General features: G+C 42.7%; 2 protein-coding genes and 1 pseudogene across 9 annotated transcripts; 1 reads left to right on the top strand and 2 right to left on the bottom strand.

Moving 5' to 3' along the window:
* The first annotated feature begins 9,237 nt into the window (after positions 1 to 9,237).
* Positions 9,238 to 95,398, top strand: EIF2AK4 (eukaryotic translation initiation factor 2 alpha kinase 4). Of its 2 annotated transcripts, XM_006093130.3 has the most exons (38): positions 9,238 to 9,359; positions 12,615 to 12,717; positions 19,009 to 19,161; positions 20,750 to 20,830; positions 22,158 to 22,306; positions 27,585 to 27,700; positions 31,210 to 31,367; positions 32,311 to 32,846; positions 36,602 to 36,708; positions 37,325 to 37,482; positions 41,209 to 41,624; positions 42,364 to 42,433; positions 44,876 to 44,959; positions 47,121 to 47,243; positions 49,996 to 50,100; positions 54,501 to 54,558; positions 54,762 to 54,841; positions 57,358 to 57,459; positions 58,713 to 58,766; positions 59,559 to 59,795; positions 61,413 to 61,488; positions 62,118 to 62,239; positions 64,366 to 64,415; positions 65,324 to 65,492; positions 66,773 to 66,889; positions 68,553 to 68,618; positions 71,383 to 71,553; positions 71,932 to 72,066; positions 74,209 to 74,316; positions 74,915 to 75,043; positions 76,784 to 76,870; positions 83,722 to 83,834; positions 88,837 to 88,895; positions 89,940 to 90,037; positions 91,509 to 91,577; positions 92,084 to 92,128; positions 93,513 to 93,631; positions 94,623 to 95,398. In XM_006093130.3, exons 3-38 carry the CDS (start codon positions 19,012 to 19,014, stop codon positions 94,678 to 94,680), a joined length of 4,575 nt encoding a protein of 1,524 aa, XP_006093192.2. In that variant the 5' UTR covers positions 9,238 to 9,359; positions 12,615 to 12,717; positions 19,009 to 19,011; the 3' UTR covers positions 94,681 to 95,398. The 2 variants fall into 2 exon arrangements, with proteins under 2 accessions (XP_006093192.2, XP_023613228.1); XM_023757460.1 differs by lacking the exons at positions 9,238 to 9,359; positions 12,615 to 12,717; positions 19,009 to 19,161; positions 20,750 to 20,830; positions 27,585 to 27,700 and having other exon boundaries at positions 22,177 to 22,306.
* SRP14 (signal recognition particle 14) lies at positions 89,516 to 99,595 on the bottom strand. 7 transcript variants are annotated; one of them, XR_002830327.1, is made up of 6 exons: positions 99,462 to 99,595; positions 99,255 to 99,327; positions 98,705 to 98,835; positions 96,365 to 96,456; positions 91,546 to 91,726; positions 89,516 to 90,069 (listed from the first exon to the last, which is right to left on the bottom strand). XR_002830327.1 is itself a non-coding variant. In XM_023757461.1 (6 exons), the coding sequence occupies exons 1-5, from the start codon at positions 99,483 to 99,485 to the stop codon at positions 91,639 to 91,641; spliced, it is 408 nt and encodes a 135-aa protein (XP_023613229.1). In that variant the 5' UTR covers positions 99,486 to 99,595; the 3' UTR covers positions 89,516 to 90,069; positions 91,597 to 91,638. The 7 variants fall into 7 exon arrangements, 6 of the variants coding, with proteins under 6 accessions (XP_023613229.1, XP_023613230.1, XP_023613231.1 ...); XM_023757461.1 differs by having other exon boundaries at positions 91,597 to 91,726; XM_023757462.1 differs by having other exon boundaries at positions 91,597 to 91,726; positions 98,705 to 98,817; positions 99,462 to 99,594.
* A 3,066-nt stretch (positions 99,596 to 102,661) lies between these two features.
* LOC102442470 lies at positions 102,662 to 107,903 on the bottom strand (annotated as a pseudogene).
* Between the last annotated feature and the right edge of the window lie 19,495 nt (positions 107,904 to 127,398).

The following is a 127,398-nucleotide window of genomic DNA, read 5'->3' on the forward strand; positions in this document are numbered from 1 at the left end:
ATGCTTAATTTCTAGTTGGTCTTTTTCCATATCCTCCAGGATCTCACTAAATTTATCGGCGGCTTCTAGAAAATTCTTGAAAAACCTTATAAGTGTGGTTTTGAACTCTATATCCAGTCATTTGCTTTCCTCCATTTCTGTCATTTGTGACCTGTTTCTTTGTCTCCGCATTTTTTATGCTTCCCTATGTTGGTAGAGTGGCTTTGTGTGCTAGGTGTCCGATAGGGCCCAGTGGCTCAGCCTCCCCAATTACCTGAGGTGGACACTCTTGGTGCACCCCTTTGTGGGCTGTGTGCACAGTCTTGTTGTAGTTAAGCCTTGATTGTTGTAGGTATCACTGGGAGGAATTGACCTCCAGGCCAATTGGCTGTGAGAATCAGCTGTGTCTACAGTGGGAGAACTTCTATGCTGAAGACACCCTTCTGGGGCATGACTTGCTTCAGTGGGGCTTTGGTGCTCACTGAGTCTGTCCCCTGAGAGTGTCTCTTATGGATCTGAGGAGTTGTAATCTGGATGGTCCCACTCTGACCACTAGGTACACGGGCTCTTGGATCTCTAAGGAGGTGCTAATTTAGCCTCTGCCTGAGGCTGCCCAGCAGGAGCTATGGAGAGATCTGCAGATTCCTCTTCCTTGTTTGGGGTTTGGAGGTGCTCAGATGAGGCCCAGCTGTGAAGCAATGCAAGCTGCTGTGAGACCTTGGGCCTTCTTTTGGGTGTTCTGGGTCTCTCTGACCCAGATGCAGTTTGTTAGGTAATTTTAGATCTCAAAGGGCCAGCCCATTCATATGCAAAAGCCTCTGCTGGCAGCTTGGGTGGGGCAGGGTCTCAGGAAATCAACAGGTCGGAGCAAACAGCTATGGCTGGTCCTCAGTCCTGCCCTAAGAGGCCCCCGGGTCTCAGTGTCCCGCGGTAATCGCTGCAAGCACCTCTGAGAAAGTTGCCCTTGAGTTCCGCCCGCTGACAGACAGTCCAGTTTCTCCCCGTATGAGTCTGGGTCCCCAGAGACTCACCCGGAACTGGAGTCAGGGCCGTCGGGAGCTTGAGACTCCCTCCCGATTGAAAAAGACACCGGTGTCCTCTGTTGCCAGCCCTTTCCACACGCACCTCCATACCTCTGCACTTTAGTTCCGTACCTCCTGAGTCTCAGCGTGCTTTTCTCTTTCCTTCTAATTGTAGAATTTCCACTCAGCCAGCCTTCCTGTGGTTCTGGGTGATGTCTGTTTTGTCTTTAGTTGTAGTTTTGAAGTGGTTGTGCGAGGCAGCCATTTCAGTTGTTTACCTATGCCACCATCTTGGTTTCCTCAAACTGGGACCTCTTGGTTCATAGGTTGTCGCTCAACCACTAAGCCACTCAAGCCAGGCAATATATTGCAAATATTTTCCCTTAATTGACTGTGTGCATTTTGATATTTATGTAATTAATGCAATTAAAAAAACCTTAATATTGTCCAAATGGACTGTTTTTTTTTTTGTTTGTTTTATGGTCCCTGTAGATTGTTTTATTTCTAGAAAATATTTTTCTTTCCACTGCTACCAAATAAATGAATTCTCTCAGGTTTTCTTTTTATGACTTTATTTTTAAACTTTTATCAAATAAATACAGAAATAGCTTTTTAAAAAAAGTTCTTAGCTCCATCTAAGTATGAATCTAGGCCACCCCCAACTAACCAGTTATACTAATACCAGTTTTTTGTTCTTGTTTTTGTTTTTCAAATTTTTCTACTACTGTAGTTCCCCCTTATCTGAGGGGAATACATTCCAAAACCCCCAGTGAATGCCTGAAACTGCGATACTACAAAACCCTGTATATACTATAATTTTCCCTATAATAACTATGATAAAGTTTATTTTATAAATTAGGCACAGTAAGAGATTAACAGCAATAACTAATAATAAAATAGAATAGTTGTAACAGTATGCTGTAATAAAAGTTATGTGAATGTGGTCTTTCTCTGTGGAAATATCCATTGTACTGTACTCACCCTTCTTGTGATGATGTGAGATGATAAAATGCCTACATGATGAAATGAAGTGTGATATGATGAAGTGAGGTGAATGACAGACATAGTGAGGTAGTTTTAGGCTACATCTTATCAGAAGGAGAATCATCTGCTTGGGGAGATCCTGGCTCATCAAGTTCTGAAGATGTTATTAATTATTGAAGATCTTTTTTTCTTCTCAATTATTGGTTTGAGAGAGAGGAAGGATGAGAAACATTGATTTGTTGTCCCACTTACTTATGCATTCACTGGTTGTTTCTTGTATGTGCCCTGATCAGGGACTGAACCCACAACCTTGGCGTATTCGGACACTGCTCTAACCAACTGAGCTACTTAGCCAGGACAATGAGAATCCTATTGATAGCAGAATTGGATCACTGTTGACCTCAAGTAACTGAAACTGTGAAAAGTGTAACCACAGATAAGGGGGGATTGCCTGCTAATTTGAAATGCTACCTTCACATTATCTCGGACTGGTAGTTTCATAAGGACAGCATCTGTGTGTTTGTTCACACCTACATGCCAAGTGCCTGGTAAAAATTTCAGAATTCTTTATTGAATGAAATAATTTCCAAATGTATTTGAGTCTATTATTGACTCTCTCTTCTATCCCATTAATCTATTTAAGCACTGCTACCATATTGCTTTAATTATTATAGATTTATAATAAGCCTTAGTATTTGGTGTGGTCATCATTTACTTTACAAAATTTTCCTAACTAGTTTCACTTTAGTTTTTCCATATAAACTTTGGAATCAACTTGCCTGGTTCAAAAAATTATTTTTACTGGAATGGTATTTAATTTGGGGAGGATTCAGATTTTGAATATTTTTTTCTTTTAATTTTTTAAAAATTTTAATTATGTTGGCAAACAATATTATATTAGTTTTAGATGATTAGACATTTACATAACTTATGAAGCGATTACTCTGATAAGTCTAATACCCATCTGACACCGTACATAGTTATTACAATATTATTGACCTATATTTGCTGTGATGTACTTTACATCCCCATGACTCTTTTTATAACTGGCAATTTGTAAATCTTAACCCGGTACCCTTTTTCTAGATTCTGAGTATTTTAATGTTTGTAAATAAAATAGAGCTGTAGGTTATTAAACTTTTAAAAGGAATCTAACATTGTTTACTAGCTTCACAAATAGGTAGATGAGTGAACAGAAGGAGAATAAACTTGATGATTTTTACAAGATCAGTTACAGAAAATATTCATTTTCAGAAAAGGAGGAGAAAAATCAGTGAGTAAGGCATTTAACATAAAATCAGAGAAAGACAAATACCATATAATCTCTTTTATATATGAAATCTAAAACAAAGCTCATAGATTAAATGATTGGTGTTTGGAGGATAGGTAAACTGTTAGGTTAAATAATTTGAATTAAAAAAATAAAATAAAATCTAGAAGAATGTTACCGAATTTCTATTTTCTAAGCTTTCACTGTCATTATTTTTGTGTGTTTTTTTGTTTGTTTTTAATATATTTTTATTGACTTTAGGCAGTGGTTCTCAACCTTCCTAATGCCGCGACCCTTTAATACAGTTCCGCATGTTGTGTTGACCCCCAATTTCATTGTTACAAATTGAACATAATTAAAGCATAGTGATTAACCACAAAAACAATATGTAATTATATATGTGTTTTCCGATGGTCTTAGGCGACCCCTGTGAAAGGGTCGTTCGACCCCCAAAGGGGTTGCGACCCACAGGTTGAGAACCGCTGCTTTAGAGAGAGAGGAAGAGAGAGTTAGAAACTGCCTCCTGTATGCCTCCTACTGGGGATTGAGCCTGAAACCCTGCTCAATGTAACCAGTGACCTCTTGGTGCATGGGTCAGTGCTCTACCACTGAGCCACCCCAGCTGGACCTTTTTTTTTTTTTTACTAGGTGGTTTCGCTTGCCTATTTTGGCATTACACTCATCATGTATAAACTGAACTTAACATCTTTCACAAGCACTTTATAAACTTTTATTTGACACAGTTGATTATTTTCTTATAAAATACTGTGTTTCCTGGAATAACGGAGCACCACACAGTCCTGATTTTTCCTCTTTATGTCTTTGGCTACCTCCTCTCATCTCCTTTTTGGTTATCCCCTTTAAAATGGTCATCTAATATTGGAACTCCTCAAAGCCTGCTCATTGAATAGGCTGCAAGGAGAGCAAAGTGGGAATTCCACTTGTAATGACAGATTTGGAATAAACTTTGGAGGTCCTTGAATAGCAAGATAAGGATGTGGGGGTACCCAAGGAAGTTCTTTTTTTTTTTTAAGTAATCACTTTATTATTTATTTTTATTATTTTTTTATAATATACAAAGTAAATCTATTACCAGATTGTAGGTACAAAATAATTAGCCAAATTCATGTATTAAGTCTAGTAGCTTTTTGAAAGAATGATTTTAAGTATACTAATGTTACATGCAATAAACATTAATATTTCAACAAAAACTATTTTAAATACAATAATATTACCAAAACTGTACTAACATAGTATAATGTCACAAAGGTTGTAGGAAATATTAAAAATCTGCAAATAACAGGATTACTTCTATTATATTCTAAAATATTTTTTTTCCTCTGGCTCTATTTTTGTTCATCAGTTTATGTTGTTCTTTATATTACACAAATGAGCGAGATCATGTGACATTTATCTTTCTCCAACTGGCTTACTTCGCTTAGCATAAATAGTCTCCAGGCTGGCTGGACCATTTTTGATTTTGATATCTTCACAAACTGAAAACCAAACTTGCACATGTTACTTTATTTCTAGATTTGTTATATTTTCACACAGACTAGTTTTTCTCGCACAGAAATGACAGAATGTGAGATCTGAAGCAGCTGAGAAACAACAAGCCATGTTGAGCCAAATCTTGCCATAAAATTTAAGGAAGATATGATTAGCAGAATCCTAGGTAACAATTTTAGGCCAAACATCTGAAAGTGGTTTGAATTGTGTAACTTTTAAAATATATATAATTGTGGTTTAAAAAAAACAAAAACAAAAAAACCCCACAGATATAACATAAAATTTACCATCTTAACCATTTTTTTAACACAACATTATTTAAAACATTTTTTAAATTTATTGATTTTTAGATTGAGATTTGTTGTTGTTCTACTTATTTATGTATTCATTGGTTGATTTTTTTCCCTCACCTGAAGATATTTTAGAGAGAGGGAGAGAAACATTGATGTGAGAGAAACATTGATTGGTCGCCTCCCATATGCATCCCGACGGGGATGGAACCCGAAACCCAGGTATGTGCCCTGACTGGGAATAGAACTTTCAACCCTTCAGTGCACCGGATGACGCTCCAACCAACTGAGCCACATGGGTCAGGGCTCATTGATTGATTCTTGTATATTCTTTTACCAGGGATCAATCCCACAACCTTGGCATATCAGGATGATGCTGTAACCAATCAGCTGCCTCCTGCATGCCTCCTACTGAGGATCAAGCCCCCAGTCCATGCATGTGCCCTTGACCGGAATCGAACCCGGCACCATTCAGTCCACAGGCTGACACTCTATCTACTGAGCCAAACCAGCTAGGGCTCTTAACCTTTTTAAGAGTACATTTTAGTAGTGTTAAGTATACTTACATTGTGTGCAATGAAAAATTATGTTGGTATTTTTAATTGATTTCCCTTACTCTGCTGCTTATCTTGTAAACAAGTAAAGTTTAATCATGGGCTGTCATTAACCCTTATGCTTTAGCCTTGAAACCAAAAAAATTGCTGCTGTGTAGAATGGCTGATAAAATTCTCAATTTTTCCTAGTCTTACCCTTTATTTCAGTACTTTTAACAGAAGTAGGCACATTATTAATTAACGAGTTGATTTTGTTGGGCTTGTGTTAGAAAGTGCCTGAAGAAAGCACATTCATACTGAGCAGCAGGGATTATAACTGCATTGGCTCCTCCAGGAGGTGTGCTAGTGTTTCTAATCCTTTGGGGGTAATTTAAGATCCTTGGGGTTTGTTTCTTGAATAGCTGTGGGTATTTTTTATGAATTCCAAATGAGCATTACCTCTCTTGTGTTTGAGGACTGAATTTACATTACTCTCTCACTTTTTATATGCTTGAAGATTTGTTGGGCTTTTTAATAACAGTTCGGGGGAGTACCAGCTTCATGATGCCATTAGGAAGTGAATTTACTCATGTCTTATTGTAACATTATATGGCCTTCTCTCCATTACTACTTTTTATGCAGCTTGCATGTCACTTTCATTTTCAGTCTTCAAATTAATTTTTTTCCTCATGTAGGATTTTGTATATTTTGGAGCTGATTCATCTACATTGTGTTTTCCTCTCCTTTGGTGATCTCAAAAATGTGCGATTACCCCTTATTTTGTGTTTATTTGCTTGCTAATATTTCTGGATTATTTTCTTGTGCAGGTTAAGTCAAAGATTTTACCTGTACTGAATTTTGATGACTAGTTATCTTCTAAACCCATGAAGGAGGCCTTACCTCATCCTACTCCCCAATACATCTTGGTTGTTAAACCATTTTTAATCAAGTTATGTTCAGTCCCAGGAGTCCAGCTAATGCTTGGTATTCTAAACATGTTTCACATAAAAGCTTCTTCACACATTGGGGAGCCTCTCAGTTTGCTTAAGAAAAACCTGACAAATATTGTTACATCTAAAATCACTGTTCCCTCATTATCCCTCCACCTCCACTCCCGGAACCTATATTGGTTAGGATTAAGTTGAGCAACATATGACAGAAAACTACAAAGTTTGCTTTTTTGCATGTAAAAGTCTGGAGTGTAGGGCTTTTTCTAAACTGATGTTTCACCATCCTTAATGTGCCCTTCATGGTCCAAAATGGCTATCGGAACTCCAACCATCACATATGCAAGCCAGCCACCTGGAAAGAAAAAGGAATGAAGAAGTTGCTTATGTTAGTTCTTTCATCTTATTGGCCAGAAATTAGCTCAGTAGCTACACGTAGCTGCAAAGAGGTCTGATAAATGTGTCCAGTAAAAATAAATCTGGGCCCTAGCTGGTTTGGCTCGGTGGATAGAGCGTCAGCCTGCAGACTAAAGGATCCCAGGTTCGATTCCAGTCAAGGGCATGTACCTTGGTTGCAGGCACATCCCCAGTAGGGGGCGTGCAGGAGGCAGCTGATTGATGTTTCTCTCTCATCAATGTTTCTAACTATCTCTCTCCCTTCCTCTCTGTAAAAAATGAATAATATATATATTTTTTAAAAATCTGGAGTTCTATTGCCAATGGATGATCATTGGTGTCCATTCAGTGCTATTACGAATCCCCACTTTGGGGTGCAGTGAAGAAGGAAACTTTATCACAAAACAGCTCAATTGTGATACAGCATGACTGTGAAAACAGCATGGCTGTGAGCAGCCCTGGGGCTAGGCCCGGCTCCAGCTAGACAGCTCTGCTGTGTTCCTTGATGAAGAGGTCTTCTCTGCTCTGTGCTGGTCTGCTCCACTATGCTTGGGCAAGACATCTTCAGTGCTTTAGTTTTCAGTGGAAAAGGAAAGTGCACTCTCAGAGCCATAGGGGAGCTGGTTTATTTATTTATTTTTTATTTTTTTATTTTTATTTTTTGGTGTGGGTGGTGGGGTGGGTGGTGGTGGCGGTGGTGGTGGTGGTGGTGGTGGTGAGCTGGTTTATATAGCCAGAAGTCCCCACCCTGGCCTCTGATTATCTGTCCTCGTGCAAATGAGGACTCCAAATCCTCACAGTTTGATTGGTCTGAAAGGCACTTTCCTGATTGGTCAGATTGGAGATGCTCTGATTGGTTGGTGAAGATGTTGCTGGGGTTATAGTTGTGCCGCCCAGGTGGCATGTGGCAAGCCTCAGTCCTATGGGTTGAAATAGAATTCCTGCAACTCCTTTATAAGGGCTGGCTCAGATGGCACAAACAGTAGAGTCAGGCAGTTCAGTGCAGAGGCTGAAGGGTCAGTGCTGGCTTCTCTGTGAAGTACTGTTTGTGTGAGAGGCCCTTGTGTAGAAATGGCTGGTAGCCTCCTTTTTTAAAAATTTGAGCCCAGTTACCCACCAGGAATCCTTCTGAATAGGGATCTTCTTTCTCAGGGTCCACAGAAATAAGGGGAGATACTCTAAAGCATTCCTGTTAGTAAAAGAATTATCTTCAAAATGTGTAGGCAGGCCCCCAATAGGCCTCTGTTTGCTGAAGCCTTCTTCTTGTTCAAGAGACTCTGGGCATTAAGCATAGGCCTGCCCCCCTGTACCATTTCCCAAGAAGGTTAGTTACATTCAGATGTACTGTTCACTTCCGACATTAAGATGAAAGAGGCTATTAAACCAGACTTGTTGTCTACATATGCAGATTCCCAGTCAGGGCACATGCCTGGGTTGTGGGCTCAATCCCTAGTAGGGGGCATGTAGAAAGTAGCTGATGGATGATTCGCTCTCACATTGATGTTTCTCTCTCACTTCCACTCCCTTCTACCACACTTAAAAAAAAAAAAGTCAATAAGAATCAATAAAAATTCTTTAAAAAAGGATACAGCACCTACCTTGCAGAGTTGGCATAGTGCCTGGACCACATGAATAGATGTTTCTTCTCTCAGCGTCCCTTTTCTCATGATATAAAGATAATATAAACCATCTCAAATCTTTTTTTGGAAAAAGTGTAATTAATACATAAAAGAACAATAGAGTATTTAGTTATTTGGTGAAAAGGAGTTGGATGGAAGCATAAACAATTTTTGAAGTGCTCTCAGATTTCCATGTCAAGGTTTTCACTTATTATTCTCAGTATTCAACTCGCAAGTGAAATATCCTCTGATCCCCACCTGTCTGAATATCTTCTTCTCCCCACTGTGTTCCATTTCTCTGTGGTATTTTCTTTACAGCACTCACCACTATTGGAAAGTATTCACTTGTCTTCTAGTTTGTATAAAGTAATTGTCTGCCTAAAGTTAATCCTGTACTCCCAGACTTAGGACAGCACCCAGGCATAAGCGCACTCAGTAACATTTGAATGAATGGAAGCTACATGGAACATTTTGGTTCACTCTTTCGGTAACTTTGAAAAGGGAAATGCATTCTCTCTGGCACAGGTTTTATTTTTAAACTATGCTTTAGGAAACTTTGACCAAACACTATATCAGATATAATTACATGTAATATTTTAAAAGTAGACCTTTTAAACTAAGATGATCATTATCTTAATCATTAATGATTGGCTCTCTAGATTAAAAAAATATATATTTTTTTCTTTTTCTCTTTTAGGTCAAAGAGCCCCCTGAAATCAATTTAGTTCTGTACCCCCAGGGTCTGGCTGGTGAAGAAGCATATGTAAAAGTGGATTTGAGGGTTAAATGCCCACCGACCTACCCAGATGTGTGAGTACATTATAAATAGCTGTGATGTAATTTCAGTTCTCTGTTTTGACCACATAAAAACAGGTTGAAATAAACAGAATTTTCTCCTTCCTGCCACCGTTCCATCTAAAATTTCATTTTCTATCACTTGCATGTCATTAAAACTATATCAGCAATAGACATTTTTATAAGACCTATCTCGTGTTAAGTTTGCTTCTAGCTGTACAATAGCCACTATAGATATCAGTATTTGCTCCATGACCAATTGTTTGCTTCTTCTGTTGTGTTAACTTTTGTTTGTCTAATTCTTCATAAACTGAGAAGAGGAACAATCTAGAAGAAAAGGATAAAGGCATGGTAGCTTGTGTACTTGGTTTTAAAGTATGATCAGCATTGGGACTTGGAGTAGCCTTCTGGGCTGAATGGAACTTTATTCATAAAGGAAGATTTAGAATCTCCCTGCAAGGCATGTAGCCAGTGAGATAACCACAGAACTCCACATGTTTCCAAATCACCTTGAGAACCACTGATACAGCAAAAGTATTAGCAATCAGGACTCAAGTGTTCTTTTTCTCAAGTATCTTGTATATTTCATGTAATTTCCCCCAGACATTCCATATGGAAAGACAGATTGGCCTGGATGATGTTTTGTGGCTTGGTCTTATCGTGCAGGGAACCAGTGAAGAAAAGTGACAAAAGGAAGCACTGCCTTACACAGACGGTGGTAAATCTATGGAATTTGTTATACTAAGAGATGATGGAGGATATGAAACTACAGATAGGTCAAGATGAACTCTTTGAAGTTAGTGACCCTCTTTTGCTCCCAACACTGTGCCCAGAGTAGATAAGTAGGTATGTAGAAAGTTAAATAATGAATTGATTAAAGAACAACGAAATTTATGAAAGCAGAATAAGACAGTGCCTCTTTAGGTTTTATTTTTCTGACACCAACTACATGTCCAACAATTCAATTCAGTTCTGATACAAACTATTCTTAGTTATAGCAGACCCCAGGGGTTAAGGCTTAGTCCCACAAGGCTTCAAAGGCCAGTTGCAAATACTAGTACTTCTGATCAGCTGGCTGTAAATTTGCAGGTTCCCACAACCCCTTCCTTGGGTTTAGTAATTTGCTAGAACAAGCTCACAGAACTCAGATAGACACTTCACTTACTACTGAGTTTATTATAAAGGATACAACTTAGGAACAGCCACATGGAAGAGATGCATAGGCAAGGAATGTAGGAGGGCATGGAGCTTCTCCATCCTCTTGACATTGACAGGTATCCCTGGGTGACCACACGGTTACTCCTGGTTGAGAACTACTGCCCTAGAGAACTATTCAGGTAATCTTGATGTGTACACTTGGTAAAAATATTATGCGATGATTTTTTAAACAACAACAACATGGAAATGCTTGTAAAAAGTAAAAATTCTAATATCAGCTACATAAATTTATGTGGCTAAGGCATAAAGAGAACATTGGAAAGTTCTATTAAAATATAATTAGTATTGCTGCCCTGGCTGGTTTGGCTCAGTGGATAGAGCGTCAGCCTGCAGACTGAAGGGTCCCGGGTTCGATTCCGGTCAGGGGCACATGCCTGGGTTATGGGCTCGATCCCCAGTGGGGGGCATGCAGGAGGCAGCCGATCAATGATTCTCTCTCATCATAGATGTTTCTCTCTCTCTCTTTCTCTCTCTCTCTCCTCTTTCCTCTTTGAAATCAATAAAAAAAATATAAAAATAGTATAAATAAATAAAATATAATTAGTATTGTAGATGAAGTTTTCATTATTCTTTTACTACTGCTATATAATGATTGCTTTATTTTTTAAAAATAATTATGTAAGACTTGACTTGGGGGAACATTCATATCTTTTGAGATGATATGGGGCAGGAACTTCCCTTTTCTGCAAAATACCTTGATGCTATCTTTTGAGATGATATGGGGCAGGAACTTTCCTTTTTTGCAAAATACCTTGATGCCACTGTGAGAGAATCCCGAGTTAGACATGCATAGACTCAGGGCTATGTGGTACTTTTATTCTTTTTCTCATATATATAAACTACTTTCAGATTCCCATCTATCCAAATAGGTAATGACTGTAGAACCTATTATAACTGAAGCATTGTGAGAACATAGATAATGAATAGTAAAGGGTGTGCTAAGGTAAAACACCATGAATTACTCAGAAATGCTTGGTAGGAAGTACAGTCACCTTTTGTTCAGTAAAATCAAAGAAACCTTATTTAATTTCAATGAATTGTTATTGGATGTTTATTTGTTGGGAGGGCTGGCTGTGTACTTTCCTTGAGTAGACGGTGTTGAGTCTGAGTTGTGCTCTATAGGGATGAAGAGGGGGGTGAAGTAGGCATCTTTGGAAGAGTGTGTATGACTAGATTTATACCTGAGTGAGTGAGCATTTTCCCACCTTGTTTACAATTAGAGTGAGTGACTGGACATGGCATGTTGTGGGAATACTAGATGGATCATTGTGGCTCCATGTAGTCTAGTTATCCTCATCCTGCTTTATGTGGAGCACAAAGACCAGAGCAAAGCACTTGGTGTCTGACAGGTGAGCTGTCAGAGCTGGAGTAATTGATGTTGGGGGCAAGCCAGGGTCGAGCATTATCAAACAGGGAGTGTGTAGTTCAGCTACTAGACTGGAATCACACACAGAGTGATTTTTTAAAAATATTTTTTTTATTGATTTCAGAGAGGGAGGGAGAGGGAGAGAGAGGTGGAAACATCAATGATGAAAGAGAATCATTGATCAGCTGCCTCCTGTATGTCTCCTACTGGGGATCGAGCCTGCAACCTGAGCATGTACCCTTGACTGGAATCAAAACCAGGACCCTTCAGTCCGCAGGCTGATGCTCTATCTACTGAGCCAAACCAGCTAGGGCTACAGTGATATTTTTAAAGGTGGTAAAAGAATAGTTGATGTGGAAAATTTTAATCAGATTGTAAAGCTGAAATCAGAGACAGAGGAGTTGGGGAGATACTGGGATCAAGCCCCAGTAAGTCTGATCATCTCACAGCTCACACTGACAACTGGCCAGCCCACTCGCTCCACATCGCCTGCAGGTGAATCCATGATGAGCACTGTGTCAACGGTGCTGCTGGGGTATAGTTGGAATCCTTTTGAGATGCAGAGAAATGTTGCTGGGAGTATAGAGAGAGGTTGACAAATGAGCCCTGTATGAAATCCCCACATATTAATGCAGACAGGCTGCACTTTCGAGTAACTCCTTTTTGTTTTGTTTTTTCTTTCCCAGAGTCCCTGAAATAGAGTTAAAAAATGCCAAAGGTCTGTCCAATGAGAGTGTTAATTTATTAAAATCTCGCCTGGATGAAGTGGCCAAGAAGCATTGTGGAGAGGTAAGATTTGTTTAACTGGACTTATAAGAGGACAGTAAAAATCTCATCATGTTCACCAGTGTTTGCCTTCCTGCCTCTTCTGGGACTGAAAGATATTTCCATTGCACCTTAAATCCAATTTTGACTAGAATGTTTTGTTTCTTATTGATATCTACAAAGGAGAACATTGCTATTTGTATTTCTTTAATTTATAGTACTTATGAATTACAAATTGTAGAGTGTATATAGATGGTATTATTGATGCTTAAGAATCTTTCCAAAAGATGAACCTGGCCATATGAACCTGGCCATATTTTTTGCATCCTTTGGATCTGGCACCATGACTTGATCTTGATTTGAACCTTTATATTGGAAAATGTTTACAGATAAGTGATTTCTGACTAAACTTTGCCACTTTTCCTTTTTCCATATCAGGATATCTAATTGTTCTCCTTGACAACAATTAGCGACATGCTCTATTCCTTCATTGTCTCTTCTCTACCCGAGCATGGGGGTACACTTAGTTCAGTGCTAATTCTTTCTTAATCCTCTGCACATCAGGGTCTACCTGAGCTCGTCCTTGGGCGATGCCACTCTCTCTGGAGGGCTAGACTAGGTGACTTCTTCCTTTTTTTAAAATATATTTTTATTGATTTCAGAGAGGAAAGGAGAGGGAGAGAGAGATAGAAACATCAATGATGATAGATAATCATTGATTGGCTGTCTCCTGCGTGCCCCACACTGGGGATTGAGTCTGCAACCCAGGCATATGCCCTGACCAGGAATCGAACCTCAACCTCCTGGTTCAGTGGTTGACGCTCAACCACCAAGCCATGCTGGCCAGGCTAGGTGACTTCTTAATGTAGAGTATTACTGTGTGCTTCTTAGGTCAGATCAATTCCCTTTACGTATAATCCTCACTTACTTGTAAAGTCACAAGGCAGCTCCTGTTTAACTATTCCATCCTGTGAAAACTGAGAAGCGTTAAGTTAGGACCAGCCCTAGGTCTCTGTCTCTGTTTCTGTTTCAGACCTCTCAGTATCTAGACAGTCATTCTGCAACATAGTGAGTCATAGTGTGACCTGGGAGGTGCTTTTTGGCCATGAAATTGGTGCCCACTTGAGTTGCTGTTTCCACAAACTTCAGTCATCATTGAGATACAGACAGTGATTGTAGAACAGCCCTGACAAAAAACTAGGCCTTGGGAATTACTCCAAAGTTCTTTCTAGTGTAAGGGGACTCTAATGTCTAATTGAGAAATAATATGGAGTTCTGTTAAATTTAGCTACAGAATCCTCTGGTTTCTTGAATTCATGATTTAGGATTCTTTTGAAAAAATATTTGCTCTATTTTTTATAGCACAGTATTATCCTATATAATAAAAGGCTAATATGCAAATTGACCGAACAGCGAAATGACTGGTCGCTGTGACATGCACTGACCACCCAAATGGTCAGTGCGCTCCCACAGGGGAAGCACTGCTCAGCCAGAAGCCGGGCTCATGGCTGGTGAGCGCAGTGGCAGTGGCGGGAGCCTCTCCAGTCTCCATGGCAGTGCTAAGGATGTCCGACTGATGGCTTAGGCCCGCTCCCCATGGGACATCCCCCGAGGGCTCCCAGACTGTGAGAGGGCACATGCTGGTCTGAGGGACCCCCACTGAGTGCATGAATTTCATGCACTGGGCCTCTAGTCTATATAATAAAAGCTTAAGCGACCATTATGGTGGAACAGCCAGAACAACCGGTCACTATGATGTGCACTGACCACCAGGGGGCAGATGCTCAATGCAGGAGCTTCCCTCTGGTGGTCAGTGTGCTCCCACAGGGGGGGCACCACTCAGCCAGAAGCCATTATTATTATTATTTGTTATAGCAGCAGTGGTGGGAGCCATATAAATGCTATCCTACAATAGTTGTCTTTCTCTGTCTGACTTATTTCACTTAGCATAATGCCCTCAAGGTCCAGCAAGATGTCCTTTCTCATGGCTAATATTATATATTTATATTCCACATCTTTATTCATTCATCTGTTGACCGACACTTAGCTTGTTTTCATGTCATGGCTGTTATAAATAATGCACCAATAACATGGGAGTACCGATATCTCTTCAATATCCTGTTTTCATTTCATTTGGATATATATCGAGAAGTGGGGTTGCTGCATGATATGATAGTTCTAGTCCTAATTTTTTTATGAACCTCCATACTGTTTTCCATAGTGGATGCACCAGTTTATTAGTACATTCCCATCAACAGTGCACAAGTGTTCCCTTTCTCCACATCCTCGACAACACTTACTACCTGTCTTTTTTGATAATAGCCATTCTAATAGGTGAAGTGATATCTCATTGAGGTTTTGATTTGCATTTCCCTGGTGATTAGTGATGTTGAGCATCTTTCCATGTACCTGTTGGCCATTTGTGTGTCATCTTTGGAAAAATATCTGTTGAGTTCCTCTGCCCATTTTTAAATAAGATTGTTTGTGTTTTTGCTTTTGAGTTGTGTGGATTCATTATATTTTGGGGGGTATTAACCCTTATCAGATATGTGATTTGCAAATATTTTCTCCCATCTGTAGGTTGCCTTTTCATTTTATTGATGGTTTCTTTTGCTGTGAAGAACTTTTTAATTTAATATAGTCCCACATGTTTGTTTTTGCTGCCCCCTTTTTTTGCTTTATTTTAAATTACACTTTTTATTTTGAGATAATTGTAGAGTCACATGCAGTTGTAAGAAATAATACTGAGAGACCAGATGAACCCTTTCCTTAGTTTGTCCCTATGGTAACGTTTTGCAAAACTATGCACAGTATCATAGTCAGGATATTGGCATTGGTAGTCAGATAGTTTCATCATCACAAGGATCCCTCATGTTGCCCTTTTATAGCCACCCCCTTATCTCCACCTCCACCTTCTCCTGACACCTGACAACCACTAATCTGTTCTCCAGTTCTATAATTTTCTCACTTAAGGAAATTATATAAGTATAATCATATAGTGTGTAACCTTTGGGATTGGCTTTGTTTTAACTCAACACAATTCTCTGTAAATTCAACCAGATTGTTGCATGAATCAGTAATTCTTAATTTTTACTCCTGAGTAGTATTCTGTGTATTTCATGGTACCACTATTTGTTTACCATCTACCAGGTGGAAGACATCTGGATTGTTTCCAGTTTTGAGCTATTAAAAAGAAACATGTTTTAAACCTTCAGGTACAGGGTTTTGTTTGTGTTTTTTTGTTTTTTTTTAAATATATTTTATTGATTTTTTACAGAGAAGAAGGGAGAGAGATAGAGAGTTAGAAACATCGATGAGAGAGAAACATCGATCAGCTGCCTCCTGCACATCTCCTACTGGGGATGTGCCCGCAACCCAGGTACATGCCCTTGACTGGAATCGAACCTGGGACCTTTCAGTCCGCAGGCCGACGCTCTATCCACTGAGCCAAACCGGTTTCAGCTGTTTGTGTTTTTTGTTAATCCTCACCCAAGGATATTTTTTCCATTGGTTTTTAGAGAGAGTGGAAGGGAGGAAGGAAGGAGGTAGGGGGAGAGAGAGAGCGAGAGAGAGAGAGAGAGAGAGAGAGAGAGAGAGAGAGAAGAGGAGAGAGACACATCGATTGGTTGTCTCCCGCACACACCCCAACTAGGGCTGGGGATCGAACCTGCAACCCAGGTACGTGCCCTTGACCAGAAATCAAATCCAGGACCTTTCGGTGCTCAGGCTGACACTCAACCAACTGAGCCACACTAGCCAAGGCTCATGTACAGCCTTTGATGTAAACAGATGCTTTCATTTATCTGGAACAAATGCCTCGGAATGCAATTGTGGGTATATGGTAGATGTGTGTTCATTTTTTAAGAAACCGCCATACTTTTCCAGGTTGGCAGTACCACTTTACATTCCCCCCAGCAATGTGAGTGGTCCAGTTTCTTCACATCCTTGTCAGCATTTGATGTCACTTTTTTATTTTAGCTGTTCTAATAGATGTTGTGATGATTAATGTTATTTGTGATCTTGGCTAGGCCACAGTACCCAGATGTCTGACCATATATTATTCTGTATGATTCTATGTAGGTAATTTTTGGATGAGATTAACATTTAGATCTGTGGGACTTTGAGTTAAGCAGATTACCCTTCATAACGTGGGTGGGTCTCATCCAATCTTTAATAGAGGCTTTAAGAGAAAAAGACTGGCCTTCCTAGAAGAGGAAATTTCCAGAAGATGGATGGCCTTTGGACTTGGCTGCTACATTAACTCTTTAGCCACTCTGCAGATTTTGGACTCACTAGGCTCTATAACTCTAGAATCACATGAACCAATACCTTAAAATAAATGTATGTCTCTCTCTCTCTGTATCTATCTATCTCTCTCTCCCTCTTTCTCTACACACATACACACACACACACACACACACACACACACACACACACATCCTGTTGGTTCTGTTTCTCTGGAGAACTCTGACATACGGATGTGTATTATGAGAATGAGAGTGGCTGTTGTAAATAAGGTCAGGAGAGGCCTCTGATAAGGTGACATTTGAGCAGAAGCTTGAGGGAAGCCAAACAATGACCCTGTAAATATGGGGGGAGGGACAGTTGCCAGTTTTGAAAGTAGTTCTTGTTTTCATCTAGTACTATATATTTATCAGATTTGTTTGTATAGAAAATGCTTTTAAATTAAACGGATTGGCAAAAGAAAAACACTCCACCACCTGGCTCCTGGCTCCTTTCTGGTACAGTAGTTTCTCTTTGATTTAATAGAAACTACCGTCTTTTCCTAGCTTTTTGTTGTTGTTGTTTATTAAATATATTTTTTTATTGATTTCAGAGACAAAGGGAGAGAGATTGAAACATCAATGATGAGAGAGAATCATTGATTGGCTGCCTCCTGCACACCCCCTACTGGGGATTGATCCTGCAACCCAAGCATGTGCCCTTGACCGGAATCAAACCCAGGACCCTTCAGTCCGCAGGCCGACGCTCTATCCACTGAGCCAAACCGGTTCTGGCCCCAGCTTTTCTTAAAAGAGCTTTTTATTTTTTTACTTATTGATTTTAGAGAAAGAGAGTAAGGGAGGGAGAGAGAGAGAAACATCTATTTGTTGTTCCTCTTATTTATGTATTAATTGGTTGATTCTTAGATGTGCCCTGACTAAAGATTGAACCCACAACCTTGGCGTACCAGGACATGCTCTACCCAACTGAGCTATCCAGCCAGGGCAAAAAAGAGCTTTTCTGTAAAGAACTTGCCTCCTAAACTCTAGGCTAGTGTTTCTCAATTGTAAATCGAAGTATATCTAGTGAATGCCACAGCTTCTGGTATAATAAAAAATACACGAATTTCCCCCTACAACAGCTGTGGTTTCTTTGCATTTCCTCCCTAAGTCAATAAACTTTATATCCTTGTGTACCATGACTTCTATTACTATTTACCACCATGTTAAGTCCCTTTAGAAAATGTTTTAAACATATAATTGAAATAAGAGTTTTGAAGCTGCTTCATTGTATAATTGAAGGAAAAAAATCTCAGTGTGTTGGTTGTCAGGTGCAGAAGGAGCTTGGCACTCTTGACCTCTTTGGGGTTGGGGTAGTATTCAGCGTGGGGTCCCAGCCACCCTGTTCTATTGATTTACCAATCCCAGTATGATTGATGACTCCCAGGTGCAGGGGAAAGTGGCTTCCTGTGGTCACATGACTGTCTGAGAGGGAGGTCGTTTTTCTTCTGGTACTGTCTGAACGCTTCCCTAAGTGTAAATGAAGTGCTGTCTAGGTATTGATCAGCCTCCTACTGGCCCATTACCAGCAGGGAGATAATGAGGGCTTTAAATATCTGCTTCCAGACCCCCAATAGAATTATTTTCAGTTTGTGGTGTGAGTAGATGAAAGCTGATGTTAGCAATGATTATTGTCTGTTCAGCTATCATATGTAGACAGGTTTTCTAGTTAGGAAGGTAGTTTTTTTATTTTTATTCAGTCTTAAACATGTTATCAAATTATTTGTACAGAAAAATATTTTATCGGATTTATTATACAAAAAATGCCAATAAATGAAACAGGACTACAAAAGACAAGTGAAGCTTTTTATTTATCTAGTGATTTGTCTTGATAGCAACATGACGAGTCATGTAAAAGCCTTGTCCTGCTGTGATTGCCTCACGTCCTGAATTCAGAACGTGTCATATCAAAATGAATATCACTATTGTAAGTGGCTATCTGGTTGTCTGCATGTTTTTCTATAGTCTCTCCTTGGCACCCTGTCTTCCCATCATTTGACGAGTTGTGGTTGACATTCATCTCCATGTTTAGGTGATGATATTTGAACTGGCTTACCACGTGCAGTCATTTCTCAACGAACATAACAAGCCCCCTCCCAAGTCTTTTCATGAGGAAATGCTGGAAAGGCGGGCTCAGGAGGAGCAGCAGAGGCTGTTAGAGGCCAAGCGGAAAGAGGAGCAGGAGGTGAGACCTTTGTCATCACAGGTGGCCAGCCCCGACGACTGTGAGCTTCTATAGGTTGTGACTGTCTCCACCTACACACCTACATGTTAACACTGTCTCTTAGTGGGTCCCATTAATTTTGTTATTGCTTATTTTCTATTTAATTATATATCCTCGTTACTATTTAGAATTTAAAGCTCCTTATTGTCATTGTTTTTAGAAGGCACATTTGATTTATTTTTATTTTTTGTTAATGCTCATCTGAGGATATTTTTCCATTGATTTTTAGAAAGAGTGGAAGGGAGAGGGAGAGATAGAGAGAAACATTGATGTAAGAGAGACACATCAATTGGTTGCCTCCCGCATGCGCCCCAACCTACTAAGGGCCAGAGATGGAGCCTGCTACCAATGTATATACCGTTGGCCAGGAATAGAACCTGCAGCCCTTCAGTCTGAGGGCCAACACTCTAACCACTGAAGAAGACTAGAGGCTTGGTGCATGAAATTTGTGCACGGGGCAGGGGTGTGTCCCTCAGCCCGCCCTGCACCCTCTCTGGGGAGGGTCCCCTCAGCCCAGCCTGCACCCTCTCTAATCCGGGATCCCTCTCGTTATCCAGAACCACTGGCTCCTAACCTGCCAGCCTGATGGCCCTAACTGCTCTCCCCTGCCAGCCTGATCCCCCTAACTGCTCTCCCCTCCTGGCCTAATCCCCCTAACTGCTTATCTGCTCTCCCTTCCTCACCACGCCCTTCGGACCCCCGGCGCAGGCGTGCTGAGAGCTCTCCGCCATGGCCCTGCCCCCATCCTGATTGGTTGTTAGGTGATGGCATCCCGGACTATTTGCATATTCTTCTATTTTTAGTATACAGTGAATATTTGGCTAACAATCTTGTTTTGGTATACTGCTAAAACTGCCTGTTAGCTTGGGACATGTTTTCTCATTTTGTATTATTGCTGTTACACTTTTCGTTGAGTGTCTTAATGGTTTTGATATTACAATCTTGAATTTTAGGGGACTCATAAAAACACATTATTTTTCCCTACCTAAATTTAGACCCAGTGGAGCAATAGATACATGAGTTGATTGGATGGGGATCAACATATCGCTTTTAATACTGAGAAAGCTGATTGAAGAATGCAGCTGATAGTGTGTGGCTGTGGTGGTGGTGCCCATGCCACCCTGGTCCCAGGCACTGAGAACAGCTCACCTCCTCCAAATCTGCCCTGGATCCCATGGCAGAGAGCAGCACACATGCACGTTCTCCGCAGACAGGCAGACATCACAGAAGAGGGGCTGAGTCACATGTGGGAGGACAGGAGAGTCCAACAGAGTTGCTGTAGTGAAAGTCTCTCTACATGGAATTTGAAGAATGGGGCCAACTATCCCTCCCCCACAGTCTTCATATCTAGTTAAATGGGAATGCCTATTGCATAAGACTCTGATAAAACTGATGTAACTACAGTTTGAACTAGGTTCCATGTATTCAGGTCTCTTAGGAAGAAAGGGCTTGTGAATTTTATAAATTATAAGAGTTTTTATAATTTCAGAACTTTTATGTTGTAGAGGTTTCAAAGATTGGCCTTTGATGGCAATATGATCTCTTTCAGCAACGTGAAATCCTTCATGAGATTCAGAGAAGGAAAGAAGAGATCAAAGAAGAGAAAAAAAGGAAAGAAATGGCCAAGCAGGTACACTATCCAGTCTGCCATACTAAAATGGTTTACATTTTGCTAAACATAAAATCTTCTTATTGCTATGGATGATATTTCCCCCTCCTGCGTTATTTCAGTAGTAAAGCTCAAACTGAAGCACTAAAAGAATCTCCAAACAGGAAGCAAAATTTAGAATTGTATATTATCTGTAAGTGACTTAGGCTTATGCACCTATAGTAGTTTATTAGATGAGTCGAGGGAGAGATGATATTGAAGTTTTGATAATTAACTCAGACTGGAATTCTTAATACTTGGAAAATAAAACAATTTGTTCTTACTGAGGAGTGACTGGAAACCATAAGGCTCTACTTGAGATTTCGTTCAGTGATGGAAAAGAAGGATTTACAGAGCAGGTTTCAAAGCGGTGTGAAAAAGGATAAAGTCCTTTTTTTTACATTTTTCCTGTGTCCAGCTGAATAAAAATGCGTTACTCATTCCATTTTCTAAAATGATGGCAGTTAACTAAAAGGAAGCTATGAGGTGTAGTGGGAGGAGGCACTGATGTATGAGAAGCAGCACCTGGCTTAAAGCTTTGGCTTTTCTACTGCCAAGTTCTGTGACCTTTAGGTGACACGCTCTGTGACTTATTTTCCTTGTCCCTTAAAATGGGACTTATGATGTCCCCTTTCTGTCTCATGTAATTATTCCCACAGATACTAGTAAATATACTACCCTCTGAGAGTGCAAAGTTGTGTACAAATTGTAAGATGTTTCCACCAGGTCTCCTGCTTTATGTCTGATCTGCCTTCCCTTCTTCCACCTTGCTCTCTCTTTGAATGCTTTTCGTTCCTTTCCTCTTGTTCTTCTTTCTAACTTTTTATGCATATTCCAAGATTCTACATTTCCATTTAAAACTGTAATCTGACCTTCAGTTCCTGAACCAGTACATATTTGGATATTAAATTGTTATCATTTTTATTTATTTTCCTTTTTATTTAACTTATTGGGGTAACACTGGTTAACAAAATTATACAGGTCTCAGGTGCACAATTCCACAACACATCATCTGTACACTGTATTGTGTGTTCAATACCCCTAAGTCAAGTCTTACTCCATCACCATTTATCCCCCCTGTACCCTCCTCCTGAACCACCCCACCCCAGCAATCACCACACTGTTGTCTGTATCCATGAGTGTTTTCTTGGGCATTAAACTTTTAAAAGTTGAGTCCAACTTTATTATACTTGAAAGCATTTCGTTTAAATAAAATATGCACTTTCTCCTGAATTCATAATTATACACCATGATTGTCTTCCATTTATGACCTACGTCTAAAGTAGATTTACTTTTCTTTTTTTTCTAGGAACGTTTGGAAATTGCTAGTTTTTCAAACCAAGATCATATCTCTAGGAAGGACCCAGGAGGACACAGAACAGCTGCTGTTCCACATGGAGGCTCTCCCGACTTTGTAGGAAACGGTAAACATCGGACCAACTCCTCTGGAAGATCTCGGTAAGTCCTTGAGATTTCTGATCTGGAAGAATGAAAGATGTAGAAGGAATAAAACAACTTGTTGTGAAAGTTGGTGAATTTTCAGATAGTTGTTTTAATAACTTTTTCAAAGCCTATATGTCTTAATATACTATTTGTTAGCCATATGAAACAACATTTTCATTTGTTTTAACACTTTCTAAGTATTTTTAATTAAACTAGTTTTATTGCTCACTCGCCTTCATAACTATCACACTTCAAAATCTTGCCTCCAATGCAGTTTGATCTGACTTCCAATGATCTAACTAGTCAATAAATGACTTAAAATTTGTTCTTCCATCAGAATCATCATCCAGTCAAATTTCCCACTGTATTTGTTTTTGGTCTGTAACTGCTTAGGCCCCACCACGTATGTGGAAAATGCTCCAAATGGGCATGGTGTATGTAGAAGATTCTTTACCTGAGAATGGAGCCCCAATTTGTTGCCAGGGCTCCCCTTTCTGTAGCTGCTGAGGACCCTGTCCTTGCAGGTGGGCTCCTGGGTTGTTCCCTGTCACCAGGGGTCATATGAAAGATACTACCTCTTCCTCCACATCCTTTCCACTAAAAAACTGAGACTTCCCTAAATATTTGTTGTGACCCTCTGTGGATCAGAAAGAAATTTTAGTACAGAATCCATTTATGAGTGGGTAGGTGATCAAGTAGTGTAGGTATTATAATTCAGCTTCCTTATGTGTTTAAACTGTCTCTTGAGAATCTAAGCACTGAAAACCAACGTTTTTCTTCTATGGAAAGAAACATCTTATTTTTATTTTTTTAAAATATATTTTATTGATTTTTTACAGAGAGGAAGGGAGAGGGATAGAGAGTTAGAAACACCGATGAGAGAGAAACATCAATCAGCTGCCTCCTGCACACCCCCCAATGGGGATGTGCCCGCAACCAAGGTACATGCCCTTGACCGGAATCGAACCTGGGACCCTTCAGTCTGCAGGCTGACGCTCTATCCACTGAGCCAAACCAGTTAGGGCGAAAGAAACATTTTATTTTTTTATTTATTTTTATTTTTTTAAAATATATTTTTTATTGATTTTTTTTACAGAGAAGAAGGGAGAGGGATAGAGAGTTAGAAACATCGATGAGAGAGATTGATCAGCTGCCTCCTGCACACCCCCCACTGGGGATGCACCCACAACCAAGGTACATGCCCCTGACCGGAATCGAACCTGGGACCCTTCAGTCCGCAGGCCGACGCTCCATCCACTGAGCCAAGCCAGTTCGGCAGAAACATTTTAGATACCAAATTAAAGACATATAAACTTCCAGGTTATAGTTTCTTTATAAGAAGGAAACGTTTCAGTTCTTTCCCTAATTACTGACTTAAAAAAAAAAATCAGCTTAGAAATCATTTGGATATTAATGTTTAGTCACCTACTGTTAAGGTGAGCTGAATTTTCTCTTGAATACTGTTTCTGGTAACAATTTAATTTTAAGTTATAACTCCTTACACTAATTTAGATTATTTTTGCAACTGGGCTTCCAGTAGGCAACATAGTTTGAAGTTGACAGCATTTCACTAAGAAATACTTAACAAATTTCTATTGTGTTAGAATCAGCAGTGAGTCGCGCTCAGCATGGCCAGGGGTGAACCTGAGGGGGGGCAGTGAAGGATTAAAGAAGACAGACAAGAGAATAAAGCTGGTGCCAGGTGGGACACTGCTCTCGGATGGAGAGGCAGTGCCACAGCCTGCAAGCCAAGTCTTTATTTTATAGCCAGATTCTATGAGGCAAAGTAAGGGCGTGGTCAAGATGTTTACAATATTCTCTGGGTTTCGAATCTACTCAATTACATGCACCTGAACTCTATCAAGCTTTGTTTTGGCAGCACTTGCTGCACCTCCCGCAGCCTATATCACTTAGCCACCTGGGACCACAGGTTCGGACTATACCAGCGGTTCTCAACCTTGGCTGCACAATAGAATCACCTGGGAATCTTTTTTAAATTCTGATTTCTGGGCCTCATCCTCGGGAAATTCTGTCTCTCTGTATGGGGGGGGTCCACAACAATTAGTAACAAAGAAACAGAATTTCCGGAGGATGAGGCCCAGAAATCAGGATTTAAAAAAGATTCCCAGGTGATTCTAATGTGCAGCCAAGGTTGAGAACCACTGGACTATACGGTCAAGCTTACAACCATAGCCTTTGCTATAATTGTGCTTTGCCCTCCAAGCTGGGACTTGCATGTGGCCTTGCCACGAGAGGACTGTGCCCTCTCATTAGTCCGAGGCTTGAACCTGTCCAAACGCTGTAGCCGCTCTCCACACAGCAGAAATAAATCAATGCTATGAATAAGTCTTTTTGGATATATAAAAACAGTTTTTTAAGTTTAAACATTTCCATTTTTGTGACTAACTATAAACAATGGGTCTAAGATTAGATTTGCTTTTAAGATCAAAGATCATTTGCAAGTTTACTCAAGTGGGATGGGGAATTCTCCCTTTGACATAGGTAGGAAAACTTTTTTTGTTATGCCTGTAAGAGTGATATTTGTAGGTCTTGGGTAGAAAAACATCCCATGAGCATCCAAGAAGGAACATGAAATAGTTTTCATCTAATGTTTGCCAAAATATTGCACATCCCTGCATGAAACTGTCACTGTGTTGACTACTGACTAGGAAAGAAGGAATCTTCAAGTGTAGTTCATGTGCTTCCTTGGTAAAGAAATAAAAAGTCCTTGATATACCAAAGTACTTCATGATTTACTCTTGATGTTGTTCCTTCCTTGCTGTTCATTGGTCTTTATGGATTAGAAAGTCAAAGGAAATAAGAATAGTGTTCCATGTTATTCTTTTATTTTTCTTCTCCTAAAAACCAAATACATACATATTTTTAGGTGAACACCAGAGACATCCGTGACATTGGTTTTCACCTCTTTATTCCTACTTTTTTTAACTCAGTGGGATTTACTTTTTATCCTTCAGAATTGTTCCAGCTGCCAGCCTGTCTTAGGTAGCATGTACCACATTTGCCATTTTCTTGGCACTTTTACTTTTATTTTAATCATAATGATACATCTTTTCTTATTAGCACTCTTAGTCATCTCATTGTGTTGGTATTTAACTGTCATGATGGGGTGATTAGTATTCTAAAACACTCTAAAAAATAAAACCAAACATTTACACACTGTAAACTAAAGAATGTAAAGATGACCTAGACTAAAATGACTATTAGCACCATCGTTGGAGGAGGCAGAGCTGATGCAGAGGTGCTTCTAAATAATTTAGGTTAGTAAGTCTAATATATCATTTTAAATCTTTGCTTTTATTATTTTCTCCATAAACCGGTGTGCCCCTGGTTGCATGAGTAACTTTAGAAGTACAATGTATTAGTCATTCCCTGGTGTTAGAATATGTGGACACATGAGACTCATGTCAAAATGGGTCTTATCAGCAGTGGGGTGGAGAAAGGGAAGATGTAGGATTGGAGGTGGAGAGACCAGTTAGTAATGGAGTATTACATGTGCCCCGGGGAACGTTGGAGATGATCTCAACAGGGCAGGGGGAATGGAGAGTATGATACTTGGGGATCAGTTAGATGTAGGAGGTCTGGGAGTCCAAGGAGACTCATGCTTTTGACTCGAGACAGAATGGATGACTATGCTACAAACCAAAATAAAAGAACCCAGGGGAAAAGCCAGATTGAGAGTGGGTAGGAGGGAGGTGGCAGTTTTATTGACATTGCAGTAGCATCAAGAGTAAGTAGAGGGGCAGAAGTGGAGACAGCAAGTGCAGAAGTTTGAAAACAAAGAACAAGAGGACGTAGAGATGGGAGAGATGTATAGCTGAGGGGAAGGAGCTAATCTAGAGGGCAGATTGAACATACAGGAGAGAGGGACAACCAATGGACCAAGATCCCAGAGAGACTGTAGGAAATGGAACCGAGGACAGCATAGCTGACCTTCCTCAGAGACTGGGAAAAAGAAAGAATGTATAGATTCCAACTAACTTTTTAGGTGGAACAATAGAAAGTGTGGGCTTTATTCCCCATTGCCTCGTGTTCTATGTGAAAGTAGAAGTCAAGATCGTGCTTAGAGTGAGAGGGCTGCTTTATAGAGATTTGTCCAGATGCCTCATCAAAGCATTTCTTAAAAGTGTCCAATCCTAACCATCAAGAGTGCTCTCCCTGGCCTCTTCCCTACTTCCCTCTCCCCAATTTATTTATTACTTTTGCATTATAATCTACCTTCCCAGCTGTTGCTTCCCACTCAGGAAAAAAAAAGTAGAATGGAGAAAGAGAGGAGGAGGATTTGGCTTTAAGTGTTTTAGAGACTTCATTAAAAGGAAATGGCAGAGTATCTATCACTCAGTGGTTGGGAGCCCATTTGGAGAATGGGAATTTGAAGTGCTCAACCCCCCACCCCCTTTTTTTAGCTTTCCCCAGATGTTCATGTGCATCTGGAATGAAGATATTGTGGGGTCAATGTGGTTGAGCTAAATCTCTGTAGAACTGCTGTGATGATGAAAATGTTTTATACCAGTGGTTCTCAACCTTCTGGCCCTTTCAATACAGTTCCTCATGTTGTGACCCAACCATAAAATTATTTTCGTTGCTACTTCATAACTGTAATGTTGCTACTGTTATGAATCGTAATGTAAATATCTGATATGCAGGATGGTCTTAGGCGACCCCTGTGAAAGGGTCGTTCGACCGCCAAAGGGGTCGCAACCCACAGGTTGAGAACCGCTGTTTTATACTAATGTTGGCCACTTTTGGCTACTAAGTACCTAAATGTGACCACTACAGTCGAAGAACTGAATTTTTTTTAAAAAGTTTTTATTGATTTTAGAGAGAGAGGAAGGGACAAGGAGAAAGAAACATCGGTTGACTGCCTCCTGCAGGCCCCCTACTTGGTATCGAGCCTGCATCTGGGGCATGTGCCCTGACTAGGACTCAAACCAGCGACCTCTCAGTGCATGGGACAATGCTCAACCAACCGAGCCACACCAGCCAGGGCGAAGAACTGAATTTTTAATTTAATTTTAATTAGTTTAAATTTAGATATCCACATGTGGCTAATGGCTACCACACTGGACAGTGGAGATCTAGAGTTGAGGGTTTGTAGAGTTCATGTGGGAAAGACCTCAATGGGAAATGGGGGAGTTGAACAAATTTCCCAATAGCCCCTTAAGCTCAATTCCCAGTAGAAACAGATGAGAGACTACGAATAGTCTAGTAAACAGGAGAAAATGGAGGGGCAAGAAGTTGGAAAAAAATAATCGTGTCCAAATTTATTTTTAAGGCGAGAGCGGCAGTATTCTGTATGTAATAGTGAAGATTCTCCTGGCTCTTGTGAAATCCTGTATTTCTCTATGGGTAATACTGATCAGCTCATGGTGCACAAAGGAAAATGTATTGGTGAGTAAACTAGCTAAATTCATTTAACCTTTCTAACAACAAAAGTTAATCATGAAGAAATGAGGTAGAGTAGACACCACGGCCTCTAGACCGTACAGTCCAAGGAAGACTGGTGAGCTGATAGTCGGTCATTCTAGCTCCCATTCCTAATGACCACAGTGAGAAGTCACTCAGGTTTCCCCTTCTGTAAGATAGAAATTAAAACCTAGGCTCTTGGAAATATTGTTAGCAGAAAGATAATTTAAATTCCATCATCATTATCAGTTGAGCTTTAGAAACCAAAATGGTTGAAATATTATGAATTAGTAGAATTTTGCATCATGTGCATTTGTTACTGATGAAATATATGTAACAAAATGAGTTCTAATGCCTGTGATCTTTTCTTTAAATAGTTTTTTATTTTCAATTACAGTTGACGTACAATATTATATTAGTTTCACTAATGCCTGTGATCTTTAATGACCAAATCCTATTTTCTTAAGTTGATATCCATCTACTTAGTTAGCATTTTCCCAGTACGCATGTTGTGCCTGACTAGGAAAACCATTTTCTTTTTTTCCATTTTATTCTCTATGTATCTTATTTAGCAGTTTTGTCTACTGATGGCTATTTGGAGTGAAGTGGTTCAGCAATTTGTGATTTGAATTGTTTATGTTAAATTCAAGAAGTGGGTGTGGGTGTGCCCTCCCACCCTACCCCACCCCACCCCAGCCGCAGGGAGAACATGCCTAAGTTTAATTTTTAATTCCATGAATATGGTAGCCAAATTACTTAAATTGAGTTTGCTTTTTTTCAGTGTCTTTTTCCCTTCCTCTTTAAGGAGCTACAAATAAGCAGGGGAGCTGCCAGGAAGCAGGCAGCAGGTGGAGGGAGAAGAAACCAAAGTATCTGAATGGTCTGTGAAATGGACACTTGACCTTGGCTGGACTGGACAGAATTCTGTGCATGCACAGAGCCTGCCCTGTTCAGACAAAGTGGCCATTGGACAGGTTCAGGACCTTGATAGAGATGATTAACTTTGGTCTTGAGACTGTCCTTGACTTCAGGCATTTCAGACTCATGAATTGGCAACATAAAACCCACTACTTTTAATAATCTGGGAGATCGGGAAAAGAAATCAATCTAACTACTTATTACCTTAACTTGGTTTCCTATTCTCATTGATAGTTATTACACATATTCACCTTAGTTTATACCCTCATCAGAAGACATTTGCAATCTGAAAGTTTTTTATAAAACAATTGCATAAATTATTTTGTTTTCTCACAATGGGTCTAGTTTTTAAAGTATATTCTAATTTTCTGTGAAATATTTTTATAAAAGATCAACTAATTAATATTTTGTTTTTAGTTTAAAGCCATTAGAACTTCCTTATGGATAAAGCACGATAGAAACTGTATAAATGATGATCATTGTTAGCATATAATAGACTCAGTTTGAGTTCTTTCTGTGACATATTTTCCTTCAGCCTCATTACAGTGTGTTCTTTTGTCCTTTATTATCCCCATCATGCAAAAGTGACAGGGAGAGGCAACAATAAAAGTAGTAAAACAAAAAAGACCCAGCAATTGTGAAATACCTATCTAGCCCCAGTTGGGAAGAGGAATATTTAAGGCATTGTACTCCGTAATGCACACATGTAGTTAAGCTTTATGTAAATAACATCATAGTTTATCCCATAAATATATGATATCTGTGTCTCTAGTGTGTGTGTACTGCTTAGATCCCACATTGCACAGGTTGCTTCCTTTGGTTGACATCAGGGTTTTTTCTGCTTAGCCTAAGAATGTCAGGATTTGTTTATGACTAGCATAACAGATCATTTTAATTAAATCTTTTTAAATTGTCAGCATTTCTATGAAGTGAAAACTGTTTCTCAGATAAAAAGTTTAGGTGAGCTAGTTCAGCCACATTTCTCAAAGTATTTTTGCTAAGGCCTCTATGTCCTACATATGCAGGTTTCTTCACTTTTCAGTTTTTATATGGAAAAAAACCACATTATTTCTTTGAAAAAAGTTTTTCATTTTGAAAACAGTGCAACATCACAGGAAACTATTATTTATATAATAAGAGAAACAGGCAGAATACTATATATCAGTGGTTCTCAATTGGGATCGACATTGTCCCCTGGGGAGCATTTGGTGATGTCTGGAGACATTTTTGATGGTTAAGATTAGGGTGGAGGTGCTATTGGCATCTGGTGGGTAGAGGTCAGGGCTGCTGCTAACCAACATCTTCCAGTGCACAAGATAATCCTTCAACAGGGATTACCTGCTCCAAAATGTCAAGGGTAAAAAAAACCCTGCTATATATGCTATGATTTCATAAATTAGGGAGCGGGGAATGATAGAGGGAACTAGAAGAGAAATAAAACAGAATGGTGCCAGGCTAGCGTGGCTCAGTGGTTGAGCATCAACCTATGAACAGGAGGTCACAGTTCAATTACTGGTCAGGGCACATGCCTGGGTTACAGGCTCAATCCTCAATAGGGAGCATGAAGGAGGCAGCCGATCAATTATCATTGATGTTTCTATCTCTCTCCCTCCCCCTTCCTCTCTGAAGTCAATAAAAATATATTTAAAACAAAAAATGGTGGTATTGTGGGTGATGTTTTTTGTCATTTTAAATTTTTTTGCAATTTTCAATAATAGTCTTTAATGAAAATATAGATTTTTATATACAGCAAAGGGAATAGAGCCACTGATATTACAATGCCTTTGCACAGTGGCAGATGGTTACTAGATGTGTCATGGTTATCACATCACAAAGTATACAAACATCAAGATCACCATGCTGTATACCTGAAATGAATACAATGTCACATGCCAACATACTTTAATTACAAAATTTAATGAAAATATAGGTTTTTATAAGAAAAATTTTGGTGTTACAGAAATTGAGCACTCCAGGTACAAGTGAAAACCATATGCCTATCACTAAATAAATGTATATCTTTTTAGCTTCAAATTTAAACTGTCATTTCTGGTTCCTTCCCTCAAAACTTTTAGCTAGTATGTATTTACTGAATGCATTCAGATTTTGTGTTTAGAAAAATCATTGTTTTCAAATTTCCAGATTACTAAAACTTGTTTACACTGTGCACGCTGATGTCCATTGATGAAGTAATCTGGTGGAGTGTTTCTATTTCCAAATTCCTTCTGTCACATTAGTTGGTATTTAGCTTTGTTCACTATCGCGCTGAGAGGTGTCATCAGAGGTGAACTGGTTATGAAAGTAACATTGTGAATCCTAGCTACTAGGAGAACACTCATCAGATACTAAGATCTCACTGTTGATTTTTGTCCCTTTATAGTAATTAGTATTTTGGGGTTCAGAGCATATTGATAAATATTAAAACTTAGTTACAAAAGAGCATGCATTATATGAAATCATATTTTTTCTTAAGTAGCACATGGCATCCACTGGCAAATGAATGCCATGTATATTTTTTTTATCCCCACAGAAAATGTACCAGTGAGTGTTAATTACATTTTTCTCTTAATGTGCAGCCTGTGATGAACAGCTCGGAAAACTAGTCTACAATGCTTTGGAAACAGCCACTGGCAGCTTCGTCTTGTTGTATGAGTGGGTCCTTCAGTGGCAGAAAAAAATCGGTCCTTTCCTTAGCAATCAAGAAAAAGAGAAGATTGATAAGTGCAAAAAGCAGGTAGGCCATCCGAGAGGGCTCACTGAGCAAAGGACCTAATTTCGAGCTTTAGGAGATGACAAAATAGCTGTGCATTTGATTGGCTGGTAAAGGTGATCAGAATGATCAGTTTAACCAGAGGGATGGAGGGGGACCAGCACCTTCTTTACCAGTTTTCTCAGCTTCTTGCTTCCTCTTTCCGAACTTTCACAGCGTGACCCAAACTTTTGCAGCTGCTTTCTTAACCTCCTTTCTCAGCCTCTATTGTGGCATTAATAGCCATCTCTCAATAGTGCTACAAAGGCATGCTTTTTGCAATCTTTTGAAATATTGCTTAAAAACTGAATTCTAGGGGACTTGAGAAGTTTAGAGTAATTTATAACACTGAGTTTAAGGAGAACATTTAATATTACATATTACAGTGTTACATAATAAAAAGGTAACAAAACTGTAGGTTAAAGTCTTGTGTTTAGAAGGCATGTGTATTTCTGATAGAAGAAATTCTGGAAGTAAATACCAAAATCGTAACAGTTGTCTTTCAGTGGTAATCACATAGATAATTTGTTGTTGTTATTGTTATTTATGGGGGTTTTATTTTGTATTAGTACTTATTAAAATGTTGACAGTTAATCTTTATAATCAGAAAGGGTTTTTTTGAAATTAATTATTTTGAAATTAATGTTTCCTTTTTCTGGTAGCCTATTGCAAAAGAAATTTTAAAAGCTGCTCACTAATTCTATAGTATTTATATACTAGGTTTTGAGATCAAAGAAGTTGAGAATTAACTAAATTTTTTCCACTTTATGAACTAATAGGTTGACCATATGGTTTAGGGGAGGGTCAGTTCAGGGCATATTCCTTCTCTTATCCTTTCAAAGTATGTTTTCTATTAAATATTTCACTTTTGAAGTAAAACACCAGATACTGCTGATCAACCCAATATTACCCTTTTTTTCCTTATCAGATCCAAGGGGCAGAAACAGAATTCAACTCACTGGTAAAACTGAGCCATCCCAATGTAGTGCGCTACTTCGCAATGAGTCTCCGAGAGCAAGACGACTCCATCGTGGTGCACATTTTGGTGGAGCACTTCAACGGGGTCTCCCTTGCTGCACACCTGAGCCACACAGGCCCCATCCCTGTGCCTCTGCTTCGCAAGTACGCAGCTCAGCTCTTATCGGGCCTCGATTATTTGCACAGCAATTCCGTGGTGCACAAGGTTCTGGGTACCTCGAGTGTCTTGGTGGACGCAGAGGGCACCATCAAGATTACAGACTACAGCATTTCTAAGCGCCTCGCAGACATTTGCAAGGAGGATGTGTTTGAGCAAACTCGGGTTCGTTTTAGTGACAGTGCTCTGCCTTATAAAACGGGGAAGAAAGGGGATGTTTGGCACCTCGGCCTTTTGCTGCTCTCTCTCAGCCAAGGACAAGAATGTGGAGAGTACCCTGTGACCATCCCTCGTGACTTACCTGCTGACTTTCAAGATTTTCTAAAGAAGTGAGTATCATTGAGATTCTCTCTAATTGCACTTCACTGCTGTGCTTTTATTGTGCTTAAATGCTAAACATCTAAGTGATGTGTATAAGCTGAAAAGTGAGCAACAGAATTAGAGTTTATTCTTTGTTTTCTCAATTCTTTTCCAGCCACATATGTTCTGTTTTCTTATGTTTATGATTCCCTTAACTCCCACATTTTCCTAAATTCACTTAGGCTTAATAATTGATTTTTAAACTGCTTTTTGGGGACTGCCTGCTCTAGGAAGTCTGGAAGGATGGCTACGGTGGATATGCCCCAGGTAATACAAATGGAAGCGCCTCTCTGTCTCCCTTTGCTTCTGGTTCCTAAGGGATCAAAGGCAGGGCCTCTTATTTAGAAAACATCTTTAGGAGAGTAGTAATTCTGCCCCTAGTTCTTTTTTTTTTTTTAAAGAATTTTAAAGAGAAGAAGGGAGAAGGGGAGAGAGAGAGAAATATCAGTGTCAGAGGGAAATCAGCTGCCTCCTGCACGCCCCCTACTGGGGATTGAGCCCACAATCTGAGCATGTGCCCTAACTGGAATCGAACTGGCAGTCTTTGTGTGCACAGGACAGTGCCCAACCAACTGAGCCACATCTTATTCTTCTTAACCATTCTTCTTCATTAGCAATGTCTCATTCAGCCAAGCCCTAGAGTGCAAATGACTTCCTTGCTCTAGCCAGAAGATTTTCAACATCTATGAACTACAGGTGCACATTTAATTTCAGAGCCAAGTTTTATCCGCTTTAAGAGAATCCTTACTGAGAGGTTTTCCTCTGGCCTAGTCTTTGTGCAGGTCCGTTCACTCAGTGCTTTCTAGGTTAGCCCTGCCTCTGCTCTCAGTCCAAGCCAGACCTACGTTCTCTGTTTCTCTATTAAGTGAGAAATAAGGTCTCTTAAGTTTGGGTTTTTCTAGATACTCCCCTAGTTCCCCTTTCCAGCAAGTTGATCTGGACTGGGTTTCTTCTCTTTCTAACAATCTGTCTTATTTCTCACCTTATTTCTTTTTCCCCAGCCATTCATTTTAATTCATTTCATTCAATCCCTACATTTCATTTCTTTTCTTTTACCCTTAACATTTATTCTTCTATTTCCATCTACCCCAACTGCCATCTGTCTGACCTAATCCATGTTGTTATTTCCTGTCACTAATGGAATACCTATTACAAAGTAAAGTAGCTGCACTTATCTTTATTTTTTAAAATATATTTTTATTGATTTCAGAGAGGAAGGGAGAGGGAGAGAGAGAGAGAGAAGCATCAATGAAGAGAGAGAATCATTGATTGGCTGCCTCCTGCACACCCCCTATTGGGGATCGAGCCCACAACCCAGGCATGTGCCCTGACCAGTAATCGAACTGTAATCTCCTGGTTCATAGGTTGACGCTCAACCCCTGAGCCACACCGGCTGGGCAACTGCACTTATCTTTAAACAAGATAGTTCCTATGTGCCATAAAATAGAAGTAGACATGATATACATAGAGTTGTGAAAATGGGCCAACTTTGATTCTTATGCTGTGTTCTCTCAAAGTATATTTTATGTGGTCAAAAGATAAGAGCAAATTGAAGAATAATATGTGCAGGATGATACCACTTTAAAAAATCAATATCCACAAAACATAACTATATGTTTTGTTTGGATGGTTGTCAAAGATTTTTTTCATTATCAGTAATGTTTTCATAGTATCTGCAAGGAGAAGGTATTCATGTTTTGCTGACAGAATTAAAAATTAATCCTAAATTGAGGGGGAAATATAGTATCTTATCCAAATGCGTTTATTACCATCTTTTTCCCCCCTTTCAATGTATTAAATTAAGAGTACTTTACTTTTTAGTGCTGTGATATAAAAAATAAAATATTACCATTTATGATAGTTGCTGTCACCACAGGGATCGGGCCTAAACTGGCAGTTGGACATCCCCCGAGGGGTCCCAGATTGGAGAGGGTGTAGGCTGGGCTGAGGGACACCCCCTTCCCAGTGCACGAATTTCGTGCACCGGGCCTCTAGTACTGTAATAAATGTTATGTGAATGTGGTCTCTCTCAAAATATCTTATTGTACTGTATGTACTTCTTGTGATGATGTGAGATGGTACAATGCGTACATGATGAGATGGAGTGAGGTGGATAATGTAGGCATCGTGACATAGCATTAGGCTACTCTTGTGCTTGGGGGCTATTATAAAGTAAAATAAGTGTTGCTTGAACATAAGCACAGTCAATCTGATAACCAAGATAAATACTAAGTGACAACAGGCAGGTAATGTATATGCTGGCTGAAGGGATGATTCACAGAGCAGAACAGTGAAAGATTTCATCGTGCTGCTCAGAATGGTATGCAATTTAAAATTGAAGAATTGTTCATTTCTGGAATTTTCCATTTAATATTTTTCAGACCACAGTTGACTGTAGGTAACTGAAACCATGGCTAAGGGAGGACTACTGTACACTTTTTAAAAATCAAATTATTGGGGTGACATTGGTCAACATGAACATGTAGATTTCAGGTGTGGGTTTCTATGTTACAAGATCTGTATATTGCACCGTGTGCCCACCACCCAAAGTCAAATCTTCTCCTGTCACCTTATATTAGGACCCCCTTCCCCCCAATCCCTTCCCTCTGGCAACCACCACATGCTGTTTCTGTTCATGAGTTTCAGTTTTATAGCCCGCATATGAATGAAATCACATGGTTCTTAGCCTTTTCTGACTGACTTATTTCACTTAGCATAATGTTCTCAAGGTCCATCCATGTTGTTGCAAATGGTGCTATTCCATCCTTTCTCATGGCTGAGTAATATTCCATTGTGTATATGTACCACATCTTCTTTATCCAGTCCTCTATCACAGGGCACTTTGGCTGTTTCCATGTCTTGTGCACCATGAATAATGCTGCAGTGAACATAGGGATGCATATATCTTTGTGAATACATGATTTCCAGGTTTTCAGGTATATACCCAGGAGTGGGACTGCTGGGTTGTATGGTAGCTCTATTCTTAATTTTTTTTTTAATATATTTTATTGATTTTTTACAGAGAGGAAGGGAGAGAGAGATAGAGAGTTAGAAACATCGATGAGAGAGAAACATCGATCAGCTGCCTCCTGCACATCTCCCACTGGGGATGTGCCCGCAACCCAGGTACATGCCCTTGACCGGAATCGAACCTGGGACCTTTCAGTCCGCAGGCCGACACTCTATCCACTGAGCCAAACCGGTTTCAGCTGAGGGTTCCTTTTTTCCCACAACCTCTCCATACTTATTATTGCTTGTCTTGTTGATAATGCCTTACGTCATTGTAGTTTTGATTTGCATTTCCCTAATTTCCAGTGAGGTTGAACATCTTTTCATATGTCTATTGGCTGTTCCTGTGTCTTCTTGGGAGAGGTGTATTTTCAGGTCCTCTTCCCACCTTTTGATTGGATTGTTTGTTGTTGAGTTTTATGAGTTCTTTATATATTTTGGAAATTAAACCTTTGTCAGAGTTACTGTTTGCAAATATCATTTCCCATCTGGTTGGCTGCTGTATACTTTTTTTGATTCCCCATTTGTACCCAGCCTGGTGCTTAGCATGTAAACCCTGCAGGAATGTTTATTAATTTAAATTCCTCTGAGTTCATAAGTAACATGAATTCTCTAATGTGTATCTTTAAAAGATAAACCCATAGATAAATGCCTTAGATGAACTAGTTTAGCATTTATTTTGTGTTGCTGAGATTCTTTCTCCCCTCCCACTGAGATGTGTTTGCCTGGATGACAAGGAAAGATGGAGTCCTCAGCAGCTGTTGAAACACAGCTTCATAAATCCTCAGCCAAAAACGTCTTTACTGGAACAAAATCCTGAAGGTGAGTCTTTTACCATTCTTTTTTTATACCCTGCTTGATATAAATTACTTTGAACGTATATATAAACCTAAAACTGGAAGGGACTACTACATGGATGATTTATTTTATCTGTTTTATGCTGAGCTATATACATAAATCCATTCATTTAATGTGTCCTGTGTGCCTGGAATTGCTTTTGCCATCCTGGCTTTTCCAGTCTCTACTGATGGAATGACCATTGGTGTAGCCTCTTTCAGTGTTTATTATCTCTTCTTGTCATGTCGCCCTTATTACCATGTAACTGGATTTCCCTGCTGCTACTTAAGTAGCATATTAAGGGATCTCAATAGAGACTGGGATGGATTAGGAGACCTGGGTTTGGGTTCTGGCTCTGTCGTTCAGTCATTTCTTTACTCTCTAATTTATCTACACCTGTAAACTTGGCCTAATTATATATTTCTACCTACTTTAAAGAGGACAAGGTGAGGGAAGTATTAAACAGTCTTCCAAGTAAGAGGTACTTTTTCAAACTACTGGTTGGGGCCCCTTCTGCCAACGGTTGAATCGTTGTTGTATATTGCGGCTCTTCCTGTATTTCTAATGCCTCATTTGCCTCTTGCCTTTTGTTTTATCTCAGATTTTGGAGGACAAGATTACATTGAGACTGTTATTCCTAGCAACCAGCTACCCGGTGCTGCATTCTTCAGTGAGACACAGAGACAGTTTTCCCGCTATTTCAATGAGTTTGAAGAATTACAGCTTCTCGGCAAAGGAGCTTTTGGAGCTGTCATCAAGGTGCGATGCAGGGTGGTCCCAGTCCCTTTTAGAGCTCCTGCTCTGTTCCATTTCTGCACTTATGGACTTGACTTCTATTCTGAGAGCGAGGAGGGAGGTGAATTCTACCATTTGAAACTATGATTATCTTCACCTTCATGGAGTTAAAGGCTTTATTTAAAGTTACACTGGACACATTAAGAACGCATCATTCTTCTCCCCTGGGTTGATGCAGTGTTATTAATGTGAAAACCACATGATTGTAACTGCCCAAGTGGAGTCAAGACCTTTACATGAAGAACATTGTTGTGTGCTTTGGTTTAGAAAGAAAATTATTCTCTTTTTCTCCCATTTGCTTTCAGGGTTGCTATAGATAAAAGGGCTGCGAGGTTAGAACTAAGATGGAATTCCAACTGGGAAATGGCCCCAGATGGTCTTGATGGCTTTTATTTTCCAGCTCTTACTGAGATGGGAAATTAGTGATACGTTATTAAGGTATGCTATAGTTAGGTCTTCCCTTCTTCGGTCCAGTCTATGTGGGTGACTTTTATTATTATCTGTCCCTTGGGAGAGATTTCAGCTGTTTTTATGTAATGTAAGTATTTTTTTTTGAATTTAGGAGACCCAGATTAATATAGTATTATTAAATCCATATAAGATATATATCATCTTACACATAGAAAGTAGGGCATATGTCTATTTAGGATTCTGCACTGTTATTAGGAAACATTACTAGTATTATGGTGGGAGGCCTTTTACACCAAAAAAAAAAAGAATAATAATTGAATTTGGTTTTTGTGGTTATCAGGGACAGAAAGATCATCTTAAGCCAATTTTCCAAAAGGATGTTATAGTATGGGAAATTTTCAACTTTCTTCTTGAAATTAGAGACATTACATTTAGGTGATTAAATAGATATACTGCGGGCAGATATGCTGACAAGGTCATCATACTTAGCTTTAAGAAGAGTGAAAGATTAAAGTATATATTATCCCTCTAGCACAAGCTGTAGTTTTTGAAGAAGTCCTTTAACTTCTTTACATTTTAGATTTTTGAATGCTAAACACCAGCCCAGCCATAGTGGCTTAGTGGTTGAGCATCGACCTATGAACCAGGAGGTCATGGTTTGATTCCTGGTCGGGGCACATGCCCGGGTTGCGGGCTTGATCCCCAGTGTGGGGTGTGCAGGAGGCAACCATTCAATGATTCTCTCTCTCTCTCTTCCTCTCTGAAATCAATAAAATATATTTTAAAAAACAAACATTCCTAATGGGCTTGGCTTGGTGGATAGTGTTGACCCACAGACTGAAGGGTCTCAGGTTCAATTCTGGTCAAAGGCATGTACCTTGGTTTCGGGCTCCATCCCTAGTAGGGGGCATGCAGGAAGCAGCTGATCGATGTTTCTCTCTCATCAATGTTTCTAACTCTTTATCCCTCTCCCTGCCTCTCTGTAAAAATCAATAAAAATATTTTTTAAAAAAACAAACAACAAAAATACAAAACTTTATCCTATATAATAAAAGGCTAATATGCAAATTGACCGAACGGTGGAATGACCAGTTGCTATGACATGCACTGACCACCAAGGGGCAGATGCTCAATGCAGGAGCTGCCCCCTGGTGGTCAGTGCACTCCCACAGGGGGAGTGCCACTCAGCCAGAAGCAGGGCTCACGGCTGGTGAGTGCAACGGCGGTGGTGGGAGCCTCTCCCACTTCTGTGGCAATGCTAAGGATGTCCGACGGCTTATGGCTTAAGCCATCAGTCAAATATCTCCTGAGGGCTCCCGGACTGAGAGAGGGTGCAGGCCTGGCTGAGCCTCCCCGCCCGCCCCCTGCCAAGTGCACGAATTCCATGCATCAGGCCTCTAGTTTCCTTATAAGTACTTAAAAATTATTAGTAAGCTTATATAACTAAAACATCATAGCAATTTAAACACCTAAGTTTTTCCTGTAGTTTCTCCCTATGAGAACTGAATAGCCCTTACACCCCCCTCTGTCTCCCGGTTAGGGCAGGGCAGTCTGCTCAGTGGTCTGGCATTTCACTGGCAGTTGGACCCATTACTGTTCATGTACCTTTCCATTGAATAAGTGAATTCCTAGGAGTTTCCAGTATAGCAAGCACCACACCCCAGTGACTCACAATATATATGATATGTACTGAGGTAGGAGGTTGAAAGACAATGCTAAGACTTCCCACTGTCCTCAGACCCATATCTCTTTTACTTGAAAGCATCTGTTTACACACACACACACACACACACACACACACGATAATCTGAAACCTATGAACCAAACATGAGAATGATGTGCTGTGTTGTGTTTTGTTTTGTTTTTTGTAATCAACTAGTTTCTCCCTCAGCATAAGGATACCTGGAGACTTGGCTTTGAAACATTTACTTATATTTTGTTGTGTTGCTAATGGTACTGTTCTAGTTTCAGTACCTGCCAGTGGTAAATCTGCAGTCTTCCTAACACAATCAATGGGCATTACTTGTGTTAATACCAACTGCTGTTACCTACTGAGCAGCTTTCTCTGTGCAGCCTTGATACAGGTGCTTTATCCACCTCATTTCATTTAATCTTTTTTTTTTTCAATCATCACCCAAGGATATGTTTCCATTGATTTCAGAGAGAGAAGAAGGGAGAGAAAGAAAGAGAGAAAAACATCGATGTGAGAGAGAAATGTCAATAAGGTGCCTCCTGAGTGCTCCCTGACTGGGGATTGAATCAGAAACCTAGGTATGTGCCCTGACCAGGAATTGAACCTGCAACCTTTTGGTGTATGGGACAGTGCTCTAACTGATTAAGCCACCTGGCCAGGGCTCATTTAATCTTTTCTTTTCTTTTCTTTCTTTCTTTCTTTCTTTCTTTCTTTCTTTCTTTCTTTCTTTCTTTCTTTCTTTCTTTCTTTCTCTTTCTCTCTCTCTCTCTCTCTCTCTCTCTCTCTCTCTCTCTCTTTCTTAATTGATTTCTTAGAAAGAGAGGAAGGGAGAGGGATAAAGAGATAGAAACATCGATGAGAGAGGAGCATCATCAATTGGCTGCCTCCCGCACACCCCCTACTGGAGATGGGCCTGTGCCCTGACTGGGCGTGGAACCGGTGACCTCTTAGTTGCTAGATGGATGCTTGACTGCTGAGCCACACAGGCCGGGCTCATTTAATCTTTATAGTCACCCTTTGAGGTAAAGAAAGTGGTATAGATGCCATTTTATAGATGAGAAAATTAAGTCTCAAGGAAATTAGTTATTCTAAATTCACACAGCTTTATAAGTTGAGAATTAGAATTTTCATTTAGGTCTGTTGAAATTTTTAGAGTTTAGTTTGTGTTTAGTGACTTTAAGAGTAAAAAAAAAAATCAGAGAAACTAAAGTCATCTTCTGAAGCCTTACATTGGCTTTAGAAAATAATTATTTTTAAAACATGGTTAAGAAAGCAACAAGGTTCTACTTAGAAATTTAGATAGCAGATGTGCTATTAGAAAAGTTATCTATACAGTTAATGGTTAAAATGGACATTGTTTTCCCCAAGGGCTCTTAGCAATTTAAATACATCTGGTTTAGAGTGAGATGTTTTCTAAGTTTTGGGCTGTCAAGACTTTTTCCAGCTTAAGAGTCCCAGACTGTGGCTGTTTGTTTTCGCCCAGAACTCCAGGTTCTCCTTGGGAGGGCTTGGGTGACTACAGATGCCAGTCTGCTTACGGTTCTGAGCGGCTGGTGGGCCCTGGTCCCCTTCGGTCCCCGCTGCAGGTGCAGAACAAGCTGGACGGCTGCTGCTACGCGGTGAAGCGCATCCCCATCAACCCGGCCAGCAGGCACTTCCGCAGGATCAAGGGCGAGGTGACGCTGCTGTCGCGCCTGCACCATGAGAACATCGTGCGCTACTACAACGCCTGGATCGAGAAGCACGAGCGGCTGGTGGGCCCGGGCACTTCGCCCGAGGACACAGACCCCGAGGCCCGGGACGGCCGAGCGGTGTCCCGGCCAGGGCGGGGCGGCAGTGGCGCGGACGGCCCGGACAGCGTGGAGGCGGCCGCGCCGCCGCCCATCCTCACCAGCGCCGTGGAGTGGAGCACTTCGGCGGAGCGCTCAGCCGCAGGCCAGGGCTCCAGCAGCGACGAGGACGACGAGGACGAGCGCGACGGTGTCTTCTCACAGTCCTTCTTGTAAGAGCGCCCAGTGCTGGCGGAGCACTGCCAGGGGCCGGGCTGCCCGGGGCACATCCAGTTTTATACCCCCACGCCCATCGCAGGGAGGGGGGATTCCATTAGAAATCCAGCCCAGTTTACCATGCTAAAAAAAACAAAATATGAAACCCACTTTTCCAGAGTAACCAAATGCAATCCAAAGGGTTTTTCCCCCCATTATCTTCAAAAGATCTCCAAAACCCAAGCCTGGGAGAAAGGGAAAATAGAAGTTTCTTCCAATACCTCATCTTAATATATTTAATACACTTCTTTAAAAGGTCATTCTTTTAGATAAGGGCTTCCAACTCTGTGGAACATTGAAGAACTAATTTGGAGTCTTGATACAATGCCAACCGCGGCTCCAGAAAAGGTTACCAAACCAATAATTAAGATCCTAAACTCTACTCATCTCGGAAGCCAGTCATTTCATTTCATGACTTTACTTCATTGTGTCAAGTTGGATACAGTTTATCATAACTCTCAGCTATTAAATTTCTTTCAGGAAAATTACTCAGGCCAATTTTTATTTAAATTGAGTTCTGTGTTTCATCATATATTAGGGGAGTACAAATCAGCATGCTATTGTGGACAGATTTATGCCTACAGGGTCATGGTATGGTATCTCTAGCTGCTGTGCTCGCTAATCATTAAGTTTTGATTTTCAAAATTATAATAGGGATTTTGGTTTCTTTAGTAGTTTTCTATTTTTCTTTTTAAGACCTGCTTCAGATTCTGAAAGTGATATCATCTTTGACAATGAAGATGAGAACAGTAAAAGCCAGAATCAGGTAGATGTATAAATAGAAATTATACCATTTTATTCATCATGGGGTGAGTATGTAAGAAAACTAATGTTTAATGTTACAAATCTCAGGTGGAATAACCTTAATCTGATATGCAAATATAGAAACCTTCAAGTTAAAATACTATTTAAAATATATGCTACTCACATGTTTATTTATAGGACTTAATTTATCCACCTAATAAAACATGCCTGCTTTTAGAAAAGAGAAGTAAATTGATACCCTGTATTTTTTAAAAATAAAACCTTTTCCTTGAGGATTTTGGGAAACTTTATATAATTGGGGATGAGGATTGAATGTAAATTAATTGAATAACTAAACAGCCTAATTGTGGAGTTAAAGTAGGTCTCTTTCCCACATCAATTAATCTTGATTCTTTATTTTCATTATCCATCCCCTAGAACAGTGTTTTAACACTGAGCCATAACCTGTAACAGGTTATGAAACCAGTGTCGAGAATCACAACCAGCTTTATTTTATTCTTAATGCTCTAGAGAGGAGTATAGAATACCAAAATGTGTCACAATAATAAAGGTAATCTCTGTGGAATTTGTCTCTCATGAGTATGTGCACTTGGTGTGATATAAAATATATTTCTTTCTTTATAGGGATCATGGTCATAAAAATTTGAGAAACACTATGCTAGGCCTTGAACCCCACTCAATTATGTTTTTTTCCTCTGCCCAGGCCAGCAAAGCCCCTTGATGCTGGTACATGGAGTCTAGGATGAAGCTTTTTAACTACTAGGGCCATCAGGTGTTGATATAGAGAAGCATTCTGCTCCTGGGGGTTCAATACAATGATTTTATTACCAGAAATGAAAATATAATCATTAGTAATTACAAGAGGCATTTATAGTAGGTAAAGCAAAATCTACGTATAGATTCTGTTAGATAAGCAGGTAAATTGCTTTGAAGGAGGTTTAAATGCATTAACCAGTATTTTTTATAAGTACTTTCCTTTCTATTAAAATCACCCTTAAAATCATTCTCTTGATTTAAATTTATGAATTGTAAATTAATCAGAAATAATAGTGTAAATACTCTAAACTGCTAAAGCAAACATTCTTTGGTTTTAGCATTAGTTAACGCATTTAATTATCATGATGTCACCAGATTTACATACCTGGCTTTGCTCCATTAGGGGCACTATTCCACAGGCGTTCTAATTAATGGGGAGAAGCCTCCAGGAGATTAACAATCTTCTACAGATAATCCCCGGAGTATATAAATGATTCGAGAGGAGGATGTGATTGTTTCCAGATCAGAATTATTTTTTCTTTGATAAAGGAAAAATGTTGAAAAGTGCTTCCACAAAGAAAGTGTAAGTCAGAAATTGTCAAGGCCTCAGTCCCAAATGGCAGATTTTTTTTTTAATTAACTGAGGCCATTTTGAACTGGCATATCCTATATAATCCTATATAATAAAAGGCTAATATGCAAATTGTCCCCTCGACCCAGGAGTTCGACCAGGGGGTGGGGTACCCCCACCCCAATCGGGGGTGGTGCCGTCCAACCAACCACCCTGTGGCCCCACCCCCCGGCTGGTTCCATCCCCAATCGGCCCTCCCACCCCAATCTGGGGCAGGGCCAGCTGGCCCAACCTCCCGCATCCACTCCCCGCCAGCCGTCCTGGCCCAATTGTCCCCGATCAGGTTGGGCCGGCCGGACCCCATCCGTGCATGCATTTGTGCACCGGGCCTCTAGTTTGGTTAATAAATGCAAGCAATTTGGAGCAGAGTAAAGACACTCATGACAAAAGAAAAAGGTAAAATGCTGCCAAATGCTTTTTTCTATACCTGGTGGGGGAGTATTTAATTACATCTATTAGAAGAGAAAATAATTTTTTAAAAACAGGGACATGTGTTAGAAAATTAGCTGAAGGAGACAAACAGACTAGCCATGTGGAAAGTAGTGGAGAGGATCAGTGGCTGTACGTGGTACGGGAGGACCTGCTCTGCAGCAGTGTAGCCCAAAGGGCAGTGTGTTTTGGGTCATATGATCCATTCTGTTTCCAAAGGAAGGCATTCAGTAAAACAGAAGCCTTAAAGTATTAGTCTGTACACATTCTGCTTTCCTTATCCAGAGAAAGATATAATGGTAAGAAAGAACTGGCTTGACATGGAGTCTTTCTGTAGATGGCACACCTTTAATACCTACCTGTTTTTTTATTTTCCCTATCAATTATTCTGTACAGTGACAGACCTGGAAACTATACAGCGGATTCAGATAATAGCAAAATTGTCTTTAGAATTCTGTAAGCAACTAAAGGACAGTGATTGTGTTCTGCCCGATGATCTTCCCTCTAACTAAGGCAACGGGATGGCCAAGTATTTGGTGGGGGCAGGTACAAATGAGTTGATGATGATGATGACCTTGTTTAATTTTAGCCCCCACTTTGAGTTCTCCTGTGCTCCTCTTGGTTTAGGATGAAGACTGCAATGGGAAGAACAGTTGCCATGAGAGTGAGTTATCAGTGACCACAGAAGCTGTGCACTACCTCTATATCCAGGTGAGGCTCTGGCGTGCAGCGTGGTGACCAGCAATTGCTGGTGGGTATGTTTCAGGAGACTAGAGCAAGACAATGGGCAGAGCAGGACCCACTGGCACTACCAGAGGTTAATTGGCCAGTGAGGATTGCAGCATGGAGGCCCTTTCCCTCAGCCTCGCACTCATGCTCTCCTGTACCATAGCAGGAGGCGGCATAGGGTGCTGCTTATGGGCTCCGGACTCAGGCTGTGTAAGTTCACAACTTGGATCTACCAGTCACAGCTGTGTGAGCTCAGGCAAGGTTCTTCAGCAGTCTGTGCCTCAGGTTCCTTATCTGTGAATTAAATAACAGCAATCTCCATGACTCGTGAAGCATAAATGAAATAATGTATGTGAAGTAATTAGAACCATATCCGAGTTTCATAAATGCTAGACTGCATGTAAGAAACTCTCCTTTGGCCCTAACCGGTTTGGCTCAGTGGATAGAGCGTTGGCCTGTGGACTGAAAGGTTCCAGGTTCGATTCCAGTCAAGAGCATGTACCTTGGTTGCGGGCACATCCCCAGTAGGAGGTGTGCAGGAGGCAGCTGATCGATGTTTCTAACTCTCTATCCCTCTCTCTTCCTCTCTGAAAAAATCAATAAAATATATTTTAAAAAAAAGAAAAGAAACTCTCCTTTGTCTAACGAATTGAATCTGGCCAGTTAAGGTCTGATGCACAAACATCCTTGCATGTGCAGAAGAAACGCCAGCTTGGCTTTAGGCAAACCGGCTTGTCCTGGAACCTCTGGGGGACAAGAGCCACAGGCTAACCCGTTGCAATGAGGCATGACTAAAGGGAAGCCTGTGGCTTTGGCCTGCCCCCACGCCTGAGGGGCGGTGTTCTGGACAGTGGTGAGTTCTGCCAGCAGAGAGACAGCCACAAACCGAAAAGGAAAACTTGCCTCTACTCCAAGTGAACAGGACCATGGGCCATTGTTAGCATATTCAGTCATATTTGCAAGTAGGCTGGTCTTCAAACATGAAGATAAGTTGGACAGTTTTCAGACAAGTGTAGTGTTTCAAAAGAGGCTAATTAGGTAGTTGCTTCCCTGGCATTAGAACTAGTTTTTGGTATTCCCTAACTGAAACATCTTTTTATCTTATTTATTTATTTTTAAAGTTTTTTTAAAGTTTTATTTATTGATTTGGGAGAGAGAAAGAAGGGGGAGAGAGAAAAAAACATTGATTTGTTGTTCCACTTATTTATGTATTCATTGGTTGCTTCTTTTATGTACCCTGACCAGGAATCGAACCTAAAACCTTGGTGTATCAGGACGATGCTCTAACCAACTGAGCTACCCAGCCAGTAACATCTTTGAGATCCTACTCACACACACTATAAAGCATTTGTCTCCCAAACAGCTACCTATTGAGTATCTACTACATGCCATTACTCTCTGACAGAAGTATGTAGAAGAGATGCATCTGAGGTGTGGTAGGATTGTTGGTGGGAATCAGAGGCCTGGAGAGTGAGTCAGAATTTGTAGATGGTTATTTGGATAATGAGAGGATATTCCTCTCTTTTAAAATGAGACGTTTCCTTTCTTTAAAAACAGTAAAATCCTCCTTTATGAGAAATCTCACCTCCGGCACTGGTTTGAAACATATAGTCTAGATTCATAAATCAAATGCTACATGTTGATATATCATTGTTTTCTGATACTTCAATACGTTTAAGGAGTGAAATAGAGCCCTTTCTGGATTGTTTTTATATTTATAATGTTTTATTTTAGACTTGAAGGTCACTGTCATTAATGTAATGTACAAATGAGAAAGGCTAATGACATCATTAGGTTAATTAGCCCTTGAAAATTTGGGTTTAGAAATAATCTTGTAAAACAATAAATAAAAGTATACTTCTCAGATTTTTATATTATTTGTGACAGGGATTTTAAACAAGTAAGATCATTTTTAAATGAACAGTAATATGAAAAATTGGTTATGTTAGGATGCTAAGATTATGCATATTTTATCCCCAATTTTTTAATACTCTTGTTTTTCAATTAAAAAAAAATCAAGCCTTTCCCATAACTATTTGAAACCTGTGGTACATGTTTTAAAATGAAGGATTACATTTATTGCAATTGTCCTCAATTGAAGCCCTGTACAGTCAAATCCCTCCTGTTTTGTTCTTGTCCGTAGATGGAGTACTGTGAAAAGAGCACTTTACGTGACACCATCGACCAGGGACTGTATCAAGACACCAACAGACTCTGGAGGCTTTTTCGAGAGATTCTGGATGGACTGGCTTATATCCATGAGAAAGTAAACTACAGCATTTCATATCTGAAAACTTATCTTTATATAAAATTTAAGATCGAATAAGAAAATCAAATAATGTAAGATTGGAGAAAAACAGAAATAGAGAGAAAATTATGGGTATATTGAAAATAACCTATTTTTATAGGTACTAGAACTATGTGTCAAAAGATAAGAAAATAGTACAAAGTATCAAACTTAAAAGAAAATATTTTTTTTATTTATTTTTTTATTTTTTGCTAAAAGTATTACAAAGGGTATTACATAAGTGTCCTTTTTTTTCCCCCCCGCCCTTGACAAACCCCTGCCCTCCTTTACCCCCCAGTGTCTTATGTCCATTAGTTATGCTTATATGGATGCATACAAGTCCTTCGGGTTAATCTCTTACTCCCCTCCCTCCTGTCCCCCAACCCTCCCTGGCCTTCCTACTGCAGTTTGACAATCAGTTTGAGGCAGCTCTGCCTCTGTATCTATTATTGTTCAAAAGTTTGTAATGGTCTTTATTATCCATGAATGAGTGAGATCATGTGGTATTTTTCCTTCATTGACTGGCTTGTTTCACTTAGCATAATGCTCTCCAGTTCCATCCATGCTGTTGCAAATGGTAAGAGTTCCTTCTTTTTTACAGCAGCATAGTATTCCATCGTGTAGATGTACCACAGTTTTCTAATCCATTCATCTACTGATGGGCACTTAGGCTGTTTCCAGATCTTAGCTATGGTGAATTGTGCTGCTATGAACATAGGGGTACATATATCCTTTCTGATTGGTGTTTCTGGTTTCTTGGGATATATTCCTAGAAGTGGGATCACAGGGTCAAATGGGAGTTCCATTTCCAATTTTTTGAGGAACCTCCATACTGTCTTCCATAGTGGCTGCACCAGTCTGCATTCCCACCAGCAGTGCACAAGTGTTCCTTTTTCTCCACATCCTCTCCAGCACTTGTCGTTTGTTGATTTGTTGATGATGGCCATTCTGACAGGTGTGAGATGGTACCTCATTGTTGTTTTGATTTGCATCTCTCGGATGATTAGTGACTTTGAGCATGTTTTCATATGTCTCTTGGCTTTCTGAATGTCCTCTTTAAAAGAAAATATTGAAGGTTAGACCAAGGATTAGCAAACTGTGGCCCACAGGTCAAATCCAACCACATTATGTATGGCCTGGCCTGTAAGAATGGCTTTTACATTTTTAAGTGATTATTTAAAAACAATCAAAAGAATATTTCATGACACATGAAAATTCTATGAAATTCAAATTTCAATGTCCATAAAGTGTTATTGGAACAGGGCCATGCTCATTGCTTACATGATGCCTATGGCTGCTTTTATGCTACAACTGTAGAATTGAACAGTTATGACAGATTCTGTGGCCCATAAAGTCTAACATACTTTCTGGCCCTTCACAGAAAAACTTTGCCAACCTCTGGGTTAGGAAATACATGAACATGCCTAGAATATGAGGATGACTCCTAGAGTGGTTTAGAATACAGTGAGAATGTGATTGATGCAGGCCAAGTTATCTGATTCTGACTTGGTGCCACCCTTCCTAGGAACATGGAGGAACCAGAAAGTCATCTAGCAAGGACAGAGATGGGACTTGTTGAGTAACATGGTTTGCCACGTGTACAAAATCCTATATAATAAAACCCTAATATGCAAATCTACCGAACAGCAGAACAACTGGTTGCTATGACGCGCACTAACCACCAGAGGGCAGGTGCTCAATGCAGGAGCTGCTCCCTGGTGGTCATTGCGCTCCCACAGGCGGAGTGCCACTCAGCCAGAAGCCCTGAGCTGGCTCACTGCTGGCAAGCACAGCGGCGGTGGCAGCATGGTTAAGGACCTCTCGGGGGTTGTCCACCTGCCTGCTTAGGCCCACTTCTTCATAGGGCACAGGCCGGGCTGAGGGGACCCCCCCCCCAAGTGCACAAATGTCGTGCACTGGGCCTCTAGTGTCATTATAAAGCTAGAAATTGCCATTACAATGTAAATACTAATGGGGCTAGCTTCAGGATGAAGCACTTTTACTTTTTAAAAGATGGAATTGTCTAATGCATTAGCCAGTGTAAATATGTTTTCTCCTTTGCCTCAGTTTCTTTAACCTCGAAATATTTATACTGTACCATTTTTCTACTAAAAAGCCAGAACTGTAATTTACACATGTCTAGTTTATAAATGATTTGGCAGAAACAGAATTTGCAAGGCTGGAAATAAAAATGAGTTCTAGTGAGGGTCACTAGATCTCTATTACTGTGATATCATCCTGGTGTCCTACAACCATGCCCCTATGCTCTCTTCTCTCGATCTAATTTGCTCCATATCTGCTAATCATTTGTTGGGTAGCTAACATGGTGCCACACGTAGAAATATAGGCAGACAAACCCCATGCTTGAGAAGGACTTGTTTTTTTTGAGGGAGCTAAAATGTACCTTCGTGTAAGGTAAAAGGGATCACACAATGTGTTTTTATTACATTTAGTTATCTCCTATATTATAGTACCTGTAACAATACGCATTATGAGAATGCCATTAGGAAGGGGAGAAAGCATAGTCATGTAACAAGTATTCATTGAGCACCTTCCGTGTGTGCTAGGGATTCAAAGTTGAAGTGTTAGAATTACCGTGGAAGACCTCATGAAAACGAGTTGGCGCTTATAAATGTTGGTACAATTCAAATGAGTGGAGAAAAGCAAGGGTTTCCTAGGCAGGGGAACTAGGAAACAGGTTAAACTTGGTTTCTTTGCTCTCTTCCATTAGGGAATGATCCACCGGGATTTGAAGCCTGTCAACATTTTTTTGGATTCTGACGACCACGTAAAAATAGGTGATTTTGGTTTGGCTACAGACCATCTACCCTTTGCTGTGAGTATTTTTTAAATTAGTCTGTGCCTGAAAAGGGCCCTGCATGCTTTGATAATAATGAAAGTGTCAGAAGACAGGATAGTAATGAGATCAGTGAACTCTGCTGTGTAAGCCCTAAGAAGCAATACGAGTCTGAAGGGGTGAGCTGCAAGTGACCTTTTATGCTTTGAAATTGTGAGTGCATTTTAGTGAGTGCATTCCACTTGAGGGACATAATTTAGGACATAAGTATGTCGATATTTAGGCATATAATACTTTATGAAATAATTTGTATTTTGGTCTACCACACCAGGCACTGGGCTAGGTGCTTTTCACTTGAGGTGCTTTTAGTTATTTTAAGGAAATAAGGCTCAAAAAGCATAAAACATCACTCCTAGACAACATATAATCCACAGGTGTTTGTTCTTCATAGCATTATAGAGTAGTTGTTTAATATACAAAGCTAAAAGAATGTGAAGTGAGCGAAATTCTATATAATAAAAGGCCAGCGGAAACCAAGATGGCAGCATAGGTTAACCCCGGAGTTTGCTGCCTCGAACAACCACTTCAAAAATACAACTAAAAGACTGAACGGACATCATCCAGAACCACAGGAAGGCTGGCTGAATGGAAGTTCTACAACTAGGAGGAACCAAGAATCAGAGGAGGCGCAGTGCTAAAGTAAAATACTAAGGTGCGGAGTGCGTGCGGCGCGGGCTGGTGTCTGAGGGTGCGGTTGTCTGTTTCAATCCGGAGGGAGCCTCAGACTCAGAGCTCCAGATCCGGGCGAGTCTCTAGGGACCCAGACTCAAACGGGAGAAGCAGGACTGTCTGGCTACGGTCCCTCCAAGGTTGGCAGCTGTTGCTGGGACAGAGGCAGAGCCCCTGGGGACGGACTGAGAGCAGCCATAACTGCTCCCTCCTCCGCCCTGTTGATCCCGTGGGACCCGCCCCGCCCAAGCCCTGCACACAGGCATTTGCTGGATAGCCTCAGGCAAAGGCTAGATTAGCACCTCCCTAGAGGACACAAGTTCTTCCACTGCAGACACAGCTGATTATCACAGCCAGTCGGCCTGGAGGTCAAATCCCTCTAGTATTAACTATAACAATCAAGGCTTAACTACAACAAGACTGCGCACAAAGACCACTAGGGGGTGTACCAAGAAAGCGTAAAAAATGCGGAGACAAAGAAACAGGACAAAACTATCAAGGGAGGATACTGAGTTCAGAACCACACTTTTGAGGTCTCTCAAGAGGCTTCTAGAGTCTGTCGATAAACTTGATGAGATGTACAGGAAATCTAATGAGACCCTCGATGGTGTGATAAAGGACCATCTAGAAAGTAAGCATACACTGACTGAAATAAAGAATATTATACAGACTCCCAACAGCAAACCAGAGGAGTGCAAGAATCAAGTCAAAGATTTGAAATGCGAAGAAGCGAGAAACACCCAACCGGAAAAGCAAAATGAAAAAAGAACCCAAAAATACGAAGATAGTGTAAGGAGCCTCTGGGACAGCTTCAGACGTACCAACATCAGAATTATAGGGGTACCAGAAGATGAGAGGGAGCAAGATATTGAAAACCTATTTGAAGAAATAATGACAGAAAACTTCCCCCACCTGGTGAAAGAAATAGACTTCCAAGTCCAGGAAGCGCAGAGAACCCCAAACAAAAGGAATCCAAAGAGGACCACACCAAGACACATCATAATTAAAATGCCAAGAGCAAAGACAAAGAGAGAATCTTAAAAGCAGCAAGAGAAAGAAACTCAGTTACCTACAAGGGAATACCCATACGACTGTCAGCTGATTTCTCAACAGAAACTTTGCAGGCCAGAAGGGAGTGGCAAGAAATATTCAAAGTGATGAATAGCAAGAACCTACAACCAAGATTACTTTATCCAGCAAAGCTATCATTCAGAATTGAAGGTCAGATAAAGAGCTTCACAGATAAGGAAAAGCTAAAGGAGTTCATCACCACCAAACCAGTATTATATGAAATGCTGAAAGGTATCCTTTAAGAAGAGGAAGAAGAAGAAAAAGGTAAAGATACAAATTATGAACAACAAATATGCATCTATCAACAAATGAATCTAAGAATCAAGTGAATAAATAACCTGATGTACAGAATGAACTGGTGATTATAATAGAATCAGGGACATAGAAAGGGAATGGACTGACTATTCTTGGGGGGAAAAGGGGTGTGGGAGATGCGGGAAGAGACTGGACAAAAATCGTGCACCTATGGATGAACACAGTGGGTGGAGAGTGAGGGCGGAGGGTGGGGTGGGAGCTGGAAGGAGGGGAGTTATGGGGGGGAAAAAAGAGGAACAAATGTAATAATCTGAACAATAAAGATTTAATAAAAAAAAAGAAACTTTCTAATACTGGAAGAAACATATGTAAACTATACTTAAAAGATAACTTAAATGCTTAAATTTAGTCCTAGAGGACTATAAACTTAATGCTGAATTAGTGTATCTATTGATTTCAATACTTATTTCCATTAATAAAGACTAATTTCAATTAATCTGAAAAAAAAAAAAGGCCAGCAATCATAACAGCATAACGACCAGAACAATCGATCGACCAGTCGCAATGAGGTGCATTGACCACCTCTCGATCCCTTCCCCCAGCCCACAGGCTCCGTTCACTGGATGGCAAATGGGGAACCATGGGAAACCAGGGTGGGTGTCAGCAGCGAGGTGGACTGGGGATTGGCAAGCGGACAGAAGGCAGACTTCTTGGTGCCTACCCCCGGCCGCAGGCTCCGATCGCTGGATGTCGAACAGGGAACCACGGGGAATTGGGGTGGGTGTCGGCGGTGGGGCGGGACTGGGGACTGGCGACTGGCAAGTGGGCAGAATAGCCGACCTCTTGATCTCTCCTCCTGGCCCACAGGCTCCAATAGATCTCCAGATGGCGAACGGGGAACCAGGGTGGGTGGCAGTGGTGGGGCGGCGCTGGGGACTGGTGAGTGGGCGGGAGATGGCCCTCATCGCAGGCTAGACTTAGGGACCCTACCCACTCATGATTTTGTGCTCTGGGCCTCTAGTAGAGAGATAAAAGGAGAAAATGTACATATGGTTATGAGGATCAAGAAAAGCTACATAAAGAAAACAGCATTTCAAATGTGCCTTAAAGGATGGATGTGAGTCCAGCAGGCCAAGCTTGAGGGCAGGGTATAGTGACACCAGGATGGGGATTCCAGCAAAAATAAGTGTAAGCAAAGGCCCTGAGGTGAGCAGACATGATTGTTTGAAGGCCAGCAAGTTGTCAGGTGAGAGAGGATGCTGTAAGGTTGAAAGCCCTGTAGGTGGCAGACCTTGAGTGCCAGAGGGAGAGTTTACTTGACATTGGAAGCCCAAGTTATTAAGTTCCAAAATAGTACGCCGTTAGTAAATGCCGTTAATTCTAAGGGCGGTCAGAGAAAATAAAATAGGATTTGGATTAATGGTAAATAATCCATTTGGATAAATGGTAAATAGAGGCTGAATTAAAAGGAGAGGTTAGAAGGAGCAGAGAGGGAGGAAATGGAAGGGGGTCAGTAAGAACGTGGTCCTGACCAGCACGGAGTATATAGAGGAATGCTAAGACCAAGGAAGGGCTAAATGATGGGGATCTTGGTCCCCAAACTAAAGAATTTAACTTGCTTTCTGGAAAGCTTATATAGTGAGGTAGATAAGAGCACAGCTGGACTAGCATCCTGTCTCTGCCAGTTCTTTGTGTTGTGACGTTGGGCAAGTTGGTTAACCTCTCAGTCACATTTACAAAAGGTGTCTAACACTACTCCCTACTTCAGGGAGTTGTCAGCAGGATAAGACAAGACTACAGGAAAGCTGTGGACAGTGCCCGGCACTGAAAGTTTTAACAGCTGCTAGTATTGATGATGGTGCTGGTAATAGCGACCTATGGGGTAATGTCAGCAAAGTAGTGATTTAGGGAAGTATGTGAATCAGCACTGTCACAGATACAGTGGAGGAAGGTGAGGCTACGTAAGAGGTGTTAGCAGTGATAGTGGGAATTTGGTGGCCAGCCTCTAGGAAAAAAGAATAAAAATTGACCCAAATGAATGGGAAAGTTAGAAAGTGAGGTGGTGATGGTGGTGGTTAATATATTCTTCCTCTTCCTAGTAAATAGATTCTGTTTGGCATTTGCTTCTATAAGCTTCAGGAGTTTCTGTCACAAAGAAAGAGTTCTGTAGTGAATTGCCCTTCTTCTTGATCTTATTGGGTTTCTGGCAAGCTCTGCATTAGTGGGCCAAGTAAACAAAAAATTTTACAGCTAAAAAAAAAGCTTTATTACAATTATTCTGGTTTCTGTGTGATATTTTTCATTCAGTCTTTATTTAGAAATGGATAAGCCATTCGTATGGAATAATATAACATTTTAATCTGATATTTGGTTTATACTTTTAGGCTGATGGCAAACAAGATGATGCAGCAGGAGATCACTTAATTAAATCAGACCCTTCAGGTAAATCCAGTATATTTTATTCATGAATTAAAAAACACACCACAGCCTGGCCAGTGTGGCTCAGTGGTTGAGTGTCGACCTATGAACCAGGAGGTCACGACTTGCTTCCCGGTCAGGGCACAAGAAACTTTTTTTTAAATGAAAATTGGCCTTTTTTTAAAGTCCTGTTATTGGAAACCCTCCTCTCGCCTTCTTCCATGCAGGCCATTTGACTGGGATGGTTGGCACTGCTCTGTATGTAAGCCCGGAAGTCCAAGGAAGCACCAAATCTGCGTACAACCAGGTAAAGGGAAAGCTTCTGGGAGAGAAGGAAAGGTCTCAAGAGTGAGACAATAGTAAGAACATCAAGGTCATGGCATTTGGGGTTTAGTTACCAGCTGAAATAGTCAGGAACATTTCATATACATCCACATGTATACTGAGTGACTACACTACACAGGACAGTGACTGACGCTGACACAGTTGCTGCCGAGATAATTTACAGTCCCTCCATCCGTTCAAAGAAGATTTGAACTAACCCAGTTCCAGGCCAGGCCCCAGGAGCACAAGGAATAAGGCAGTCGAGTAATAGGACAGATACCTTATTCCAGCCCTCAATAAAAGCTAAGAAGAAAAGGGGTCCAGTGACCAGAGAACACTAGGGACATCGTCTTTAGATTAAACCAGAGAAAGCTTTTCCAAGAAGATGGCTGTTAGGATAAAGGAAAAGAAGGGAAAAGCCATGCAGAGTTGGAGGTTGGAGCATGCCTGGGAGGAAAGGGGGGGTGAAGTGGCAGTAGCATGCCTAAAGAGAAGACGGGGTGAGAGCTGGTTTGGCACATTTAAGGCATCAAAGAGAAGGTCTGTGTAGCTACTGTGCAGTGAGCAATGGGGAGAGAGGCATGAAGTGAAGCTGGACAGGAGGGCAGGGGTCCGACTGTGCAGGGCCAGCTTAGCCATGACAAGGACCAGGCACAGGGAACAGCTGAAGGATCTCGAGCGACAGGTCACTCCAGCTGCTGCTGGAGGCTTTGCAGAAGTTCAGATGGAGCAGGTGGTAGCTGGAACCAGAGTGGTACCAAGTGAGGCGGGGAGAAGTATGCTGTTATAGGATAATTTGGGGGGAATTGACAGGGTTTCCTCATAGAGTAGATTTAGGTGAGGAAAAGGAAGGAAAATGGGACACTGCTCAGGTGAATGAGATGAGAAGACCTGAGGAAAGACATGGAGGAGAAGATGGCAGGAAAATTCCATTTGAGACATGTTAGCTTTGAAATACCTCACGAGAAATCCAACTGGAGATGTCCAGTAGGTTGCGAGAGACTCCAGGTTCAAGGCTGAGAAAGGTCAGAGTCAGAGGTATAAATGTGAGAGTCATCAGCACCCAGATGGGATTTAAAGCTATGAGATTGGATGAGATCACTTAAAGCAAGAGTGCAGAGCTAAATTTTAAAAATATATTAGGCAGGCAGTTCACATCAAAACACAAGCCTGGGTTTGGGCTCTGACAGGGAGCACTTGGCATTGACAGAAAGTTGAGACAGACCTCCGAAGACCCATCAAGAGTGAGGGTGGGGGGAGATGGACTTGGGTGTGGGAGGGGACTTTCGGTGCCACCTTTCCGAACGCAATGTAGAATAGTGTGATTAAATCCTTAAAAGCACTCTACTCTTTGGCCCAGAAGTTCCACCTTTTGAAATGTACCAAAAAGAAACAACCATGGACATTCCAAAAAGGATTAGTGTAAAGGGAATTCTCCATAGTATTATTTATAACAGTGAAAAATGACCAGCATGTTTAAAAATAGGGAACTGGTCAAATAAATTATGAGACTTCCACGTAATTGAATACTGTATGTCATTAAGGTCATATTTTAGAAGCTTTAGAAAAATGATATAGTATTTTAAAAAATATCACTAAATTAAGGGAATAAAAGTTACAAGAATAGCATGGCTCTAGTTTTATAGTGTGTACATGTGTACATATTAAAAAGCACAAAGTGGGCATCCTTAGACATCGATAGTAACTGTGGTGACATTGTGAGCGCTTGCTATTTTGATCTTGGTGCTTTTCTGAATATTCCACATTTTCTACAGCCAACACGTGTAGGAAATGCCACCATGAACGTTTGTTTTTAAAACTGCAGAGGTCACTGGTGATAATTGGAGAGGCTCTCCTACTAATCCTTGACTCCAGTTCATTCAGGAGTTTTCTTGAAAGTGGTTTCCATGCCTGTGCGGTGACTGTGAGAGGCTCCCTCCGCCGGGCTGTGCTGGCTGCCTGTGGCACATGCCCTCTGGCTCTCCCGGCAGCTCCCTCTCGGGCACTCTGCACTGACTTCACCTTTTTCCTCTTTGCTTGCACTTCTATATTTGTTAGGATTTGTCTATGATCTTTCTGTTGTGCAATTTCTCTGCCTCGTTGGTATGGCTTTGCAAGCAATAGCTGATCTTTGTTGTTAACTGCAGATTTTGGCCTGTGTTTCACTTTTGAGATTAGTTAAGATGCAAGGCAAATTCTTGAGACAAATCTCAGTTGTCTTTGCTTTTTAAGTAATTATTCTCAATGGTTGGCCAGTGGTTATCTATGTCTCTAAACCAGTCACAATTAAATTTCAAGGGAAATACTGAAAAGTCTTGCCAAATATTTAATCTCATCTATACCTTATTCCTATTCTTTAGAAGAAATTAATTTTTTTCTATTTAATTGGCTTGTTTTTCACTTATGCAAACTTTAATTCCAATTAACAGCGCTCATAATTCCCTGGTAAATAACATTTCATATCACCACTCTCTAAATATAATTATTTTTCCTCCTCAGAAAGTGGATCTCTTCAGCCTGGGAATCATCTTCTTTGAGATGTCCTATTACCCCATGGTCACGGCCTCAGAAAGGATCTTTGTTCTCAACCAACTCAGAGATGTATGTATGAGATGTTTCAGTGCATCATTTTCCAGTAACCTGGATCTTAGCATGGACAGCAGAATTCAGTGCAGAGGGTTTTTCTGGTACTTGTAATATAGAAAAAGTGATCCTGCTATAATTTTCTGTATTCCTAATAAGTAGAAATCTATCTCTTGCATACTTCCCGTGATGAGAAACTCCCCAGTTTTGTTTATTTTTAGAAATCTTACTTGGAGAAATTGCTAAGCTATAGTTATTTTTTTTAAATGATCCTGAGAGGTTTACTCTTAATTTTAAAACAAAGGAAAAATCCAAGAACTTTTGCATAATATCAATACAGTTACAGCAGTGAAAATGGGTTATAAGGTTAATGGGAATTAACTTTTAAAAATTAAAGGTCCCAGCTGGTGCCTAAAGAAAACTACCATGACCAAAATATCGGCCACTTGAATTTTTTTCCTCAATGAAATTTCCATTTGTGTTCTTGGGATTAATTCTTGCCTCTGTTATTATCCAAACTGAAAAGTAGCTAATGTTAACAGTGTGTGAGGTCAAGGACGCGAATTAGAAAAGGCATTAAGATGAAAGTGGAGAGTAAGGTGTGGGTGAGGGTGATTTAGATTTACATATTCATGAGCAAAAGATACTGAGATTCTTCCCCTTCCTTCCTGAGCTGAGCCAGTGCTTTGGAAAACACTTGAATTATTTTACTGCCAGTACAGCGTGGGCAGCTATGTTCATAAAGTAAAGGAGTAAATAAAGCGATTACTGTGCCCTTCCCGTGACTTGAGAATTGCCTTTGATGAAGTGCCTTTCTTTAGTCAAAATTTACCTCATTTCAAGAATATCTAAACTGTCAAGTTAATGTTATAATTAGGGTCTTATTTACCAGAAAGGTGAGACCTTTGGGGGAAGTAGAGGTTTCAGTTAATGTTTTTCTCTTACTCTGTGTTGATGGTTTGGTGTTTTTTGCCTTTTTTCATCTGTGTGTTTAATAAAGCTACTTTCTTGTTTTCTGAAACCATTAGATTTTAAATACCTTGTCCTCACCTAAGGTGCTTCCTATCATCTAGGCTGTCATTTGGGTAACGTTTGCATCAGTATGTATGTACTTGGAAGAATGGCACTGGGTTTCAAGAAGGTGCCACCTCCATCTTCCCTTGTTGGCAGATTTTCATTTCTGTATTTGCTTTTCTTACCTCTGGTGAATGAATGCTTTCACTGTGGCAGTCTGCCAAGCACTTGCTGATTTGAATATGATATTCTTTTAGCCCACTTCACCCAAGTTTCCAGAAGACTTCGATGATGGAGAGCATACAAAGCAGGTAATTTTCTGATGCTTTAAACACCATCCTCACTCTTGATTTGTAATTACTATTTTTATTCTTTTTCAATTAGTAATCTTCTGCCACTCATTCTCTTGTGTCCTGGGAACAACTAGAGGGAAAATCAAAAGATAAAGCACTTAAAACGTCACTAATCTTGAAACACACCATAAAAATGCCAAGGATTGGCACAGAAAATTAACAAACTACAGAGTTCTTTTGTGTGGTTCATTGTGCTTTTGAAGTGCTATTTGGAACCTTGCCTTCCCTGTTGAAAAAAAAAAGAGAGAGAGAGAATGCTTTTATAACTCATTGTTTTAGAGAAAGCTTAGGATTTTAAGAAAAGAAAAATAATTTAAAACTATCATTTTGTTCTGTTTTGTGGTTCAAGTAGTTCAGATTGTGAAGGGGAAGACCAGACAATCTGAAGTTACAGTATTTTAGAGCAAAATAATTTCTCCTCCATGCTATAAATATCTGCATGTGTGTGTATGTGGCTTGTCATAGGTTAATACTGGCGCCCAGCTAGTTAGTTGTTGAGGATTTTTGGGTCATTTATGTCAATAAAATATAAAAAGGGCCTCTGTTACATTGTTACACAGCACTGTGGGCCTATTGAAGTGCAGGGAGGAAAATGACAAATTCAGCAACCTTCAGAAATGAAAATGCACCCACTAAGTGCATGAAGTATGGTGTCTTGTCTTTGACTGGAAGCAACCACCGGCTTGTCAGGAGAATTCCTGAGCATCATCTGTTGCTTCTCCTCCCTGGTATGCCTGGGTTTTGTTATAGAAATCTGTCATCTCCTGGCTGTTGAACCACGATCCGGCAAAGCGGCCCACAGCCACAGAACTGCTCAAAAGTGAGCTGCTGCCCCCACCGCAGATGGAGGAGTCGGAGCTGCATGAGGTGCTGCACCACACCCTGGCCAACGTGGACGGGAAGGCCTATCGCACCATGATGGCCCAGATCTTCTCCCAGCGCATCCCCCCTGCCATTGACTACACCTATGACAGCGACATACTGAAGGTGGGCTTAAGCAAGGCTTCGATAGAGAGCTGTACCTGGCTCACAGAAGGATCAAGTCAGTTTCTAATTTTTCATGGATTCCTTTAAGGCCTCCAACATAAATTCTTAATCTGAGGTCTGTGTATGAAAAATGTGTGCATTTGTATTATTCTGGGAAGAACCACACTTTTAATCACTTACTTGAAGGAATTTCTGACCCACCCCCCAGGACAGTGGTCGGCAAACTCATTATTCAACAGAGCCAAATATCAACAGTACAACGACTGAAATTTCTTTTGAGAGCCAAATTTTTTATTTTTATTTATTTTTTTAAATATATTTTATTGATTTTTTACAGAGAGGAAGGGAGAGAGATAGAGAGTTAGAAACATCGATGAGAGAGAAACATCGATCAGCTGCCTCCTGCACATCCCCCACTGGGGATGTGCCCGCAACCCAGGTACATGCCCTTGACCGGAATCGAACCTGGGACCCTTCAGTCCGCAGGCCGACGCTCCATCCACTGAGCCAAACCGGTTTCGGCAGAGAGCCAAATTTTTTAAACTTAAACTGTATAGGTAGGTACATTGTTATTAACTTAATTAGGGTACTCCTAAGGCTTAGGAAGAGCCACACTCAAGGGGCCAAAGAGCCGCATGTGGCTCGTGAGCCGCAGTTTGCCGACCACTGCCCCAGGACATGAGAAGGAATGCTTTTAGAGACTGATGGGGCCCAGCTGTCCACAGCCAAAGACATCAACCAGCTCAGCTACATATCAGGTAGTCAGTAACTCCCAGTGCTGGCTGCACGTCAGAATCTCCTGGGAGACCCTTTGACAATACAGATGCCCATTCTAGTGACTGGATCTCCAGGTGTGAGGTACTTGAAGAATCTGTTTAAAAGCTCCCAGCTGGTTTCTAAAGGATAGCCAGGTTTGAGAGCTGTCAGTGTTTTCTTTAAAAAAAAAACAGGGTAAAAAAAATGTATGTGCCCCCCGCCCCCCACCCCTCTCTGTCTTCTCTGCACTGGGAGCAGCTCCCCTCATCCCCTGAAAATGTATGCCTGCACCAAGTTTGTCTTCACCCCTCCTCGGTCAGGAGCACCTCTCAGCGGAGCGGTCACTACAGTGGTGCTGAAACAACCAGAGACAGTGCAGATGAGAGCCTCAGCAGCTTGGCAGCCCATGTCCCCCGACCTCGCTTATTTCTAATTGCAGCTTCCAAACCAGTGTCATTTCAAGGGACATCGACACAGCAGCCAAGTTCATTGGGGCTGGGGCTGCCACAGTAGGGGTGGCAGGCTCTGGGGCTGGAATTGGGACTGTGTTAGGGGTTTGCTTGCTCCACGATGGCGCCGAGAGTCCATAGGGGGAATGTGTATATTTGACTAGCTCTCTCTCTGAAGGGCAAATACCAACCTGGTTAAGAGTTTGGACTCTGAACTTAGCTGGCCCTCCGCAAGCAGGACGTGCTGTAAGACTTGTGCTTTCTCTAACCTGAATATGTTCAGAAAGGGACTAACTTGTTGAAATCTCTTCAGTGATCCTCAGAACAAGCAATGTAATGAAAGCCACAGATTAATATTTTAGGTGATCCTTTTGATTAAGCTTTGATAACATTTTAATTGGTCCTATTTTAGGGCAACTTTTCGATCCGTATAGCCAAGATGCAGCAGCATGTGTGTGAGACCATCATCCGCATCTTTAAAAGACACGGTATGTACTTTTGAAAAAATCATATGCCTTCTTAAAAGATTTTGTTTTCATCATTAAAAAGTACTATTGCCCTAGCTGGTTTGGCTAAGTGGGTAGAGCAATGGCCTGCAGACTGAAGGGTCCCAGGTTCGATTCCAGTCAAGAGCACATGCCTGGGTTGTCGGCTCTATCCCCAGTGGGGGGTGTGCAGGAGACAGCCGATCAATGATTCTCTCTCATCATTGATGTTTCTATTCTCTCTCCCCCTCCCTTCCTCTCTGAAATCAACAAGAATATATTTAAAAGAAAAAAGTATTGTTAATGGATTTGGGTGCAATTATATTTTACTTTTAAATTACAAGCAACTGACATCATGTGAAATTAAAGCTTATTTTTACAATCCAGCTTGTTAAGGAGAAACAGATTTTAATATTACAACCTTGCTACTAAAGTACAGCTGGTTTATGGAGTCATAAGTATGACTAGATTGGCTAAGCTAACCTTAGGTGAGCTCTCCATTGAGAATTGACCATAGACTGATGATGATTTCCACAGTCCCCATAGCAGGGGACCCCACTGTCAGGTTTGTGTTCATTTTAACTTGTTTCCTCGGAAAAATGATTGGTTATTTTTTTTCTAATTTGGCTTAGGAGCTGTCCAGTTGTGTACCCCACTACTGCTTCCCCGAAATAGGCAAATATACGAGCACAACGAAGCCGCCTTATTCATGGACCACAGCGGGATGCTGGTGATGCTTCCTTTCGACCTGCGGGTGAGGCTGGGCACACTCTGCTGGCAGTTTGGATGCCATGTCTGGTCGCAGGGGTGGCATGTCTGTTAAAGGATTACTCCTGCCAATCTTTTTGTTTTGGGGTGGGTTTTTGTTTGTTTGTTTGTGGGGTTTTTTTTTTTGCTGAACTTAAAATCTAAATGTCACCTTTACGAGACATATGTTTAAGGAAGTCGTTGGGGTGAGGGCATTACTGGAATTCAGTAATACTTTGACCCTGTGTACATCCACTTCGTTAATCATACAAGTGCTTTTGGCCCTAGAAACTGAAGCCTGCATTGCAGGTGCCACGTCTGTGCCTCGCGGTTGAGCTCTGCCGAATGACCATAGCACATTAACCAAGCCCGCTGAGACAAATACATGGAGTTTTTTCTCTACTTCCTGGGCAGATCTTTGCTAACTTTCTAACATGTTAATGTCTAGAACAACTAAATTCTTGTAACAGCAGTGTCTGCTAACGGGGTGTGCTGAAATCTGCTCATGCTTGCTTTCCTTCAGGTCCCCAGGGTTCCCTCTGACAGCAACACTCTTACCAGTTGTTCACTCATAGGGTTGGCTGCTGACAAGCCCATCTGTAGCACTGTCCGTGCATAAAACAGACACGAATTTAATACTCATAATGTACAGAAAGCACTTATAAGTAGAGGAATGAGCAAAAGATAAAACCAGGAAATTCTCACAAGAAATGCACGGGGCTGATGAACTTCTGAGTGTACCACCTCACTAATAATGAGGAAACATATGTAAAACTTTAGACAATAAAAAAAAATACATTTCATTTTTAAAACTGAAAAAAAAAAGAAATTTAAAAAACAACAACTGGCCTTAACCAGTTTGGCTCAGTGGATAGAGCGTCGGCCTGCGGACTGAAGGGTCCCAGGTTCGATTCCGGTCAAGGGCATGTACCTTGGTTGCGGGCACATCCCCAGTGGGGGGTGTGCAGGAGGCAGCTGATCGATGTTTCTAACTCTCTATCCCTCTCCCTTCCTCTCTGTAAAAAAACCAATAAAATATATATTTTAAAAAAAAAAAACAACAACTGAGTTTATGCACTTTATGTTTGCATCATCTGGTATGTGTGTGGTATAAACATGCCCTCACATACATGTGAATGACCACAAACACCAGTTTGTTTGTATCACCATAGAGTGAAGTGTCAAAGAATACACTGAACCTTTGACTGTATATTTCTGGAGAGGGTGTGGAATCAAGGCATTTCCTTTTTCATACCTTTGTTGTGCAGCTTATTGCAATAACATGTTTTGCTTTTCTGGTTTAAGAAAAAATTCTTCCATATCTTGGCTTGTTTTTCTTATACAGTAAGTAAAGTGATTTGGGATTTTTTTTGAGTGAGAAGTGAATCAATAGCATATCAGACATTTGGGCTCTGTTAAAGAAAGGGTAGAAGTACAAACATTTACACGGTGGTACTTAAAACTGGCTGCTGCTTCTCTAGATGTTAGGAGACTAAAGTATAAATTTTTAAACATAGCTCCTTTTCTGTGAGCTGATAGTTAACTACAAAAGATAAAAAGTAATTACCCTTTAGAATTTAACCCATTGGTTAACAGTGCTCTCAGATCTCTTGGGACAATCTGAAAATGGTTTTACAAGTTTTGATGATTATTAGTGGGTAGTTATTAAGCATTTCTCCTAAAAGATCGGTAGGAAAATCAAGGAATTCATCACAAGAGATAATGCCCATGTTGATTGCATTATCATAAATGACACTTAAAAATCTTTACAAATAACTTGCACTGATTTTAACTTGGCATAATAAAATTTGGCAGGATATATTTACCTAAAAGTTAATTTTTCCTCAAACTTAACAACCTAAAAAATACCACAATAAATAAGGTTCACCGACTTTATTATGTGCAGCAGTGGGGTCTGCTGCTGACTGACACAGTCAAGAACATTTCAAGGAACATGAATGACAAACAGTGCACAATTTTGTGAATGTACTAACAGCCACAGAATTGTCCACTGTAAAAGCGTTGAACTCCATGGTATATGAGTTCTATCTCAATAAAGCTGTTACTTAAAAACTAAAAGGAGTGTGCTAGTTGACACATCTTGACATTGACCTTTGAAACTTTATGTCTCAGGTTCCTTTTGCAAGATACGTGGCAAGAAATAATATATTGAATTTAAAACGGTAAGAAACAATGAGGATTTCATTTGGTGGATGTGGGGGAAAACCCAGGAAGAATGTTTTATCTTCTGTGATTCTTGTACAGTAAAAAATCTGGGGTTTAAAGTATTGAGTTTGGAATATGGTCCAAAACCCAGGCACAGTAGCCCTTTCTATAAAGTGATGAGGACAGTCAGTCTCCTCTTCAGGAGGGAGGTGGCACTTGGGTGGGTACTGAAGCTCCTGCAGTCTGTTCTGTGACTTCCGAATATCCCCAAGCAACATAACTAATTATTTTCACGAATAGTTGCTTGGAAAAATAACAGCTGGCTGTTCTTGATGGTCCCTTTTAAAACTTAATTGGAGGGACAAATGGCCAGTGATCCCTGCGTGAAAACTGCCTGCATAGGTAACGGAACAAAAGCTGTGAGTGGGGAAGTGGAGTGAACCAGCAGGAGTGCTGAGCACCAGGAGCTCCGGGCACTTAGCACCGGGGAAGTTTCTGTACATGCAGACACCACAGGGTCTGACACCAGGTTTTCATCAGGTGGAGCAGTATTGTTGTCAACGAGGCACCCTACTGTAAGGCTCCTTTCCTCAAAAGAAATCACAGCTCTTTACATGCTTTTATTCTCAGCTGCAAATGAACAGTTAATCGTCATAGTCCTAAGGTGTGGGTATCACTGTGTAGAAAGCAAGCACTTAAGGTAGAGTTATTTTTGTGTGTAATGTCATCTCTATTTCAGACATGTAATGAAAACTGGGAGTTGGAACCTAGGCCGTAAAGCAAGACTGTTCTGGGAAAACCTTCTTTAGGCTTTCTTTGTCATACCACTGATTAATTTCTTCATAGTTGTTACTTGTTCAAAAATGTCTTATGCATATTTGATTCCAGTAAGCAATGACCTTAAAAATCAGGTTTCTCTCTCCAGATACTGCATAGAACGTGTGTTCAGACCTCGCAAATTAGACCGATTTCATCCCAAAGAACTTCTGGAATGTGCGTTTGATATCGTCACCTCCACCACCAACAGCTCTCTGCCCACTGCTGAAGTCATCTACACTATCTATGAAATCATCCAAGAGTTCCCAGCCCTTCAGGTTCCTTTCCGCTTTCTCACATTCTGAGGTTCCCCCACCAGAGTCCTTCATCAGGTGTGGGGTGGGGCACCGCCTGCAGAGCTGCACCCCAGCTGTGCTGACAGTGAATCACTGTCACTAAAGTGACAGGAGAGTTTGATGATGTTGCTTTTGAGTTTTACCTCAGGCTCTTACCTAGGCCTTGAAAGGAACAGCCTTTGTTTTTATCTGTTTGTTTTGTTTTGAGGGAAGGGTGTTGTTTTTCTGCCTATTCTTCCAAAATGGAAGAAATTAGGCTGATTCCTAAGATGGTTTTTTTTAGTACGTTTATAGCCTCTTCAGAGCCCTTGGTGGGTCCCTCCTATACCTGAGCTCTCAACTCCCCAACTTCACTTTTCCTCATGTTGGCATGCTCCCTAGCCACTGCTCTTAGCCCGAGGTTTGGCTCTCAGGCCCTCCCTCCCCATTCCGTGGGCCTGTGCTGTTCACTCCCATCACAGTTCTTCTCTTGAAAGACTTCTCTCTACCCAGCCATGGTGTTGGCCCTTTCTCCCCAGGAAGCCTGACTGCTCCCCACTGATGGACTGGCCCCCTTTCCTTTTCAACTCTCACTGACTCAAGACATCACCTGCTTCCTTGAGTTGTGTTGGTAGTTGTTCAGTCAGAGTGTGTGCTCATTTTTGTTTTTTTCCAAATGATAAGAGGAAGTTTATTTAGAAAGTTACAGAGGTGGTAGAAGTGAGCCAGTTTAGCAGGAAGACAAAGGCAGCTGCCGAGGGGGGAATTTGAGGGGAAGGGTAAAGCACCCTCACCCTCGTGCTCCCACAGGCAGAATCGCCCAGGGTGTGTGCTCCTTGGGGCAGAACCTGTGTGTCCACTTTTCTGCATGCCCTGCTGCACCGAGCTCCGGACGTAGCTCACGACTCGGAACGCTCATTAATTGACAAATGTAAGGATAGCTGTTTCCCTAGCCTGTGCTTATAAAGTCAGTTACAACTGAACCAGATCCTTTCCCTCTTGAAGTCTGTGCGAATTTGCTCAGGCTTTTTAACATAACTGAAGGCCAAAGTACTTTGATGTGTGTAATAAAGTGTTAAATGGTATTACACTGTTTGACTACAACAAATGAAAAAAATGTATATGAAAAAATAAGCTAGAAAGTAATATACTAAAATTCAGTCTTTCACGCTCAGTCTTTTCGTGTGTTAGGATCGTAAATTGATAGTGAGATCTTACGTTTGGTCATGTAACTACCTTGCTTTTATAACTAAAATAGTCTCTTTTTTTCGGGGGTATCCTAGGAAAGAAATTACAGTATTTACTTGAACCATACCATGTTACTGAAAGCAATACTCTTACACTGTGGGATCCCAGAAGATAAACTCAGTCAAGTCTACATTATTCTGTATGATGCCGTGGTAAGCATTTAATTACTTTCACTTGATATTGAAGGATACAAATAGTTCGTGAGCATTTTCTTAGTGATGTAGCTGTGACATTGAATTTGGAGTTGTATCTCCTTCCCTCATTGCTATAAGGTAAAAGAACCAATTCTCTGATTATATCAACAATTAATGAGCTTTTATTCTGGACTAGTGACTTCCAGGGTGTTGTGTGTTTTTTAAGGGTAACTTCTGATTTTATAAAGATCAAATTGTCTTATTTCACTTGTAAGATAATAAAGTTCTTCACTAACCTACTTCTGGAGGCAAAAAATCAGTCCTCACACTTGCTAATAACGACCTTTACTGAGCACCCACCCATGTGGCAAACATTAGTCTAATCTCCTTACGTGGGTTAACGCACTCCATCCTCACACGTGCTGTAATTATACTTAATTTGCAGAGGCCAAGAGAAGAGAATATTAACATTGAGGATAAAGACTTACCCCTGCCCTTAGTCCTTCCAGCCTCCCTGTGCTTACCAGCAACGTCACTTATAGGTTGGGTTGCTGGAATTGGGGAAGAGTGTTTTAAAACTCTGTTGGAGCCTCACTTGCCACCTCTTTCCTGTGAGACCAGGGCAGTGGCACCTCCAGTTCCTCTTCATAATTAGCCACATCATAGTAGAGCCTGGAGGGAAAACACTGAAAATTTTATTTTCTTTAAATATATTTTTATTGATTTTAGAGAGAGAGGGAGAGGGATAGAGAGGTAAAAACATCAATCGACTGCCTCCTGCACACCCCTACCAGGGATCGAGCCTGCACCCCAGGCATGTGCCCTGACTGGGAATCAAACCAGTGACCTCTTGGTTCATGGGTCAACGCTCAACCACTGAGCCACACCAGCCGGGCTGAAAAATTTAAATTGTGTGATATTATGAGGCTGGGATGGAGGTGAATGCTTGCTTATCTTTTATCATTTTTTTCTTGTAAAATATTGGTTTTTTATAACAAATAAGAAGCATAGATTCTAGGAGATTCAGTAACTAACAGTACCAGACAGTCTCTGGTTAAGGCAGAACAAATAGTGAAAGTCCATAATGGCTTATTGTTTTTTATACACCAAAAGGCTTAACTAATCTTTCTTTCATCTGGCAGGTATACCTCGAGGCCTCTAACATTACTGTCAGTTTCTAGTGGTTCTTTCCTCCCCCAAAATGCTGCTGCTGTGTAGCAGTGACAGATGCAATATGTCAGTCAGACACTGGCCCCAGGGTCTTGCAGAGGCCTCAGGTCAGCCTTGTTCATATCCACAGCCACGGCCTGACTGCCAGCGTGGGATGAAATGCGGAACCTGTCAGTCCGTGGTTTTTATCAGGGGGACGGAGATCAGTTGACTCCCTCCCCCGCAAACAGAAACGCCCTGGTCAGGCCTGTCCACCTCAGAGTTGCCTCACCATTCAGCAACTTTCCCCTTTTTAATTCTTTCATGTAAGGGTTTTTCACAATTTAAAATAATGGGAAGTTTTATATGAATTGGAAAAAAAAACTTTTGTAAATTACAGAATTAACACATCTTTCATGATTAGGAGTAGTTTATCCAAAATGAAGACTGTGCTTAACAGAATTAGCCTGGAAATTGTACCTTGTTCAGGGTCATTTGGTCTCTCTCATTTTACCTTTTTCTTCTACATTAGACAGAAAAGCTGACGAGGAGAGAAGTGGAAGCTAAATTTTGTAATCTGTCTTTGTCTCCTAATAGTGTAAGTACCTTCTCATGGTGTTATTACAGCTCTCTGTGAATTTGTGAGACCAGAAAATGTCACCAAATTCTTGCTGCAGTAAGCCGGCAGCACTGCCTGCTGCCTCACAGACGGTTTTCCCCGAGTGTTAATAGGTACCATGGCAACACGGGACTAAGGGAAGAGAGAAACCAGTGCTGTGATCAAAAAAAGCCTCTCCATGCTGCGGCTTAATGTGCTGTAATCATCCTGTTCTTTCTCCACCATCAGAACCCTCTTCACACCCTTGTAAAGGCTGCCTGGTGGGCCCTCCTGCTGAGCAGACCTAGTACTAGCTATCCTCTTCTGAAATAGATTCTGTGGGACTAGAATGAGGCACAGAGCTCTGCAGATTAATGGGCATCCACCCATCCTGCAACCCCTCCCCACCAGGGTCTTCTAACGCCTGAGAACTAAATTAAGGCTCTTGCTTTACTGGTACATTTCCTCCTAAATTCTTGTGTTTGATCCCATTAGCTGTGAGGAACATCTCCCGGGGTAACCAGGTTTATTGTATTCTCCCTGCCGGCATTAGATTGGGCCCAGATCTTTGGCATAGTCACCCACACTTAACTGAGCTGCTGCGATGCAGAAGACAACAGGGATTTCTTACATTTTTCTGAATATTTACATAGGAAGAGAGATTTTAAAAACCTTTCCAGAACCCTGTAGCCCTTGGACAGACATGATCCTATGATCAGCAAAACTCACACATGGGAGAGGTTACAATGTGACTGTACTCAGGTCAGGCAGAGCTAGGGAGAGAATGAGCGAGTCGAGGAGTCTACAGACTGCTTTCAGTTCTTAATTAGGATTGGCCTTTAAAAAGACATGAGGGGGGAGAAAAAGAGAGACATGAGGGGACATCTGCAGCATGTATTCACCCTCAGCTCTTTAAAACAGGTTCACAGGGCACACATAGACCACAGTTTAAAGAAATCACCCCTATAGTTTGCAGGTAGGGAAAGTAGACCAGATCAATAGCACTGGGAGTTCTAGAAATTCAGCTAGGTTAGATTTTAAATGTTAAATATTGGAAGAGATATTGATGATATGCAAAGTGACCTAATGGCATAGCATTCTAATACAAAAAACCGGTATTTACATAAAACCCTAGACATGTACACAGCACATACTTGTGTTCACAAATAGCGGAGTGTATCAATAGCACAAAGAGTCTGCTCAGCAAACTGCCCGATTCAGTAATTCCCTACCCTAGGTTAAGGCCGAAAGGTTCTTTGAACTAATGTCCCATTTCAAAGCTATTTCACACTTGCACGTGAAAGCTGCACTGGTTGCTAAAGTGTCAGCTTCTTTTCGCTAAATTTCTATTCACTGGTCATTTGTGATGATAAGCATTGATTCAAAGTTATGTGTTCAGTTAGTTTAAAATGGAACAATTAGTATCTAATAAGGCAGTTGGTACTCTCATTATTTAAAAATAGAACTCCAAGCATATTAAAAACAGGAGTAGAAATGCTGCAAAACAGTTTCAAATATCTGGCCCCGTCTTATTTTACAAATGAGGCACTGAGGCCCAAAGAGATACCGTGAGTCGTCCAAAGTGACGTGAGTTAGATGGTGACGATAGGGTGAGGACCCAACCCGGGGGGTGTTGACTCTAGTGCTTCTGGTATTTTATTAATGGGGAAATTTAATGTTACAATTATTGAGAAGAAGTTATTAAGAGAAAAAAATTAAATGAGACCATTTTAAAATTAAAATATTTTATCTTTTATAAAGAGATCTTAACATTTTTATTTTTAAAAAATAATTTATGATTATTGTGTGAAACTATATTAAGCTGACTGTTCATTCAACTCTCAGTTTCCAGGTGCCAATTTAGAGTTGAACCAGGTTCTGCTTGCCTACAGCCTTAAAATAGCTACAATTTTGCTTCTTAATAATTTCCACTTTAGCTCCGGGAAGTTTTCTCTGGTCTTACGATCCCAGTTATTGCCTCCTCACTTGCTCTGTGCCAGCGACTGTGCCGGCTACTGAGAGGTCATCGCTAGTCCCGCCCTCTCCTGGGAAGGACCATGTATACAGGTGGCAAGAGCTAGGAGCTGGGATCAGGGACTGAAAGACCAGGAGGCTGCCTGCAGAAGATGACATCTAGCTGCCCCCCCCCCCCCACCACCACCACCACCACCAGATACAAATAGGAATCAGTCAGGCAGAGGGAGGAGAGGGGATTTCTGACTGCTTTGGTGTGGTATTAGATAGAACAAGACAGACTTTGCCTTCCTGTCCCCAGCCCCGCCCCCCATTTGTATGGCTGTAGTAATCAAAATTCATGAGAATGAGGATGGAAAGGAGAACAATATTGGCTTAAAAATATAATGGAGGGGGTGGGGGGCGGCTGGAGAGAGGTCAATGGGGGGGAAAGGGGGACTTATGTAATACTTTAAACAATAAAAATTTAAATTTAAAAAAAAAAAAAGAAAGAAAATATAGTGGAAGCTCTGCTAAAGCCAAACTCTGCCCTGCTGGGGTCAGCATTAACTATGAGTAAGTGTGTGGCTTAAAAATGAACTTGTGAGGAGGTAGGTGCCTGAAGCACTTCTGTGAGGTGCCTTCGAGTTGTTGGAAAAGGATAATCCTCATTTGGGATTGTGGTAAGGGCTAAAATGACCTTCAGCTACCAAATCCTCTTCTTGGATTGGAGGTATGTGTACAAAACCCAGTGCAATGTAAATCTTCCCTGCTGTGGACTGCAAGCTAACTGTGCCTCTTTGCTTTCTAGCTGTGTCGACTCTACAAATTTATTGAGCAGAAGGGAGATTTGCAAGATCTAACACCAACAATAAATTCATTAATAAAACAGAAAACAGGTGTTGCCCAACTGGTGAAGTATGGCATAAAAGATCTAGAGGAGGTTGTTGGGCTGTTGAAGAAACTTGGCATAAAGTTACAGGTTTGGCAATTGTTTGATTCTGGCGGTACAGATTTGTAGCGTTAATAACAGCACAAGAGGGAAATGGGTTTTATTGTATTAATGCTAATAAGTGTTTTATTGTCCCAGAAGATCTGTGCTTTCGACATTTTGCAACATTTGATACCTAGTAATAATTTTGGCTTCAATCAGAATTTCTGTGCAAGCATCACGATTCCTGTTGTGCAGCAATTCTTACTGTCATTTAGCCTCAGAGAAGACAGCAGTTTCTCTTACTTGGCGGGCTATAGTGAAACAGACTTTGTACCAGATCTTACTGAATATTTGCTTTATGCTAAATAGATTATTCTGATGGAAAACAGTGCCTTTGACACGGTTGTGTGGCATTTCGTTTGGCAGGTCTTGATCAATTTGGGCTTGGTTTACAAGGTGCAGCAGCACAGCGGGATCATCTTCCAGTTTGTGGCGTTCATCAAACGGAGGCAAAGGGCTATCTCTGAAATCCTTGCAGCTGGTGGCAGATACGACCTGCTGGTGAGGGCTGGCCCCGGATTTGTTGATCTGTTCTGGCTTAATTTCATTTATTCCTCAACTTGTTATTTTGAACATTTTCAAACCCACAGAAAAATAGAACCAGTAGTATAGTTGAACACCTGTATATCTTTATTGATTTACCTCTGAGTACAGGTTTTGTGTGTGTGTGTGTGTTTTATTTTTTTATTTTAGAGAGGGAGAGGGAGGAAGGGGGAGAGAGAAACATCAATCGGTTGCCTACCATACACACTCGGAGCAGGGATCAAATCCGAAACCTTCCAGTGCACTGGATGACACTCAAACCAACTGAGCCACACCAAGCTAAACATCTTTCATCGAGGATAGAAATGTCTTGTGAACCACTCTTGTAATGTTTTTAAACTTTTATTTTGAAATAATTATAGATTTACAGGAAGTTGCAAAGATAGTACAGAGAAGTCTAAGTAACGTTTACCCAATTTCTTCCAGTGGTTAAACCTGGCATAATCTAATAAAATGTCAACACCAGGAAATGGACATTGATTTACTGTATGTGTATAATTTGTGCCATTTATTCACATGTAGATTCCCACAACCACCAAGTGCAGAAACCTTCTCTGCCTTTATGTCCCTTTACTTCATCCCCCATGTATCATGTGATTGTCTTAAATACTTTCTCTACATACATTGAGATCCATATCAGAAAGTGTTATGCTTATTACTTTGATTGTCACACTGAGAGACTCAAGAGAAGAAGGAAGTCTGTTGTATTTCTCCAACATTTCTGGTTTCTCATGAGAAATCTGCTGTTATTTGAATTATTTTTTTCACTATAGGAAAGGTGATTCTCAATGGTTTTAAAGAGTTGGGTTTTTTTTGTCTTTAGTTTGAGGTTTATTTATGATATGTCTTGGCTGTAATAGGGCAGGTATTGTCTAAAAGTTTTCTGTCCTGCTGGGTTGCTTCTTGTGTGGTCTTTTAGCCAGAAAAAGCAGGTTTTCATCAGAGCTTTTCTGTTGTTTTGCCTTGGCAGTTTCTCTGGCCCCCCATTCAGGACATATGAGGCAAAGACCAAACCCAGGGAACTAGCCATGTGTCATGTGGTTTCTGGCCAGTCTGCTGCCTTCTCTTCACTTCAGAATCTTCTTATATTTGTTTTATGTAATGTCCAGGATTTTTAGCTGTACTTAGCAGGAAGAATAGGGAGAAGTGTACTTATCCATTTTGGGTACAGAACTTATATGTTGCCCTAGATCCGTGGTCGGCAAACTGCGGCTCGCAAGCCACATGCGGCTCTTTGGCCCCTTGAGTGTGGCTCTTCCTAAGCCTTAGGAGTACCCTAATTAAGTTAATAACAATGTACCTACCTATATAGTTTAAGTTTAAAAAATTTGGCTCTCAAAAGAAAGTTCAATCGTTGTACGTTGATATTTGGCTCTGTTGACTAATGAGTTTGCCAACCACTGCCCTAGATGGTTTGGCTCAGTGGATAGAGCATCAGCCTGCAGCTACAGGGTCCCAGATTCGATTCCAGCCAAGGGCACATGCCTGGGTTGGGGGCTCGATCCCCCCTCAGTAGGGGACATGCAGGAGGCAGCCAATCAATGATTCTCTCTCATCATTGATGTTTCTCTCTCTCTAGTTCTCTCCCTTCCTCTCTGAAATCAATAAAAATATTTTTTTAAAAAGAACCTATATATTACATTTTAAATTATATAGTAATATAAAATAAGTAAAAAGAAACAGGTAGAATTAATTTTAATACTGTATTTCATTTGATACAATATATCCAAAGTATTATTTCACCATGTAATCAAAAATTTTTAAATTATTGAGCCATTTTACTTTTTTTTTATTCTGAATCTTTGCAGCCAGTGTGTATTTTACAGATAGCACATGTCAGTTCAGATTAGCCTTATTTCAAGTGCTCAAGCCACATATGGCTAGTGGCTGCCCTATTGAACAGTACAGTTATAGATGTAACATTTACTTAAATTTGCATGTGGGCTTGCTTCTGTCTCTTACACACACACGCGCGCGTGCCTTTTTGTTGAACCCTTTGATGATAAGTTGCTGGGAGTGCATGCACTCTAATCATTGCTCTGCCCATAATTGCAATTTCTTCTCTCTTTCATAACCAGAACTGTGTGTCTTTCTCTGCAGATTCCCCAGTTTAGAGGACCACAGGCTCTGGGGCCAGTTCCCACTGCCATTGGGGTCAGCATAGCAATAGACAAGATATCTGCTGCTGTCCTCAACATGGAAGAACCTGTAAGTGCCGGCTTTGCCTTCCAGTGTGCCTTGAGTCGTCTTTCATTCCGTAGTCATTTACATGGAGCCCAGATGTGGCAGTGATAGATTTGGGTTTGGTAGATTATCTTTGCCATGATAGACAAGCCAGAAACTTGGTGTTGAGTCCTTGCCTTTCAGTCCTTAGCCTCTCACGGGGGAACCTCGACAATCCAGCCTTCCTTTCCTAGCCTCACTCTTCATCTGTAATGAGCTCTGTGGGTATGAGGTGTTATTGTTGTTAACAGACTCATATCAAAACCCCTTGTTCAGAAATCCTGCTGTACTCTGCAGAGCTAAAAATGGTTCTTTTTCCTTTGTGTTTCAAGCAAGATTAATTTTCCTAGAGGGTAGTTTTGAAATAATATCTATCCTAAAAGACAAACATTAAAGTTTTTTTTACTGTGCGATTTACTTATATTACTATGTAATTTTGAAGTAAAGGCTTCTGCACATATGTTGCTGTACAAGATTTCAAAATGACTGCCTTCATATGAGTGCTGCTTCCCACCTGGTGCTGGTCCGCCTACATGCCTGTAGTCTCCCTCTTCTAAATGTCATCACTCTGTTTCTGATCCAGGTTTCAATAAGCTCTTGTGACCTCCTGGTAGTAAGTGTTGGCCAGATGTCCATGTCCAGGGCCATCAACATCACCCAGAAACTCTGGACGGCGGGAATCACAGCAGAAATCATGTATGACTGGTCACAGGTAATGAGGCACAGTGAATGGAATGCAGATAGTCATGGCTTCCATGGGAGATCATCCTCTACCACTTCGGGTTCTCAGACTCTGTCTCTGAGGTTACAGTTGCTTCCTGTATTAGTTTCTGATTGCAGCAGTAATAAATCACCACAAACTTAGTGGCTAAAAACAACACAAGTTTATTAGCTTACATTTCTGGAATTCAGAAGTCTGAACAGTATTAACTGGACTCAACACAAGGTGTCGATAGGGTTATTACTTCTGAAGGCTTTGGGGGGAGAGTCCTTTTCCAGCTCTTAGAGGATGCCTGCATTCTTTGGCTCATGGCCCGATCCTCCATCTTCAAACATGGCAGAGTAGCATCTCCTTTCCTCTCTGACCTATGCTTCTGTCCTTATATTCTCTAACTCTGACTTCCCTGTCTCCTTCTTATAAGGACCCTTGTGATTACTTTGGACCCACCCAGATAATCTAGGATAATCTCCCTATCTCAAGATCCTTAACGTTAGCACATCTGCAAAGTCCCTTGTACTATATAAGGTAATATATTCACAGGTCCTGGGGATTAAGACGTGGATGGACACCTTTACAATCCATTATCCACCCTACCACACTTCCCAAGGGCATTCTGTGTTTAGTGTGTCTGTAGCTTTATATCCTCAAACCTCCCATAGCTGACTGAATACTTGCCTACCCTTTATAACTAACTTCTTACTGCCATGAGCAGATCACAGAAGGGATTGTACCCCTAGGTAATCATCCAAGTTGTACATGTTTGCCCACACTCAAGGTGCCCCAGAGCCTGAAGAGACGCTTGGGGAAACAGAGCCCCCACCCTCCCTCCTGCTCCTTTCACATCACCTGCCCAGTCATTTATGAAGTTGCTGTTGTCCATTTTTGTGTTATATAAAAATTCATGTCAGAAGTAGGCTGAGCAATAATTTTTTTTTATTGATTTCAGAGAAGAAGGGAGAGGGAGAGAGAAACATCAATGATGAAAGAGAATCATTGATCAGCTGCCTCCTGCACGCCCCACACTGGGGATGGAGCCCGTAACCCAGGCATGTGCCCTGCCAGGAATTGAACCAGGACCTCCTGGTTCATAGGTCAACACTCAACCACTGAGCCATGCCGGCCAGGTACAATAATTTTGTTGTTCAGGTGCGATAATTTTTAGTCATTTTCCAGAGCAGTATTTCTTTCATTTGTTAACTTTTTTCATAAATTGTTAGAGAAGTGCTCTGTCTTACTGTAAAATATAAGCCCAGTAATGTGACTTCAGTCCTGCAATGTGACATCCCCTTGCAGGCTTCTCTCCTCTGATGTTCTTTGCTTTATGATTCAATTATGCTTTTCACTCTCCACTATTTCTTTTGTTGCCTTCGCTTTCCTCAAAGGCCTTTTCTCTCTCTCTCTCTCTCTCTTTCTCTCTCTCTCTCTCTCTCTCTCTCTCTCTCTCTCTCTGTGTGTGTTATAATTTATGGCACCTTCCCTCAATATTTGAAGCTTCTGAAAACCTCTTACTGTGTCCTGACCACACTGATTGCCCATGGACCCTTAGAACAATAGTGAAAGTAATGAAAAGAGGTCTTATTCCTCCCTTGAATTCTGCTTAATATTTATAACCCCTGAAGTCAGCATGTTCACTTTGAGAATACAATTGAACACAGTGTTTTCATTCTTTTTAATTCCTTGAAGCGGCTCCCGGTGCTCTCTGTTATTTCATACGCTGTTTATTTGTTTCAGTCCCAAGAGGAACTACAGGAGTACTGCCGACATCATGAAATCACCTATGTGGCCCTTGTGTCAGATAAAGAAGGAAGCCATGTCAAGGTAAAGACCAGAGAAAATCTTTCACAATTCAGTAGATTTCCAAAACTCTGTTAACTGTGGAACACCCAACTTCCCACCTGCCTGTGGGTGGAAATCCATTATTTTGTTCTCCCTCTGAATTGCTGGACTCATTATTGGAGAGAATCATCATAATAAAAGGCCGGAGGCATCACGACTGAAGCAACCAAACGACTGGTCACCATGAGGTGCATGGAGCACCTCTCGGGACCTCCCCCTACCCCCCCACCCCATCCCCAGGGACGCTGGCAGCATAGGCAGAGCATCCTGGGGTGCTGGCAGCATCCATGGAGCGTGCGAGGCATCGTGGGGCGGCGGACATGGTCCTGATTGCAGGCTAGGCTTAGGGGACCCTACACGCGCACGATTTAATCGTGCACTGGGCCTGTAGTATAAAATAAGAGAGACTCTGAACACTTCCTTAGAGCTTAAAAAAATGGTGGCTGTAGTTTTTTCCTAATTTTCTTCCCTGTTTTCTTTTTCCATCCAAGAAAATAATAATAATTAGAGGTGATACTGCTGACTGGCATATTCTCTGGCTACTTGCTAACCAGTTTTACTGTATTGCATGTAACTAAAAATGCTCAAACTGAAACAACCTCATAACCTTTATTTCTGTTTTTAAAGGAAAAAAACCGAAATCAACATTTTTCTCCTTGTTTTTCTCTTATAATGTCTTTGTCTAGTTTTAATATGACAGTAATATTGGCTTCATAAAATGAACTGGACAGTGTTCTCTCCCTTTGTGTTTTCTGGAAGATTTGTTTAGAATTAGTATTATTTAATCCTCATTTATTTGGTGAAGTTCACCAATACAGCCACATGGGCTTAGATATAGAGCTATTCAGGTTGCCTCTTTCTTCATGAGTTTTGATAGTTTGTATCTTTCCTAGAATGTTTCCATTTCATCTAAGTTTCCAAATATTCCCTATTCTTTCACTATCTGTAGGATCTGTAGTGATATCCTCTTTCATTCCTGACATTGGTAATTTATGTCTCCCATCTTTTTTTTCTTGATCAGCCTGACCAGAGGTTTATCAATTTTGTCTTTTCAGAGAACCAGCTTTTGATGTCTGCATTTTCTCTATTTTTTATCTGTTTTCTATTTTATTGATTGCTATTCTTTTTTTTTTAACCTGCTAATTTTAGATTTAGTTTATTTTTCTAGTTTCTTCTACAGAACTTTACATCAGGGTTTGACAGACTACAACCTACATACAGGCCAAATCCAGCCCACAGCCTATTTTTGCATGGCCTGTGGGCCACAAACCCTTTTTATGTTCTTTGTTTAAAAAGAAAGAGTGTGTGACCTGCAAAGTTTAAATGTTTACTATCTAGCCCTTTACAGAAAAAAAAAATGCTGGCCACCTGGTATAAATTTCACTCTACATACTGCATTAGTTGCATACCATTTATTTAGAACTTTTTATTTTCACTTAGTTCAAAATATTTCTAATTTCCTTGATGATTTCTTCTTTTATCCATAAGTTATTTAGAAGTGTGTGTTTTAATTTCCAAATATTTGGGTATTTTCCAGATATATTCCTTTAACCATTTTTAGTTTAATTCCTTTGTGACCAGAAATCATACTCTGTGTGATTTCAGTCCTTTAAATAATGGTCTGTTATTGTAAATGTTTCATGCACACTTGAAAAGAAGGTGTTTCTACATTGTTAGGAGGAGTGTTTCGTAAACATCAATTTGTGCATATTGGTTGATACCATTGCTTAAATCTTCTATATCTTTCCTAACTTACTTGTCTGTTTGTTCTATCAGTTACTGAGGAGCATTGATCTCCAGCTATAATTGTAGGTTTATCTATTTCTCCTTTTAGTTCTATCATTTTTGCTTCGTGTATTTTGAAACTCTGTTATTTGGTGAATACACATTTAGGATTTTATATCTTCTTGATGAATTGACCTCTTTATAATTATGAAATGTTCTATATCCCTGGTAATATTTCTTATTCTGAAGTCTTTTGGTTAGTATTTGCATGGCTTATCATTCTCCTTCTATTTGTGTCTTTATATTTAGAGTAGGTTCTTTACTAGTAGAGACAGTCACTAGTTGAGTTTTGCTTTTTTATCCAGCCTTTTAGAAATTGGTGTGGTTAGACCACTTATATGTAATGCAATTATTAAAATGATTGGGTTTAAAACTACCATTTTACTATCCGTTCTTTTTCCATTTTTTTTCTGTTTTCATGTCCTCTTTTAAATTATTTTTTATTCCATTTTATCTCTAGTATTGGTTTACTGACTATAATTCTTTGTTTTTGATGGGATTTTTTAGTGACTTCTCTTGGATTTATAGTACACATCTCTAACTTATCACATTGTACTTTCAAAAAATATCATGCACCTTCACATATATTACAACAGAATAATATTACAACAGAATATCTCCATTTCCTCTCTCCCATTTTATGTGCTATTGTTACCTAATGCTTTTTTTTACTTATGTTATAAATCCCATTATTAATATTTTGGTTTTTTGTTTTTTTTTTAATATATTTTATTGATTTTTTACAGAGAGGAAGGGAGAGAGATAGAGAGTTAGAAACATCGATGAGAGAGAAACATCGATCAGCTGCCTCTTGCACATCTCCTACTGGGGATATGCCCGCAACCCAGGTACATGCCCCTGACCGGAATCAAACCTGGGACCTCTCAGTCCGCAGGCCGACGCTCTATCCACTGAGCCAAACCGGTTTCGGCAATATTTTGGTTTTAATTAGTTAGTTATCTTTTAAAGTGGTTTTTAAATAAGGGGGAAATATCCTTTATATTTACTCACATATTTACCATTTCTGGAACTGTTTATTCCTTTGTGTTAAGCCAGATATCATTCTGATTTAATTTTCCTTCTGCCTGAAGAACTTCCTTTAATATTTCTGGTTAGTGTAGGTCTGCTGGCAATGAATTCTCTTAGCTGTTATTGGCCTGAAAAAGTCCTCATTTCACTTTCATTTCTTTTTCTTATTTTAAGTCATCACCCGAGGGCACGTTTTTGAGAGAGAGAGAAAAACATTGATCGGTTGTCTCCTGTTTGCGCTGCCACTGAGTTTGTGCCCTGACTAGGAATGAAACCCGCAACCTTTTGTTATGTGGGGCTCTGCTCCAGCCAGCTGAGTCACCTGGCCAGGGCTCACTTTCATTTCTTAAAGTTATTTTTGCTGGTATAGAATTCAAGATTCATAATTTTTCTTTTTCCATTTTGAAGATGTGTTTTATTGTCTCCTAACCTGGTTTAAAATGTTTGCTTTGATCCTCTGAGTATAATGTATCCTTTTTTTCCTGTCAGCTTTTAAGATTTTTTTTGTCATTGGTTTTCTGCGATTTGAATATGATGTGCCGCCGTGTGGTATTCTTTGTTTCACAAGGCTTCTTTGACCTGTAGATGTATAGTACTTATCAAATTTGGAAATTTTTTAGACATTATTTCTTCAAATTTTTTGTCCCTTTCCCTCCTTTACTTCTGGGACACTGATTATAGTATATTAATTATTTGATATTGCCCCACAGCTCAGACTCTTTTTTGTTTTATTGTGTGTCCCCCTCCCCCGCTTTGTTTTGAATGAGTGCCTGATCTTTTCTGCAATCTCGAATCTGCTTTTAATCCCATACAGTGCATTTCTTATTTCAGATATTATATTTTTTTCATGTGTACAAGTTATATTGTGTGTTTTTTAATGTCTTCCATTTCTCTCATTGTGGTTCTTATTTGCTTTATATTCTTTATAAGATTTTAAATGGTGTTTTAAGGTACTTATATACTAATTCCATCATCTCTGTCATTTCTGGGGCTATTTCTATATATTAATGTTTCACCTGGTTATGAGTCATATTTTTTAGCACTTTGCATTCCTAATAATTTTTATTGGTTGTTGGACATTATGAATTTTACATTTTTGGGTGCTGGGTTTTCTTATGCTCCCGTAAGCTCTGTTGACCTTTGTTCTGGAATGTAGTTAGGATCTTTGGATTCTGTTTGATCCTCTCCAGGCTTGATTTTAAGCTTTGTTAGGGCAGGTTCAGGACAACTTTTAGTCTTGGCCTAATTTAGTCCCTAGCAGTGCCTTCGGAGGATTCTGCCTCATGCCCTATGTATTATGAGATCTCTCTACTCTGGTAAGGACAAGAACTATTCCCAGTCCTGTGATTCCAGAAATTATTATGCCTACTTATTTCTGGTGGTTGTTTCTTCAGCTGTGGATGGTTTCCTGTCACCCATGCCAGGTCAGTACCTCTGCCAAAGATGTGAGTGGAATCTTCTGCAGAGCTTCAGAAATATTTCTCTGTGAACGTGTGGCTCTCTCCTCTTTGGTCGTCTGCCCCACAATTTGTAGCCAACTTGGCCTGCCTAAACCTCAACTCAGCAAGGCTCCTAGTCTCTGTTTAGGTACCCCTCCCCGGCACTGCAGTCTGCAAACTTCTTCAACACAATAACCTGGGCCACTTGTAGGATAATAGCCCTCCACTGCTTATTGTCCAATGTCTGAAAACCATTGTTTATGTTTCATCTGGTTTTCTAGTTTAAGGCAGGAGAGCAATTCTTGTAGTAGTTAATCCTTCATGGACAGATCTGGAAGTCCCCACTGGCAGTCTGGTTGTTACTCACAAAACCATCAGTTACCCTACGTTCCACTGATCAGGCCTCGTCTAGAGCAGTGATTGCTCCTGCAGTATTACCAGGAGATGACTGTCTAGCCTCTGCTGATAATTCCAGTGTCATAACACACTGCTGTTATGGTTAGCACATTTTAGAAACTTGACTCAGAATCTGCTTCCCAATAGGTACAATCACTGGTCCTAGTTCTACCCTCTGGAATAGTTAAGGTAACAAATCTAATTTTTCCTGCTTCTCTCAGCTACCTTCAAATAAATTTTAGGAGTCAGCTGCCATGCCACTTTAACTGTCCTCTGTTCTGGTGTAAACATTCCAGTTACTGAAGCCATTCCTCATCACATGGTTTCCAGATCCTTGACCCTCTTAACCTCCTCTAGACATACTTCACTGTGTCACTGTCTGTCTTTAAATGTGATACTAAAATTTTACAGAGTGCTCTAAGTATGTTCTGATTAAAAGGAAAGGGTCTGTGACCTCCCTCCATCCAGATACCATATTTCTCCTAATAAAGCCTATAAGTGAATTCTTAGCAACCATGTGGTTCCTTTGGCTCATACTGAATTTATCATCAACTAAACCCATTAGGCTTTTCACACTTATTACCAGGTCTGGCTGGCCTTCCACAATGAGGCTTTAATTTCAGGACTTTATATTTATCTCCATTAAATCTGATTTTGTTCATTTCAACATTGTTCCAGCATCTCCAGCTCTTTTCAGTCTTGATTCTGCCTCTATTAATGATGGATCGATAGCATCACCTTCATATATGAAGGGCAAGCCATCACTTCATTCAGCAAATGCATTTTAAGCATTCATTGTGGGAGGGGTTACATTGAGGCCCATGAAGAATACAGGGACATTAAGCCACAAGCCCTACTGTCAAGGATCCTGTAATCTAATAGGAAACATAAGACATTTGTGCATGATTATGACCTAGGAAATGCTCAACGCCATGAAGGTCTTACAGAGAAAGTTCTCTGAGGGTTCATCAGCCTAGTAGATTATTTCAGAGGTAGCAAGGACGTCTACAGGGTGGAGGTGGCATTTATACTGGAACCTCAAGGATGGGCAGGATACAAGTATGTGCGGAAAGGGACTTTTAAGCAGAAGGAATAGCAAAGGTAATGGTAGTTCTTTCCGTAGACTGTCCGAAAGATAGAGGCAGGCCAGCAAAGAACTATTCTGGTATTACACTCAATAGTTTGTTTTGGATAAAGCAGAAGGATTATAAAGAAGGGGACTTCAGCCCTAGCTGGTTTGGCTCAGTGGATAGAGCATCAGCCTGTGGACTGGAGGGTCCCGGGTACGATTCCAGTCAAGGGCACATGCTCGGGTTGTGGGCTCAATCCCCAGTAGGGGGCGTGCAGAAGGCAGCCGATAAATGATCTCTCTCATCATTGATGTTTCTATCTCTATCTCCCTCTCCCTTCCTCTCTGAAATCAATAAAAATATATTTTTAAAAAAGAAGAAGAAGAAGGGGACTTCAGCAGGAGAGAATGGTTCTAGCTAGATCATGGAGAGCCAAAAAAATTTGGACTGTATTTAGCTACTAATAGGGAGTCAGTGTATGTTTTTAACAGAAGGGGACAACAGAATTGTATATGAAAAAAATTAACCTGCAGGGATGTGTAGTATGGAAAGGAGCAAGGGAAAGTTGAAGACAGGGATAGCAATGGGAAGGATATCGGGCTATCCCCAAGCCAAGGCTGAGTGCTGGCCATGCAAGTGGAGATGAAAGGGCAGGCACCATAAAAGTAGGATGACAGGACTTGGGTTTGAAAAGGAGAGGGAGGAGTTGTAGAAACCTTGGTGACTGACCAGAGGATGTTTAAGAAGAAGAATATGTGAAAGAAAGAAATTAGGAGCAGGTTTGTCTTGGCCTTTTTTTTAAAAAAAAAATTCTATCATCTATGATAAGCTATTCTAGTCTAGACTTGGGTTTCTCAACAGCCACGCTTTGATGTCTGGGGCCAGATAATTCCTTGTGGGACTGCTGTCTTGTGCATTGTAGGCTGTTTAGCAGCATGCCTAGCCTCTACTCACTCGATGCCCCAACAGTTGTCACAACCAGAAGTGTCTCTGAACATGACCAAATGTCCTGTGAGGAGCAAAATCGCCCCTAAACTGTCGCCTTGTCTTACCATAGAATTCTGATTTAGCCTTTTGGCTTCTGAAATGATGAATCTGTTTCATTCTTTTTAAGGTTAAGTCTTTTGAGAAGGAAAGGCAAACAGAGAAACGTGTGCTGGAGTCTGATCTTGTGGACCATGTTATGCAGAAACTGAGGACTAAAGTCAATGATGAAAGGACTATCAGGTAACTGTAATAAACAAAGGCCCAGAAAATCAGCTGGGACTATCTATATAGAACATAGGCAAATTTACTTTAAAAATCAATTTGATCCTTTTTGGAAATAAAGATAGGTCTGGATAACTTTCAGTGAATCTTTCTATTGTTTCTGAATAACTCAGCAGTTTAACTATATGACCCCCTGTGTAAGACTAGTTGTTTCTTACTTTCAACATTTTTCTCTGGAACATATCCAAGAATATTTTATCATTTTGAAAGGGCTAAGCTGCCAAACTCTGTCTGCCATTATCTTATTTGGTCTGTTAATCAGTGAATTTTGATAGTGTTTTGTCTAATATGTTCTGTGAAGAGATCTAATATACTCATGATGGGAATCTAAATTGGTGCAACTGTCTGGATAGGAATTTAATAAAGTAAGTTTTAAAAGCCTTAAGACTGGCTAGTGACGTCAGAGGAATGGCAGCATAAGGGTGCTTCTTTTCCTCTCCCCCTGACATTTCAACAAGTTAACCATCTTTTCAACAAATAAGTCCCTGCTCAACACAGATGCACACCTGAGAGACCTGCACACTGAAACACCTAAAGGTGGGCATCCGGGGATAAACAGGGCAGCGAGAAGGCAGGAAAGCGCAGACGGCCCGCATGTGCAGCCCTGCAGCTCAGCTGGGAGCTCACAGCCTGGCCTGGAGAGGGGAGAAAGCCGGTGGTAGCAGGCACTTCCTTGGGCCTGGAGGTACAGAGGGATGGGGGGCGGGAGGGGGGGAGGAGCAGCGAGCAGCCTTTGAGTCACAAGCATGAGCAACGAGAAAGAACAGTGACTGAGTCAGCAGACGCCCAAAGAGAACATGGGGTTCTGCCATGCGGCTCCCCACTGCTGGGCCGGGCGGTGGTGTTTCAAAGAAAGGAAACCACAGAGCCTTGCTACTGCTTCGACTCCCAAAACTCGCCTCCTGCTGCCCTTGAAATCGACTCCAGGAGCATATTATCTGTAAACCGAGAGCTGTTGCAATAGGTTCGCTGTTTCCCTCTGGGACTGAACCCCAGGAAGGGTGCTTGGGGTGGGACCCTGCAGAGGTCAGGGGTCACCATTACTGTGTGGGCATAACAAACCCCACCCCCAAGCAGCATGGAGGTACTGTCCTATGGAAGCCAAGGAGGATCAAATCTGGTAAAAATCTTTCGATTCAGCGCCATCTACTGTAACATAGTAGAAAGACCTCTTCAGAGATAAATGTGAAAACAAAGAAGGGAGCCCTGACCGGTTTGGCTCAGTGTATGGAGCATCGGCCTGCGAACTGAAGGGTCCCGGGTTCGGTTCTAGTCAGGGGCGTATGCCTTGGTTGCGGGCGCATTCCCAGTGGGGGGCGTGCGGGAGGCGGCTGATCGATGTTTCTCTCTGCCCCTCTCCCTTCCTCTCTGTAAAAAATCAATAAAATATATATTTTTTTTAAAAACAAAAACAAAGAAGGGCAGCAAATACCACGAAGAACCACAGTAATGATGCGAGAAAGTACTGACAAGCAATTCAGTGCACTCAGAAAACAAATGAATGAACAAAAGGAGTATTTCTCCAAGGAAATTGAAACTTTAAAAAAGAATATATCAGAAATACTGGAAATGAAGCAGGCAATTTAGGGAGATTAAGAGTGAACTGTTGAGCATAGAAAACAGAACCAACCAGTTAAAGGAAAGAACTTGTGATATCGAAGATAGGAATTAAGAGGGAAGAAGAGAGACCTGAGAATAAAGAAAAATGAAAGAGCGCTATGAGACTCCCTGACTTAATCAGAAAAAGTAATAGCAGAATCATAGGCATAGTGGAGGAGGAAGAGAGGAAGCATGGACTAGAGAGTCTATTAAAACAAATAGTGAATGAGAACTTCCCAAGTCTATGGAAAGAACTAGATCCTTGAGTCCAAGAAGCAAACAGAACACCTAGTTACTCCAATCCAAGAGGCCCTCTCCAAGGCACTTGGTGATAAAGCTGTCAAAAATTAATGACAAAGAAAAAATTCTCAAAGCATCCAGGGAAAAAAAGGAAGTGACCTACAGAGGAAAACCCATTAGAATTTCATCTGACTTCTCAGCAGAAACTACAAGCCAGAAGAGAGTGGAGCTAAATATTCAAACATCTAAAAGAGAAATTACCAGCCACGAATAATATATCCAGCAAAATTATCCTTTAGATATGAAGGGGAAATAAAGACATTTCCATACATTTACAAGCTGAGGGATTTTATCACCAAAAAAACCTCCATTGCAGGAAATACTCAAGTTATTCTACCTGAAACAAAGAACATGTCACAACACTACGAGTAAGATCCCCCAAAACTTATAGCGTAAACAGGGATAACTTGTGACAACAAAAACATACAAGAGGAAGGGGGGAAGGTCTGAATTGGCAAAGGAAGATGAAGATCAGATATATTCAAGATATCCCGTATTCATGGATTGGGAGAATCAACATAGTTAAAAATGACCATATTACCCAAAGCAATATACAAATTTAATGCAATCCCCATCAAAATCCCAGTGACATTTTTTAAATAAATAAAACAAGAAACCATCAGATTTGTATAGAATCACAAAAGACCCCGAATAGCCAAAGCAAGTAAAGATAGTCTCTTCAATAAATGGTGCTGGGAAAAATGGCAAGCCACATGCAAACGAATAAAACTGGATTACAGTTTGTCCCCATGTGCAAAAATTAATTCAAAATGGATCAAAGACCTAAACATCAGACCTGAAACAGTAAGTTACATAGAAAAAATATAGGTACCAAACTTATGGACCTGGGTCATAGAGAACATTTTATGAACTTGACTCCAAAGGTAAGGGAAGTAAAGACAAAAATAAATGAATGGGACTATATCAAACTAAAAAGCTTCTGCACTGCAAAAGAAACTGGCAACAAAACAAACAGGCAGCCAACCAGATGGGAGATGATATTTGCAAATTGTAGCTCCAACAGAGGTTTAATTTAAAAATATATATAAAGAACTCAGCACCAAAAAAACAAACCAATCAAAAAGTGGGCAGAGAACCTGAAAATACATCTCTCTCAAGAAGACATACAAACAGCCAATATGAAAAGATGTTCAACCTCACTGGAAATTAGGGAAATGCAAATCAAAACTACAGTGAGATACCACCCTGTTAGAGTGGCCATTATCAACAAGACAAGCAATAACAAGTGTTGGAGAGGTTTTGGAAAAAAGGGAACCCTCATTCACTGCTGGTGTGAATGTAGACTGGTACAACCTCTATGGAAAGCAGTCTGGCAATTCTTCAAAAAATTAAGAATAGAGCTACCATATGACCCACCAATTTCACCCCTGGGTATATGCCCGAAAAACTCAAAATCATGTATTCAAAAAAATATATGCACCCTTATGTTCACTGCGGCATTATTCATGGTGCACAAGACATGGAAACAACCAAAGTGTCCTGCGGTAGAGGACTGGATAAAGATGTGGTACATATACACAATGGAATATTACTCAGCCATGAGAAAGGATGGAATAGCACCATTTGCAACAACATGGATGGACATTGAGAACATTATGCTAAGTGAAATAAGTCAGACAGAAAAAGTTAAGAACCATATGATTTCACTCATATGTGGGATATAAAACTGAAACTCATGAACACAAACAGCATGTGGCGGTTGCCAGAGGGAAGGGAGTTGGGGGAGCGGGGGTCCTAATATAAGGTGACTTTGGGTGGTGGGCACATGGTGCAATATAGAGATCTTATAACACAGAAACCCACACCTGAGTGGTGGGTGATAGTTCATGTGGGTGACAGTGATGGGTGACAGTTCATGTTGACCAATGTCACCCTAATAAATTTAATTTAAAAATTAAATGCTACTGGTATCTAGTAGAGACCAGGCACGCCACTGAACATTCTACAGTGCACAGGACTGACCACCCACCCCCAACAAAGAATTATGTGGCTCAAAATGTTAATAGTGTCAAGACAGAAATCCTGGGTAATATAAAATAAATGTTTTTGTCCTGACCAGTTTGGCTCAGTGGATAGAGTGTCGGCCTGCAGACTGAAGGGTCCCAGGTTCAATTCTGGTCAAGGGCACATGCCTATGTTGCAGGCTCAATCCCCAGTAGGGGGCTTGCAGGAGGCAGCCGATCAATCTCTCATCATTGATGTTTTTCTCTCTCCCTCTCCCTTCCTCTCTGAAATCAATAAAAATATATTTTAAAAAATTAATGTTTTGCTCTCTTCTCCCTCCCTGGCTCTGCCCCCTCCCATCTGCACCTAGCTTCCATAAATTCATCATCAGGCTTTTTCCAAGGGAATATGTTTTTGAAGTCACCAGGTATTAAGGGCTGCAGATCCAAATCAAAGACAGAGATTTAGAAGAGAAAACAAAAAGTCAACTAATTAATAATGAGTACATGAATACTATTAAGACACTTAATCGGCCAGATGGGATTTAGTTTTAGCAGGAAAGGTTTAAAATCTTTCCTCCCAATGATTATTTCCCAAGATAGAATGCTATTGTGTCTCTCAAAGGCTAGAAAGTCTTTGAAAGAACATCCATTCACAGCTTTTGAAAGAATCTCCTTATTTACTAAATGTTCTGTGGGTGACAGCCAAGGTTGCTGCCATAATGAAGGAGGGGCCTGCCTGTGCTAATGTTTCCTTGTATTGTGAGGGAAACGGAAAGAACACCCATTACATTTCATTGAAATTAGCTTCTTATATTGAGCCAGGATTTCAAACAGCTGAATAGATCAGAATGTTGTCTTTAGGCATTTGTTAATTTGAAATGACATCCTTTATAATTTTTACCTGCTCTTGACTAAAAGCATAATTAAGTGCAAATTAGTTGTTTTTGTTTTTCCTTCACTAATAACCAATACTTATGAAATATTTTTATATTGAATTAAAAAAATGATTCACTCTAAGTATAGCTCACTATAAGTAATCTGTGTTGCCTTTGACTTATTGACTGTTTTCTTTTTTTTGTTTTGGTTGTTTTTAGAGAAGCTTCCGATAATCTCGCAGTACAAAATCTGAAGGGGTCATTTTCTAATGCTTCAGGTATAATTACTAATTACAATCTAAACATAATAATGCTTTTATGTGTGTATGTGTTTTCTGTAAGCACTATGTGGCTAACTCCTTGTTGCATCAAATATATATATTTTTAAGTAACATATATATAATTAATTGTACCAAATAGAATTTATCCCTATGCTTTGAAACTCACATCTTAGAAAATAACAAGATGATTACTGGTGATTACTGGGCATTTGGTGACTTCTGATCCTGGTATTCTTTGTCTTAGTATCTTATTTTTACAAGTGGTTTAATCTTTCTTCAACTTAGTTTATAGTATAGATTTATTAAATGTGGATACTTTTCCTGGAAATTTTCCCCATACACAGGATTGAAGAAAAGTATTTTGAAATCCTTCGGGGAAAGATGATTAGATATAGATATAGATATAGATATAGATATAGATATAGATATAGATATAGATATAGATATAGATATATAGACATATAGATATAGATAGATAGATAGATAGATAGATTGATTGATAATTTTTTTTTTTCATGAAAGCCAAGCAGGAACAGTGGTGATAGTTATGCCTTTAGTTTCATCACATCTATCTTACTAAAAAATAAGTGTCCTAATTAAGTCCACAAGAAGACATATTTGGCTTTTAACAGAATTGGATCTTTTTGGTTCATTTCTGTTAGCATTGACTCTCTGTCACCATCAGATTTCAAATACTTTGAGAGATTTAAGGACTGTTAATCTCAGAGATAATGTTTTGTTTTTTTCATGGGTACATGAGGTTTGGGTGACTCATATCGCCTCCCTTTGTTTTTGTCACTCCCACGCCCACCTGAGGAGAGAAGGCTGTTGGTTTTGACGGAAGCTCCAGACTGCTGGGTGTTGAGGTTCTGGGTTCTCCCTGGGCAATTGCAGGCAGTTGCAGAGACAGAAAACAAGGCCCAGACATCATCTGGCTCCATTGAGTCACCCCAGAGGGATCCTATTAATATTCTCCGTCCTCTCGGTGTTAGAGAACATAGGACCAGAGAAGGCCTGATTGTGAAGCTCTCTCTGTTTCAGGTCTGTTTGAAATCCATGGAGCAGCCGTTGTCCCCACTGTGACTGTGATAGCCCCGGAGAAGCTGTCAGCCAGCACTAAGCGGCGATATGAGACTCAGGTGCGTTAGTGTCCAAGGCTGTCGAAGGTGAGCTACAAAGGAAGGAAACAGGAAAGGAGAATGAGAGTGTTCTGGAAATATTTTCCTTCCCACTTCCCTAACTTGGTGGCTTCTGAAAGTTGCATCAACACAATCATCTCTCTGGCATCAAGATTTTGCCACATCCGTCCTCCAAAGAGGCGTCAGTGTGGACTGTGGGCCCTAGAAGCAGCTGTCAGAATTATTGGATCTACACAAAAGCTTTCTCATCTGGCTCTAATGGGGGGTTTTTTGTTGTTGTTTTTTTAAATATATTTTTATTTCAGAGAGGAAAGGAGATAGATAAAACATCAATGATGAGAGAGAATCATTGATTGGCTGCCTAAATGGAGTTTGTTTTTGCTTTAAATAACAAAGCAGAAGAGATCTATCCCAAGACTTGAGGCAAAAATATCTTTACATATATTTTGGTATCTATTATCTGCCTGACTCTGTGCTAAGTGCCATGTAAAATAAAAGACATAGGACTGGCCCCACTCCTCAAAGAGTTTGTAACCTTAGAAGCATATGCATTTTATGCTTGGAGAACAATACATGTGAATAAGTAACAGAATGCTGAATTAAATATCTATAATAATAAAAGCATAATATGCTAATTAGACCGGACGTCCTTCCGGACGAAGTCAGGGCTGCAGCCTGTGATCAAGGCAGCCGCCATGGCTACGAGGGAGGGATCCAGGCAGCCGCCACGGCTGCAAAGGCCTACTCCTGCACGAATTTTGTGCATCGGGCCTCTAGTATTTAATATGAGTGTTAGAGTATATTACAGACACACGGGAGAGACAGAGGTCAGTGTTTGCTTCAGAGATGGTCCCTGAGGGATTGAAAGGGGCAGGGAGAACAGGTTAGGGTTTTCCAATTGGGAGGGACGGAAGGAAAGGCGTCATGGACAGTGCTAATGAGCACGGTCAGGACGCCGGCCTCACTTGGGAAGAAGTGAGTGTTGGAGAGCAGTCATTTTTTAGAAATGTAATTAGATTGAAATACAGAAGATCAGGTTACCTTATTTTTGTAAGCTCTCCTGGCTATTTCTCAGGATGTTGGGTGGAAACCAATTTTTCACATCTTTCTACCGTATTTCAGTTTCATGTTCTCGTTGCTACCACCTTCCCCTTTTTCCAAATTTAGCTTAATACTCAAATCTCCCTGCTTCCACATGAGTTTCACCACACTGAGCTTTTTACTAGGTGTCATCTCAAAATTATAAAGAAATAAGCAACTTAGGTGGGTTTATTAAACAAATTATAGATAGGCTACAAAATCTCATTTCCCGATATCATAATGGGATACACATACATCTTCCTGAGGTGGATTAAGTGCAAATTCTAGGCCTTGGTTTGTCACCTGTGATCGTTTCCTGGAATAGGACATAGAATGGCAAGAAAGATGGCTTGGTTTGACAGGTTCTGAATTCTGACATGTTTTCTTTTAGGTACAAACCCGACTTCAGACCTCCCTTGCCAACTTACATCAGAAAAGCAGTGAAATTGAAATTTTGGCTGTAAGTTACTTTCTTTAACCTTTTGAGGATGGCGTCTGTCCATGCTGTCAAAGTAGTTTCCTCAGAGGCCAGGGCTTTTTTGCTCAGTGTCAGCAGTATTGGGGTACAAGCTTGTTATCACTGATGTAAATCTCGTGTAATCTAAAGAACTGGGGAGAACAATTGAAGGTTTTGTGTTTGTTTCTCCTACTTCCTTCCTCTGAAATGAAAATGAAAATCATTTTTCTAAATGTTTCAGGCCTTTGCCTCACTAAGCCTACACTGAGTGAGGGTAGCAGTGTCACACCTCTGGAGTGAGTGCAGTGTGTGGGAACTAGGAGTATCAGTTCACCAGGGCTGAGATCTTGTCGTGCATGGTTCATTAAGTCTGCTCTATAGCACAATAGCATCCCGGACTCTGCCAGCCACTTTCATGTTGCTCCATCCACAGTGGCACCATCATCACACGTCAGTATGTGCTGCCAGGGGTTCTCTGACAGATGATGTACATTTTTGTGTATTGACAGGTGGATCTACCCAAAGAAACAATCTTACAGTGTTTATCATTAGAGGTAAGCAAAACGAACTCTTCTGCATTGTGGTTTTTAAAATCCCAAAGCTTTGCCAAAAACAAAAACAAAAACAAAACCACTGAAAATGGTATTTTCTTAGTGATGTTAGGTATTTTTTGTCAGTTCCAGGAATTTGGAAACTTGTTCCTTTATGTGACATATATATTACTAAATCAGATTTTAAAAGAATCATACTTTTCTGGTGACTTTTAAATTTCAGAGATTATTTAACAAATAACTAGTGCTTTTATTGAGTGTCAGGCTCTGGCAGGTCTTGTCCTAAGCAATTTACAAATCTTAAACTCATTTAATCATAACAAACCCAAGAGAGAGGTACTATTGTTATCACCATTTTATAGGGAACAGAAGTAGAGAGGTTAAATATCTTACTCGAGGTCACCCAACTAGTAAGTAGTAGAGCCAGTATTTGAACCTAGGTAAAGTAGTGGAATCAGTGTTCTTAACCACTGCTAGTATACATGTCATACCTTCATTCCAACTAGGGAAGCTCATTTATAGAACTAGAAGTGTATGGAAGATCTAAAAATTTAATTTAGGTACTTTTTTATATCCCCCCCCCCCAAGTACATACCCTAATTATCAAATAACCAAATAACTTGTTCAATTTTGAATAGTTAAACCTTTGCTATTAAGAATGCTTAACTATAATCATAGCTATAGGTGATTTTTGTAACATCATATCAAAGAATACTTTGTCTAGCCCTAACCGGTTTGGCTCAGTAGATAGAGCGTCAGCCTGTGGACTCAAGGGTCCCAGGTTCAATTCCGGCCAAGGGCATGTACCTTAGTTGCGGGCACATCCCCAGTAGGGAGTGTGCAGGAGGCAACTGATCGATGTTTCTAACTCTCTATCCCTCTTCCTTCCTCTCTATAAAAAATCAATAAAATATATTTTTAAAAAAAACAAAACTTTGTCTATCCAGATTAAATCAGATGAAAAATGAACTTTGCCCCAAAACTAATGCTTCCTACTGTATTTCCTGTTGTTGTATTATAAGTAAGCATATACCACTACACTGGCAGTGTATTATCTCATGGTCCATTCAGATGGATGCACATCAGAGGTGGTATGTCCATGTTACAAAAAATAGACAATAGGCAGAAATAACTGGTCTAAAGTCAGATCAGCACACACGGTGCTGCTGTATTGTTAACCAGATCTAATAAGGTGATCTGCTGTAAAGAAAACTGATGCTTCAAGGAGGAACCCCAGCAGTTTGCCCAGCAGTTCTAGTATCGCCCTATAATGATTTCTTCAGTATAATTAAAGGGGGGAATGGCATTGGACTTTCATTAGTGACCCAGAAAAATGCCACTTAATAAACCCTAGTACCTGCTGTTAAGTCTCACTTATTTTTTCTAGTGGGATGCTGATGAACAGGCATTTAACACAACTGTGAAGCAGCTGCTGTCACGCCTGCCAAAGCAAAGATACCTGAAAGTAGTCTGTGATGAAATTTATAACATCAAAGTAGGAAAAAAGTAAGTTATCACTTAGGCACCGCAGATTTCAAAATGGGTTAAAACTCGAGGAGGGGTTTTTAAGTGACATAGTTTATTGTCTAGAGGTTTGATGGCTGATAAGCTGTTATGTTAGAACTGCAACTCAGGACTGAACCACAGTCATGATCTTGTCAACCACAAAACCGAGGTCTCAGAAGTAACTATCCCAATTGTAAATTTTAATCACCCAGGTAACTCCTAGAACTATCTATATATATAAAAGCCTAAACAACCTTTACGACAAAACGACCAGAATGACTGGTTGATGGGTCGCTATGATGCGCACTGACCACCAGGGGGCAGATGCTCAATGCAGGAGCTGCTCCCTGGTGGTCAGTGCACTCCCACAGCAGGAGCACTGCTCAGCCAGAAACCGGGCTCACGGCTGGCAAGCGCAGCTGCAGCAGTGGTAGCCTCTCCTGCACGGCGGCACTACTGAGCAGCAGCAGCAGCAGCAGCAGCAGCAGCACCAGCAGCAATGGTGGCAGTAGGCGCAGCAGGGCCGAGATGAGCTGCGCCTGACCCCGGCTGGGGCTTCTCCCCAGCCGCCTGCTGCTTCAACACTGCTACACCCCTTAGGGGTCCCAGATTTCGAGAAGGTGCAGGCCAGGCTGAGGGACCCCACCCATGCACAAATCTGTGCACAGGGCCTCTAGTGTTTAAATAGAAAACAGCTGTGACTACTTTGCTTTATGTCCTCATGTCAGAAGCCAGCTGTTCACATTCTCTTCCGTTTAAAAGGCAATGACAAAGCCTGTGAAGCGAATGGTGGTCTCCTTGTGTAGGACCTTATACTGCAGACCCTTACCAGTCACAGCTTTTGTAAAACTTGTGCAGTGTTTTAGTGCCTAGCCTTCCATCTTGTTTTTAATTGAACAAAACTCCTACAGTTAGGTGCTCTAAAAATAAATTTTTACTAACCCTGTTCTCTATCCATTATACTGATCCTCCTTTTTCCCTTCTTTTGCAGGGTGTCCGTGCTATTCCTGTATAGCTACAGAGATGACTACTACAGAATCTTATTTTAATCCTAGAGAACAGTCATTACATTGTTCAGACCAGGAGCTGTAAAATGTTGTACATTCATTGTAATTTTAAATTAACTTTACATTCTAAGAAGCTGTCACGCAAAGTGGAGCTTTATAAGTTTTTCATTTGTAATATATATATATATATAAATTTATCTTTTGCAATATAATAAATGCTTTCATATATTTCCTTTTTAATTGCAAATCTATTGACATGAAAGGTTTTGTGGAGCTAGAAGACAGGAAAACAGCCTTGTTCTTCCCTTAGCTCTAATGACTAACTCATGAAAATGTCCAAACTGAAGGGCATAAAGAAGTCAAATATCATCATTAACTTGTAATCTTTAGTATTAATTTTGTAATATGCTTATCCTAAGGTGATTAAGCAAACTCTAATTTGACTATGAGAATTCATTCAAATTTGCTAAAGGAACTATGATAAAATTACATAGCCTGGCCGTGGCTGGTGTTGCATAATGGTTAGCATCCACCTACGCACCAAAGGATCTTGGGTTTCATACCCAGTCAAGAGCATATGCTCAGGTTGTGAGCTCCATCCCTGGTAGGGGGCATGCAGGAGGCAGCCAATCCATGTTGCACTCTCTTCGATGGTTCTCTCCCTTTCCCTTCCTCTCTGAAAAATCAATAAACTATTCTTAAAAAAAAAAAATTTATATAGCCAGTTGGGAAGAATACCCATGAGCTAACACAACTTTTAATAAAATTTTCAGGTTTCAATACCAATAACCTAGAAAATAGGGCTAAAGGCTATTCATAATTACATCATCCCAGAATCAGTACTTACTGCCAGGAATTATTAATATGGGGAGAGAAAAAGAATAAATAAGAGATAGTCAGTGCTGATAAATAGACAGGTTTAATGATGCATTGTTCTTCGCACAGATGCCTGCAGATTCTATAACTAAAATCCAGGAATACACAAGTAGGCAACATAGACCAATTAGCCAGATCTAAAATAAACTGGCTTCTTATAACTACCCTGTAAACATCACAGCTCTTCTTCCGTCCAAAACGAACATAATCTCACATGAAAACAGTTAATGTAGGGGAACCAGAAACCTAGTTTTGTGGCCAAAAGTAAAAACCGAAGGAAAAATAGCAATTTGGCGGTTAGTTGGTGAAAGCAGGGAATCTGGAGCCCTTCACTGTGCTGCTTTGCTCTTCTTACTCTTGCTCTTTTTGTCCCTCTTCTTCAGCCCATCCATGTTTGCTCTCAGCAGGTTTGAATAAGCCTAAAAGACACGGAGCACGACCTTAGTGGGAAGAGTTACAAATTGGTGGGGCAGCTGCCCTGTTTCCATAATGGCTTTAGTGTGGCCAAATCAGAAAGTCTACCTGATAAATAATACCATGGGACACTTGTACCTGAAGGAAAGTGGTGTAAGAGGAAAACACTCACATTTTAGCAGCTTCTGCAATGCTCATCCACTGTGAGTTGCATTTTTTTTTTTAAGCAAAAACAGATAAACATAGGCAACTTCTTGTTCAACTTTACTATAGGCAGAGCATATCTGAAGCCTAAGATGGCAAAATCTAGCTTATAAAAACTTAAAAGGAAGACAGTATCAGTGTTGAAAGTAAAATTCATAGCCCGGCAGCTCTTAATCATAAACTACTGGTAACATATCATAGGAGAGCGGTGAACCTAAATATCAATGCTCACCCAGTGTTCAATGTTATGCTGGCTTGCCCTGAGAAAGGGACATAACAGCAGAAACTCACCATCTGAAACTTATTCACTTCTTTGGAGCTCACCTGGAAAAGAGAAGGGGAAAATGGTCACCCCTAGTATCCATACAGTAACCCCCTGCCTCACCCTAGATAAGAACTCAAAAGCCTCATGAAGCCGAAACCGGTTTGGCTCAGTGGATAGAGCGTCGGCCTACGGACTGAAAGGTCCCAGGTTCAATTCCGGTCAAGGGCATGTACCTGGGTTGCGGGCACATCCCCAGTAGGAGATGTGCAAGAAGCAGCTGATCGATGTTTCTCTCTCATCGATGTTTCTAACTATCTATCTCTCTCCCTTCCTCTCTGTAAAAAAATCAATAAAATATATTTAAAAAAAAAAAAAAGCCTCATGAAGACAGCATCCTAATCGCTAAAATATTCCTTCTCAATCTCAGAGGTCATGATACACTAAAGGCTATTTTCCTAATTCACTCTCCTCTACCTGGGAAGCAGCAAAGTTTGGGCTTTTTTCCACATGAGACTTGTGCCAAGATGGGAAAGAGGCAGAATTATGTTCTTAAAGAAGCTGTGCTTCTCACCTCTATTGAAATCTCTTACACACATGGCATCGACTTTTCTCCCTGGGTGCTGAGATGTCAAAGGACTAAGTACTATTCTTTTCTGCAGGATTCATTTAAACTACTCCCCATCTTATTTTAAACCTATCTTCCTTTAATTCAAGCCTATTTAAGCAAAATGCAAGCTACCACAAGAAATCCTACCTCTAAAAATTCTTTGGGTTTTCTTATTTTGTGATACCCAACTTTATTTTTTAAAACCCCATAGCTTTACTGTAAATGTCCTCGAGATAACTGGTAAAGGGGGGCACCAACTAATTATGATCTTCAAGTTCACGAATATCCTGTACTGATGTGACTGGAAAGGGAGGGCAGTCTGGTTCTGCCCCAGCAGAATAAAGAAGTACAGGCATATCTCAAACATTGTGAGTTTGGTTCCAGACCATCACAACAAAGCAAGTCACAGCCTTTTTGCTGGTGGAGGGCCTTGCCTTAATTTGTAATAAGCGCAACAACTGGCAGCATAATAAAGCAACGCATAATAAAAGCGGTATGTCTGTATTCATTCAGAACCCAGGGAGTCTCTTGGTACTTGAGAGAGTATAAATTTAGTCCGGAGCGCTACTGTTCCCTTTCAAGCCATATTCAACCTCCACCTTGAAAGGGAACACTAGCGCTCTGGACTAAATTTATACTCTCTCAAGTACCAAGTCTACATATAGCTACATGCTTACTCTGTGAACCACAAAGAAAAGGAATAATTAGCTTAAAAGCATCATCTGGTGAGAAGAAGTTGGTCATGGAAAGCCCAGCACAGTAAGCTAAGGGCATAAGTAATCATATATTCACTGCTCCTTACAATGCTACTATGAGTAAGGACCAATATGCTAATTTTATTTCTACAAAACTTTCAGCAGAACAAGTGTTTGACTCCACCTTCATTTTAATTTTGCTCTTGAGTTTTCTATTACAAAGGTAATAAAAGAAAGCCCTGATCGCACCCTGGCCAGGTGGCTCAGTTGGTTGGAGTGTCATCCTATACACCAAAAGGTTATGGGTTTGATTCCCAGTCAGGGCACATACCTAGGTTGCAGGTTTGATCCCCCCGTCGGGACACGAATGGGAGGTAACTGATCGATGTTTCTCCCTCCCTCTCTCAAATCAATAAAAACATATCGTCGGGTGAGGATTTTTAAAAAGAGAAAAAAAAAATGCAGATCCCAAAACAGCTGGGGCGCTACACAATAACTACCCTTCCCTTCATTTAAAACAAAAACAAGCCCTGGACGGTGTAGCTCGGTTGGGCAATGTCTAGTGCGCAGGCTCATCCCGAGTAGGGGTTGTGCTGGAGGCAGCCTTTCAATGTTGCGTTCTCCCTCCAATGTTTCTCTCTTCTCCCTTCCTCTGTAAAAATCAATAAACTATTCTTTAAAAAATAAAATAGCCCTAGCCGGTTTGGCTCAGTGGATACAGCGTCGGCCTGCGGACAGAAGGGTCCTGGGTTCGATTCCAGTCAAGGGCACATGCCCGGGGTTGCGGTCCCGATCCCCAGAAGGGGGCGTACAGGAGGCAGACGATCAATGAGTCTCTCTCATCACTGATGTTTCTCTCCCTCTCCCTCTCCCTTCCTCTCTGAAATCAATGAAAAATAAATGTTTCCTTTAAAAATTAAACAAAAACAAAACCTGGTTCAGATATGCCACCTGCACAGTTAAGTCTTTAAACTCCAAAACTGCAGTGTTAGGAACCCAACTCACCACTGTGCTAATCTTCTTTTTCCCATCAGTTGCTCTTAACAGACACTTGTTGTCTGAGGGCTCGAAGCCCTCCACTGAGCCCTTCCTCGGAATGGGTTTAGTTCGGCCATCGTCTGCAAGGAAAACGCACCCTGGTGACCACAGCCACAGGCGTTGAAGAGGCCGGCAAAGAGCTAACAGGCGGGGGAGGAACAGAGGACCCCTCCTCCACCCGCACTGCTCTAGCTCTGCTGACCACCGGATCCGCCACCAGCTCAGGTTTGGCCCAAACCTGGAAAGCGACTTGCTATCTCCACTCTCCGCGGTGGGGTTTGGGACCCCGACAAGGAGGAGAGCCATGGCGGCGGGCCCCACGGTAACCGGGACCGGCTTACGCTGCTAAGCGCTGATAGGCGTCGGTCCCTCTGCCCTGAAGGTGCCCAGTACGCGGAGGAGGGGAGGAAGGGAAGGCGGGAATGCGTCGGGGGCTGACTCGGGTTCCCCGACACCGGGCACCGGGCTGGGCACGCGGCCTCCCCGCCCCCTCCCGGCCGCGGGGCCGGCTGCTTACACTTCTTGAGGGTGATGAACACGCTGCCCGACAGCCGGCACTTCTGGAAGAGCCTGGTCAGCTCCGTCAGGAACTGCAACACAACACACCAGGCCCCGTCGGGCAGCCGCAGGTCCCGCCGCGTCACGCCCACTCCCACCCGCCGAGCAGACGGCGGCCCGAGCTAAGCCCGACCGCACCCTCCCCGGCGCGCCAGCCCCCACTCACCTGCTCACTCTCCAGCAGAACCATCTCGGCTCCGCGGCCCCACTCAGGCTACAGAAGACCCGAGCAATCGCAGCCGGAAGTTCCTGCCAGGCTGGGTGGGGACTTCCGCTTTTCGATGGCAACTCTATCCCACCAATCCCTGCCTCCGCCCTCTCCCCGCCCCTGCTGCCCGCGCCTGCGCTCTGGGGCGCCCCCGTCCAGCCCCGCGCCTTTGGGCCGCCGGGGATTCACTGGCGAGAAATCCGCTCTCCCCAGTTAGAGCCGAGGGAGGGGGAGCGCGAAAGAAAGACTTGATAGAAACCTACAGTTTCTACCTAACAGGGCAGTGCCTCGGTTTCCCCATCCTTACCATAAGGCAGTGGTTCTCAACCTCCCTAATGCCGCGACCCTTTAACACAGTTCCTCATGTTGTGGTGACCCCCAACCATAAAATTATTTTCGTTGCTACTTCATAACTGTAATTTTGCTACTGTTATGAATCGTAATGTAAATATCTGATATGCAGGATATCAGACACTTGTCTGATAAGGATGTATTTTCATTGTTACAAATTGGACATAATTAAAGCATAGTGATTAATCACAAAAACAATATGTAATTATATATGTGTTTTCCGATGGTCTTAGGCGACCTCTGTGAAAGGGTCGTTCGACCCCCAAAGGGGTTGCAACCCACAGGTTGAGAACCGCTGCCATAAGGATAATAATAGTGTCCACTTCACTGGTTGTGAAGAATAAATGATTTTCTATTAAATACCTAGAACAGTGCCTGGCACAGAGAACGTTCTGGATAAATGTTGGCTGTTACTGTTATTTTCATTATCATTATCATTCTAAATTGCCATGGCAGGTCTCTGAACTCTCCCTCTTCTCCGACCAGGCCGGGTGGCCCTGAAGGACCTCCAGCAAGAAGGACTGGAGCCCGGCCTTGGTTTTAACTCTGGATTCGATCAAGAGACCCGCGTCGGAGGCCCTGCGATGCCAGGAGCCAACCTGAGCCCTAGGCCCTTGGCTTGAAGTCAGCACTCAACGTGCGGTGGGTTTTCGCTGAGCCTCGTCAGCCTGTGCTCGGCACTGCGGTAGGAGTTAGGGATACAACAGAACATGACAAGCTAAATTCCCCGCTTCCTGGAGCTTGGATTAAAAGAGTAGTGAAGAAACACACTATAAAACCAGAAGTACAGCTTCAGATAATGGTAAGCGCTGTGGAGACAAGTCAACAGAGTGACAGACAAGAATCAGAGGGCACTCCTTAGGTTGGGTCAGGGAAATCCCCGGGAACTGAGCGGAATGGGGACAGAAGGTCTCAGACAACGGGCAGTGGACAAAGGTCCCCAAAGGGAAGCAGGTCGCCCTGTTTCCACAAGGCTGGGGTGGGGTGGGAATGGAGAGGCGTTCGGAAGGAGAGTGAAGGAGTGTGGAGAGCTTGGAGAGGTAGTCGTATAGGGCCTATGGCCATGGTAAGTTTGGATTTTGTTCCAGATACAAAGAGAAGTTTCTTGTTAAGCTTTAAACAGGATAGTGACCATCTAACTTACATTTTTAAAAGATCTCCCTTTCTGTGGCGTGGAGAATGTCAGCAGAGAGTCAAGGCAGGAAACAGGGAGTCCCACTAGAGCAGTGGTTCTCAACCTTCCTAATGCCGCGACCCTTTAATACAGTTCCTCATGTTGTGGTGACCACCAACCATAAAATTATTTTCGTTGCTACTTCATAACTGTAATTTTGCTACTGTTATGAATCGTAATGTAAATATCTGACATGCGGGATGTATTTGCAGTTACAAATTGAACATAATTAAAGCATAGTGATTAATCACAAAAACAATATGTAGTTATATATGTTTTCCGATGGTCTTAGGCGACCCCTGTGAAAGCGTCGTTCGACCGCCAAAGGGGTCGCGACCCACAGGTTGAGAACCGCTGCACTAGAGGATTGTATTAGCTTCCTTTACCACAAACTTAGTGGCTTAAAACAACATGAATTTATTCTTTTCTTTTCTTTTCTTTTTCTTTTTTTCTTTTTCTTTTTGTTAATCCTCACCAGAGGCTGTTTTCTCCATTGCTCCTGGAGAGACTGGAAGGGACTGAGGGAAGGGGAGAGGGAGAGAAATAGGAAGAGGGACAGAGGGAGAGAGGAAGAGAGAGAGAGAGAAACATCTTTGTGAGAGAGACACATCAACTGGTTGCCTCTCGCAACCCAGGTACGTGCCCTGAACTAGGAATCGAACCCTCAACCCTTTGGTGGGTGGGCCGATGCTCCAACCACTGAGCAACACTGGCCAGGGTGAATTTATTCTTTTCCAGATCTGGAGGTCAGGCTTCTCATATCAATGTGTCTGTAGGGCTGCATTCCACCTGGAAGCTTCAGGGGAAATCTGTTTTCTTGCCCTTCTAGAAGTCACCTGTATTCCTTGACTCGTGGCCTCTTCCTTACATCTTTCAACCTCTTGGTTTGATTATCACATCTCCTCCTACTGACTGATCCTCCTGTCTCCCTCTTATAAGGACCTTATGGTTCCATTGGGCACACCTGGACGATCTAGAATAACCACCCTATCTCAATATCCTTCATTTAATCACGTCTGCAAAATCCTTTAAACATGTTAAGGTAACATATTCACAAGTTCTGGGTATCAGAACAATAGACATTGGCAGGGGGGCGCTACCACAGAAGTTATTGCAAAAGTCCAGGTGCTAGTACACTTGGAATCAGATTAGGGTACACAGCAGGTCCTCAATTAACTTTATTTTGTTCAACATCGTTTCATTATGTTAATGACATGCCCTGGGAACTTAACTCTTGTTTATATAAATTAGCCTATGGTAAAATCGTTTTCATTACAGGTCATTTTGCTTAAAGTTGCAGAACCTACAGACAACCTTAAGTGAAGACACTGAAAAGTCAACAGGACTGTCGTTCAATTGGATATGAGCATTAAGAGGAAAAGAGAAATCAGGCCTGTCTCATAGGTTTTTTATTTGAGCAACTGGATGGATGGTGGTGCCATTTGCTAAGATAAGAAAGACTTAGGAAGTAAAAAGCTTTTGCTTTTGTTTTCACGAAGAATAAAAAAAGGCCTTAAAAAAAAAAGGCCTTGATATTCCACCCTTTGAGTTACAACTATTATAACAATTGAGAGGGAGGCAAGAGTGGGAGCGGGATGAAGAATTAATTAGAAGGGGTTCGATGGCTGCAAGTCTAGTCCATTTCGTCTTTGTACTGGAAGGGCTCATCACCAGTTTCGTTGAGAAGACCCATGCAGATGAGGGCTTCTGTCACCCCAGAAAGGGGTGCCTGACTTCAAAGTAACCCTTCTCCTCCTGGCCCACAGCCCGGGGAATGCGGATGCTAGTGCTACAGTGGGCCACACCAGCAAAAAATCAGTTGATGTTGGAGGTTTCCTTGAATCCTCTTAGGTTCCAGGCATTGTCTCGCCCCCCTTGGGATCATAGGCTCCGAGGAGGTACTGGTGTTGCTTGCTCAGCCTCTGGAAGGACTCCTCAATGTACTTCAGACCGTTTTCCTCTCGCATGACCGTGGTGCTGAAGTTGGTGTGACTGTCCACACCATTCCAGTTCCCAGGAATGGGCTTAGGATCAAAGGTTGTTATCACTCCAGCCCCGTTTGGCTCAGTGGATAGAGCGTCGGCCTTCGGACTCAAGCGTCCCAGGTTCGATTCCAATCAAGGGCATGTACCTGGGTTGCGGGCACATCCCCAGTGGGAGGTGTGCAGGAGGCAGCTGATAGATGTTTCTCTCTCATCGATGTTTCTAACTCTCTATCCTTCTCCCTTCCTTTCTGTAAAAAATCAATAAAATATATTTTTTTAAAAAGTTGCTATCACTCCAAATCTTCACACTCTTAGTGCAAGATTCCATCACAGAGTCCTATCTGGAATTCCCACTGGGTGGGCATGACCTCAGCGTTTGGCCCCTTGGTCTTGATGCCAGCTCATGAGCAGGCTGGGTAGTGAACCTCCACAATATCCCTGCCATAGGCTCTGTCTGCTCCCACGCCACAGTAGTATGGCCCTTGGGGCCCAAGGAAGCCATTGGAAAGTCAACCAAAGGGGTATATTCCTGCTTCATTCCAAACCAGGAGTGCTGATTACTCACTATGTCAATTATCCCTTTACAGTTATGCCTTAAATTGGTCTCTGCAGGCTTTCATTTGTACTTGAAGACTTCACAGAACACCAGCTTGTTGGGATCCTTGTGGAAAGGGTCCTGAAACATGGCAGCAGGGACAAGATACATATCACTGTTGGAGTCCTCAGACTGTAAAGTACTAGAGCCATCAAAATTCTACTCGGGCACCCTGACCAGTTTGGCTCAGTGGATAGAGCGTCGGCCTGCGGACTGAAGGGTCCCAGGTTCGATTCCAGTCAAGGGCATGTACCTTGGTTGCAGGCACATCCCCAGTAGGGGGTGTGCAGGAGGCAGCTGATCGATGTTTCTAACTCTCTATCCCTCTCTCTAAAAAATCAGTAAAATATACTTTAAAAAAAATTCTACGCCAGCAACTCTTCTATACACTTGGGCTCACTGTCCAAGGTCTTGCATCGCAGGCCTTCTCCAGTATCATCAGTCCGACATACATATCACCCTGAGGCAGGGACGTGTACACCTCCTTGATGCCTTTGTTCAAGTGGGAACTCTCTGAGGTGGAAGATGTTTTGGGGGACAAGTAGGCGGCAGGCAGGTAGGTCGTGAGAGTGAGGTGCGGGGAGAAGAGAGGAGGCTGGAGGTGCTGCTCAGATGCTCCATTCTTCTCCCAACCTCGGCTCTGCCAGGAAGTAAAAAGTTTTGTAAAAAAGATGAAAAGTTTTTGTTTAGGTGAAGTAATATCTGAGATGCCTATGTATGACATGTGTAAGTGGAATTATCAAGCAAGCAGCTGAACAAGTTTGGAGCTCAGTGGTGCAGTAAACACTATAAAAAAATTTGGAGAGTCATCTTCATATGCCACGGGACTAGCACAGACTGGAACAGTCTGGTGAAAACCCCTCCTATGGGGCTACCAGCACAGGACCACTCTGCCATGACCACCACTGGGAATAATCTCTAACGAGCTGTAGGCCTTGGAATTTCTAGAAGTCAGAGTCCTTGTTGGGAGTCCCAGAATGGCCAACATCTAAGTCCTGAGGGCAGATAGAGGGTAACCACTCTGACCCTTTTATTTTCTTTGCCTTTCATCAAAAATCACACAGTGGGAGATTACAAATAGCTTCAGATCCTGGAGAACCAAAACCCAGCAGAGGCCTGCTACAAAAGGTCATCAGCTTAGGATGAGAAGTGAGCAGAGGGTGTTGAACATTTGAAAGAAACCACGGAATCCTCAGAGAACAAACATATTCGAGATGTGGTATCAGATTGCCAGAGAACATCAGAGCCGGCTTGATATTCATGGTCATGAATTTAAGTGGAACCAGTTGCAGCGCTTGTGGGATCTAAGGGTTGGCCTATATCAGCGGTTCTCAACCTTTGGCTGTCGAACGACCCTTTCACAGGGGTCACCTAAGACCATCCTGCATAGCAGATATTTACATTACGATTCATAACAGTAGCAACATTACAGTTATGAAGTAGCAATGAAAATAATTTTATGGTTGGGTCACAACATGAGGAACTGTATTTAAAGGGCCAGAAGGTTGAGAACCACTGCCTTACACAGTTTCTGAAGGTTTAAACCTCTTTATCAGCAAAATGGCGATAATACTTCACAGATGTTATATTTTATAAAATGCTATAATTGAGACTCTTAGGCATGCTCTAACATGGTAAATATGGATACTTACGTTTAAATAACTAAAATTAAATAAAATAAAAAATTCAATTCTTTAGTCCCACTAGCCACATTTCAGAGATTCAATAACCACATATATCTTGGCTAATACAGAAATAGAGTGTTTCTGTCATCACAGATTCTACTGGACAATGCTACTGTGGATACCATAGCATTGGGGCTGGCACATAATGAATTCCCAATAAACAGTGTTATTATTTATGGACCAGTCCCCTTCCATCATTTGGATACCACCTTCTTTTTTCCTTTTTAAAATATATTTTTATTGATTTTAATGAGAGAAAAGGAGAGAGATAGAGAGATAGAAACATCAATTGACTGCCTCCTGCATACCCCTTACTGGGAATTGAACCTGCAACCCCCGCACATGCCCTGATGGGGAATCAGAACTGTGACCTCCTAGTTCATAGGTCGTTGCTCAACCACTGAGCCACATTGGTCAGGCAAAGATACTGTCTTCTTGATTTTTGCTAATCTAATACCACCTGTATTATTAGTTAATATTTTTCTTCAAGTTGGCTCATTTTACACTTAAAGTTTATTTAATATCGTTATCATAAATGAAAAAACAGCATCTTTTGCCATAAAAAAGGAATCATAAAAATCAGTACTATGAAACAAAATAATGTGGCGTGAATGAATAAAGCAATAATGAAGCAAGTCAATTTTTAAAAATAGAGATCCAAAAATAAATTCCCCAATGAGGAAAACAATGGATTGTTAATGATCAGTCCGGAATAAAGACAGCTCAGTGAACAATAAAACTGAGAGTCTATGTTAAAAAGACATGGTTAAATTTTGTCAAAAACACAAAATTCTGCCTTGCAGTGAGGTTGGTGGCTTTTGGCCCTTGGAGCAGAGGAGTATGTGAGGCAGGAAGCTGGGTCCCAGTCTCCAAGTTACATGGACCAGACACCTTTTGGCCTCTTCTCCTGCACTCGCCCTAAGAGAACTGGGAAATGAAAATATCTCCCAAATCCCCTCCCACCTCCTGGGGCCTCCGGCAAAGGCCTAGGCAGCACTGAGTGCAGCACCGAGCCTCCCAGCACAGAACACCTGCGTGTACTTGCCCAGCCTTAGGCCCAAGTGTGGGCCTGCCGCAGGCTGACCTGGGAGGAGAGAACACCCGGACTCCTCAGAGGCCTGGGGCCTGGAGACGTGTCCGCTTGTGTCACCTGAGATCATCTCTCCAGAATGCTGTGGCCATACATGTCCTTTCCTTAGGCAGAGTACGATTGCATTTATTAGGTTTTAATTAGGGCTAGGGTGTGAATTAGGTTCAAAGGTCTTATTTAGATGCCGGTTGATTAACTTACAGCTGTGGTTACTCGAATGCAATTAAGCTTCGCAGTGTCTGGACTACAGTGATGGTTATAAACACAGATGCCTGGCTGCCTGGGTCTGAGTAACAGCTCTACCTCTCCTTGCCTAAGTGACTGGAGGCAAATTACATGGCCTCTATTGAAAGGTCACTTTTTTAAAAAAGGTGAAATGACTCTCACACACATATTTAAGATCTATTTACTTTATTATTAATCAGGGAGCCAGAGAGATGTTACAACTCATTCAAGGTGAATCCAAAGAACAGACCATTTATAGATCAGGAGTATTGAAATGAATTTATAAATGGAAGCAAAATTGAATTTCTCACAAGAGAGGAAGGTTGAACAGAATTCATTTGCACATGCATAGACTGAACCTCAGCACTGCCATCGGTCTCTCCAACCTGCGGGTTGCAAACTAGTTTAAAGGCCAAGAAAGCTATAATCAGATGGCACCGGAGGGTGTGCTCAGTACATGGTTTTTCACTGCAAACACCTGCTAATTTTTTTATTCCAAATTTACTTAAATCCTTCGGTCTTTTAGTTCCCTCGTCTATAAAATGGGGACGTAATTCAAGTGCCTACCCTGTGAATTGGGGAGAGGTAAGTGAGCTAAGGTAGGCACCCTAGTCCCTTAGATTGGAGTTGGCGGTTCCCTTTTCTCTTTGTCAAGAGGGATTCGTTCTACAGAAGCAGGTCACGATGATACAAGCATGGATGAGTGCCCACCTTGCCAGATGCTGTGCTGGTTTCCAGTGTCACTCTGAGGGGCACTGCAGGTCCTGAACTGCCTCCCTGTAGGCCCAGTGTGCTGACGTCAGGGTCAGCTCAGGATGAAGGAAGGGAGGGAGGGTGTCATTGAAACATAGAAGGGAATGACATGGCAGACCCCCTGGGTCTGTGGGACGTGGTTAGTTCTGGTGGCAGCATCCTAGAGAAGGCCACAGGGGAGTCCAGAGGGAATTGAGGGTGTGTCCTAGACATCTGGGTGCTCAGAATGAGAGAATAACCTCCCAGTAGCCATGACAACACATTCCTTAAACTGAATCCACCCAGACACTCCCAACTAGCAATTCCTTTATTCTTCGTATCAGTCAGTCAATCCACAAGCGTTCACTGTGTATCTTCTTGGGAGATGCAGGGCCCCAGGGACTTCTGCTTCCCACGCCCCCAGGATGAACTCCCAGGTTTAGATCCCAGCCCTAATGCCCTAGAGCGGCCTGGTGAGAGCACTGGACTGGGAGTCAGGGGGGCCTGGGTTTGCCTCTTGTCCCTTACTTTAGCTAGGTACTTACCTGCAGTTTCCTCCGCATAGTACCTACCCCAGAGGGTTGTTGTCAGGTTTCAGTGAGATGATCTATGTAAAGCGCTCACGGTAAGCACCAAATAGATGTATTTCTTTTATGTGTCACCATTATGTTACAGACTCAGGCCAGATTGCTAAAATTGCTTCCACTTGCAAACTTCTGAGAGCTACTGCTTCTCAGCCCCTGGCCCCGCCTGGGGGCCCTAGGGAAGTTACTGGAGCTCACGAGTGTCAGTGGTTGGCACTGGCCTTCCCTTTGCTCACAGAGAAATAAGGAAGTAGGCGATACCACCATGTCCCCGCTCCAGGCGGGCACCTCAGAGGCCGGCGCGCCGGCCGAGCCCTGCCTGCAGCGCTCCCTGCGGCCGGCAGGGGACGCCCTGACCTCGCCGGACAAGCGCAGCCGCGGGCCGCCCGTCTTCCCAGATCTTTTGTCCCATTACCTTGGACCATACCAGTATCCAAGATTCTGGTCATTATTTCTCAAAGTCATTTCTGCTATGGCTAGAACAGTGATGGCGAACCTTTTGAGCTCGGCGTGTCAGCATTTTGAAAAACCCTAACTTAACTCTGGTGCTGTGTCACATATAGAAATTTTTTGATATTTGCAACCATAGTAAAACAAAGACTTATATTTTTGATATTTATTTTATATATTTAAATGCCATTTAACAAAGAAAAATCAACCAAAAAAAATGAGTTTGCGCGTCACCTCTGACACGCGTGTCATAGGTTCTCCATCACTGGGCTAGAAGTTTCTGCGTGACGGATATTGTCATTCATTCCATCATTGAGCGGGGACTAAACAAGCACCCACTCGTGCCAGGCGCACTGCCCTAGGTGAGGGGTCACAGGAAGCTGATCGAGATCTGCATTGGAGGAGGAACTGATTTTCTTTTTTCTCAGATAATAATAGGTCGCTTATATTTTTAAGAATTTACTAAGTGCCAGGCTCACTTCTAGTGCTTAAGTACCTTCTTTCTTGAACCCACCTAAGAGTCGTGTGCGGGGAATGTTGTTTATGTTCGTTTTCTGGACAGAGACACGGAGGCACCAGAAGTGACACAACAAGGTGACTCCGGTCACACCACCAGTAAGGGGTGGAGTGGAGATTGGAACCCGGGTTCAAGGACTTTAGAGCCAGCCCCATGCTGCGCTGCCTCTGAGCCTGGGGAAGAGCAGCAAACAGCACAGCCTGGGAGCCCAGGGCCTGTCAGGTGTCCCGGGAGGGGGTGGGACGTGTAGGAGAAGGTGGGAAGTCGGGAAGGAGGCTTGGGCAGAGCAGAAAAGCTGGGGAGTCCACCTCTCATCTTTCTCTCCCGCCCTCTTGGTCTGGAGCCACATCCAAGGCCCTGTCCCCACCATCCCAGCCACACCCGCACACTCCCACCACCACACAGGCCTTTCCTGCCTCCCGGGTCCTTAGTTCTCGGATTCTAGGCCCCCCACCTGCTGGCTGTGTCTCTGAAGGAAAGTCACTTCTTCAACCCCGATGAGCCTCCATTTCCTCAACTGTAAAATGGGTGTGTCTGCCTCACACCGCTGTGGGTTGTCATAAGTGAGAAAGCATGGTGCAAGGCCAGGTTTCATTGTTATTTTCCCCTCCTACTCACTACACATATTCCATCCTCCAAAACCCCCTCTTCTCCACCCCCACCAAACCCCAGCTCGCTAACCTCAGCTCACTGAGCAGAGCAACCCATCTGGGAGCCAAACCGTGCTAATATGCTCATGACAAATGGTTACATATGTCACACACACACACTCCATTTTTGGAGGCAACTCAGGCAATTTTAAACAAAGAAAGGACTCTGAAGGTGGGCTTTGGGGAGATTAAAAGGAGTTCTCAGCACCCCACAGACTGCACCCCATAGCATACACACAAGTCAGCGTGCACAGACCGGGCTGTGGCGCTCATGAGACACCCATGGTCTTTAACAGGTCTTCCCCTGCGATGAGTTTCTTCCTCGCTGAACCTCAGGAGGAGGAGGGTCACCACACCCCATACTGTAGGAGGGAAACTGAGACCAAGACAAGCAAGTGTGGTTGTCGTTCAAACGGTCCCACTGAGGCTGGAGGTCTGGGGCATGAAGAACTCTGCCCCCATCAAAAACAACAACAACAAAAAGAACTCTGTCCTCTTCCTGGCTGCCGTCCCCCCTTCCATGGGCAGTGAGTGGGAGGAGGGGACCCTTTATTCATGATGACTAGGGGTCCCAACATTTTAAATTTCCTGCCTGGAAGTCAAGGACAGGAAATTATAAAGCCAGAGTTTCTGTACAAATTACCCAGGGGCCCTAACTCCCCAAAGTCACAGGTGCTGTTCATCTCTTAGCCTCTGTCATCATTCATTCTTCACTGTCCAAGGAAGCCACTCCACAAAGGGCTCTGAGAGACCAGCAGATGTCGAGTTACGCGGGGAACCTAGACAGACACAATGGACAGATTCCCGTCAGATCGGAGCCAAGTCCTGGTAGTAACATCCATGAATCACGGACTTCAGTGAGTCACAACGTCAAGCTGCAAGAAGCCTTTACCGTCTGGTTACTGGCAAGTAAGAAAACCGAGTGAGACCCAAGAGGGAACGTGACTGGCCCCGGGTCACAGAGCTTGGTAGCGGCAGGGTAAAGGCTGGAAGCCTGAGCCTCAGGCCCATGTACTTTCCACTGCCCTTCACGGCCCTCTGAAAGCCCCAGGGCCTGGGACAGAGGGTGGAAGGAAAAGCACAGGCCCCTCATGGTCAGCCCAGGGCAGCTCCGGCTCCCCTAGCAGGCAGGCTCTGTGTTGGCCTCTGCCCTCCCTTGGGGAGGAAAGAGCCTGGCGTCCATCCTCACACCCCAGGCACCAGGACTCACGTTAGAAGATATAGGAGGCAGCTTCCTGCTTGGCCCTCATCCAAGGCCATTTCACAATAGGGGGAAGAGCCTGGGCTGAGAGTCCCGGGTTACTGCTCACCCCACCCCCACCCCAGCCCCTCTCAGATCCCCCGGGTAGAATTAGCTAGGCCCTACCTGAGGTGGGGGTAGAGGAGAGAGCAAGGCTGGAGAGCCCCCACTGGGAGTGCTCTGTGAGTGGTGCCCTGGAGTGGACCTGGGGGAAGCCTGGCAAGTGCCCACCACCCTTCCCTTTCCCTTGCCATCCACCTGCCAGCATTCACACGTAGGAGTCCTTTGTCGGACAAGGGCTGGTCCACTCCGGTCAGCCCCATAGCACTCACTGTTAGTCAGAGGGGGCCGGGGAGCAGGCTTGGAGAGGGGCAGGCCTTGGTCAGCTTCCTGTAACGAGGCAACGTGACTGCAGGCAGAATATTCTGGGGAGGGAAGCCCCTGTCGTCGTCCTCCCCCTCCCAGCCTGGCCTGACTGACATTCAGGCAGGAACTAAGACAGAGGCATTGGGACATTCGGTGAGGTTTTATTTTCCCCCACAATAGGGTCAGCTCTAAGCTCAGCTCTGTAAGGGATCTTCTTTGAAGTAGGAGGTAGTGGTTAGGGACCCAAATTTTCCTGTCATAAAGTCTTCAAGAGGAGACAAAGCAAACCCAGGCGAAATGTCAAACCACAACACAAGGCAGCGTGAGACCAGCCCACGTTCTCAGGCTGGACAATCCTCGGGGCAGGGGCAAGTCACTGCAGGCAAGGCCGAGGGGGCCCCAAGCATGGGGAGCCTTCAGCTCTGCAGAGCTGGTAGGAACGGTCTTCCAGGCAGGGAAGGGAAGATGGGCAGCAATGAACATGCACTTGCAGGGGACGAGACCCTGTTTGCACAGCAATGAGGCTGGGAATGTGCCTGGTCCTTCCTCAGCTCTCACTCCTTAACTCGGTCTTCCTCTGTCCATGGGAAGCCACTGGCCTACTGAGGCATGTGACCATGTGGAGAGCTAGGCAGGGGCAAGGGGGTGCCAGGGAGCTCAGCGCCTGGGTGGAGGAGCCCTCTGACAACAGGAAGCAGCTGCAGCAGGCTCCAGGGCGGTGATGGTGTCTGTCACTCTCCACCCTCGCTGCAGCCCCTGCAGAACAAACTGTTCTTCGAGAAGCTCTGGGACAAAGGGCCCACACCTGCTCCCCAGGTCGGTTTGGACAAGCCCCCATCAGCACAGGCAGGGAGCCCAGCAGCTTCCCGAACCCCCCGGCCTCCTCCTAACCCTGAGCCTGCTGCAGTTTACTGAGTCAATGAAACACAAAACAAGAGCTTTCTTGGGGGGCGGGGGGAGGGCGGGGAGGATAGGGACTGATCCTTCCTAAAGACCTCATCCCTGGTCCCAAACTCTGAACTGAGTGACGATGCTAAAGTGGTGTGGCTTTGCAGAAACGGCACTGGATCAGAAGTCAAAGCCCTGAGTTCTCATCTTAATTCTGCCACTAAAATGTTGTGTGACCTTGAACAAGTCATTTCCCATTGGTGGGCTTCAGTCTCCTCCCTGGGGAGTTAGAATTGATAAGCTCCAAGGTGCCTTCCAGTTAAAAATGTGAATCTAATGCCGTGGGGTGGCTTTGAGGTTGCTAAAGTGCCTCTCAGGGGCTGGGGTAGCTGGGAGAGAAATTAGGATGAGAATCTGATCAAGGTCATCAGCGGTTCTCAACCTGTGGGTCGCGACCCCTTTGGCGGTCGAACGACACTTTCACAGGGGTCGCCTAAGACCATCCTGCATATCAGATATTTACATTACGATTCATAACAGTAGCAACATTACAGTTATGAAGTAGCAACGAAAATAATTTTATGGTTGGGTCACAACATGAGGAACCGTATTTAAAGGGCCAGAAGGTTGAGAACCACTGGTCTAGATGAAATGGAATTAGATTCAATTTAGAACCTGAGATGGGTTTTGTTTCCCCAGACCCCCATGATAAAGCGATACGGGTCTGTTAACTGAGAATACCTCAAGGAAGAGATAATTTTATGGAAGAAGATTCCCCAAGAATTGTTGAAGAGCTAGAATCCTTCCAGATACTTTAAGGTCATTCCTCAGTCACAGCCCCCCTCCCCCCAAGTTGGAGTGAATTAGGAGAAGGGACTTGCTTGAGAGCCGAGAGCCGGGTGTCATAATGCCAGGAAGGAAAGATCCCATCCTTCGCAACGTTCTTCCTCACTTAAGCTGCTCCTTAAAATTCCTTCAGGTGGGGACCAAGCCTTTCATGCCACAGTCCAGTCATAGCTAAAACTGGACACAACCACTTAAATTCTATCTTTCTAGGACCCAGGATGTGCTGGGAGAGGCTTTCAGAGGGCGGGGCTGGAGAGGCAGGGAAGGTGGCGTTCCGAATATTACCGGAGCCAGGCTTTTTCTGAGGTCAGACCCGTTCCCGGGGGCGGTGACATGGCAGACGGCCGTGGGCATCATAAATGCCTCTGGTTCATCATAAATGCCTCTGGTTCGCTTTCTGAAAGCCCCTACGTTTGTCTCCCAGGCCAGCAGCCCTCGAGCAGAGGAGCCCAGTTTAACTTCTCTGAGTCCACTGCCCACTCACCTTCCAGTGGGGTGGGGGAGCGGCCTAGCCTCCCGCCAGATGACCCACGTGGTTTAGGTGAAATAGACGCTGTCTGAAAGGAGCCACAACCCTAGGCCCTCGGAGGCAGCTGTAGTACCGGGTGGAGTGTGTGGGGTGGAAGGGAGGGTGAGAATAAGAAGGAGAGGGAACAGGCCAGTCTCCATTGGCTTTCAGTCTACAGGGCTGCACGCTGCCAAGACCATTGTTGGCCAAAAAAACGAAGGGAGAGGAGGAACTGGCCAGACCAAGCCTATGTGTGCTGCTTCTCAACGGCAGCCCAGAGCATACAGATGCGGGCTTGGCATGCTCCCGTGTGTGCGTGTGTGTGTTTGTGTGTGTGTGTAGGCAAACAGGCCCAGCAAGAGGGAGAGTGTGTGCGTTGGCCTGAGTGAGCACTGGCAATCACAGTAGAGAAGATGCCAAAACTCTGTATTTACCATCAAGGTCGATGGTGCCGGGAGATGCAGAGCCAGGGCCCACCTCCCACCCCTGCCCATCCCAAGACCCTGCTTCTCACAGCGCACAGGAAGAAGAGACGGGGATAGGTCTGTGGTTGGAGCTTCATCTTCAAGGCGTGCTCTGCCGGGCCCGCGGCCTTCCTCACGCCCATGCAGGCTTCTCCTGCTAGTCAAGGCGCACTGAGTAAGCGGCTCCTTTGCACAGGGCCCTCTCCAGCGCCTTGTTCCTTCCCTCAGAACAGAGGCTACCTGGCAGGAGGGGAAGATTCGTGCAGACAAGGAGGAGCTTCAAAGCAGCACTCCTATCCCTGGCTGGTGGCTCAGTGGTTAGAGCGTTAGCTCTCGGATGGAAGGGTCTCAGGTTCGATTCCTGGTCAAGGATACATACCTGAGTTTCCGGTTCAATCCTCAGCCTCGGTCAGGGCAACCAACCAATGTTTCTTTTTTTCTTTCTCCTCCTCCTCCCTCCCTTCTATTCTGTCTAAATATCAATGGGAAAAATATCCTCAGGTGAGGATTAACAACCACACCAAAAAAAGCAGCACCTCTAGTTTCAACTTGTGAAAGAGGTGGGTTTGAAGGAGAGAAAGGATTTGGAAAAACTGCGACCAGTGGGCCAGAGGTCATGGAAGGGGAGGAGACATTTCAGGCACAAAAAAGGGGTTAAGCTTGTCATTTATAGAAAAGATTATAAGGAACACTTTTTGGTTTTACTGACACATCTCTGACACCAACTGAGTCAGACCAATCGAATTGTCCTGCAGTTAGCACCCTGAGTCAGCATCAGATCCCACAAATTAAAGGACAAAGTCCTCAAGAAGACTGCCCTTACTTCCAATGCCAGATGCAAATGGGGTCCCCAGGCCACCCACACTTCTGTCTGACTTGGCTCCCACTACCCCCCTTCAGGTTCCGTAATTTGCTGGAATGACTCAGAATTCACTAAAAGTGCTGTGTTTACAACTAGAGTGTTACTGTAACACACAACTCTGCAATAGCCCAGGGGAAGAGGCATACAAGAAAGGGCTGGGGGGAGGGGCTGCCGCGCTTCCATGCCTTCTCCTCAAGGAATCAGGTGTGTCACCCTCCCAGCACATCACGTGTTCACCAACCAGGAAGCTCTCTGAGTTTCAGTGCTGGCAATTGTTATACTAGGTTTCATTCCATAGGCGTGATTGATTACATCGTTGACCATGTGATTGAACTGTTTCCAGGCTCCCTCCTCCTCTCCTCAGAGGTTGGGAGTAGGGTGGGGATGAAATTTCCAACCCTTTAATCACACCTTCCCACAGTCCTTCTGGGTGGCCAGTCCCTTGCTTGAAATTATTTTAAGGGTCCACCTGAGTCATCTCATTAGCATAAACTCAGGTATGGTTTAACAGGGCTCTATGGACGTCATAGCTGGTTTGGGTCAGTGGATAGAGCGTCAGCCTGTGGACTGAAGGGTTCCGGGTATGATTCTGGTCAAGGGCACATACCTGGGTTACAGGCTCAATCTCCAGTAGGGGGCGTGCAGGGGGCAGCTGGTCAATGATTCTCTCTCATCATTGATGTCTCTCTCTCTCTCTCTTCTTCTCTCTCTCTCTGTCTCTCTCCCTTCCTCTCTGAAATCAATAAAAATATATTTTAAAAATAATAATAAATAAAGGGCTCTATGGATAACAAAAGACACTGCTATTACTCAGGGCAGCTCTGTGCCAGGAAAGGGGAACAAAGATACTGTGGTAAAGAAGGGGGAACTGAGGATGGAAAGGTAGGATGGGACAAATTTATAAGGTCAGAAATGGATGGGTAAGAGGAGAAGGAATCACTGGCTCCCTCCTAAGGAGGTGGAGGCAGAGGGAAAGCAGTAGAGACAACTCCCTCACTTTAGTATCTTGGTAGAATCTCTCACCCTTTTTAATGTTTAATTTCCTCCCAGGTGTTTCATCCAGAAGGAGGAGTCATCCCCTAGTCTCTGCTTTGGCTCCAAGGCCCCCAGGACTTAGGTCCACCTTCCCCCAACTCAGCCTATTGACATCCCCCCAGTTCAAACGCCATCTCCTTCCAGAAGCCTTCCCTGATTACTCCAGTGAGGAGTGAGCCTGCCCTAAATTCCAAAGCCCTTGGGGTCAGTCAGTCTCTTACTGCCTTATACTGTGACTCATATTCTTATATTCCCAATTTGATCCTAAGCACCTTGCCTTTCCTCATCCTGCTTCGCTCAGAACAACCAGCCCTGTGTGTTTTGTATAACATCTGTGAGCTCTCTGCTGACATCCATTACTATCATTGGCCTCTTCTCTGTCCCTGAGAACTTGGTGCCTTCCCTCAGCAGAGCACGCCCCTCCCTGTCTCTCTGAATAGAGTGTGAATGTCTCTCTCTTTGAAGAGTGTGACCGTCTATCTTTGTGAATATTGTGAATGTCTACTCCACCAGACTGATCCTCCAGGGCAAGGACATGTCTACATTCCAAGCCCGCGCACAGCCCGACAGGTAGTACATGTGTGCAGAATGAACTCAGTTCCTCCTAGAGAATGTTACCTCTCTCACATTTAGGAAAGATCAAGAGAGGAGAGGATGAGTTATATTGGGAGGGAGGGGGCGGCTCAAACAAGGGCAACGCTGGCCTTTCCCACAGGATCCTGGGCCTCCTGGCCCTCTCGCCAGAAGACTGCTCTTGGTGGGCACTGCACCCCAGCAGGCAGGTGGACGGCAGGGTGAGAAGCCAGACCTGCCCAGGCAGACTGGCCAGCAGATGGGCAGCGTTAGCACCACAATACGCCCTGGGGACAGGCATCGCTGAAAGGAGCCTTTCGTGTGAAAGCTTTCCCCTTGAACGGCTTCCAGCCCCTTTGACAACCCCAGAGCAATGTCCAAACCATAGTTTACTTGCCACTAATGGTTACCACTTGGAGGCCCTGGGCTGAGTGGGAACAGGTCTGCCCAGCCACCCACTCCTCCTCTGAGGCCGGACCTAATGCTGCCTGAGGCGGTCCCCCAGGGGTGGAGATGAATGCCACAGCTGAGGATGAGGCTCCCCTCCGCCTTCCTCCAGGCAGGGTCCCATGACATGGACTCGCCCAGGGGGACGGAAGCCAGACATGAAAAGGGACATGATGCCCAAGGCTTCTCAGTGGCCTCCGAAGCTGGCCCAGCGTCAACAACGGTGCCTTGGTCTCTTTCTGCAGGCGCCAGGGCCTCTCGGGCAGGGGTTTGTCGCTCCCTGGAGCACAAGTTCTTTGACTTTTCTGTGGCCGGGTACCCACCCCGTACTCCCCAGAGTGGTGCCGGCCTCATGGGGAAGCCACCGTTTGGGAATGGAAGAAATGGAGACCTGCTCCTAAGAAATAGTTAATCCTCTCCCCTTCCCCCAGGCCTCTTGCACCTGCAGGCTGCGGTGTGTGGTTTCCCACAGCTGCAGCTGGCTCTGCAGCAGCCCCCTCCCTTGGAGGGAACCTGAGAGGCCCCGTGGCCTGAGGCCCCTGGGAGGGGCTCCTCACCCTGGGTCCAGCTGCTGGGGGTGGCATGAGAGGGTCTTGCTGCCCTCTGACCCGGAACTGCCACGAGGAGTGCTCCGGTTGAGTGACCAGTCCTGGGAGGGGTCTGCTGGGCTTCTTGCTAAAGCTGAAGGCAGAGATTCCAGTTTGGGAGGTGGCCAGAGACCCCCTCCACAGGGCCTCTCAGCCCCTCCCTTGCTCCAACTTCAACTGGCTTCTGGAAGAAGGATGGCCTCCTAAGTGTGGGCTTGCCATGGCCCGGGGGAGGGGAGGGAGCGGAGCTCCTGAAGGAGAGGGTGAGTTGAGTGTGAGAAGTGAGTGGGAAGGCAGGAAGGAACAGGAGGAAGTGAGATTTGGCGGGCCAGGCCTCTGTAGGTCAAGGCAACCTTGAACCCACGATGCTGGGACTCTGGTAGGCTCTGTTCTCTGTCTGGCCTAGAAAAGGGTAGGTTGTCGCCGAGTCTGGGCAGATTCCCAGTTGCCCTCTGGGCTAGGCATATGTGCTCAAGAGATACCTCTGAACACTGCTCATTATGAGGTGATGAAGAAAAAGTGTGGGAGCTTCCCTGCATGGCCCGGGGAGAACTTAGCAGGGCCCAGACTCAGCCCCTTGATAACAGCCTGCCCATTGCCCCACCTTTGGCCACGGGGCACGCCCTGAAATCCCCGGGGAACATGTGGTTGATGCTACAGGGGGGGCTCCACCCCAGGTCACAGCCAAGAGATGATCACTTGGGTCCAGAGCCAAGGCTTGAGATGGAGGGATGGGCAGGCAAGAACCTGACAGGCACCCGGTGGTGACAGGGCCCGGGGCTCTGGCTAATCTCACATCCAGCTCCAGGCAAATTGCTTCAATTCAACACTTTCCCTGTGAGGCCCTGTGGCCGGCCTCCTGCTCGGGGCTTCGGGCCTCCAGTCTGCAGAAAAAGCCCAGCTCCCCTTGGAGATAACTCCCCCACCAGGATAGGAAGAGGGAGGGCAATTTGGCAAAGAGGCTTGAAAGGAAACAGAGCTACCCATCTGCAGAAACCCCTGAGTCAGATGTGGGGAGGAGGAAGGGAGGGCTCAAGCAGAAGCTGCAATTCGGTCCTCCTTCCCTTGCCTCAGGAAGAGACCAGCTGCAAGGTGGCAGCCAGGCCGGGAGGAGGTAAGGGTGCGGGCTGGGCGGGCACTGAGCAAGCTTCGGTTTTGGCTCTCGCGTAACCTGACACTCTGAAAGGGGTATAACTGATGCCAACAACCCTTGCCAGTGCCAGGAGTCCACTGTGTACTCCAGACTTGTGCTTGGCCTGTTCTCAGCAGCCCCACGTGGCCCTGAGCACAGAGCGTGCCTGGGGGTTGGTTTGCCCTCAGGTACATGCAGCCAAAGCCCTTCGAAAGACCACTAAGCTCCTGAGAGGGGGCTGATGAGACGGCCCAAGGGGATCCTGCCTTCACTGGGGTTCTGTTTTTGCTTTTGCTTTATTGCTGTTACACTATAATTCAGCGTTTACTCGTTATGATTGTCCAGACCCCAGGTGTCAAGAAAATTCCCGGAAATCTGTTGGGATGCCACAGGTCTGGAGTACCGCCTTCTGATTTGTGACGTAAACAGCATTGGCACTTTCCTCCCTGCTCACATTCATCCGTTTTAACAATTTTATATCAGTTTGGACTTTTTGCCAAGACTGAGCTGCTCCAATACTGAGTTAGGACTCTTTCTATTCTCACATTTACTTCATTTTTCATTCAACGAATATTTAGTGAGTGCCTACGGTGTGCCATCCACTGTGCTGATGTTGGGAATAAAACAAGGCCCATCCTAGGTCGGATGACAGGCCACACCCCAGATGTCACAGCCAACAACACAGAAGTTACTATCTGCACCGAACCATGACTACTGAGCACTTTCAATTTCTTGAAAGAAAGATCTTAGAGTCCTTAGAAGAGGAGCATCCCCACAAATAGGACTGTGATTTTTAAAAAAAATATTTTTACTTATTTATTTTATTTTTAAATATGTAATACAGTCACATACAAAAACGACATGAAATCTCAATCAAGTTTCCTACTAACTTTTCCCTAAGGTTCCATCTTTCTAGTATTTTTAAATGTAAATATTTTCTTAACTTTCCTCTTTATTACTTAAAAGGTAGTGTATTATAATCATTGAAAGGAAACAGAGCTGAAACCCCTTAGTCAGATGTGTTTTTGTTTTTTGTTAATCCTCACCCAAGGATATTTTTTCCATTTTTTAAATTTTTTTTTACAGAGAGTGAAAGGGAGAGGGAGGGACAGAGAGAAACATCAATGTGAGAGAGACACATCGATTGGTTGCCTCCTGCACGAACCCCGACTAGGGCCGGGGATCCAGCAACCAAGGTACGTGCCTTTGACAGGAATTGAACCCGGGACCCTTCAGTCTGTGGGCCGACACTTTATCCATGGAGCCAAACCGGCTAAGGCATCATGGATTTTCTTGACAATATGTCCTGGGGATTGTTCTATATCTGCACAGAGAGGGTTTCCTATTTCTTCTTACAGCTGCAAAGTGTTCCTTGTTCTAAACCAGTCCTCTACTGACGGCACTAGGTGGTCAGTCCCCAACCCTTTGTCAGAAGGGCCAGGTGTGTACTTTCAGGTGTGAACAGGTACCCTGGCCCAGTGGTTTGTGAGATATTCCACATGGTCCTCCATAGAGGCTGTGCCATTTCCATTCCCATCAGCAATGTATGAAAAGGCCTATTTTGCCACCAGGCTGGGATTTTTTAAAAAAATATATTTTTATTAATTTCAGAGAGGAAGGGAGAGGGAGAGAGAGACAGAAACATCAATGATGAGAGAGAATCATTGATTGGCTGCCTCCTGCACGCCCCCTACTGGGGATTGAGCGTGCAACCCGGGCATGTGCCCTTGACTGGAATCGAACCTGGGACCCCTTCAGTCTGTAGGCTGATGCTCTATCCACTGAGCCAAACTGACTAGGACCAGGCTGAGATTTTTAAAGAGAAAGGAAGAGGCAATATCAGGGCGCCAAAGAAGCAAGGTAAAGAGAAGACCAAGTCCAGAGCAGAAGCCCAGAGCGTGGCTGATGATGGTGTACAGAGAGCTGAGGACTGGTGTCTTCAGGCCATGGTGTTTTATTTGTTTTGGAGCAGCAACCCTCACAGGTGGTAAGTGGGGTACTCTTCCCTGGGGGAGCAAAGGGACTCCAGGAAGAGAATCTCTGAGGAAAGGCTGGGGGAAGGGTTTAGCTGGTGTGTTGAGGTTGTGGGGGGATAGGTATGCATGAGGACCGCAATACCCAGCAGAAAAAGAAAATGGGCGTGACATGGCGGGCTTCATTAGACCTAGGGAAGAACTTGTAACTTTGAAGGTGTCTCACACTGTTTTAGGGGGTGGAAGGCCCTTTGGAAACTCCGCAATGGGATTTCTAGGAGCATTGCCCAAACATCCGTGCAGCAAATGCCAAACATCAACCATGTGCCCAGCTCTGATCTAAGTGCTGAGAATACAAGTGTGAACAGGACAAAATCCTCACTCTGCGGAGGTCTAAAGGAGGCGGGGGGCGGGGAGGGGGCGGTCTGAGCCAGTAAGCAAATAAGTAAACAAACACAGATTTTTTTTATAGTAAGGAGAAGGGGTAGGGATTGGCAGTGGGGAGAGGTTACGGAAAAGAGGAAAATTCTCTCTGAGGAGGTGACATTTGGGCAGACAAGACACCTGAGTCATGAAAAGGAGTGGCCCGTACACTGATCTGAAGGAGAAAGAAGGACAAGCAAGGGTTGCCTGAGGCTAAGGAGTGGGCCCTGCTCCCAGCACTGACATTAAGGCTGGAGGAGATGGACTGGGAGGGGCTGGGGAGCCTCACATGGGCTCCAAACCACACAAGAAGTTTGGTTCTTATTTTAAGACTATCAGGAAAGCCCTGGCCGGTGTTCTCAGTGGTTAGAGCATCGGCCTGTGCACCAAAGGATCATGGGGTTCAATTCCCAGTCAAGGGCACATACCTGGGTTGCAGCTTCATTCCAAGTCCCAGTAGGTTGGGGCATGTGAGGAAGGCAACCGATCTCTCACATGGATGTTTCTCTCTCTCTCTGCTCTTCCTTTACCTCCCCCCCTCCCTCCCGCCGCCTTCCCTCCTCACTTCCAGTCTCTCTGAAAAAAATAAAATCAATGGGAAAAAATACAATGGAAAAAAATATTCTCAGGTGAGGATTAACAGCGAAACAACGAAAAAAGAATAACAGGAAAAAGAAACTGATCACAAAGACACATATTACATGATTCTATTTATGTGAAATGTCCAAAACAGGCAAATCCATAGACACAGAAAGTAGATTCATTTCTCGAGGAGATGAGCTGGGGCTGGCAGGGTTGGGAGGAAATGGGCAGTGACTATTAATAGGGGTGATGAGAATGTTCCCAAATGGATCAAGGCAATAGTCAAACAATCCCGTGAATATACCAAACAACTGCTGAACTGTACACTTCAAATGGGTGAGTTACAAGGCATGTGAATTACATTTCAATAAAGCTGTTATTAAAAAAATGATAACAGGAAGCTGTTGTGCAGCTGTTTTAATCAGGGGAGTAACATTATTACTCAGGCTGCTGTCGGAGAATAAGCTGTAGGGAGGCAAGAGCAGAGGCCAGACACTGCTGAGCGGCTACTGCAGTGGGCCAGACAGGGGGGACAGTGACTTGACTCGGCCAGGGCTGGGTGCTTTGTGATGGAAATTAACGAGGAGGTCAGACTGGGTATATTTTGAGTTTGATCATGGATAGGATGTGAGGGGTGGAGGGTAGTGATGATCTAGGCCACATGATGGCAAGGAAGAAGAGTCAGATTGGGGGAGGAACAGGAAATCAGAACTCTGTATTGAACATGGTAGGCTTCTGAGATGCCCAGCAGGCAGGGAAGATATCAGGGTCAGGGTCACCACCGTGTAAATGGTCATATATGCTGAGGGCCAGCAATGCTATGAGGAGAGCTCCTGCAGGATCCAGCAACAGTCACCCACAGAGGAGGCCAATTCGTTAACACAGTCCTCCGTCCCTGTTTCCCTCTTCCTCTCTCACTACTGCTCCCTGGGTCACGTTCCCAGGTAGACAACTGACTCGTAAGTAAGCCTTTGTCTCAGACTCTGCCTTTGGGAGATCCCATGTAAGATGCCACAGAAGATTCTTTAACAACAATGTCACAGCTCAGCGGGGGCGAAGCAAGGATTCCTATCCAGGCAGGGGTTCTGGAGATGCTGTTTCATTCTCTACTCTGTTCCCCATTGCCTCAAGGAGTCCAATCAACCCCTGGACGGCATTTAAAGTCACAGGCCTGGGTGGGATCTGACCAGGGAAAGACTGTAAATAGGAAGCAAGTCCCCACACCATGCGAACATTTAGAGACGAAGCACCGGAGGAGCCAGTGAAGGAGTCCTGGACTCCAAATGAAGACGGTATTTCAAGGAGGAGCGATTTCTCTATTGTGCAAATGCTACTGAGAAGCTGAATGGGATGAGAGGAAACTGACTTTTGGATGTGCCAACAGGAGGTCATTGATGACTTGGACAAGTGCAGCTTCAATGGAGTGACAGAGACAAAGGCTTGGCTAGAGTGGCTGAGGGAATGGGGGTGAGCACGTGGGAGGAAGGAAACAGGGCAGCAGCTGAAGAGGCTATAGAGTCAAGGGAGAGTTTGTTTTAAAGATGAGAGAGATTACAGCATGTTTATATGCTGCAGGAGATGATCTGATAGAGAGGGGCAGTTGGATAGTGTGGGAAAGAGAAGGATGATTTTGGTCAGTCCTCGAGGAAGTGAAGGGATTGGGATCTGGTGTGCAAGAGGAGGTGGGGCTGGCTGGCCCGGATCCCGAGAGGAGGCCATGGGTCGTAGGGAAGGAGGGCAGAGAGTAGGACACAGATGCCGGCACCAGGGGAGACCTGATGGCGAGAAGACAGGTACTTTTCATATGATTGCATCTATGTCCTCACAGAAATAAGAAGCAAGGTCCTTTGCTAACAGCGGGAACAAAGAGAAGGTGCTGAGAGTTGGAGAAGAGAGGAGAAGATGTGAAACAGTCACCTGGAAAGTGGGGCAGTGAATTTAGTAGAGAAACACAATAGGATCCCTGGGCAAGTTGAGTGCCCACTTGAGGTTTGTGGTCAGAAATGTAAAGTGCGGCTAGTCAGCATGGTTGTGAGTTTTCCCCAGTGATGTTCAGCTACTCAGTGCAGGTGCAGAGAAGGTAGGGCATAGCGACTAAGCAGGGTCGAGGTGTCAGAAGAGTCCAACCAAAGGGAAAGGGCCTAGGGAGTGGAGGGCTTGTGCAAAAGAGTGGTAATTGTCACAGGCCACAGAATCAAGAGGGAGAGGGAGGCTAATGAGGAGATGAGGGGACTGATGGACAGTGAAAGGGGTGAGTTCAGTGGCATGGAGGTCCCAAAGGGGACAGAATAGAGTGAAGATAACAGAGTAAATGATCTAAACACAGGAAGTGGTGGTCAGAGAGTGGAGGGTTTAGAAAAGCTAAGTTATAGGTTATGGCCATGGGAGTGGGCGTGAGGTGGGAAGAAGAAGACTGGTGGAGAGAGGAGGTCGAAGACCGTGAGTGGGAGGTGTTGGGAGGGTCATCGCCATAGCTGACCGTCCCTGCCCACTGCCTCTAAAATAGCTCTTTGATCCCCTGCCACACTACTCCTTCACCTGCCTGTTTTCCCTTTTGCAGCATCTCTACCTGACATTATGCAGTGCTCATTTATTTGTTAATCATTCTTATCCCCATAAGAATGTAAGCACCTTGAGGGCTGGCACATTTTCTCTTTGATTTACTCCCATACCCTCAATTCTAAGAATAGTCCTGGCACTCAGTAAGTGCTCAAAAATACCTGTTGAACGAAAGACTGAATGTTAAGGTCTTAAAAATAATGAAAAAGTGGTGGAAAAGAGGAAGATCATGAGCCAGGAACTAGACTATTCTGTGAATGAGTGGGACTGGCCTCAAGTACGGTAAATGTCTAGGAGGGATTGTGGCTGCTTTGTTCTGATGGCATGGCCTTCAGATGATATGGAGTTTTAGTGTGTGGAAGGAGAACATCCTAGAAATAGCCATTAGGAACAAGGAGGATAACTCCCCACCTCCAGACACATTGGTATGAGGGATGTAGGAGAAAGAAGTCGCCACCATAGGAGGTGGCTGCAAGAAAGTTATGTTTGGGGGATCAGGGAGGTTTTATTTAGAGCAGGAAGGTGAAGGAATGCTCAAAGAGAAGTGTGTGTGTGTGTGTGTGTGTGAAGATTTCAGAGAGGAAGGGAGAGGGAGAGAGACAGAAACATCAATGATGACAGAGAATCATTGATTAGCCACCCCCTGCACTCCCCCCACTAGGGGCCGAGTCCAAAACCTGGGCATGTGCCCTGACCGGGAATCAAACTGTGACCTCTTGGTTCATAGGTTGATGCTCAACCCTTGAGCCACACCAGCTGGGCATATGGGGAGATTTTACTGATGATAAACCATGAGTTCCAGAAAGCGAAGTGAGAGGATTTGGGGATTGGGTCAGATTAGGGCATTTCATAGCTATATGGGAGTGAAAGTCATGGGGATGAGGATGGCTAAAATTCTCAGGAATCTGGTGGTGACTGGGGACATGAGGCCTCAGGGTGTGATGGGGTTATCCTGATGGTCTATCAAGGCAAGGTGGGTGACAGGTCTCATCCCAGCCCCCTCCTCCAGTCTGGGCCATTGGGTGGTGTGTGGCAGTGAGGCAGCAACATTGCCAGACAACAATTGTGCAGAGTGGGAGGCGAGGGCAACATCCAGTACCAGAAGGAAAACTGAGTGGGCACTAAAGAGGCTAGATGATTGTCCCACTCTTTCCTACAAACAGTTATGTCACTTTGAGCAAAATGGGCATCATTTTCCTCAGCTATAAAATGGAGAGGAGAGGGGTCCCTTCCGGCTGTGTAAACCTTACCTCTCCCCTTTTGTCCATGACCTCCTTTCTCCTCAGCCTCCCCACCACTTAGCAAGGCCTTAGTCCTCCTGCGGCCCTTATATATCAACCACGCTCCTGCTGCCAGGATAGCTGGGAGGCAGAACCTCGGGCACGAGTAAGAAGAGGAACCGTCCCGCAGGCAGTGGGGAAGACGAGCAGGGACCAGTGACAAAGAAACAGACTGACATGCAGAGGCTCCCAGGCCCTCTGGAAGGGAACAAAGGCAGCAGGCACGGCTCAGGGATGGGCTGTTCATTACCCAACAGCTCCATGGGCCTGGGAACCAGCAACCAGCCAATCAGAACAAGGCTTTGGCCAGGGGCTTGAAGTGCTGGTCTAGGATGCGGCCTTCACCAACAGCAAGTGTGTGATCCTTCCCGGCCTGCGGGGCAGGGATAGTCATAAGAATCTTGTTTCCTCCCTTGTTGAAAGGTAAGTTCACTGAGTGCTCATCATGTGTCTGGCACTAAGTCATCCGCACAGAGACCCTCTAAATTAGCTTCTACTATGATCCTCCTGGTTCATAGGTCAACCCTTAACCACTGAGCCACGCCGGTTGGGGAGATATTCCAGCTTCTTTAGAGAATCTCTGGAGACCTTTAAGTCATTGTCAGCTGGTGTTAGCCTCACCATTTCTCAGATTGGGTAATTGAGTCATGAAGGGCAGACTCCTTCAATGAATCCTTTCCTGGTGTCTTTTCTGTGCAATATGAGGCAGGAGGTGGGGCCAAAGGTATTTCAGGCACAGTTACTGCTCAGGTTAGGAGCAGGGATGTGCAGATTCCTAGAGCTTCCCATTGCCTGATGAATGTGCCCTGTTGATGGTGAAGCTACCATGCTGGCCATGTGGTTGGGGACTTAAAACCACTCACTTGGAAAGGCTCCGTTTTCATCTTGTGCTTGCACCATCACACTCTGCTGCGCATACCCACCCATAACAAATATACTTTGTGCTCATTGAATGTTAATTAGCCTCATAAAGGGCTCACAAAAGGCTTTGGGGAGAAAGAAGGTGATGTTTCACCGGGGCCTTGAAGAGAAGTGAGTTGGTGCAGAGAAGTGGGAGATGAGCAAGGCCACATGCCACATTGGTGGGGGACTATAGTGTGAGATGAGATTGGACAGAATTCAGAGTTCTCGAGTCTTTTAATTCCAGGGACCTTGCAATCAACACATCCTGTTCGAGAAATGTTGACTTCTCATAGACCAGGAACCACATTCTGTTCCCCAAGCCTTATCCCTGGCATGGAGCTGCACCCACCTAGAGGGAAAACCTTTTACAATTGCCACCAACGCACTGGATAGGCTGACAAGGGACCTATTTGGTGACCTGGCACATTCCATTCATCATGGTGACCACACTCGGTGCTTAAGAGCTAGCTGTTCTCAGTGATGGAAAAGCTCTCTACCTCTGCCGTCCAATATGGGTGCATTAGCCACCTGTGGCTACCGAGAATTCGAAAGGGGACTAGTGAGACTGGAGGGTGAATTTTACATTTTATTTCATTTTAGTGAAACAGCCACGTGTGGCAGGTGGGCAGGGCAGGTGCACATTCCTGCCTGGTCATGGACCGTCAGCTCTAGGAGAGACTAACTATGCCTGGTTTTGCTTACAGGCTTCTCCCTAGGACTTACACAGGGTCTGCACATGATTGGCATCCCATTAATTAAAAGTTGCCAGATAAACAAATGAGCGAATTCTGTGTTTCTTTCATGAAACTCTATAATCACTTTAAGAGCAGAGACTGTGTCTTTTTGTGTGTGGAGGGGAAAAAAAATCACATAACATAAAATTTTCCATCTTAACCATTATTAAGTACACAGTTCAGTAGTGTTAACTTATATTCACACTGTTGTGCAACAAGAATTTATTATTTTGTATTCTCAGAACCCAGCACAGTGCCTGGTACATACTCTTAATAAATATTGACTGACAGACTGGGGACCTCCAGGCTTTTAAAAGTTCCCGTGCCACTTTCTACCCCTCCTCCACACATGCCCTTGCACTTTGAGAACACTTTGAGTAAAACTCTAGAGCACAGGGTTGTAAAGAAGATTCACAATACAATCCACTGGAGGTAGGGAATAAAATATACTTTAT

This window comes from Myotis lucifugus, unplaced genomic scaffold (assembly GCF_000147115.1).
Source record: "Myotis lucifugus unplaced genomic scaffold, Myoluc2.0 scaffold_109, whole genome shotgun sequence".
In the NCBI taxonomy this organism is placed as follows: domain Eukaryota; kingdom Metazoa; phylum Chordata; class Mammalia; order Chiroptera; family Vespertilionidae; genus Myotis; species Myotis lucifugus.

What these genes read in the sequence shown, in the direction of transcription:
- EIF2AK4 (XM_006093130.3), top strand. Translation starts at nt 19,012, where the DNA reads ATGATATTTGAACTGGCTTACCACGTGCAGTCATTTCTCAACGAACAT. An exon ending in AGCGGAAAGAGGAGCAGGAG is followed by an intron (nt 19,162 to 20,749) that starts GTGAGACCTTTG and finishes GATCTCTTTCAG; the next exon opens with CAACGTGAAATCCTTCATGA. An exon ending in CCGCATCTTTAAAAGACACG is followed by an intron (nt 61,489 to 62,117) that starts GTATGTACTTTT and finishes AATTTGGCTTAG; the next exon opens with GAGCTGTCCAGTTGTGTACC.
- SRP14 (XM_023757461.1), bottom strand. Translation starts at nt 99,485, where the DNA reads ATGGTTCTGCTGGAGAGTGAGCAG. An exon ending in GTTCATCACCCTCAAGAAGT is followed by an intron (nt 98,836 to 99,254) that starts GTAAGCAGCCGG and finishes TGTGGTCACCAG; the next exon opens with GGTGCGTTTTCCTTGCAGAC. An exon ending in AGCATAACATTGAACACTGG is followed by an intron (nt 91,727 to 96,364) that starts GTGAGCATTGAT and finishes TGTTCTCCCCAG; the next exon opens with TTCTTTAGATTACACGAGAT.